Here is a 129485-nt window from a genome sequence, read left to right on the forward strand (position 1 = left end):
CATTATTTAATTGCTAAGTGCTTGCTTGATGACATATTTTGGTTAATATGAATGGAATGACATGGGAGAATACAAGGCTTCACAACGTGACAAGAAAATTACACAGGGTAAGGACTTGAGAAATCTAACTCACACTGTACAATGAGACTCATAAGTAGAACCCTGAATTTCACACCTGTCAGATGTAATGTGAGCAGGAACTCAAGCGAATTAATATAGTGTATGGGGGAATCAGTTGGGGGTGGGACCAGTTGGAAAACGAAACTAGAGCTCTTGGTTCTGTAGCAACACACACAGTAGTAAAGTTTGTTTCTTCTAAACTGTGTTTGGAGTTCATTTCAACTCTTGCAAATATTACATGGTGTCAGAAGACTACCTAAAAACATAAGGCAGTGAAAAATGGACCAGTTAAAGCCTCCAGGAAAGTTGGTGTTTGAAGGAAATGCAGCAGAGAATTGGAGAAGATGGAAGCAAGGGTTTGAATTATACTGCATTGCAAATGGAGCAGATAAGAAAGATGAGAGACTCCAGTCAGCATTATTTCTGCATGTGGCAGGTGAAGCAGCAAGAGAGGTATTTAATACTTTCCAGTTTGATGATAATGCAGATATAAAATTCAAGTTTTGATGAATAAATTTGAAGCATATTGTGTGCCCAGAAGAAATGTTACTTATGAAAGGCGCAGGTTCTTCACTAGAATACAGAGTGAAGGAGAAAGGATAGACCAATATGTGACTGAGTTGAAGCTTTTGGCTCAGACATGTGAATTTGGGGAGCTGTGTGATTCTCTCATTAAGGATCGCATAGTGTGTGGCATTCAGACAAACAGATAGAAAGCCAAGTTACTGAGAGAGCGTGATTTAACCCTGGAGTGTGCAGTGAATATATGCAGGGCAGAAGAAGTGGCTGCAAAACAGATGAAAGATTTTGGGGCAACAGAAAAACAAATGGATGCCTTACAGGGCAAAAGTACCTTTAAAAAGCCAAAAGTAAATGGAGCCCTGGCACTACTACCAGCCCCCAAGAAAAGGAAATGCCACAGAGGCCTGTAGAAGCAGCAAAGGCCTGCTACAAGTGTGGTATCAGTCATGACATAAATGCTTGTCCTGCATATGGGAAGGAATGCAGGAGATGTGGCAAACTTAATCATTTTGCTAGAATGTGTAAAACTAGAGGTAGAAAACTTCAACGCAGAAAAATGTTCTCAGTAGCAGATACAACTAAAAATGCTCATGATTTCTTCATTGGCACATTGAATTCTACAGCTCTGGAAGATGAGTGGTGTGTAGATCTTCTCATAAATGATCACAAGTATGTGATCTTTAAGATTGACACAGGAGCACAGGCTAATGCAATGTCTTTAACAACATACAAAGCCTTGCAAGCTGAACCACTTCAGCATTCAAATACCAGATTAATAACCTACTCTGGAGAAAGACTACATGTGTCTGGTAAATGTAACCTGGATTGCAAATATAAAGAACAAAGAGCTGAGTTGGAATTTCACATAGTAGACTTTGATGCACAAGCTGTACTTGGTCTCCGGGCTGTGACTAATTTAAATTTGGTGCAAAGAGTTAATTTAATGAAAAGAGCTCCAGTAGATCAATGGGATGTTGCAGTTGAATACAAAGATGTATTTGAAGGCTTAGGTTGCTTACCAGAGAAATACGCCATCAAAATCAACCCACAGGTTCCACCTGTAATTCATGCACCTTGGAAGGTTCCAGTGGCACTAAGGGATAAAGTCCAAACGGAACTGACTCGTATGGAGCAATTAAAAGTCATAGTTAAGGTAGAGGAACCTACAGAGTAGATGAATTCCATTGTGGTTGTAGACAAGCCTGGCCGGGACCAGATAAGAATATGTTTAGATCCAAGAGGTATGAACAGAGCAATTTTAAGAGAACATTTTCAATTGCCTACTGTAGAAGAAATTACCAGTAAGGTAGCAGAAGCAGAATTGTTTACGGTTCTTGATGCCAGTAGTGGATTCTGGCAAATTCATCTAGATGACAACAGTTCCAGGCTATGTACATTTAATACACCTTTTGGCAGGTACCAATTTACAAGAATGCCATTTGGTATCTCTTCAGCTCCTGAGGTGTATCAGAGGATGATCCAACAGACATTTGAGGGTATTGATGGGGCCACATGCTACATAGATGATATCCTGGTGTGGGGGAAGACCAAACAGGAACATAATGAGAGACTGAAGAGAGTTCTGGACAGGTGCTGAGAGAGGAATCTGAAATTGAATAAAGTGAAATGCAAATTTGCCAAGACTGAAATAAAATATCTAGGACACATCTTAACCAAAGAAGGGCTAAAACCTGATTCATCTAAAATAGAGGCCATCACTGAAATGCCCAGCCCAAGTAACAAAGCTGATCTTCATAGATTTCTAGGAATGGTGACTTACCTAGCAAAGTTTATCCCAAATTTGTCAACAGTAACAACCCCTTTAAGACAGCTGTTGGCCCAAGATGTTGAATTTTGCTGGATGTCAGTTCATGAAACAGCATTCACACAGTTGAAAGAACTATTAACAAAAGCTCCTGTTTTGAAATATTATAATGTGAAAGAACCTGTAACTCTGTCAGTTCTACAGGCTTAGGTGCTGTACTGTTGCAAAGAGGTGCACCTGTTGCATATGCTTCTAAAGCAGTGACTGCGGCCCAACAGAACTATGCTCAAATAGAAAAGGAAATGTTGGCAATAGTCTTTGGATGCACAAGATTCCATCAATTTCTCTATGGCAAAAAAGTGACTGTGGAAACAGACCACAAACCATTGGAGGCAATTTTCAGAAAACTTTTGCATAATGCATCTCCAAGAATCCAAAGATGGCAGTTAACACTGCAAAAATATCAATTACAAGTGCACTATAGACCAGGCAAAGAATTAATAATTGCTGATACCCTGTCCAGGGCATATCTTGAACAGGGTGAAGGAATAAGTTCCGAAGAAGCTGAGGTTGCTGTTAACCTCATGTTCTCTTATTTACCAATCTTCAAATCAAAACTGAAAGAATTTCAGGTGGCTACTGAAAATGATAGCGTTTTGCAAATCCTGAAAAATGCCATTTTGCAGGGGTGGCCAGATAGAAGAGTAGAAGTTCCAGAGTGTATATGTGTTTATTGGAATTACAGAGAGGAATTAAGTGTTCATGATGGACTCATTTTTAAAAGTGACAGAATCATAGTACCACAAGTTTGAGGAAAGAGATATTGAATATTATACACGAGAGTCATCTGGGTGTTGAATTATGTAAAAAGCAGGCAAGAGAAGCTGTGTATTGGCCAGGTATGTGTGCCCAAATTGAAGAATTGGTACTGTCATGTACCACATGTCACACCTTCAGAAATAAAAACCAAAAAGAACCAATGTTACTTCATGAAATTCCAAGAAGACCTTGGCAGAAGCTAGGAATGGACCTGTTTGAATTTCAAAGAAAGGACTATCTACTTTTGGTTGATTATTATTCAAAATATGTGGAAATATGTTTGCTTGAAGACACTACAAGTAGATCAGTAATTTTACACTGCAAATCTATATTTGCAAGACCTGGTATACCTGAAGAGGTTGTCAGTGATAATGGCCCTCAGTTTTGCTCTAGAGACTTTAAAATGTTTGCCAAAGATTGGGACTTTGTTCACACAACATCCAGTCCACAATTTCCTCAATCAAATGGAATGGCAGAAAGGGCGATCCAAACAGTAAAGAGGATTCTTAAGAAATCTAGTCTGAATAACACAGATCCTTATCTTAGTTTATTGGATTACAGAAATACGCCTACAGTAGATATAGCCTCACCTGCACAACTTTTAATGGGGAGACGTTTAAGAACCAGGTTGCCTACCTCAGCACCGTTGTTACTACCTCAGCAGGTAAAAGGTGACATACAGACACATCTGAAGAGAAGACAAGAAAAACAGAAGCTTTACTTTGACAAAGGTTCAAAGCCTTTACCACCTTTGCAGGTTGGCGATTCTGTTAATGTTTGGCAAGATGGAGTGTGGAAACCAGCGAGTGACTGGACAAAACATGACTCCAAGATCATATTTGGTTCAGACTGATGATTTAGCTGTCTACAGACGGAACAGAAGAGATCTTCAAAGCACTCCAAGTTGTGAACCAAAAATGGATGAGACTACTGAGACTGCAACTGCACCTCCATCAGAGGTAGACCTATCAGAGTCTCAAGACAACAAAAGTGAAACAGCTGTAGCACAAAGTGCCAGTGATATACCAGAAAAGAGTTTGGACTCTGAGTTACCTGTACCTACATCAAGAGGCAGAGTGATCAGAAAACCAATTAGATATAGACAGTAGTTTCTATCTTTTTCTTTAAAAAAAAAAGAAAAGAAAAGAAAGAGAGATGTAATGTGAGCAGGAACTCAAGTGAATTAATATAGTGTATGGGGGAATCAGTTGGAAAACGAAACTAGAGCTCTTGGTTCTGTAGCAACACACACAGTAGTAAAATTTGTTTCTTCTAAAACTGTGTTTGGAGTTCATTTCAACTCTTGCAAATATTACATCAGGTTGTGTTGAGTGCATTTGAGAACCTGCAGTGACTTCACATCACTCAGTGGGTGAATAAGAAGCCCTTCTTTGGAAAAAAATGAAAAATAAAATATTTAAAACCTACTGGCAGTGTTTTCATTTGGCTGATGCTCAGATCAATGAATGTTTAAATTCAGTCCCAAGTTTCCTGATAATAATTGTGTCTCATATCTGCTGTGTTACTAAGAATTCTTTCATTGTTTGACAGTCCTGTCCAATTTGAGGTTGGACGGTTACTAAATCTAGTAAGTTCAGTTCACATTTAAATGTAAACTTGCCTAATTTGAACTTTCGAGAAGATGATACAAACTGAAACACACCCATACTTCCAAATAAGCACTTTTCTGAATTTTGCAATGCGGTTTTGCAATACATAATGCAAGTATTATGTACAAAACTTCATATACTGTGTAAAGTGTGCATATAAATGAGTATATTAGTGAAAATAATACACAAACATGCATTGCTTTAAAAACCTTTTGTTGCTAATTTCATAGTTGTAAGGTGGACATTGCCATTCAAATATCAACCAAAACAAAATTATAATGTGGGGGTTCATCCTCAGGTGAATAACATCCAAGAAATGTTGAGACACCAAAGCAACTTATGTAAGACTGGTGAAATTTCTCTGGAGCGTTCTGCACTTCGCTAGTCATTTCAGTGATGCATACCTCATCTGTTGAGTTTTTGCTCTGCCAAGTTTAAAGAAACAGGCAGAACAAAAACATAAGAATGTAACTCTCTATTTCTGAAATGACTTAAATGTCTGGTATGGTTTTGGGAACCAAAACATAAAACATAACATAAAACTATTACAGCTTTAATTACATTTTATCTTCCATGAATGTGGATTGCAAGAACTAAGACATGAGAATTTGTAAAAAGCTGAATATATTTATAATAGTTTGGAAGAACTATTAAAGGATAACACTGCCGTCTAGCCTCCATTACCCAAAATGTCAATGTGCAAGGTTTATTTACAAAGTTTGCGTATCAATTTCTAGAAAGGAATTTAACCATAAATAAAGGTCATGATATGAAAGTTTCCAAATTCATCATCTGACGTCTATAGTTAGAAATATCTCTAGAAGGGCTGGGGAAACTGCCTGTAGAGAGCTTCCACCAATCAGAGTAGTTCAGGGAAGTGGAAGCAGTTACCCTTCAAAGCTTGTTGTACAACAGCTCTCATCATTCTTGAACCTTTTCCCATGCTGTCTGGGGCTGATGGGAGTTGGAGTCCAACAGAATTTGGAGGGCGACAGGTTCACCATCCGTGGAGTAAGAGTTAGATAGACTAAGAGCCAATCAGGACATGCATGTGTCTGCAAAACAAACACTTGTTGGTTTGACTGTAAAGCAGAGGTGTGAGGTCTACTTTCCCTCCCAGAAACAAGGCCCATCCTCTCCCCTCTTTTATCTCTCCATGTTGGCTGTTTAAATATTCCCCTACCCTAGCCTGGCTCACTTCTAGGATGGTCAGATGCAAAAGTGGCCAGGCCCAGTGCTACTGCACAATTAATAGCTACACAGAAGAGGGAATTTCAGAAGGGATGTGTATGTATCTGAAATTAAAACAGCGTGGTTCAGGGAGATAAGGTGGGGGAGGCCCCCAGACGCTCCATATTAGGGATGAAAGTAGCCAAACTGGCAAGTGGTGAGTGGGTATTTAGCAAACATGCACATATGTGCTTTGGCCTTCATTAAAAAGCAGTTTCCTCTGTTCTTGCTCAGCCTACTGTTCTCCACTATTGCGGCTTGCTTCTTGGACCATGCTCTCCACCACAATGCCTGCCTGACACCGACGTGATAATATGTTTTTTTTTTATCATTAATTTTTATTCAAATTTTCAAACACAAAAAACAAAACAAAACAAAGATAATTAAACAATAAAATAAAATGTGACTTCCGATTTGTCGCAGATCAGTCATAAGTCTACAATATATAACAGTCCTGTCTCTAAAATTATATTATAAAATCACTTTCCTCCAGTAGTTATCTTAATTAATCATCAAATCTCATAAACATTACTTTATTCTTTCCACAAAAAGTCAAAGAGAGGTTTCAATTCCTTGAGAGATATATCTTTCAATTTTTCTCCAAATAAACATGTCGCTTAATCCATCTCATTCAAATATGTTAGGTCCAGTAATTTCAATAGCCATTCTTCCATTATCAGTATTAATTCCATCTTCCATCTTCAATAATCCTGTTAAGTCCAGTAATTTCAGTTGCCATTCTTCCATTATCAGTATCCCATAATAATCTTGTTGTCATAGCCATAGTCCAAATAAACATATCGATTAATCCATCTCATCAAATCTGTTAGGTCCAATAATTTCCATAACCATTCTTCCATTATCAATATTAATTCCATCTTCCATCTTCAATAGTCCTGTTAAATCCAGTAGTTTCAGTATCCATTCATCCATTATCAATATCCCATGATAATCTTGCTGTCATAGCCATAGTCATATAACAAGAGTCTGATGGGAATTTCTTTTATCACAAATATTTCCTTGCCATCAATTCTGAATATGTTGCTGAAATATTGCTGCAAAGTCATATCTCTGTTCTTCTTTTTTGCAAAATGCACTGGCTCATCTCTTAAGAGTTTCTCCACTGTCACATATCTGTAGCCAACTCCATAGATTTTTTCTATGTCAAGCTCCATCACATCATTCCAGTCCAGAAAATTATCCAAGACATTAATAACTTTACCACCAAAATCTTCATTAATTTCTTCAGAGACAACAAACCCTGAGACAGGGTAGACAGGAGATGAAAATTGAATTTAACAAAATGACGCAGGAGCTTAAAGAAATAGGGGATTCTGTGAGAGAGGAGTTTGATGGGATTAGAGATGAGAAAAGAAAAATTAAAGGGAAGCTACAAGCCCTGGAGATTGGAACAAATGTGAAATTGGAAAAAGATTTGGAGTTTATGGATGTTAGAAATAAAGTTTACTGTCTGGAACTCAATGTTGTCACCGACGTGATAATATGGAGCCAGGTGAAGATGTTCATCTACTCCAGTGCTGGGGAACCTTTTTCAGCCTGAGCTATGGTTCTTCCTCCATAAAGAGCCAAACTAAACATGCCACTAAATGTGACACATGATGTTGCATATATAGGTGGTTTCTGTTGTCCCCACTGCAGACTCAATTAAAATCATCCCTGAGCCTGCTATTAACCCAGAGTGTTTTAACCCCTCATCCTCAGGTACCACAGTCCTGACAAAATTGTTCCCCCTCCCTTTAACACCTCATCCTCATGTGCTACAGTCCTGATAAAAATAGTTCCTCACTCCCATTTATTTTATTTTTTTTAAAAGAAGCCACAACAGGTGACATCACAATAGTTTGGCCCTAACTTAGATGGAATTAGCATCATATCTAGTTTGGACCTCAGTTTCCTGGATTTCACAGGGCCAAATTAGATCCCCTGGATGTGTGTGGGTTGTTTTTAACTGCTACTAGCAGCCATGGGAAAGGGAGATTTGGATCAGGACTCGCGCATGGGAGACAGGTTTTAATCTTTTCCCTCCATGTCATTTCCTCAGTTGAAATTTTACCACCACCCCTCCATTGAGGAAAACAAGCCAGTGCTGTGAAGCATTCTTTTTTAGGGTTTTATTTTTTTAAATTATTTTCAGGTTTTGGTCAATAACAAGTGTAGCAGCAACAGAGCCTGTGGTCCTATGCATACTGGATAGGATAGTTCTAGAGCAGGGCCAGGGATCCTGTGTCCCTTCAGATGTTATTTCACTCCATTTCCCATCAGCCCTGACTATTGGCTAGGGATAGAATCCTCTCCTTTTTTACATTTCTTTTTTAAGTGTGGCCCCCTGGTGGTCATTGATTCCTTTTTCCTCCAATATCTTTTCATTTTTCTGATCTCCTCCAATATATAGATATATTTGGTTTGCAGAGAATCATCAATATTATAATCACAATTTATTCACAAGTCTCCACTGGCATTGATCTTTATTCTGACCTCTGTAATAATTGCCTGTTTACATTCCTTTTCAAGTGCACTGAAGACAGATTAAGCCAGATAATCAAGTCAGTGTGGTGTAGTGGTTAAGGTGCTGGACTACAACCTGGGAGACCAGGGTTCAATTCCCCACACAGCCATGAAGCTCACTGGGTGACCTTGGGCCAGTCACTGCCTCTCAGCCTCAGAGGAGGGCAATGGTAAACCCCCTCTGAATACCGCTTACCATGAAAATCTGATTCATAGGGTCGCCATAAGTTGGAATCGACTTGAAGGCAGTACACACACACATCTTCCCCACTGCTGCTTACAATCAACACCTCATTCTCCCCTGCTGCTTTCCTTCTGTCAGTTACAATCAAAACTTCATTGACATCAGTGGAAGGGAATACACATTTGAAGAGCTCACACAGAAAGTAGATCAGTATCACTCACACTACAGATTATTTCAAAGTGATCTTATTTTTTAAAAAAATGAATCAGAAAGAAGAATGAATCAGAAACCAGATGTGGAGAGCTGCTACTTCAAAATTCTCTCTGCAAAGATAGAGCATATCAGAAATAATAATTAATCTGATGGTTAATCTGATTATTGCAGAAACGGAGCCTATTGCTACTATTGGCCTTGTTGATGGGAGCTGAGAGTCCAACAATATCTAAAGAACCACAGGATCCCCATTCTTGGTGCTAAGCAAACAAACATATGGAATATGGATCTGGATTAATACCCTTTTGCATGTGTTTATAACTAGGTGAGAGCCAGTGTGGTGTAGTGGTTAAGGTGCTGGACCACAACCTGGGAGACCAGGGTTCAAATCCCCACACAGCCATGAAGCACACTGGGTGACCTTGGGCCAGTCACTGCCTCTCACTCTCATGAAAACCCTACTCATAGAGTCGCCATAAGTCAGAATGGACTTAAAGGCAGTACATTTACATAACTAGGTATGCTATTGAAGGCTTATAGTCACCTGACTTGGCTGACCTGCAGCCAGAAGTTTCTAGTTCTGCCTTTCATAAAAGTCTTACACAGAAAGGTGGGAGTTTCAGTCATTGCCTAAGATCCTATTAGCGATGTGAAGTTTACTTTAGCTGATGCTGTTTGCTAACAGGAGTGGCTCTTGTGTAAAGAAGCCAAGTTTTTCTTAGGTCATGCATGAATCAAAGATATATTCACTAATAGGCAAAAAACCCTTGCGGTTTAAGAACATAGCTATAGCCAACAGATATTTCTATCAAACTTTAAAAAGCAGGGAAATTGGGCAGCTATAGTGAATGCACCAGGGAGGCAGGAGACCTGACCTCCTCTCTGAGATATTGTACTGCCCTACAAATTTGTCAAAATGCCACAATTTGGCTTGGTCTTTCACAGTCCAATCCACTTGCTTTGTAGCTTGGAAGAATTTGGTAACATGTGCCTCCGAGCACATGGTGAGTGGTGGCAACACCTGCAATCTCCAAAGATGGAGAATTACATTTTGTATGTTTGTTGGTGTTCTTCTTACTTTGTGACTTTTCTGTGTTACTCCTGTTTCTACAGAGAATCTAACTTAGAAAAATATATTTCTCTCATTCTTCATCCTAGAAATCTGTGTCAAATTTATTTTTATTAATTTCAAAGCCTTTTTATTGGTCAATGTCATATGATGGTGAAGACAGCCTTTTGTGTTTCAAATTGGAGGTTATGCTCTATTTCTCGTTTGGGCGCATTAACAGTTGAATCTGAAACTGATGTAAAATCAGACTGATTACAATATGTTGCTACTTAAGCAACAACTCTAGCTGTTGGAAAAAACAAACTTGGCCTGCCCAAGATGCATGTTTTCAGCCTGCTATGCTTAAACTGCTCCGCTTAAGGAAAGGTGGGCACGATCAATTAAAAACATAGAGCACACCTAAAATTTTGCTAGAATATATTTCACCTCCCACTGTTTGATCTTGTGCAAACTGAGACACTCCTATTTATTTATTATTTATTGCATTTATATACCGCCCCATAGCCGAAGCTCTCTGGGCGGTTTACAACAACTAAAAACATTAAAAACAAATATACAAATTTAAAAAACATTTTTTTTAAAAAAAAACTGTTTAAAAGCACATGCTAAAATGCCTGGGATTAGAGGAAAGTCTTGACCTGATGCCAAAAAGATAACAGTGTTGATGCCAGGCGCACCTCATCAAAGAGATTTCCATAATTTGGGGGCCACCACTGAAAAGGCCCTCTCCCTTGTTGTCATCCTCCGAGCTTCCCTCAGAGTAGGCACCCGGAGGAGGGCCTTTGATGTTGAGCACAGTGTACAGGTGGGTTTATGTCAGGAGAGGCATTCCATCAGGAATTGTGGTCCCAAGCGGTGTAAGGCTTTATAGGTTAAAACGAGCTCATGTCCACTAGAAACTATTCTAAAACAGGGATGGAAAACCTGCAGCCCTCCAGATGTTGGTGGACTCCAACTCCGTTCATCTCTGACCACTAGCCATGCTGGCTGGGGCTGATAGGAGTTGGAGTCCAGCAACATCTGGAGGGCCACAGGTTGCTCATCCCTGCCCTAAAATGATACTTTTCACTAGGATTCTTTTGGGAACATCATTTGAGTAAATATGAAATGATTCTTGTCAGTGGAAAGCATTGTTTAGGCTTCTTGCTTACGGACATTCTTCTTGATTTGTTACTTGCTAATCATTGTACTCTTGTGTTAATCATTAATTCCTTGCAAGTTGACATATGCAGTTTTAATATGTAGCCTGGAAGGCAATGTGGGACTCTGGGATAAAGAGGGACATATTAGCCATTTCTTTAAGATTTTTGCTCACCTTGTCTTAATTCTCCAAAAAGAGGTCCTCTGAATAAAATGACCTTGTTTATCTAGACCAGGAATGGGGAACCTGTGGCCCTCTGGATCTCATTGTCCTACAACTCCCATCATCCCTACCTTTGCCCATGCTAGCTGAGGCTGATGGGAGTTGGAGTCTAACAACATCTGGAGGTCCACTGCTTCCCCATCCCTAACCTAACATCCTATCTCCCATGCATTCCCATGATCCACCTGCACGAGGTCCCCTCTCTTTACTTCCTTTTGATCCCTCCTCATAACCCAGCTGGCTGTTTAAAAATCTGTTGTTAACTATAAACTGCAAGTGAATGGAATTGGGGATAAAAATGGCTTGCTTCTAAGGACTAGCATACATTCCCCCCACCCCCCAAAATAAAACACTTAAATTTGCATTATGTAAATTTGTGATTTCCCTACCCCCACCCCTCTAAATGAAGCCCCTCTGTGCTATATTAAATTACTAAAGAGAATCTTGCTATTGAGGACAATCCACTAATGTGGATTTCTGGTGTCATCTTGTGTTTGTTTCATAGAATTGCATTGACACAAAGATCTAGAAAGCATTTCCTACAGCTCAAATTTATTCCAAGTTCCATGACTGGGACAGTAAAAAGCATTTAACGCTGTTAAATTATTAACTTAAACTCAGCATATTGCCTTATTAGTACACTTAACAAGTGTTAAGAGTTAAGGGTGTTAGCAAGATACTGGTTTCCAAATGGGTTGCCCTTCCTTATTCCCATGACCTCCTCCAGTCCTTATCTGTATCTTTTTAGATAAAAGGAACAGTAGTTATAGCAGACTTAGGCTGCAATCTAGTACATATCAACTCAGAAGTAAACTCCATTAGGTTCAATGCCTCTTACTCTCAGGTGAGACTGTATTGGACTGCAGCCTTAGTAGAGTAGGCTGAACAGAAAAGGCAGCAAAATATGGTGCAAATACATGGATGTGGGAGTGTTGGTACTTTCTCTTTATTTTGCTAACAGACATGCAAGGATATATAAAAATGAATTGTAATAAAAGTGTCACAAGTGAGATCTTAAAATGTGATGACTCAGTCTCGGTAGTGGTTAAAGTGTTGGACTATTACCTGGGAGACCAGGTTCGAATCCCCACATAGTCATGAAGCTCACTGGGTGACCTTGGGCCAGTCACTGCCTCTCAGCCTCATGAAAACCCTATTCATAAGGTCGTCGTAAGTCGGAATCGACTTGAAGGCAATACATTTTCGGTTTGGGACAGAGCTTAGATCTGATCGAACTCAGGCAGGCTGCAACTGCATACCCATTTCCCTGGGAGTAAGTCCCACTGAATTCAGTCGGGCTGATCTCCGATTAGACATGTACAGGATTGCACTATGAATCTTGACCGAGAAAGCCAAGCACGTGTTTAGCTCTGCTCAGTGGAGCTTAGAAACACCTGCATCAGGCAGGGTCATCCTAAATATGCATGTATGTTTGTGCATGTATGCATTCAGTGTGTTCGGTGCACAATTTAAACTGTGACCAATTCACGAGAAGAGCTCTAGTGCCTTGCCAAATCGCTGCAAAACACAAGAAACTAAACTGCACCTTCCTAAACTGAGTCATCAGCCTGCGCTGGGACGCCTGCCCCTTCCCACGACGCGAGAAAGAGGAAATGAGGGTTCTTCGGGTTTACTCGGAAAAGAACAAGGAGAACCACGGATAGGGCGACGGAGCGGCCCATCTAAGGTACCTAGCCAGTGAGGAAAGCAAAACCGGGGTTGGAAGGCGGGAACCCGGAAGAGAAGTGGCTCTCAGCTGTGCTCTGTCTGTTCTTTCTTCTCTAACTGGAGGCAGAGTGGCCGAACACGACGGGCAGCCGGCGCCATCATGTTTCAGTTTTTTGTAAGTTTTCTGAAGGGATGTAGAGGCTGGGTTGGGCAGAGCAGGGGTGGATTCTCAAATCTAATTTTTCAGATGTATATATACCGGAATGCCAAGACCTGCCACCCAAAGATGGGGTAAATATATAGTTAGAATGAAAGAACAGGGTGCCTCTTGACCACATTCTGAGCTTAGATATTTGTTTCCACGACCAACGCTGACCTCACGGTCCTTTCACACAGACCTCCGTTCCCGGTGAGCCTGCTTCATTTCAGTTACTTCATTCAGCTACGAAAAGTCATTTACTCGTAGCTATTGTTCCACAAAATGGGAGTCAAAAACGCTTCCCTGTCTGCTTCAGATCGACCAGAGTTCTATCAATAGATCCTGATGTGCATTCTACAGAGAGGACAAAGGGAGGGAGGGAGGGGAGCGTGCAGTCACATTTGGCTACTAGGACATGAAAGAGGAAAAGGGAGAGAGAAAGATAATGCTAACGATGATAGTGGGGGAGGAGAAATAAAATAAAGGGTGTAAGTCCGTAACTGGGAGTAAGCACCATTGAAAACAGTGGGACTTACATCTGAGTAGATATGTTTTGGGCTGCATTATAAGAATGCAATTGTATCCAAGCTTATTTGAAAATGCATCCCACTGAACTCCATAGGACTTACTTCTGGGTAAACAGGATTGTGCTGTAAGCCTGGAAACATATAGATTCTTCTGCCCCTGTTAAGTTCCAACCACTTCCATCCATTTTCCAATTGATCCAAGGATGCAAGGTTTCTCCTGCCCCACATCTCTGCCCACATGCTATAGCTCTATAATATGGCTCTGGGATAGAAATCCTCATTGATTTGTAAATGGGTTTTGTAATTGCATCCTTCAGTGTTGTCCTGGACAGATTCTTAGCATATTTTCACGTGAATTAAGTGCCCTTTTGCTGTCCTTAAAATCATAAGAATGGCACAATTGCTTTGCTGGCTCTGATAAAGATCTTTTAATGTTCTCTTGCCATTAATTGCTGGCCAGATGCCTCTGGATATTCACTAGGAAGGTATGAAGATAGTATCCATCTCGCTTTTTACTTTCCTGTTCCTTGTTTTCAGAGGTATACTGCCTCAGAATATGGAAGGGCTCTTTAGCGTTAAAATCTGAGGTCTAAAAGGGTATGTATTACTCTTCACCGCAATGCTGTTTCACTGCATGCTTATGGCTGAAGTGGTCTCTAAGTGTGTACCTTAAGATGTTTCTGAGGTACAACTCCCCATCAGCCCCAGCCAGCATTGCTAAAGGTCAGGGATGGTGGGAATTGTAGTCCAGTAACATCTGGAGGGCACCAGGTTGGCTAAGGCTGTTCTTCTTGAGGACTTCCAATGAGGGAGAGCCATCCTCCTGGTAATTGGTTGGCTTTTCCTAACGCTCATTAGAAATCTACCCTCTTGTAACTTAAGCCCGTTAGATCAAATCCTGCCCTCTTAGGCAGCAGATCACTGTCTCTAGGTGATGGGGCAAGAAGACAGTGCAGAAGCTTGGTCTGCAAATATAGATATATGTAAATAAGCAGGTTATTAACATTTTGTGTAGGGCTGGCCAGTAGTGTAGTAGCAAATTCAGAAGTCACATGGTAGTCACATCATGCCTCCTCACAGCCATGCTCCCTTTTCCACTTTCCCTCGTCTCCCTTGCTGTCCTCTACTACAACACTTGTCCCTAGAAGCCAATCAGCATGAAATGGGCGGCTGTGTGTTAACTACTGAAAGGAGTCTTCTCAGTGGCTGATTCACCTCTTTTTACTGGTTCTAATCAGCACAAAAGGATAAGGACCATTCTCAGAGGTTAATACATTCCCCTTTCATGTTGATAGGCTCGTACATAGAGACCTGGCTGGAATCCTGCTCCCCAAAAAGTAAGGGTCTGTTACCCCCCGCAACCCTGAACAACTACACCCCTGGGGGTAGGTTTTGTGCACTTAACTTGCAAACCTGGTTAATGCATAACTGGCTTATTTTGTCTTTTCACACACAATCAAACAGGTATGCAACTGCCTTCCCACTTGATAGCTGTCATCTTTAATCGCTTACGTATGCAGTCTGCCTTAAGATGTCAGTTGTCTGCAGCCTGGCAATGGCTTCCAGAAGCCATATAACCCCTTAACATCTCTTAGAAAACACCACTCTCTTCTTGAGTAGATATTCAAATAAACCCATTTATATACGGCCTATATATATTGAATGATTGACTCCTTACTGCAGTGGTGGGGAACCTGTGGATCTCCAGACGTTGCTGGCCTCTAGTTCCCATCAGCCCCAGCCAGCATAGCTGATGGTCCAGGAGGATGGGAGTTGAAGTTTAACAACATCTGCAGGGCTACAGATTTCATACCTCTGCCCTATTGGCTTCTGTAGAGGACTAGATCGTGCCTGATAATTTTTTTATAGAGCATCTTAACTCTAGGTGTTGTACCGTCTTATCCTGTATACAAGGTATAATCTCAAGTGTATCTCATTATTGGGAACCAACACAACTGCTAATTATTTGGCAAGTCTCTTTGGCATTGCCAGAGTTATGATCTATTTGTGGGGCTCTATAGCTCTCTTTGGGATCAGTGCAACAATTTCTTTAGTGACAGTTTTGTTTAAGCTTCTCAGTGAACCTCTGTCTCTGAGGTTTGCTGTTAATTTTAACATTTTTAGCCCTATGAATATTCACACAGATAGGCCCACCTGGCTGTTTGCTGGCCCAGTGCTTATTTGAAGTTGCTGAGTTGCTTTTTTCTAGCTCCTACCTCCTAGGAACTCGGGGCAGGGATGCCCATAACTCGGTGGTAGAGAACATGTTTTGCATGCAGGTCTCAGATTCAATCTTTGGCATCTCCACATATGCTTGGGAAATAACCATGTCTGCTCATATTGGATAATACTGATCTAGATGGATCCGTGCTCTGACTCGGTATAAGGCAACTTCCTGTTCCTATCCTCTCCAAAGCCCTGTGAGGTGGATCAGATTGAGAATGAGCAACTGGGCCAATGAAATCATAAGAACGTAAGCACCTGTTGGATCAGTTCAGTGGCCCTTTTAGTCCAGCATTCTGTGTTCTCAGTGGCCAACCAGATACCTATGGGAAGCCCATAAGGAGGACCTGAGTGCAGCAACACTGAGTGCGGTTTCCAGTGAGTCATATAAAGGTTGCACAGGTCACTTCTATCCTGCCTTTTTTCTACAAGGGTCCTCAACATCATATTAATACAACGATTAAAACAATCCCAAAAATTCAGCGAAGTGGAATAAAACATATCTGTTAAAACATAAAAGCTCCTCAGAAACAGACACGTTTGGTCTCTGTTCTTGAATGTATATTCTTTCCTCTGAAATGTATGGGAGTTCCATAGAGGACACACAGGAACCGACATTCTTTGAGTTTGCAAAGTTTTGGCAATCGCTGCATGGGTTGTGGCAGCTCCTTTTCTTGGGAATGCGCTCCCAATGAATGTCAGGCAGGCACTTGCATCATTGGCATTTAGGTGCTTTGCTTAAAACTGATCTGTTCACCCAGGCTTTCTTTGAGGGGGTGATCCAGCTACGGTGATGTATTAATCTGATCTGCTGATTTGTGGTGCACGTTGTACTACTTATGAGCATAATTTTTTGGTTGATTTTATGCTGTTCACCACCATGATATATATTTTTTTAATGTTGGCAGCGTAGACGTTTTAACAAATTAGTTATTATTAATAATAATGCTATTTCAAAGACAGTGTTTCCTTTTTATTTAGGGATGGAGGAGCTGTGGCCGTTCAGATGTTCTGTATTACAACTTCCGTTGTCTCTGACCATTGAACATGCTGGCTGGGACTGATGGGAGTTCAGCAACATCTGGAGGTCCACCTGTTCCCTACCCTCTTTTAAAGCCCCCACATCTATACAGTTTAAAGGGAAAGACTCACACATAACTAGCTAACTCAGACTACAATGTTCTGTTTTACTCTTAATCATGAATCGAGTAAGTAGAGCGAAATCTTACCCTTTGCAAACTAAAGAAGCTGCCATATACTGAGTCAGACCAATTGGTCCATCTGGCTCAGTACTGTCTGAATGGTAGAGGATCTCCAGGGTTTCAGGCAGGTGTCTTGCCTAGCCCTGCCTGGAGATGTTGGGGACCGAACCTAGGATGTTTTGCATGCAGAAGACTGGTAAAAGTGGCAGAGCACGTCCAACAGTATTCACTGTAATTATAAGCAGGCATACTCAGAAGTAAGCCCTATGCGTGGGATTCAACACTAGTCCTACTCAGGGTAGACCCATTGAAGTTAATGGGGATGACTAACTAAGATTCATTACTTTCAGTGGGTCTACTCTGAGTAGGGTTTAGGTGAATGTAACCCTGTAGTCAGCCTTCTCCAACCTGGCCCCCTCCAAATGTTTTAAACAACTGTCAGCCCCCAATAGCACATCCTGTCCAGTTTTAATTAACTTGTGGGGTAGTGAGAAGAGAGTCTACGTTTTAACGCTCCATTCTTCTTTGTGCTTTGTATGAGGCGCTCCTGCTGATGGTTACTCAGAGTCTTGTTTTTAGAGCCTAGCAGCCTTTAAAGCTGCCTACCCTAACCTCGTGTCCTCCAGATGTTTTGGACTGCAGCTGACATTGGTTGTGCTGGCCGGGTCTGATGGGAGTTATAGCCCAAAGCATCTGGAGGGTGCCAGGCCGGGGAAGGGTGCCATAAGTGATGCCCTGCGCTCATACTTAATTCCAAGCCCAAACTTTTAATTAAGTTATTCTGTACAATGTGTGCGTGTGTAATTTTAAAATAATCAGACTTTTTCTAATTCTTAATTTTTTTCCCTCTTTTATTTCTACAGCCTCCTAGCTCAGATTCTGATCTCTGTTGAGAGTCAGCCTTTTGTTGTCATTATTGCTTTCATTTTTTTTAATGCGTTGCAATACAAAGCAAAGCTGGAATCGTTTGAAGGGTATCTCTTATCCCTCTGTCAAAACAGTGGATAAAACTCTCAGTGGAGAGGGCAGCCTTATATGTTTTTTGGCAGAGTCATTGCCTGATGTTCTCTTGCACTGCAAACCCATGATACAAATCATTTAAGGCTTTCTGATTAGTGTTTGAGAACTGAAACACTGGAACAGGGAAAAGCTAATACTGTAGGGCCCCGCTTCCAAGCGCTTTGCTTCCCGATATTCCGGTAATGCGACAGCTTGATTTCCCTTTTTTAAAGCTGATTCTTCCCTGTTGTGGCATTTTTGCATCATTTTTGTGCGATGCGCCCCATTATACTCAATGGGGTTCCGCTTTACGGCGATTTCTGCTTTACGGCAGGGGTCCGGAACGGAACCCGCCGTATAAGCGGGGCCCGCCTGTACATTTCTGCCTTACTTTCTCTTCCCTGTTTGCTACACTGTTGCAGGGAGATAAAGGGATAATCTCGCAAATGGTGCTTTTATTTTCATTTTTCAAAAGACCAAAGTACTTGTGTACTTTTCCCCCCAAGGCTATGCATAAAATTAAGATAACTGTGGGCAGCCCTTTAAATTCTTACTGATCCTTTGCAGTCCTCACTTGACATATAAATTGCCAGTTGTCAAATGTGCCGCCATCTTTCTCCCTCCTCTTTAGACTATTTAAATCCACTTGGCAGAAAAAAATACTCTAACCTCTCGGAAAATGAGCCATGTGTAGGCCCCATAAGGGAGGATATGTTGCTTCAGGAGCTGACCCCTTTGAACTTCAAAATAAGTGGGCCACTACCCTAAACTCCCAGGACTGCTTTATACATTACAGTAGAGGCCACCAGGATGGAACTTTGTATTGTGTTGCTCACTGTGGGAGGTCTGAACATGCGTACTGTACTTATCATGCAAAGTTGGCACAGTTGAATGGAAGGTGTTTGAATGTACTTTACACAGCTCATAAACTATGGAATTTGCTCCCACAAGAGGCAGTGATGGCCCCCAACCTGGATTACTTTAAAAGGGGATTAGACAAATTTATGGAGGATAAAGCTATCAGTGGCTGGCTACTAACCCTGATGTTACGTTCTGCCTCCACTGTTGGAGGCAGTATGCTTCTGAATACTAGTTATGGGAAACCACAGGAGGAGAGAGTGCTGTTGTGCTTGTGTCCTACTTGTGGGCTTCCTGTAGGCATCTGGTTGGCTGCTGTGAGAACATGATGCTGGAGTAGATGGGCCATTGACCTCATCCAGCAGGCTCTTCTTATGTTCAAACCAGCAACAGCTGCCAGGATGGATGGGGCTTGTGTGAAGAGGTGCAGTGCCATGCATGTGTTAAAAGTGTTCATGCAGCATCACCACACTATAGCCTTTTCCACTAGGGAGGCTGAAAAACAGATGAAGCAGACCTAGTATCATTTTTTTTTAATTTTGAAGTGGTATAAAATCCTACCTCAGCAAGTTAACCCAGTCCGTCTTCATATTTAAATTGCTTGGAACTCTACTCCTGTGAAAATTGCGAGTCGCCAGATCAGAGTGAGCATTTTTTTTTAACTATGGTAACTTCCACTTTATGGCAGGGGATGGGGAACCTCAGGCTTGGGGGCTGAATGCAGTCCTCTGGGCCTCTGTATCTGACTTTTCCTAGGTCACAACCTACCCTCCGGTGACACCCCTCACCAGCCCTTGATTGATTGTTCAGCTGGGGCAATGCCTCTTGCTTGCTTGGTTGCCGGATGGAGAGGTGTGTGTATCTGTAGCGACCTCTGATATTTGCATGGTTGTACAATGTCATCCATAGCTCTGCCCACATTTGCCTCTGGCCTCACCCACCCCAACATGTGGCCCCAAGAAGGATGCCCACAAAGGAATATGGCCCTTTAGCTGGGGCTGAAAGAGGTCCCTCATCCCTGCTTTATAGTGATTTCAGGCACATACCTCCCCCCACCCTGCATAGTCGATGAGTATCAGGTGATGAAGGCTGCAGTCCTATACATGCTTCCTGGAGTGGGGCGGGTTTGTCATTAAATTCAGTGGGGCTTACTTCTGAGTAGATATATAAACATTGTGCTGTAAGTCATTGTGTGAGAACTTTCCTGCCTCAGACGTAGAGGGAACATAGGGGAGCACACCTTTGGGACTTTTTTCAGAGCAGGAGCAATGATGTCACATGCCAGAACAGAGCAGGAACAATGATGTCATATGCCAAAACACCAGGGCAAATGACAGGCGCTCCAAGTTCTGGGTAATGAATGAGGTGGTAAGCAGCCTTTTAGGTTTAGCATAGATTAGCCTAGAGGAAGTTGGAGAATGGCCCTTATTTAGGGTTGCCAGGCTCATGGCCTGAGAATGATTCTGTATCTTTAGGAGAAGAGAAAATTAATCCACCTGCAGGTTTTCTTGCAACACTGTAATGGGAAAAACCACAAGGTGGAATTCTGCCTTCCCCCTGCACAACTTTTAAAGATACAGAAGACCTCTTGGTTGCCAGGCCCCCCTATCCTTATTTCATGCTAGCCATTTAAATGGTAACACTTCTTTGCAAGATTGTTGGCATTTCTAATTGAAGGCTAAAGGTTGCACTTCAGGTGGCTGAATATCTTTTGTTAAAGCTCATTGTGTTTGATAAGTTGAACCTATGCCGGGGTGAGAACCTGTGGGTGAAGCCATGATAAAGTGGTGTCATAGTGCTTTAAATGTATGGTGCAGATATGGCCCCAGCATGAGTAGCCACAAGCAGCTGACATGCTCCCTCAAAACCTAAGGGAAGAAGGATGTGTCAAGGTAGGTGGCACAAGAGCAAAAAAAAAAAGGAGATGGAAATACAAAATGAAGAGCAGGGAGTATATATGTAGCTTGGGAGAAGATGGAGATGGGTGTGTGAGTCCAAATAGTCAGAGCCGGCTGAGTAAGAAATCCATGTTGTTCTCGTATACATATTTGATCTGTGGGTTGCCTTGCATGTTTTTCCTTCTAAAAACTGGCCCATTGCAATGCTCCAGCAACCGTCTCACAAAACATGAGTGCAGTCAATTTTTCCAACCACCAATCGATGGAATGGTGCCGGCATGCATTTTATGTTCCCTTGGCTCGAAGCAAAGGAGCCCGGGGTGGGCTTGGGTGGCTTGCTGGTATGGGTGCAGCTTTTGAGATGAAATCTCTTCCCACACCACGCCCCTGGATGTGCACCAGGACGTGTCAAGAGAAGCAAGGCCCGCCGAGGACTCTAAATCTGTTTTCTAAAAGTGTAGGGATGCTATGAAGGGCTGTTCTGCATCCACTGTAAACCGGGACAGATGTACCAAAACTCTGGATGAAGGAAAAGGGGCATGGGGGGGGATGCAGAAAGGTACGGGGCATCTCACAACTAAGCATGCTTTTTCAGGATTAAGAGTTAAGTTTTTTAAAAATAATTTCTATTGTGGAGCTGGATCGTAAGATGGAAATCTTATTAGATGTTAGTTGACACAGATATGGTGTTGATGTGAATGATTGATTTTTTTTGTGGGGAGGGGAGTTAGAAGCAAAGGATATCTTAGCTTCCAAGTAGACTAAATGTCTCGGCGTGTTTCAGGCAGAGCGCAATTTTGGAGCAAAGAATGCAGCAAATAACTTTGGGGCACATTGTGTGTTTGTGACTGCACATCATGTGCTACCGAATGCGGCAAATCATAAACAAGGCAGTGTTTTTTTGTTTAATGTGGCTGTAAAATAAGCCAATGGCTTTTTAGAAATATACATTTACCTTTGAAATTCAGAGTGTTTTTCCTGTCTGGAAGAGGGTGGCTTTTTTGCTGAGAAATCCACCGTTGCATCCAAGACTGCCCCGACACACATCTGGGGTTCCTAAGCGAAAGTGATTTCTCTGCCTTCCAGTCCCTTCCATCTGTGTGACTGTGCTTGTATTCTGAATGGGGAGGGCAGCTCTTGAAACCCCCCAACAAGTTGGGTTGGGGGTCTGATGCAGGAACTTGGCAGCTTGAAATAGTTTGAGCCCAGATGGAAAGAGGAACAGGGTGCTCTCCACACCAGCCCTACTTGGAGCTAATCCAGAGGTTTGTAATGGAGAATGTTTCCTTGCAGAGTTTGTTGTGCAGTTTGTATTCAAAGCACAGAACCAGCAATTCTGACTCTCATGCTCTGTGAGCAGTGCTCCCCTTTTGGCAGGATTGGTGCAGCGTAGGAGAACCCTTATGCAAAGCACTGCTTGCCGTGGCATACAGACTGTGTCAGCACTTCCATTGCACCCATCTGCAGCAGATGAGTTGCATGGCACAGGCCCCATCTGCACTATACATTTAAAGTGGTATCATGCCACTTGAAACAGACACAACTTCCCCCAAGGATCCTGGGAACTGTAGTTTCTTAAGGGTGCCGAGAGTTTGGAGACCCCTGTTCCCCTCACAGAGCTACAATTCCCAGAGTTCTGTGGGAAGAGGGATGGATTGTTAAACAACTTTGGGAATTGTTGCTCTGTGAAGGGGAATAGGGGTCTCCTAGCAACTCTCAGCACCCTTAACAAACTATATTTCCCAGGATTCTTTGGGGGAAGCCATAACTGTTTGAAGTGGTATAAAACTGCTTTAAATGTGTAGTGCAGAAGAAGAGCCCTTCTGGATCACATCGAAGACACATCTAATCCAGAATCCTGTTTCCTTGTGGCCATCCAGATGCCCATGGGAAGCCTGCAAGGTTTTGCCAGTGCAGACATGGCCCACATTTGGGCAGCACTCTTAAACATAGTTTAGCATAACATGAATGAGCCTAGATAAGTCTCATGTGGTCCCATCTTCCCTCCCTTCCACTGGCGCGTCCACAAGGAGTTCAGAAGCTTTTGCTCCTGCTTTTGCATAACTGAACTGGCAAACTGGTTAATGTTTCAGTTTATTGATTTGGATATCATGACAAGCTAGAAGTGGAACTCCTTTGAACTCCTCTTTGTATTCTCATTGCAGGAGTAGAACACAAGCCCAAGATTTGCCCAGGCCTGTTCACATCACACTAACCTATGGTTTGGTGTGATGCCTATATATCGCCATACTGTTCAGTAAGTAATGTTACTTCTCAAAGAGTGCATAACTAAGGCTTGATCCTTACTTATGTATGCTTGAAAGTATATCCCATTGAATTCAAGGGAAACAAGTCACCATGCAAAGAATCAGATTGTAATTTGGATCTAGTGTTGAATTAGACAAAAGCTGTTAATGCTCCACGTGTTTGATAGTATCTTCAAAGTGTAATGCTAGACATTAGACATTGAGCCGTTATAGGGGCTAGTATGCACAAGCCACTCGGAACAAACCAAATGCACAGTTATAAGATGGGAGATACTTGGCTCAGCAATATGACATGTGAGAAGGATTTTGGAATTGTTGTTGATCACAAGCTGAATATGAGCCAACAGTGCGATGTGGCTGCAAAAAAGCAAATGCTATATTATGCTGCATTAACAGAAGTACAGTTTCCAAATCGAGTGAAGTATTAGTTTATTTATTTCTTATTTGATTTATATCCCACCCTTCCTCCCAGCAGGAGCCCCCTCTATTCAGCACTGGTTAGGCCTCATATTGAGTACTGCATCCAGTTCTGGTCTCCACACTTCCAGAAGGATGCAGACAAACTGGAACAGTTTCAGAGGAGGGCAACAAGGATGATCAGGGGACTGGAAGCAAAGCCCCATAAGGAGAGACTGAAAAAACTGGGCATGTTTAGCCTGGAGAAGGGAAGACTGAGGGGAGATATGATAGCACTCTTCCAAGTACATGAAAGGTTGTCACATAGAGGAGGGTTGGGATCTCTTCTCAATCACCCCAGAGTGCAGGACACGGAATAATGGCCTCAAGTTGCAGGAAGCCAGATTTTGAGTGAACATCAGGAAAAACCTCCTAACTGTTAGAGCCATACGACAATGGAACCAATTACCTAGGGAGGTAGTGGGCTCTCCGACACTGGATGCATTCAAGAGGCAGCTGGACAGCCATTTGTCGGGAATGCTTTGATTTGGATTCCTGCATTGAACTTGATGGCCTTATATGGTCCCCTTCCAACTCTACTATTCTATGTTTCTATGAACACTTTCAAGGTAGCAAGGTAGCGAAAGCAGCATATATACATAAAAATAATTTAATATAAGAAGTAAAATAGATGTAGTGCCACTTCGTTTTTTGCAAACAAACTTTGATCAACCAGCCAGGCAGTTTTATATGAGCTGCTGTTGAGCACTTGGCCATCCAATCAGTTTGCTTCACTTTCAGCACTGAAACCAGTTCTTAAATCACGTTTATCTGAGTGTCACATGCATTAATTAATATCACCCCTCCCACACAGGGGGAAAAGCTTTATTAGCTTTTCAAGTGAAATGACAAAAATCTAGCCAATGAATGTGCAAATCAGCTAAAGGGGTGCAACATACTATCTTTCCGACAAGTCATATATTAAGTTAATAACTATGACTGTATGGAAAACTGAGCAACCAATTTTTCATTTTCCACAGAGCCTTTTTAATGGCTGTATTTTGCCAACAAGAGCATGTCTTTGTGACCGTGACAGAAGACGCCCACTCTCTTTGTATCATTCTGTTGGCTGCTTCTGCTCTATCTCCATGTTGATTAGAAAAATGGTCATGCTTGAGTATTTTTTTAAATTTGGTGTTCTGATACCAAGCTCCAATTCTTAAACAGCTTTAGGAGTGCAAATATTCTGCAGATCCAGCTTGTTGTTTGCTAATAATGTGACCATTTTAAAATCTGTTCTGGATTTTTTTTTTTTTAAATGGTGGCGATAACGGACTAAGTTTCCTGTTGGGTAATCAGTTGGCATGCCCTTCTGGTATACAGTATTTAAGCCAGTGGCAGGAAACCTTTTCCAGCCTGAGGGCTGGATCAAAAAATGGCCACCCATCCACGGCCCATTTTTCAAAGGTGGGTCAAGCCGCCCACCTGTCAGTCACCTGACATCATGACGACACTGGGTGACAACTTCCAAGGGACTTACTGTCAGCACCAATCAGTTGATCAGCGCTGTTGGTGAGCCCCACTTGGCAACACGCTTTAAGATCCCAATTCTTCCTTCGCATCTGTGTCTTTACCTGCCCCACGCATATGACATCAGGTGTGGGGGCTGTTTGAGGACAACGGCATCGGAGGACAAATTAGGATTCCTGCCATGCCTAATTTGGTCTTTATGGTAGCACTGAAATATTGTATACATCCACATTTCCCAAATCATGCACGTTTTGGGTGGCTTCTTTTGGAATGCCATCTCCCGAGTGCTCAACATGGGAGCCTGCTTGCTAGCCTTAGGCCAACAGGATTAGATGTTCCCAGATCCTGAGGCTTCCATGCCAGTGCCACCTGGGAGATGAGACATGGCCAGCAATGTCCTCCATACTTCCTGGTGCCTTAACTTATTGCCCCTCTAATGCAACTCCTGTCTCCTCTATTTCCGCTGTTCCCAAGAACTGGAAGAAAGGACCTTTGATAGGACAGCTTGATTCCTTGCTGGACCAGATGATGCTCTAGCAAGGTTGGAAGAAACCCTCTGGCTGTAGCCTAGTGGTAGAGCATTTGCTTTGCAATGCAGATGGTCCCTGGTTCAATTCCCAGCACCTCCAGGTAAGGATGGGAGAGACTCATGCCTGAAACCCTAGAGAGCCGCTGTCAGTCAGTGTGGACAATAATGAGTTAGATGGGCCAATGGTCTAACTTGGTATAAGGCAGCTTCGTCTGTTCCTCAGGTGCTGTCTCTCAGGACCTGGTGTCACGGGAAGAGGCAGAAGTGGTGTCAACAGGATAGCAAAAGAGGAGGCAATCCGATCCAATGAAATGAGTCAGTAGAAGGAGAAAAGAAGTTGCCCTCTTCCTTCACCCTCTCCTGTTCCTTCCACCAATTTGTCAAGCTACTGTTACCAACTCCAAGCCCTAAAACCTTGACTTAAAAATGAGTGAGAACTTCGTTGCATGCTCGTCCTTCACAGATGCTGATTTGGCGTGCCTGGGGAGGCATTTAGCTGACTATACCTAGGCAGGTAGCAGCTTGTATGGTCTGTAAGCATACAATTTCTTCAGCCAGTGGGGTGTAGTGGTTAGAGAATAAGACTAGGATCTGAGAGACCACGACTCAAAACCCCACTGGGTTGTGAAGCTCACCGGGTGACCTTGGGCCAATCACAGACTCTCAGCCTAACCTACCTCACAGGGTTGTTGCAAGGATAACATGAAGAGGGGGAGAACCATGTGCACCACCCTGAGCTCCTTAGATGAAAGGTGGGATATAAGTGTAATGACTGATAGAAACAACTTTGATCCATTTTCCAACATGCATCAGTAAATAGGGGAAAGTAGATATCTTAGGACTTAAGCCCTATGTGCACTATACATTTAAAGCAGTGTCATACCCCTTTAAACAATCATGACTCCCCCACCTAAGAATCCTGGTAATTGTAATTTGTTAAGGGTGCTGAGAGTTGTTTGGAGACCCCTTTTCCCCTCAGAGAGCTACAATTCCCAGAATGGTTTGACAATCAGTTTTCCCAGGGAACTATGCAAATTGTAGCTCTGTGAGGGGAATAGGGGTCTCTGAACTCTCAGCACCCTTAACAAACTACAGTTCCCAGGATTCTTTGGAGGAAGCCATGACTTTAAAGCGCTATGATAATGCTTTTCATGTGTACCGGCATACCCCGCTTAACATCGCCTCGCTATAACGTACATGCTCCATATGCCTGTATTTCTCCAGAAACGCAGCGCAGCAGCAGAGGCTTTAGCTCGTGGGGGTGGAAATACATGCAATTGCGCCACCGCAAATCAGCTGGGAGACGCAATCGCGATCAGCTAAGAGGGGCGGCAGCGCAGCAGCAGAAGCTTTAGCGCGGGGCTTTGAGGCTCCGCATGAAGGAGAGGTAAAAAAAGTTTTAAAAGGTAGTGCTTCACTTTAAGGACATTTTCGGTTTACGCACTCGCTCTGGTCCCATTGAGTACGTTAATGCGAGGTATTACTGTAGTACAGATGCGCCCTTACTCTCACATGCTTGACTACTACAAGAGCAAGTGATGATCTGCACGGGTGAATGAATGATCCTAGAGCAAGTGTCACAGACAGAGCATTTCTATCACCTCAAACCACTCAGTACCCTTTTAAATGGCTTGTGTGTATTCAGCTGTGAGTAATTGAGATAAATCAAGCAATGTATTTGCAAAAACTTGGGATCAAAAAATATGTTATCTCTACCTCCTAAGGGGGTTGTGAAAATGAGTTCATCATGGTGCGCACAATCTGAAATTGATTTTGCTCTCTTCTTCCAAGCGCTAAATCTATTATATCCTAAAGAGAGTGATAAATGAATTCTCAGCTCCTGTAATAAATAGGGTCCCTGCTTTTTCAAAAGAACATATGGTGGTGGTGCATTTAAACAATTTAAACTTCACTGTATGTATTTTTTTAACAGCTCTTTCTATCCCCAGTGGCAATAAAATCTGCAGTTCTTTTGTGGCTGAAAAATAGATCCTCTTGCAGTAAAGCCATAAACCACAGGCATTGAAATATTTTCACTTCTTGGAAATGTTTTTATTTACCCTTTTTACATTACCAGATTTGATGGCTGTATTATCCAGATGGAAGAGGTTTACGAAGCACCAACTCTTAAATGTTGAATTTGCAAAATCAGCTGAAGTGGTTAAAGTGGATTTAGAAGTGGTTAAATCTTTTTGTATGGAAGGCCGCTGTCAACCAGAGTAGACAATGCTGCATTAGGATAAGTCTTTGGTTTGTCTAAGGCAGAATTGGGGAACCTTTTTCCAGCCCATGGGCCACTTTCTGGGGGCTGCATGCCAGTGGTGGGTGGGGCCAGAGGCAAAAGTAGGCGGAGCAATGGATGTAGGCTACATTCCTGCCATACCTAAGTCAGAGGTTTCTATGCACACCATACATCTCTCCACCCTCCTTTCAGGGAAGCACAAGGCATTATCACAGTTCAAACACACATTCCAGCCAGGCAAAAGCACTTAAGCAGGGTGTGCCCTGTGACAGGGGATGTGATCTGGGGAGAGTCAAACAGAGAGGGCTTGAGGGATGCATTCAGAGCCCAGGCCTGAGGTTCCCCATCCCTGCTCTTCTTGTCAGAGTCATTTAAATAATGTAGGTGGAGTCCAGAGGGAAAAGATCTTGGTAACACTTTACTAAGTAAACTGAACAAAAATAGTGTATAATTTGAGGAGAAAAACTTGAGAGGTTTTGTCTTCCTTCGTTCAGGTCTTGTACAGAGCAAGGAGGCATTCACCCAAACATACAAGGGGGGAAACTCCCTGAGAACTACACAGCCAATGAGAGCACATGCTACATCAGCAAAGATCATGACACGGCCTGGTTGCCAAGCAACATCACCACAACTCTCTTTGTGGTTGGCTTACCGCTAACAGAATTAACCCTTAAGTTACAGACTGAATGAACCCTGCTGTTGTACTACCAACTGTTCTAAGGCAACTTCATAATGGTCTTGTGTTGACCATCTGCTCCAGTGTCAAGGTTTGGCATGGCCAGGCATCCACCAAGGCCCACAAATGGGGAGGGGCCCACCACATCATTTGTTTTGCTGCCCCTCCTTTTCACTTTGGCCACCTGTTTGCTCACCTACTCTCCGGCCCTTTGGAGATGAGCAGCGAGTGGCAATTGCAGCAAGGATGTGGAACAGCACCACCTGCTTGCCCACCACCTTTCTTCTTGGCAAGCTGGCAGCAATGGCAGTAAGGAGGAAGACAGGGGACCACTGAAGGAGGGCCCCCTCAATGCCATGAGCATTTTACTTAACACCCTCCCCCCGATCCCATTGGCACTTGTCAAATGCTATGGGGTATTCAAAATTTGCAAAATCCCTGCATTCACATTGCAAATTGTGACTGGAGGAGTTAATGGTTTGCTATGTAGCTTATATTAGAAGCAAGCATTCTAAACAGTGGAAACCACTTGGCAAAAAAAGGCATGGCTGAGAATGTGACAAACACTTTAATGAGGATCAGGTTTGTTTTGAAGCTGGCAAAAGGATTTCGTTATTCATTTATTTAAAAAAGCAGCTATATTCTTGAGTTCATTCACCATCTGGGAGAAAAGTGTAATCCTTCTTGTCTGTCTTTTTTGTTTCTTCTTTAGGTTGGTTTTGCACTTGGCAATGTAGTTGGGATGTATCTGGCGCAGAACTATGATGTGAGTTTTATTTTTTGCTGTTTTCCTCCTGTTGAGCTTCTGTTAACACTGCTTTTGTGGTAGGGGCAGAGTTTGGAATGTTCGTTTTAAAAGGGAGCTAGTTGTAGTTCAAGTTCATCCTATATAGGGTCAATAGAGCTGTTCAGAAGCGAGATCCTAAACCGGAGGAAGATAATTTGATACCACTTGAAGGTGTGACTTTATTCTCCAAAGGTGTCTTTCCTCCAACCACTAAGGAAAGCTATCCAATTCAGCTTCCACTGACTTTCAAAAAAAAACACCTAAAATTAATCTTTGTTAACATAAAAATTACTGTGTTCTGTACCACAAGGAACCTGTGTGTTTCATGTAAGGCTGGAGACAGATCTAGAGAACTGCTGGATTTTATATTTTCAAACTGGGGGTCAGCCTTCGTGTGTTTCTTTATCCCAGCATCCCTAGGTGCAATCTGAATAGCACCTAGGAGAGCCTAAGATCATAAGAAGAGCCTGCTGGATCAGGCCAGTGACCCATCTAGTCCAGCATCCTGTTCTCACAGTGGCCAACCAGGTGCCTGGGGGAAGCCCGCAAGCAGGACCCGAGTGCAAGAACACTCTTCCCTCCTGAGGCTTCCGGCAACTGGTTTTCAGAAGCATGCTGCCTCTGACTAGGGTGGCAGAGCACAGCCATCACGGCTAGTAGCCGTTGATAGCCCTGTCCTCCATGAATTTGTCTAATCTTCTTTTAAAGCCATCCAAGCTGGTGGCCATTACTGCATCTTGTGGGAGCAAATTCCATAGTTTAACTATGCAAGTCTGCTACCTCTGCCCATACTCTGTCTTAAGTCTGGTACTAGTGTGGATTGTAAGAGGTTCCCAGAGTGGCACCCGCAGGCGCCAGTGTGCCCGCCAGTACCTTCAGTGGTGCCCATGAAAACTCACAGTAAATATGTCCTCAGAAGTCCTCAGTGCTTTTAGTGTTTTTGTTTGCCGCCCTGGGCTCCTTCTGGGAGGAAGGCCGGGTTATTAATTAATTAAATAAACTCCCTTTAAACATACCCACATTTAATTGCATGCCAGATTTGAACACCTACCCTCCCTTCCAGTCTGAACAAGAGGGAAAGGTACAAAGAGCTTCTCTGTATGAGCTAGTGTGGCAGTGGCTGATGTAGGTGCATTTTTCCCATTGATGTGCTCATGCTTCTTTTTCTGCTGTTTTAAATGTGGCAGCCATTTTGTGTTATGCCACATCCCCACGGCAGCCATTTTGTCACTGTTGCCCACAGCACTTTCTCAAAATTTGAAGTGCGTCCACTGGACCAAAAAGGTTGGCAATCTCTGCTTTAGAGTTTCAAAACCAATCCAAAACATCTCTTTAGCCCTGCCAGCCTTTCATACCACTGAGACCAATGAAGAATTCCAGACAAATTGAAAGCTTGTTCGCTGCTTTGTGATATTTTGGTTGGCATCATAAAGGTACGAATCCTGCAAACCAGGTGTGGGGAACCTTCTCCCCCCCCCCATATTGCTGAACTACAACTTCCTTCATCCGTAGCCATTGGCCTTGCTTGCTAAGGCTGATGGGAGTTGTAGTTCAGCAACATCAGGTGGACCAAAGTTTCTCCACATCTGCAGTAAATTCTAAAAGATTCTGATAGTCTTTTCTGCTTTTAAATAGGTTCCGAACATTGCAAAGAAGATAGAAGACATCAAGAGAGATGTGGAAGCTAGAAAAAAGCCTCCTAATGACAAATGATGTTGGCCTTAGCCATCTCTGTATTGTGTAGATGATGTAGTTTGCAGATGCCAAATCTTAAAGTGGTGTTTGTGGATTTCCTCCAGGTTTAGTCTTGAAGAACTAGACTGCCCACAAGCTGAAGTGTTACCAGATCCATGGGACCTTCCAATGCTTTCTGGATATTTGACTGCTTCTTCTTCTTTTTTTTTTAACCCATGTGTAATAAGAAAAACAAAGCAGAGAGACAAAGAGATTGGACTATTGTTCTCAGTTTTTGTTGAATAATATTTTGTATTCGGTATCCATGTGATTTTGGCATAAATTCCTATAATTATTCCAACACAACAGTCAATAATGGTCTGACTGTTACATTGACTCATGAAAGAAATTAAAAGTACACCCGAAGATAGATAGATACATTAATTTATTCAGTAACACAGCTTTATGGTACTTTTTGTACAGCTGATTTGTAACATACCAAATCATTGATAAAAGTCCTTGTCTTTTTGTTCTCTGAAGTGAGTTTTCTTTTCAGAGTTGAAACTATTTCAGACATGAAACTATTTCAGAGTTCCCTGATTTGCTTAAAAATTCACACTCATTTTGCATGGAATAACTGAGTACACATGGCACAAAATTCAACAAGGTTAAAAGAAAACTCACTTCAGAGAACAAAAAGACAAGGACTTTTATCAAAGATTTGGTATGTTACAAATCAGCTGTACAAAAAGTACCATAAAGCTGTGTTACTGAATAAATTAATATATCTATCTATCTTTGGGTGTACTTTTCATTTCTTTAATAAGCAAATCAGGGAACTCTGAAATAGTTTCATGTCTTGCTTTCACCATAGGTGTTTTGTTAGGGAACACAGGGAAAGCGCATGCCTCAGTGGTAGAGCATCTGCTTTGCATGCAGAAGGTCCCATGTTCAAGCCCAGCATCTCTGGATAGGGCTAGAAAAGGTCCTCTGCCTCAAACCCTGGATATCCAAGTAATTAGTGAGAGTGGAGGATTGGTGTACCTGTTGTATGCTATTATTACCCTTTTGCAATATTAACAGTTGTTAGGAGTCTGTATTTGTCTGTCATCGGCAAAGCTTTTGAATTGGGCTGTGCAGATTGCAGTGGCCCGGTTGATGTGTCGTGCTAAGCCAAGCCATGGCTTAGCGTGAACACATGAGCAAGCGGGCTCCCAAAGAGAATATTGTGGCTGCACTGCTCCTTTCCAGTCATTCTGCTACTGCACTGAGCTAAATCATGGTTTGATTTGGTTTAGTGTGTTGTTTAACTGTCCTGGACAAACTGTGGGCTGTAAATCATAGGCCAGACCTTGATTACAACTTGTGATTAGTCTGGAGAGAGATAAACCATGAACCTGGTTTCAGATGACACACTCACCCAGCATATACCAGAACAACTGGGGAGGAGCAAAATGGCTGCTATCCTCTCTCCTGGAGCCTGCACACTTTGTGTGTTTGCACTAAACCATGGTTTGGCATAACATGATATGAGAACCTGGCAAGTGTGTTCTTACTGCATGGAATCCAGTGTGGCCATTCTGTAAGCAGAGGGTCTGGTGATCAAATTGAGGCTGTCACTCATTGAATGGCAATGGGAGTCTATTTTCAATGATAACCCCCTTCCTCCTGCCAGTTCCCACACTATTCCAGAGGGTCCTTAAACACTCCAAAGCAGACTTTCTGGGGATGCAGGTGGAAAGGATAATCAGGGAAAATGAGTCCCTCCCCTTCCACGAGTGGGAGAATCCATGAGCATAAGTCAATTCATACATCTCTGTATTCAAACACATTCAATGCATCGCTACAAACAACCTTAATAAGATAGTTATTCTTCCAGCTCAACAAACAAAGAAGTAGTTAGTGTCTTGTCTAAGATCACACAGGGAGTTCTTGGCCAAAGAAGATTTGAACCTAGGTTTTTCATAGGTTCCGTGTCTGGCATGCTAAACATTTATCTTGATGATGTTCTATTCAGGCATATCCATGTGAGAATTTTCATGCACTCTTAGTTTTGTTCCCTTAGTGCAAGGCTGGGATAAAATGTGCAGCCTGGGACTTATGAGTGTTGTAGTTCAAGACGTCCAGAAGGCACCCAATTACAGAAGGATGCTCTGAAGCAGCGATGGGTAACTTGTGACCCTCTAGGTGTTGTTGGACTAGAGCTCCCATGAGGTCAAGGTCACCTGGCCAGTGGTCAGGGCTAATGGGAACTGGAGTCCAACAATATCTGGAGAGCCACAGGTTCCCTATCCCTGCTCTAGGAGGTGAAGAGGTGCAACACAATACACTTCCAGTCTTCATTCTGGAGAATAAAGTCAACCCCAGGTTCCCATCAAGTTTTGTGTTGCAGAAAAAGTTTCCAGTGCCTGAAACCAATTGTGAATCTGATCATCTGGATCTGATCATTTGATTTATATTTAATAAATAAATCACTTTTAAAATGCCACGTTAATTTTTGACTTACTAATTATTAAACATCTCAAAAGTTTTTCCAATAGTGAAAAGAATTGAAGTATTTGATTGGGGGGAAATATCAATAAAGCACACTTAATGAGACTTAAATATTTTATGAAGAAAGAGTCAAAACTGTATTTAAAAATTATGCTTTACTTGTAAAAATTTTAAGACATGACAGCTCTGCAGCAAACACTTTTCTCTATATTGTTTAAATACTAAGATCCACTGAAAACTGTTAACATACACATTTTAGCACTTCCAAGAAAGTCTACATTTTTATATGCTCCTCACAGATAGTTACCAGCAAAAAAAGTTAGTTACAAGTGTGCCCAGTTTCACTGATATGAAATCATTTTATATGTTATTAATTCATTGTGGGAAACAACGTATTTCCACAGGACATTTTCCACAGAAAAATGTAGCAGAAAACGTTGCCTAGACTTTAACCCTATTTAGACGTAGTGGTGGCTTGTGTTTGTCGGGACTGGTAGGGCAGAAGGCAAGGAGACCACCACTAGGTGGAGTTAGAGCCAATAACAGGCAGAGCCATGTAATTCTAGCTTTGTCCTCATCCTCTTCCATGCAAGTTCTACAAGGGCAACCCTGAGACTAAGAAGGAGGAAGCTGATAGGCAGGGCCACCCACCTGGACTAGTTATAAGTAAGCAGGGGGTAGTGAGAGCAGACTAAGGTTGGTGGGGCAGTGCCCCACTAGCTCTAATGGACTACCCCCCACTACTCGCATACACATGCCATTAATGCTGTGTGAGCTGGGAAAACAGCAGGGATGATTTCCCCAAAGGGGTTCCTATGTTTGGGTGGGTGCCTGCAGTAAGGCAGCCTCCCAAACATCGGTAGGTGGTCTCTGTGAGTTCGAAACCTGAATGCTGGGATTCAAACTCACAGGCACAGTCCACACGTGTTGGCAGGCTTCCCCCCGCAACACTCCTCCAAACGTATAAACCATATGGGGGAGGGACTGGTGCAAATGAGCATGACCCCACACCTAAGTGCCCCAAATAGGAGTTTTGTCACCATGGAAGCTCATGCATTTTGTTCTGCTGGGCAGATTTCCAGGCCATCAGTATGGGTGATGGTCCTCCAGGCCTCTGTATAGCCCTTGGGACTCGCCTCAGGGCACACCTCTTCCACAGTCATATCCTCCTTCCTTAAGCCACATCTCTTGCTTCACATGTTACATGAGTGCGTTTTCCTGGCTGGAATGTGTCCTTGAACTCTGATAAAGCCTTTTGCTTGCCTGGATGGAGAATAGAAAGAGAGAGAGAGAGAGGTGTGAGTGTGAGAGAGTCATGACCCTGGGGTCAGGTTCTCTTCCTTCAGCGGACAAGGTGGTAGAGTCAGAAGGGGAATTGCAGCCAGGACCAGCCTCAGAAGAACTTCTACAAGTCAAACCTGTGATGCCCATGTCCCTCCAGCCCAAGGATGTCACACTGCTGTCCTAGGACTTGGAGAACTCCCATCACAGAAGCTCCAGGATAACCAGAGTCTTGTGATCACTATAGCCATTGTTGCAGATCTCATGGACTTGATGAAGACATCTGAATTATCATGCTGTGCATTTATCTGAAAAATGACAATAAGAAGCTAAGAAGAGCCTCGCTGAATCAAGCCCATTCTGTTCTCACAGTGGCCGGCCAAGGGCCTATGGGGAGCCCAAAAGCAAGGCTTGAGTGCAGTAGCATTCTCACCACCTGTGATTCCCTGCAACTGGTATTCAGAGGTATTCTGATGGTGAAACTAGAACATAGCCACCATGGCTAGTAGCCATAGATAGTCTTATCCTCCATTAATTTGTCTAACCCTCTTTTAAAGTCATCCAAGTTGGTGGCCATAACTACTTCTGTGAGAGTAAATTCCATAGTTTAATGATGCACCGTGTGTCCTGTATCTTCCAACATTTGACTTTGTTGGATGTCCCCAAGTTCTAGTGCTATGACAGAGATAGAAAAACCTCTCTGTCTGCTTTTTCCACACCATGTATAATTGTATTACACCTTTATCGTGTCTCTTCTTACTCGCCTTTTCTCTAAACGAAAAGCCCCAAATTTACAATACTAAATAGTGAAGAATTGTGAGCTCTGTCAACCAATCAAAGGTATTTGCGTCACAGTGAATTATTCCCTCGACTAGGGATGTGCTAGAATTTCTCCCTATTCAGGTTTGGTACCGGACTTTCCATTAATTTGCTTATTCTCTGTCGTGGCAGATTGGATTTTTATGTAGTGTTTTTCTACAACTATTTTCAAAGACTTTTTTTAAAATAAAGCTGCTGCAATCAATATTAAGAATGATAATTTATCCGTATATCCTTTGAAAATGCTATTTCCTTTAAAAATATAGACATTAATATCAATATTTTTTGCACAGGAAAGTAAAAGAGCAGTAGAAGCAACAAAGAATGAACTTGAATCAATGCTGGCCTGTCAGGTTAATGGAATGCTTTCAAACTGGCACTGGCCAACGGATCTCATCTCTACCCTTGACTGGAGCTTGAGGTATATGTATACATCCCTACATACTGAAATCAACAGTTCACTTGGATTGTGGTCCTATAATTTCCTCCTTTGCACTCTCCTTTTTGAGCCCTTGTGTATGAAAAACAGATGCACAGCACAGTGTTAGGAATCCCCTCTTCAAAAGGGTATGAAATGTTTGTGCTGCAATCACTTGAATTTCTTATGAACATTTTTTTTAAAAAAACAACCCATTTTTTTCCTTTCTGACGAATGTGCAGTGTCCATACTGTTTATGTTACATGAAAAGTTAGAGGGGTTTGGTGGTGGTGGTGTTTGTTACATTTTTATGAGTTTTGCTCATTCAGCATGGCCAAGCAGTTGACTTTCAGCAACAAAGCTGATTTTAAACAAAGGCCAAAAGACATTCTGATACTCTGTATACTGGATCAGACCTCATTAATGTGAATTGAACTGACTTTTTATGTCCCTTTTGAGTTCTTTTGAACTTCACCGGCAACTCCTTTTGATAGTCAATAATGTGTTTGTGAGGCGCTGGAACATATTCTATACAACATGGCCCGGTACTCCCCAACAACCTGTCCTAGCAATTTACAGATAAACAGAATGCTTTGAACTCAAAGAATTTCATGTGTATTACACATGCTCAAAATGTGAGAGTTTCATCTGCTGAAGTCTTTGTCCTTTGAAAAACTATAAAGGCCTGTGCCATTTTCTAGAGAGTCAGAGTCAGCTGCAGTTTTCTGCTTGGCTCTTCAACACTGCATGAATAAACTTGGAATCTGCTTCAGTTATAAAAGCCTCCAAGTAAATTCCTCCACAGCCCTCATAGCCAGCTCCAAGAGAAAGTGGTTTCCTGGTGACAGAGATGGAAGTTCTGTGGACCACAGTAACTCCTCCCCCCCCCCATCTGTACAGCCTGTGCTGGTGTTGCACCGAGTAACCAGGTGGGCAAAGCAGGGTCAGATCAGCTCCTCTCAGCTCACCTACCCAGGACTTGGTTTTACACACCAGATCGGCACCCTCATCCATGATCAAGTCATGGATGAGTCTGGTCTTACTGTGTACTGATCTGGTGTTAAACAACAGCATGCACAGGTCTGTGGGCTTAGCGGATGAGCAACCATGGACCCGTCCATGGGAGCAGTAGGAGTGAGGAACAAGGCATAGATAGCCTTGCCTTCATCTTCCAATACCAGAAGCCCATTCCACAGGAACTCAGAGCAGGTCTTTTAGAGTGGTTGCCCCTGTTCTGGGGAGCAGCATTCCTGTTGAGACACGACAGGCACTCACTATCTGAACTTTCCAAAAACACCTAAAGGCATTTTTGTTTCTACATGCCTTTCCACATGGGTGAAAAAGTCTCTGTGTTATGTCTTTGTTTTTTTGTTTCAGAACCTATTTTCAATTGTTTTTGTAGAGTTAAACTATTTTTGCTGTTCCTTTGATATGTCTGCAAATCACTTTGAGACATATGTAAAAGGTGATAATAATAAATAATAATAATCCCAAACTCTGTACTTACCATACTGCATAAAATAGGTAAAAAGATGGTTATGGTTGCTGGATTACTAACAAACTCCGTGACTATGGACACCAGGATGCAGACTAGCAGACTGACAGCCCAAGAGGGGAGACTACTTAAGGACAACATTTGTCATCCAATCCATGTAGAAAGGCCAGAGGTCTGAAGGGAAAGGGGGGGGGAGAAAGCTGAAGTGGTACGTCCTCAGTCCCTACAGAATCTTTTTCAGACATTGATCCTTCAATTCTGCAAGGATGCAATAGAATGTAAATACACTGAGCTAGGCAGATAGCATAGTAACAGATTTGTGACTGTGTGGTTAGTGAGGAATGCTCTCCCTTTAGCTTGCCTCAAAATCCATTATTTCCTTACTATTTTCCTGTTTTAGGTTTTTCTGAGAAAGTTTCAGGAGGGGAGGGAATGGGTAAAACTCCCCTATCATTCCCTCTAGTTCTAAGCAAATATGAGGGCAAAGAGAATGGGGCAACCAGTGGTAGAAAGGCCTCACTAGAGCCAGAAGAGGTCTTGGTGGCCTCTCCTTAACTGGAAAAGATATCATTATTTCCTACCAGAGAGCACAGAATTTGTTGTTTCCTCTGCATCCCAAGTAGAATCCGGAGGCACAGAAAACTGTAATCTCATGCCCCCCTTAACATCTCCTGGGGAAAGTTAGGAGCATCATTTGCATTTAATGAGAGACTAGCAAAGCCCTTCCTATTTCTAGTGTATCTTCCTCACCACTGGTTATTTATCTCTTCTTCTTTCCCAAAGTATTGGGGGAGTTGTGTGTGTATAACCTGGCAGTGACAGGGATGGAACTCTTTGAGCTCTGCCAGGTGCAGTGACTAAGGGTTGAGTCTGGGACCTTTTTGCAGCCACCACTGATTGCTTGGCCTCATGCCTTTGTTGTATTAATTGGATTGTTTTAACATTTGTTATCAGAAGTATCACTAGAAGCTAAAATGATGAAAATGAGGTTATCATACTTTGGACACATAATGAGAAGACATGAATAACTAGAAAAGACAATAATGCCGGGAAAAATAGAAAATGGAAATGGACTGCCTTCAAGTCATTCCCAACTTATGGCGACCCTACGAATAGGGTTTTCATGGTAAGCAATATTCAGAGGGGGTTTACCATTGCCTTCCTTAGGCTGAGAGGCAGTGACTGGCCCAAGGTCACCCAGTGAGCTTCATGGCTGTGTGAGGATTTGAACCCTGGTCTCCCAGGTCGTAGTCCGACACTCTAACCACTATGCAACACTGGCTCTCAGGAAAAACAGAAGGGGGTAGAAAAAGAGGAAAACTAAATAAGAGATGGATTGATTCTGTACAGGAAGGCACAGACGTGAACTTACAAGATCTGAACAGGGTGCTATTGGAGGTCGCCGATTCATAGGGTTGCCCTAAGTTGTAATCGACTTGAAGGCACATAACACAACATTTGTTTATATTTTTTTGCTCACTGTATTTTTATGTATTGCTAGAAACCACCCTATATTGGGTCTGTGACTGCACAATAAATTTGATTGATTGCTAGAAACCACCCTGGGGATCATGATAACATGATGAAGGGTGATGTACAAATTTGGGGAAAATATCAGAAAGAAATATTTTAACCCAGACCTTTATTCAGAGAGATCTAAGATAGGCTTGAGATGGGTTGAGGATTTTCAAATGGAGGGAACTGGGTATTTTGAACACCTGCAGTTCTGAATTCACCCCATCATTAACTGTGACCAGGTCCACTATTACAGTGAAAATCATCAAAGCATCAGAGTATAATTTGAGTCCATTGTCATGGGGGCATTTGTAGACTTAGATGGAGAAAAGGATACAGGGAGGCTCAAATGGCAATAGCTTAGGTGGCACCAAAGGGAATAAGAGTGAAGAGGTTGTTACCTGAGATAAACCAGTATTCTCTTAAAGAGAGAGGTGTATTTGTAAAAAAGACCTGACATTTCAATGTATGGGTTTCTGTTTTGTCACAGGCAGTCTATCTAGGGATAACTGGGTTACCTTGCATCCAGCTGCTAAAGCATAACCTCCTCCAACCAGGACTACAGTCTCCCAGGGCATTGTTTCCTCAAAGTCCTTCCAGGTGATTATTGGTCCTCCTGAGTTAACATCGGTGGAATTTGTAATTTGTCAAAGTAAAATGCACAAAGAAAGATAAGCTTGCCATGTTTCCAGATATCTTTGCAAATTCAGGTTGGTGTGAATTGTGTTGTTCAGAAATATTCACAAAGAAGCACAGAGTTCTAAAACTGGACCAAAATGAACAAAGACATCCTGCCTAAACTTTATTTGTGCTTTAAACTCTTTAAACACACACACACACACACACAAAACCTTATTAAAACTGGAGCTCAAATGAATCTGCATACACTGAAGACATCTAGAAAAAGTAGGTTCAGGTCAAAAGTTGTTTTACTTAACAGCCTGCAAAGACCAACATTTTTATCTTAATGACAATTCCTGTTCTGCTTTCAATTGGTTGAAACAAACATGTGCAAATTCTGATTATGCCCAGTTGAAGCAAACCTGGAGAGTTATGGGACAAGAAAGAAACAGTCCTTAAATTGTGGAATTCCTGTTAGCAAAATCACGCAGACAGAGTCCAGAGAGAGCAGTCCTGATAACACTTTATTAAGCAAACTGAACAAAAGCAGTTCATAATTTGAGGTGAAAAAACAGAGAGGTTTTGTCTTTCAGTTCAGGTCTTGTACAAAGCAGGGAGGCATACAACCAAACACACAGAGGAAAACTTCCCCAGAATTACACAGCAAGTCAGAGCACATGCTAACTCACTGAAAGATCATGTCACTGCTTGGTTGCTAAGCAACACCTCCATTTGTCCTCCACTTAGCTAGTTGACTTTAATACTAACAGAATTAACCCTTAAGTTACAAAATGAATGATCCGTGCTGTTATACTTCTAACAATTTCCTTCCCACAGAGGTGCATCTGGCACCAACCAGAACCTGGTGAAAAAAAAGCCACAGGGAAACGATGGTCCCCCTATAAAAAGTAGTAAGTTATGAATCTGGTAGAAGACATAACCTTCCTTTATAGCAGCCTTCCCTAACCTGGTGCCCTCTAGGTGTTTGCCAGCCCAAGCTAGCACGGTCAAATGATGGAGCTAATGGAAGCATGAACATCTCTGTTATCTTTTCAGCGCCTATTGAAGACCTTCCTTTTTCAACCAGCCTTTTAAGTTGAGACCTTATCCCAGTCTGCATCTGTGTTGGAATTGCTTTTAAATATGTTTTTAAAAACTTAAAAGAAAAAAAACCCCAATATATTTTAACCTTTTTTCTTTTTTTAAGACATCTTCAAAGCTTTTTTAAAAAATGTTTTCAAAGATGTTTTGTTTTAATGTATTTTAAAGTCTGTTTTTATGATGTTTTAAAGTGTTTCTAGTGCTTTTGTGGGCTCCAGCTGGGAGGAAGGGCGGGATATAAATCAAATAATAAATAAACAAACAAACATGCTGGCTGGGCTGATGGGAGTTGTAGTCCAAAACATCTAGAGGACCTCAGCTTAGAGAAGACCAGTTTACAGGAATACCTGTTTTTCTCAGAGTTCATAAGTGAACCTGAGTCTGAATGGCTATAGTTGCCCGCAAATGGTCCAAACGGGAGCAATATGTGAACAAAAAAATATATAATCTGAAGCTCACTGTTGTAACTGATTTTATTGTGTGAACTCACTTGAATGTCATATGAATGTTTGAACTCACACGTAGATACTTTGTGAGGCTGGGAACCAATGGAAGCTAATAAAGATATATCAAGTACTATTGTATGCAAGGCCCTCATACCCCTTCTTTCCAAAGCATGGCTTCTTTGCTGGAATCAAGAAGAGGAGAAACCCAAGGAAAATAGACTGTGGCATCAGTCCGGTAGCCTTTCCTAGGGAAGAGAGGGGAGAGTTGTTTTCTAGTAGGCAACAGAAATAGGCAGCAGGGAAATGTATGGCCCATCCTGTTTCCTCTTACTGGCTTGTTGCAAGTGTTTCCAATATGCTGCTCTTACTCTTGTGGATGTTATATTTCATGTTATATCCCCCAAACATCATGCCACATGTTTCTATGAATGTTATAGGAGGAGTAATAATAAAAATACTTAACATGCTTATAGTGCTTGCAAGTGTTCAGAGCACTTTGCAAGCAGCATCTAGCTGTAATCTTTACAACAATTGTGTAATGCAGGGTTGGGGAACCACCACCCCGCAGGACTAACTGGGCATGCCAGCCTCTCCATTTGACCCACCAGGCTGCTTTGTCCAAGCCGCACCCTCATGCCCTACATGACATCAGGTGTGGGGCACTGCTGGGCTGAACAATCAGCTGAGCACTGCATCTTGCAACATGCCATAGCTTTGCCCGCATCATTTGATTTCAAACCACGTAGGCAAAAATAGGTCATCTGACAACTTTGTGAGTCAGGTGATTGACAAGGTGGGTGTCACCACCCATCTGACAAACTTGGTCCAGAGGGCAGAAGGATATGGCCCACTGACTGGATCCAATTCTTCACCTCTGGTGTAAAGTGTTATGTCAATAGCTTATGACAACTTTATGTGACAAAACCATTTTGTTCAGTTTTGCTGTAGGTGGGTGTGTTTTGTTAGCCATCCTAAACAGCCGATATTTTGCTTTTTAATTTTATTTTACTCAGCTAGCAACTCCAAAAAAAAGTGTCTAACCATCAGCATTACCACCATTTCTATGCTACAGCAGTGGCATGGCAGCTTGCACAGACCTTTCAGTATTAAAAATGGAACTTGTAGGACCAAAATCATATGGGTCCTTCTCACACAATCTGTTGCTCCCAATCCCATTCGGAAAGATTACTTACTTTTCAAAGAACGATGACCAGCCTGGTATAAATCCAGGCTCCCTTGTAAACCAAAGCAAAAGTCATCAAGATGAAAAAGAATGCAGTCACCCATTCTGGATAGCTAGAAAGGAAATTAAAAAAGGGAATAATTTAATACTAGAGCCCTACAAACAGAGGTTTTGCTGCTGAGCAATTCACTCTTTTCAAAGTAAAGAGTTTTCTTTTCATGGGCTTCATAGACTCGTGGCTCTTTTAGCTCCTTAGTCCACAGTCATGCATGAGTAGGGAGGGGCAAATCTGACCATTTGCTTCTCTCAGTTTCATTTTTCCAATCTTAAGTTCAGTTCGCCACATTTCCACATTTTGTTTGTGGTGGTTGTTGTTTTTTAAAAAATCCTCCTGAAAATTCATCAGCCCTTTTGTCAAAATATGCCCATTCTCTATATAATCTTTTTCTAATATACTCATTTCCCCCTAACTAATTTCCCCTGATCTAGTGCATTTGTGTGTGCTATTTTCACTATGTATTCGTATGCACACTCTACCCTAGTATATGCATTTTTGTATACATTTTGTGGCTGCAGAACTGGACTGCAAAATTTGGAGCAGTGCGATGCCTATGTTTCAGATCGCGTATTGTTTTGGAAAGTGCAAAATATGTAGATTCACTTTTACCGAACTGAATTTCTTCTCCCCCAGTCCTGTGCATGAGAAGCAAAAACTGTACTTTTTTTCTTCAGCTGTCTTCAAATATTTGAAAGACCAGAGACAGAGAAGACTTGTTCTTGGTTAATCCAGAGAGTAGATGCAGATTTTGGCAAAATTTTAGGATAAACATCCTTACTGTAGGAGCTGTTTGACAGTGGAACAGACTGCCTCAGGATATGGTGGGCTCTCCTTTGCTGGACTGCAACCTGGGAGACCAGGGTTCAAATCCCCACAGAGTCATGACCTTGGGCCAGTCACTGCATCTCAGCCTCAGAGGAAAGCAATGGTAGAACCACCTCTGAATATCATTTATCATGAAAACCCTATTCAAAGGGTCGCCATAAGTCTGGTTGACTTGAAGGCAGTCCATTTCCATTTTCAAACATGATTGCACAGAAATAAATCCCATTGAACTCAAAAAGTATGCAAATGACCAAACCCACCCACCCTTCTTTTCCCTCCTATCCCCTCCCTCTTGCCCCTTCCGTCTCCCTTCCTTTGCCCCTCTCTCCCCTCCCCCTCCCCTTCCAATCCCCTCCTTCTCCTTCCCCCTCCCCTTCCTCCTTCCCATGGTCAGTTTTACCTATCTTAAGCATGATTGCATGGAAGTAAATACCATTGAACTCTATAAGCATGCAAACGAATAAACCTGCCCTCCCCTCCTCCTTCCTTGGCCCCCCTCCAATACACTACTTCCCCTTCCCCCTCCTCCTCCCCCATGGTCAGTTTTACCTATCCTAATCATGATTGCATAGGAGTAAATCCGATTGAACTCAATAAGCATGCAAATGATCAGACCTGCCTTTCCCCTCCCTCCCCTTTGTTGACCATTGAACCACACTGTCACTGAGTGTTTTTCCATCAAGTCTGAAAGTGTGGAAATCTGTAGCTAAGAGAAGTTATGTCTTTGCCCAGTCTGGGAACGGATAGCCAAGGCCGTTGTCATGGCAGCATCAAGATAGACTGGGAGAGTTCTAGCAGCTATCTGTGTTGAGCTGAGTCTTCTGTGTAATGTCTTTGAACTGAGAACTTCTCTCCTAGAGGGGGGGATCTTAAAGCCTTAAGCCATAATGTCTTAATGAAAGACTCTTAACCTGATCTAATGCATCTGAGAAGTTTCTTGAGCAACTTAACTCCAACGTAACGTATGCTGTTTCACGCAACAACACACACACTTCAACACCCTTTCCTCTTCCTTCCTCCTCCCCTGCCCACATCAGCACTCCTCCTCTCCCCCCACCGGTCAGTTTTACCTATCCTAAGCATGATTGCATCGGGGAAAATTGCACTGAATTCAATAAACATGCAAATGATCAAATCTGTCCTTCTCCCTTCCCCCTCCTGCCTGCTCCTACCATAGTCCTCCACTTTGCCTTTCCTCCCCTCCCTTCTCCTCCTCCTCCCTTCCCCATCCCCTGTGGTCAGTTTCACCTATCCTAAAAGCATGATCGCAGAGGAGTAAGTCCCACTGAACTCAATAAGCATGCAAATGATCAATCCATTCTCAGCAAACTTGCACAGGATCCCATTTCTTACCTCCCGGATTAAAAAGCAGGGAAATTTACTCATAGGCAAAAAACCTTGCAGTTTAAGAATGTACTTATAGCCCACGGATATTTCTATCAAACTCTAAAAAGCAGGGAAATTGGGCAGCTATTGCTCAGAGGCACGTTACCAAATTCTTCCAAGCTACACAGCAAGTGGATTGGACTGTGAAGGACCAACCAAAATGCGTGTTTGCATTTTGACAAATTGGACTGTGAAGGACCAACTGAAATGGGTTTTGCATTTTGACAAATTTGTAGGGCAGTACAGTATCTCAACCTCCTCTTTGGATGCACACCTTAACGTGATGAGGGGGTTTGAGTGTGTTGAAGAAGCTAAGAGCAATGCCGCCAGGAGTCTAGACCAAGAGGCTAGACTCCTAGCAGGGGCACCCAAGGCGGAATGGTCAAAGCTGAAACACCAGACTAAGATGCATCCAAACTCAAAAGGAAGGCAATGGTAAACCACCTCTGAATACCTGTTACCACGAAATCCCTATGAACACAGTATCCAAAATGCAACACGAGATAGTGCTGGAAGATGAGACCCCCAGGTCAGAAGGCACTCACCGAGCTACTGGGGAAGAACAAAGGATAAGTACAAGTAGCGCTGTGACTAATGACGCAGCTGGGTCAAAGCCGAAAGGAAGCCCGGAGGCTGATGTGCACAGATGTGAAAGGAGAGTCCGGAGTTGTACGACACACACAATAGGAACATGGGATGTGAGAAGCATGAACCAGGGAAAGTTAGAAATTGTCAAGCAAGAAATGGAATGCATCAACATTACAATACTTGGTGTGAGCGAACTAAAATGGACGGGAATGGGACATTTCCAATCAGGCAACTACAAAATATTTTATGCAGGAAATGAGAAAGTAAGAAGAAATGGGGTTGCTTTAATAGTGAGAAGTGATGTAGCAAGAGCAATTAGGAGCTACAACGCAAGGTCTGAGCGAGTGATATCAATGAGATTAAATGGGAAACCTATCAACATAACCATCATCCAAGTCTATGCTCTGACGACAAATATAGAAGAAGAGGAATTGGAGAGATTTTATGCAGAAGTACAGGAAGAAATTGATCACACACCAAAACAAGATTTGCTGATAATCATGGGGGATTGGAATGCAAAAGCAGGGGACAGAGAAGAATTAGGAATTGTAAGGAAATGGGTCCTAGGAGACAGAAACGAAGCAGGAGACTTATTGAATTCTGTGAAGCCAATAATTTGTTTCTTGCAAACACATTTTTTGAACAACTGAAAAGACGACTATACACGTGGACATCACCAAATGGTCAATATAGGAATCAAATTGGTTATATAACTGGTAGCAGAAGGTGGAGAAGTTCCATACTTTCTGCAAAAACAAGACCAGGAGCAGACTGGTCACATCATGAACTGGTCATATCGAAAATCAGAGTAAAGCTAAAGAAGACCAACAAAGCAATCATAACGCCAAAATACAATTTAAATAACATCCCAGAAGAATATAAAGATCAAATAAGGAACCAGTTTGAGGCTTTGAACTTAGTTGACAGAGAACCAGAGGAACTATGGAATGAAGTCAGAGACGTTGTCAGAGAAGAATGCAAAAAGACAATGCGTCTAGTTAAAAAGAGAGAAAGACCCCAATGGATGACTGAAGAAACTCTTGAAATGGTTAAAGAGAGAAGGAAAGCAAAAGCAAAAGGAGACAGAAGCACAGTCAGAACCCTAAATGCAAGAATACAGCGACTAGTACGTAGGGACAAAGAGAACTATTACAATAGTTACTGTATAGAAATAGAAGAGGACAACAAAAAGGGTAGAACAAGAGCCGTATTCCAAAAGATTAGAGAAATGAAAGGGAAATTTAAACCAAGAGTAGGGATGTTGAATGATCAACAGGGGAACACAATGACTGACCGAGATGAAATAAAATGAAGATGGAAGCAATACACTGAAGAACTCTATAAAAGAGATGCCAGGATGACAGATTCATTCACAGAGAAACTATATGATGAAGAACCAGAAATTTTAGAATGCGAGGTGAAAGCTGCTTTTAAAATACTTGGAAGAAACAAATCACCAGGAATAGATGGCATACCAATAGAGTTGTTACAAGCTATTGAGACTGAATCAGTCCAAATTTTGACTAAATGTCAAGAAATATGGAAAACTAAACAATGGCCCACAGACTGGAAGCGTTCCATATACATCCCAGTTCCAAAGAAAAGGGATCCCAGGGAATGTAGTAATTTATTTTTTATTTTTTTATTTTATTTTTAAAACTTATATACCGCCCGACTAGCACTAGCTCTCTGGGCAGTGAACATAGATACAATAAAATACAATATAATACAAAACATCAGTCTAAAATCAAATTTCACAATCTAAAAACAGCAAAGGCTAAAATCAAATTACAAACATTACAATCATTAACAAAAAAATTAAAATGCCTCGGAGTAGAGAAAGGTTTTAACCTGGCGCCGAAAGGATGATAGAACGGCTTCATATAGATGTTAAAAAGCATGGGAGACAAAACCGAACCCTGCGGGACCCCACATTGGAGTACCCACGGTGTCGAGCAATGTTCCCCAAGCACTATCTTCTGGAGACGGCCTGCCAAGTAGGAGCGGAACCACTGCCACGCAGTGCCTCCAACTCCCAACTCCGCAAGCCTCTCCAGAAGGATACCATGGTCGATGGTATCAAAAGCCGCTGAGAGATCAAGGAGAATCAACAGAGTTACACTCCCTCTGTCTCTCTCCCGACATAGATCATCAAACAGGGCGACCAAGGCAGTCTCAGTGCCAAAACCGGGCCTGAAACCCGATTGAAATGGATCTAGATATGGAACATTTGCCACTGGTCTGTAGCTGCTGAAATCCTCTGGGTCCAGGGAAGGCTTTTTCAGGAGTGGTCTCACTGCTGCCTCCTTCAGACAGCCAGGGACCACTCCCTCTCGCAAGGAGGCATTTATCACTTCCCTGGCCCAGCCAACTGTTCCCTCCTTGCCAGTTTTTATTAGCCAAGAGGGGCAAGGATCTAGTACCGAAGTGGTTGCATGTACCTGTCCAAGCACCTTGTCCACGTCCTCGAACTGAACCGACTGAAACTCATCCAACAAAACATGATAAGACTGTGCACCAGACACCTCACTAGGGTTAACTGCTATAAAATGAGAGTCTAGGTCCCGACGAATGCGTAAGATCTTATGCTGGAAGTGCTCAGCAAACTCATTGCAGCGGGCCACCGAAGTATCTACAGTGTCCTGAAGGCCTAGATGGAGTAGCCCTCGGACAACTCTAAAAAGCTCCGCTGGGCGGGAGAGAGATGCCTTAATAGTGGCGGCGAAATATTGTTTTTTCGCCGCCCTCACCGCTCCTATATACCGCTTGGTGAAAGCACAAACCAGCGTATAGTTGCATTCATCAGGAGTTCATCTCCATCTCCGCTCAAGCCGCCTCCTATCTTGCTTCATCGCCCTCAACTCTGGAGTATACCAAGGAGCTGAATGAGCTCTGCAAAGGAGAGGGCGCGCAGGAGCAATCGTGTCGACAGCCCGGGCCATCTCCGCATTCCACAGATTAACCAGGGCTTCAACAGGAGCGCCGGTCCTATCAGCCGGAAAATCCCCCAGAGCCCTTTGAAAACCTTCAGGATTCATTAGTCTCCGGGGGCGGACCAATTTAATAGGTCCCCCACCCTTGCGGAGGGAAAAGGTCGCTGAAAGTCTAAACTTCAGCAAGCAGTGATCTGTCCATGACAAAGGGAGAGATGTAAAACTCCCCACATCCAGATCACTATCCCCATGTCCAGTAACAAAAATAAGGTCGAGTGTATGCCCCGATATATGTGTTGGGCCACTAACATATTGGGACAGCCCCATGGTTGTCATGGAGTCCATGAAGTCCTGAGCCGCCCCAGACAAAGTAGCCTCGGCATGAATGTTGACATCTCCCAGTACTAATAGTCTAGGAGATCTCAACAATACCTCAGAGACCACTTCTGTCAACTCAGTTAAGGAAGCCACTGGGCAGCAAGGTTGGCGGTACACCAAAAGGATTCCTAGTCTGTCCCTCTGGCCCAACACAAGGTGCAAACATTCCAGACCAGTAGTTGTATGGACATGGTGCTTGGTGAGTGAGATGGAACTCTTATAGACCACAGCAACCCCACCTCCCCGACCCTCAGATCTACCATGATGCTGAACCAAATACCCCGGTGGGCAGATCTGGGAGAGACTAACTCCTCCCTGTTCGCCCACCCAGGTCTCGGTTATGCATGCCAGATTGGCTGCCTCGTCCATAATCAAATCATGGACGAGGGTTTTTTTATTATGAACCGATCTGGCATTAAAAAGCAGCAGCTGGAGATCTGAGAGTTGGCTGAGAGGACAACCAACAACCCTGCAGGTATGAGAAGGACCGGAACAAGGCACAGCCACAACATGTCTGGGCCGCGTTCCCCTTACCTCGCACATCCTTCTCATAACACCATACCTCCCTCTGCCTGTCACTACGGCAATTGGGGGCCCCTCATGTCTCCCCGCTAGATGGAAAGATCTCTTCCCCAGGCACATTATAAACTATAAATACAAAAAGAAAAATACAAAAAACTCAAATACATAAAATACACACTCACTCACAACATGCATTCATATAAGCACCCAGAAAGAAAGCAGCAAGAGCAGCAACCTCTCCTTCCCTTGGGCGATGGTCTCTTCCTCCTGCAGGCCCTGGGTCTCCCAGGCCACCTCAGCCAGCCGGCTTATGTATCCCCCAAAGAGGGACAGGTGGTAAGAATCAGTCCTGGCTGGCTGGGTACCTGGGGCCTGGTCCTGCCAGGCAGAAGTCCCTCAGGGAAGGGTGGTGGAGGTGGTGGTCCCACAGCAGCAGCAGCAGCACAGCAGCAGCAGCCTCTCCTTCCCTTGGGCAATGGTCTCTTCCTCCTGCAGGCACTGGGAATTATCAAACTATTGCCTTAATATCCCATGCAAGTAAAGTAATGCTCAAGATTCTACAACAAAGGCTCTTGCCATATATGGGGCGAGAAATACCAGACGTTCAAGCTGGATTTAGAAAGGGAAGAGGTACCAGAGATCATATCGCAAACATACATAAGAACATAAGAAGAGCCTACTGGATCAGGCCAGTGGCCCATCTAGTCTAGCATCCTATTCTCACAGCGGCCAACCAAGTGCCTGGGGGAAGCCCGCAAGCAGGACCCGAGTGCAAGAACACTCTTCCCTCCTGAGGCTTCCGGCAACTGGTTTTCAGAAGCATGCTGCCTCTGACTAGGGTGGCAGAGCACAGCCATCATGGCTAGTAGCCATTGATAGCCTTGTCCTCCATGAATTTCTCTAATCTTCTTTTAAAGCCATCCAAGCCGGTGGCCATTACTGCATCTTGTGGGAGCAAATTCCATAGTTTAACTATGCGCTGAGTAAAGAAGTACTTCCTTTTGTCTGTCCTGAATCTTCCAACATTCAGCTTCTTTGAATGTCCACGAGTTCTAGTATTATGAGAGAGGGAGAAGAACTTTTCTCTATCCACTTTCTCAATGCCATGCATAATTTTATACACTTCTATCATGTCTCCTCTGACCCGCCTTTTCTCTAAACTAAAAAGCCCCAAATGCTGCAACCTTTCCTCGTAAGGGAGTCGCTCCATCCCCTTGATCATTCTGGTTGCCCTCTTCTGAACCTTTTCCAACTCTATAATATCCTTTTTGAGATGAGGCGACCAGAACTGTACACAGTATTCCAAATGCGGCCGCACCATAGATTTATGCAACAGCCTTTTTCACAGCTGCCGCACACTGGGTCAACATTTTCATCATGCTGTCCACTACGACCCCAAGGTCTCTCTCCTGGTCGGTCACCGCCAGTTCATATACCCCATGAGTGTATATGTGAAATTAAGATTTTTTGCTCCAATATGCATAATTTTACACTTGTTTATATTGAATTGCATTTGCCATTTTTCCGCCCATTCACTCAGTTTGGAGAGATCTTTTTGGAGCTCTTCACAATCCCTTTTTGTTTTAACAACCCTGAACAATTTAGTGTCATCAGCAAACTTGGCCACTTCACTGCTCACTCCTAATTCTAGGTCATTCATGGACAAGTTGAAAAGTACAGGTCCCAATCCTTGAGGGACTCCACTTTCTACAGCCCTCCATTGGGAGAACTGTCCGTTTATTGCTACTCTCTGCTTTCTGCTTCTTAACCAATTCCTTATCCACAAGAGGACCTCTCTTCTTATTCCATGACTGCTAAGCTTCCTCAGAAGTCTTTGGTGAGGTACCTTGTCAAACGCTTTTTGAAAGTCTAAGTACACTATGTCCACTGGATCACCTCTATCTATATGCTTGTTGACACTCTCAAAGAATTCTAGTAGGTTACTGAGACAGGACTTTCCCTTGCAGAAGCCATGCTGGCTCTGCTTCAGCAGGGCTTGTTCTTTTATGTGCTTAGTTAATCTAGCTTTAATCATACTTTCTACCAGTTTTCCAGGGACAGAAGTTAAGCTAACTGGCCTGTAATTTCTGGGATCCCCTCTGGATCCCTTTTTGAAGATAGGCGTTACATTTGCCACTTTCCAGTCCTCAGGCACGGAGGAGGACCCGAGGGACAAGTTATATATTTTAGTTAGCAGATCAGCAATTTCACATTTGAGTTCTTTGAGAACTCTCGGGTGGATGCCATCCGGGCCTGGTGATTTGTCAGTTTTTATATTGTCCATTAAGCCTAGAACTTCCTCTCTCGTTACCACTATTTGTCTCAGTTCCTCAGAATCCCTTCCTGCAAATGTTAGTTCAGGTTCAGGGATCTGCCCTATATCTTCCACTGTGAAGACAGATGCAAAGAATTCATTTAGCTTCTCTGCAATCTCCTTATCGTTCTTTAGTACACCTTTGACTCCCTTATCATCCAAGGGTCCAATCGCCTCCCTAGATGATCTCCTGCTTTGAATGTATTTATAGAATTTTTTGTTGTTGGTTTTTATGTTCTTAGCAATGTGCTCCTCAAATTCTTTTTTAGCATCCCTTATTGCCTTCTTGCATTTCTTTTGCCAGAGTTTGTGTTCTTTTTTATTTTCTTCATTCGGACAAGACTTCCATTTTCTGAAGGAAGACTTTTTGCCTCTAAGAGCTTCCTTGACTTTGGTCGTTAACCATGCTGGCATCTTCTTGGCCCTGGCGGTACCTTTTCTGATCTGCGGTATGCACTCCAGTTGAGCTTCTAATATAGTGTTTTTAAACAACTTCCAAGCATTTTCGAGTGATGTGACCCTCTGGACTTTGTTTTTCAGCTTTCTTTTTACCAATCCCCTCATTTTTGTGAAGTTTCCTCTTTTGAAGTCAAATGTGACCATGTTGGATTTTCTTGGCAATTGGCCATTTACATGTATGTTTAATTTAATAGCACTATGGTCACTGCTCCCAATCAGTTCAACAACACTTACATCTCGCACCAGGTCTTGGTCCCCACTGAGGATTAAGTCCAGGGTTGCCATCCCTCTGGTCGGTTCCATGACCAACTGGTCTAGGGCATAGTCATTTAGAATATCTAGAAATTTTGCTTCTTTGTCATGACTGGAACACATATGCGGCCAGTCCAGAGCGTGGAAGATTACTTTTAAAAAGTAATATATTACAGTTACAATTACTTGGCCCAAAAAGTAGTAATTAACGTTAAAATTGCAATTGCTCTGAAAGTAACTGATTACTTTACTTTTTCTCAAAAGTAATCACTACAATTACATTTCAGTTACTTTTTAAAAAAAACTCCTACAAGGTGCTGACCTTGGCTGCTGCACATCTAAGAAGCCTAAAACAATATTAAAAATAAACACACACACACAGGGGGTAGTAGAATAAAAAAATTTATCCATAAGATTAACATAATGGCATAACAGAATCTCACATCCCCCCAAGCAATGAAGATACCCCAACTCTTGAAATCAAATTTTACACTTGAAATGCTTTTATAATATGTTTCTGTTATGTCTCAAAAGAACAAGATGCTCAAAGAGCATGTCAGACAAGGAATGTCTTTTTACAGTCATTACGTTGCCACCAGTACTGAACAGGCGTTCTACTGCGGCGCTTGAAGGCATGCCTGTGTTGTGCTGCAAAAAACACCGCAGCACACGTGGAAAGCCATGGAGTGATGACACTTCCCTGCTGGGAGACCTCAGGTACCTCACCAGTTCCTCCTCAGCAGTGTCCACTGCTGACTTCTTGCCCTGGGGCAGAAAGTTAAAGAAGTCATCTTCTAAGTCATCTCCTTCCTGGTCTTTATCTGAAGACTGATCACTGTCCTCATTAAGTACACCCATCTTTATTTCAGCTTTCAACAAGGCTTCCATTGTGTATCGAAGAAAAAGAGAGGATATGTTAACACATATATGTTAGGAAACCATCATCTGCTCTTCATTTCCTGATGCTTGTCATGTCCCCTGGTTCAGGGTCCAGCCTGAGCCTGTGGATGATGACATGGAAGGTAGGAAGGTGACCAAGTCACCACACTCATGGGGCAGCACAGCAGACCCTTAAGGATTACCTGCAGCAACCCAAGGTTGTGATGAGGAGCCCCAGGAAGAAAAGGCCCAGCCCCTGCCTACCACCTTAAGCCCTCTGATGCCTCCCTTGAGACAACATTTCCCTTGGAGTAATCCACCCAAAGGACTTCCCTAATGTTCTTACTTGTTGGTATGGGTGGTGGCCTGACACGATTCCAGCTAATCTAGTTTGAAGCGAGGGTGTAGGCAGGCTGCCAGAAGAAGCCTCTTGTCCTCCCAGATAGCTGCAAACCGCTTTCTTAGGGCTTCGCGCACACCTCTCAGCAGCTGAAAACAGTATGTGTACCTCTCAGGTTTGTTTTCCAGTCCTTCTAACTTGCAGTCCAGATTGCAGAGCGTTGGTAGCAAATACCCCATGAACATGCCGTTCTCCCGTTGCAGGATATCTAGGGACTGGGCTAGTGGCTCCATAATCTCTGTGTATTCCTGTACCACTTCAATCTCAGCAGCTGTGATCCTGGACAAGGAGCAGCGGTCCATTATGGCATGCATTTTTAGTGGCACAGTTGACAGGAGCTCATGTAGTTGCTTCAACGCATCAAAGGTGGAATTCCACCTGGTCTTATTCGGTACCTTCAGATACACACCACATTGCGCACGGATATACTCAGCAATCTGGGCTGACTGGTTCTGCTTGGACCACAACTTGCTGCACTTTCCCATCAAGGAACGAAACTGTTTCTTGAAAGGACCAAGAAGACTACTTTTGGAGGAGTCAGAAAGCATGGCCTCTATGTCTTGTGTTGCCACAAGGTTGAGGGTGTGGCTAGCACATCTCTGGTGTGGTGGTAAAACAAAATCCTCTCCTGAGTCTGCAGCTTCTTCCTCTGCCTCAGGTCCTGTGTCCAGGATCTCACAGATAGGCACAAACTCCACCTCAGCCTCCTCCTCCTCCTGGTTATCACCATCATCCTCACTGGTGCCTGCAGTTTCCACTGGTTCTTTGGCCATGAAAACTCTGAACGCTTTCACAAAGTTGGAGCCATTGTCTGTAGTAGTGCACATAACTTTGTTGTGGATCCTGTACTGCACATGTACATCATGCAGTGCTTTTGAAAGGACATCGTATGTATGGCACCCCTTCAGATGCTTACAAGCCAAGGCCCCGACCTCACGTTTCAGGGTAGTTGGGTTGATCCAGTGGGCTGTTACCCCAAAGTAACTCTTCTTGCCATTGGTCCAACAATCTGCAGTGGTTGCTATATATGCCACAGCACCCATTCGGTTTGCAAGAGTTTCTCTCATGTGGCATGCTCTCTTCTCAATTCTGTCTCTCAGAGTCTTGGCACATATGATGGTGAGATCTTTGGGGAGTCCAATGCGAACCAGATTAATGAATGATGGTTTGTCCACAGTCTGAAGTGGTAATGTCTCCTCTACAATGAAATCAATGATTCTCCTGTCGAGATTGCTCTGGGTGACAGGCTCCCTGCCAGATCCCCACCTCTCAAGGGTTGTCTGCTGCTGCTTCAGCATTTTGGGAGGAGGGGTGTCATGCATTGGTTCAGGAAGGCCACGTCTCCTTGCCTTTATTGCTTCTTCAATTGCTCTCAGCTTCTCAGGGTGTGCCCTCTGAGGAAGAAGAACAAAGCATGAATCCAAGAAAAAATGGAAGAGGAACTTCACAATTTAAACATAAATAGACAATGGACGCTCTTTGAGGACCAGCATGACAAAGGCTTACCTCAAAATGTTTTTTCACATTGGATGAGGAGGAAACAGCTGATCTCAGATTTTTGATCCTTGGAAGGCAGTAATTGCATCGTACAACAACATTTTTCCCACTCTGGCTCACAAATGTACAAGCTTTCTCAAAGCCAAACCATGGTACTTGCTGTTCTGCAGATGTGGCTGTGGGCAACTGGCACTGCTTCATGCCCTCCTCCTCCTTGTGCACAGGGCCTCCTTTCTGAACCTCACTTTCTAGTTTTGCCTCCTCAGGATCAACAAGCTGTGACTCAAGTGGCCGCACTAACTGACTGCTGCTCTCAGCAGCAAAACCTGCAACAGGTGTCTCTGTAATAAACAAGAGATAATGCTCCTATATGGGTGAACTTCAGCTGTGATGTGCCCCCATCTCTTCCCCATGCTGCAAGACACCCCAGTCAGAGTGGAAGTAAGCAGGTCGATAGCACAATTAAAAGAGATCCTATTTGCATCATTTTTGCTCACTGAATAACCCTGCCTGGGCCAGTCTAACCTACTATCTCACAGGGTTGTTGTGAGAACGAAATGAGACTAGGGTTCAAATCCCCACATAGCCATGAAGCTCACTGGGTGACCTTGGGCCAGTCACTGCCTCTCAGCCTCATGAAAACCCTATTCATAGGGTCACCATAAGTTGGAATCAACTTGAAGGCGGTACATATATTTTTTATTTTGAATATGATGATTATGATAATAAATATGCAGCATTTCAAATTAATTCTGTATGAGAAGCATTCCATGCCGAGCTTGGAAAACCAAGGATGAGGTATAAAATGTAGACAAAAATACTTTTGACAAAATGCCGTTTATCTTTTATATCTATATCTATAATTAGCAATACAGCTGAATGATGTATGTAAAGTATTTTTTCTTTCCCTTTTCTTTTTTATTAATATTTTAGTACTACTGCTAAAGTTCTGATGAAAGAATAAAGCATTCATTAGCCAAATTCAAATGATTAGAACACATCACATCAATTCCACTGAAGTTGGAGTTTTTGCCATAGAAAATGAAAAAAACATATAACCTATGATAGCCCAATAGACAATCAGAACTAATATAAAACCCTATTGCTTCTCATTTGCAAATCTTGCAAGATCTAAGGTAACTCTAGATCATGTGAGTTCAGGTGATGCATGTTATGTACATTTGTATAGATATTAGCAGAGATTGTCAACAGTCTATCTCTCTCTGGGACTGGGAATCTCTCTCTTTCTCACAGAACATGAGTTTGAGAGCTGGGGACTGAGAGGAGGAGCTGCAAGGACCCTACTTCTCACCTCATCTCTGCCAAGAACAAAAAAATCAGCCTTAAGCCATTTATTATACGCCTAATGATTTTTTATTTTTATTATTATTATTACTGATACAGTTTTTGTCCCACATACAATTCAGTCTTGTGATTAAACAGGACAAAAATACAAATAAAAAGAAAGATGGAGTTCAAATAAATATACAATAAAAAGCTACCCGGCATTTTAAAAGGCAGGAGTGCTCTGTCTGGATAAATACAGCACACAGGTATGCATGGTTCCCATGCATACCTAGGCAAGGAGAGGCAGTGGGGGGGGCAGAACGGGCCGCAGGGGGGGCAAAAATGCCACGGGGGGGCGGAAGGGGCCACGGGGGGGCGGAAGGGGCCACGGGGGGGCGGAAGGGGCCACGGGGGGGCGGAAGGGGCCACGGGGGGGCGGAAGGGGCCACGGGGGGGCGGAAGGGGCCACGGGGGGGCGGAAGGGGCCACGGGGGGGCGGAAGGGGCCACGGGGGGGCGGAAGGGGCCACGGGGGGGCGGAAGGGGCCACGGGGGGGCGGAAGGGGCCACGGGGGGGCGGAAGGGGCCACGGGGGGGCGGAAGGGGCCACGGGGGGGCGGAAGGGGCCACGGGGGGGCGGAAGGGGCCACGGGGGGGCGGAAGGGGCCACGGGGGGGCGGAAGGGGCCACGGGGGGGCGGAAGGGGCCACGGGGACACACACACACACACACACACAAATCATCGTCACTCACCTCCACAGCTCTTCACCATTCTGCTGCTGCCTTCTCCTCCATTGTCCTTGCCCTGGCTTTTTCCTCCGGCGTCCATTTTTTCCTCTCAGACACTAGCAGGCCCTGCCTATTCACCTCTTCCCTCGTGCCTCCTAACACAGATCACGAGGGAAGAGACAGTCTGCGCAGTGGTCCAATCGGTGTGAGGCACATGTCTTGTGTTAACCAATCACAGCCAGGAGCTGACTTCCCCTTGTTCCCGCCCCCAAGTAACGTCCAACCTGACGTGGAAACGTTAAAGTTGCAGCTGAAAAGTAGGGAAATTACTAGTCATTCCGTTACTTGCCAAATGTAATGGAATTACCCACTCGTTATTTAAAATTGTAACTAATTACAAGTAACTCATTAAAAATAATGAGTTACTTCCAAGCTCTGGGCCAGTCTATGTCCGGGTAGTTGACGTCACCCATGACTACCACATTTCCTAGTTTGGATGCTTCCTCAATTTCATATCTCATCTCAAGGTCTCCCTGAGCATTTTGATCAGGGGGACGATAGATCGTTCCCAGTATTAAGCCCCTCCTGGGGCATGGTATCACCACCCACAACAATTCTGTGGAGGAGTCCGCCTCTTTTGGGGTTTCAAGCTTGCTGGATTCAATGCCTTCTTTCACGGATAGAGCGACTCCGCCTCCAATACGTCCTTCCCTGTCCTTCCGATATAGTTTATATCCAGGGATAACCATATCCCACTGGTTTTCTCCATTCCACCAGGTCTCCTTTATGCTCACTATATCAATGCTCTTCTATAAGACCAAGCACTCCAGTTCTCCCATCTTGGCTCGGAGACTCCTAGCATTAGCATACAGGCACTTGTAAGCAGTGTCTCTCTTCAAGTGTCTTTGGCACTTGTGGTTTGGCCTGTGGTAATTTTGCCCTTCTGAATTTATATTCTGTGCCCCTGCTCTCACAATGCCTACTTCTAGGCCTACCCCTTTTAAAATTTCATCAATTCTTTGGTCTTTATCCCAGGGGGGGGGGTTATTCCGAACCGGATCTTCCTCAGCTCCTGTTGGGTTTCCCCCCTCAGTCAGTTTAAAAGCTGCTCTGCCACCTTTTTAATTTTAAGTGCCAGCAGTCTGGTTCCATTCTGGTTCAAGTGGAGCCTGTCCCTTTTGTACAGGTCCAGCTTCTCCCAAAATGTTCCCCAGTGCCTAACAAATCCAAACCCTTCCACCCGACACCATTGTCTCATCCACGCATTGAGACTGCAAAGCTGTGCCTGTCTGGCTGGTCCAGTGCGTGGAACCAGTAGCATTTCAGAGAAAGACACCTTGGAGCTCCTGGCTTTCAGCATCCTACCTAGCAACCTAAATTTTGCTTCCAGGACCTCGCGGCTGCATTTCCCCATGTCGTTGGTGCCAACATGCACCACAACCACTGACTCCTCCCCAGCACTGTCTACCAAACTATCTAAACGACGGGCGATATCCGCAACCTTCGCACCAGGCAGGCAAATCACCTTGCGGTCTGCACACCCATCACACACCCCACTGTCTATATCCCTAATGATCGAATCACCCACTACAAGGATCCCTCCACCCCCTGGAGATATATCCTCGGCACGAGAGGATAGCTGCTCATCCCCCAAGGAATGGGTCCCTTCTAAGGGATTGTTTCCCTCTTCCTCAGCTGGATGCTCTCCTTCCCTGAGACTATCGTTCTCCATGATAGCAGAAGAGCTATCATCCTTGGAGTGGGACACAGCTTTAACATCCCTGAAGGCCTCCTCCACACACCTCTCTGCCTCTCTCAGCTTTTCCAGGTCAGCCACCTTGGCCTCAAGGAAATGAAGTAATTCCCAGAGAGCCAGGAGCTCATTGCACCAAGAGCACACCCACGACTTCTGTCCAACAGGCAGATAGTCGTACATGCTGCAGGCGGTGCAAAACACTGGAAAGCCCCCACATCCCTGCTGGCTTCTTACCTGCATAATTTTGTTTAAGGTTTATTATGTCAATGGGTTGGAAACTGCGGTTTAGTTGAGGTCAGGGAACAGACGGGCAGAGTGGGGGCCCCTAGCATCCTCACCCTGCTGCCGAACTTGCTCTGCTGCCGAACTCGCCTTGACACTTTGTCAGCTGGGGCTCCCTCTAGCTCGTGGAGCAGGCTCCCTTGCTAGGGTGCTCTGAATTTATATGTGTGGCTGGTCCCTCCCAGCTACTGCTGCCAGCCAATGATGTGTTAATTGAGGCTGATGGCTCAACTATCAGCTGGGGCTTAACTCCTTAGGATTATCTCAGGCTTCCTTCCTTTGAAGGCAGGAAGGCAGGCTTCCTTCCTTCCTTAGCGAGGGGCGGGGCTGTTTAAGGACTTTGATTAGTGGTACTAAGAAAGGTTAACTAGCTTTTACTCTATTTTTATTTTATTTGCTGACAACAGAGCTTGGAAAAGTTACTTTTTTGAACTACAACTCCCATCAGGCCCAGCCAGCATGGCCACTGGATTGGGCTGGTGGGATTTATAGTTCAAAAAAGTAACTTTTCCAAGCTCTGGCTGACAACAACCACTTTTATCAGTGCAAGTTCCCCTGTAGTTTTAAGTGGTGCCTTGCACTCTGGCCTGGACAAACTAGACTAGCTTTTGGCTGCTTTTAATCTAAGCAAGGGGCTGTGACTTCCAGGCGAGTCTTTTTTTTGTTTGTTGTTTTCCCACCTAGAACAGCCTGACCTTTCTTTAACCTAGGGAAACAGAGCTTGTGGTTGTGTTTCAGGAAGGCCTAAAGCTGCCCTTTTTAGCAAAGACTGAGCTGACTCTCTTCCTGTATGTATTGGTGGAGTTTCCTTTTCCCCCTTCTCTTCGACTGGAATTTAGCCTTGTTTATAGTGTCCCCTGAAGCTTTCCTGCTAGGGTGGTGTTGAAAACTAGCTTTCTGTAGGCTTCCTTCTCCTATGATGTGTCTCCTAAGATATAGGTTCTTTCAGGATTTGGCTGCTAGCTCAGGGTGACCTTAGGCTGCCCTTATTACTTATTGCTCTGAGCTGTTTTAATTCAATTAAATAATGAAATAAATGGGAGCTACTTACCCTCTTTTCGCTCTGTTGCTTAACTCGCCTTGTCAGCTGGGGCCTTGATGCTTCATCAGCTGGGGCTCCCTCTAACTCGTGGAGCAGGCTCCCTTGCTAGGGTGCTCTGAATTTATACGTTGGATAATGGAACGGACCAAGGAATTTCAGAAGAAAATCACCCTGTGCTTTATAGATTACAGCAAAGCCTTTAACTGTGTAGATCATGAAAAACTATGGAATGCTTTAAAAGAAATGGGGGTGCCACAGCACCTGATTGTCCTGATGCACAACCTATGCTCTGCACAAGAGGCTACTGTAAGGACAGAATATGGAGAAACCGATTGGTTCCCCATAGGAAGAGGTGTGAGACAGGGGTGTTTATCACCCTATTTATTTAATCTGTACACAGAACATATCATACGGAAAGCAGGATTGGACCAAGAAGAAGGAAGGAGGTGTGAAAATTGGAGGGAAAAATATCAATAATTTAAGATACGCAGATGATACCATACTACTAGCAGAAACCAGTAATGATTTGAAACGAATGCTGATGAAAGTTAGAGGAAAGCACAAAAGCAGGACTACAGCTGAACATCAAAAAGACTAAAGTAATGACAACAGAAGATTTATGCAACTTTACAGTTGACAATGAGGACATTGAACTTGTCAAGGATTGTCAATATCTTGGCACAATCATTAACCAAAATAGAGACAACAGTCAAGAAATCAGAAGAAGGCTAGGACTGGGGAGGGCAGCTATGAGAGAACTAGAAAAGGTCCTCAAATGTAAAGATGTGTCACTGAACACTAAAGTCAGGATCATTCAGACCATGGTATTTCTGATCTCCATGTATGGATGTGAAAGTTGGACAGTGAAAAAAGCTGAAAAGAGAAAAATCAACTCATTTGAAATGTGGTGTTGGAGAAGAGCTTTGCGTATACCATGGACTGCAAAAAAGACAAATAATTGGGTGCTAGAACAAATTAAACCAGAACTATCACTAGAAGCTAAAATGATGAAACTGAGGTTATCATACTTTGGACACATAATGAGAAGACATGATTCATTAGAAAAGATAATAATGCTTGGAAGAACAGAAAGAAGTAGAAAAAGAGGAAGGCCAAGCAAGAGATGGATTGATTCCATAAAGGAAGCCACAGACCTGAATTTACAAGATCTGAACAGGGTGGTTCATGACAGATGCTTTTGGAGGTCACTGATTCATAGGGTCGCCATAAGTCATAGTTAACTTGGAGGCACAGAACAACAACAGCAACATCTCAGAAAGGAGGTCAGGTCTCCTGCTCCCCTGGTGCATTCACTATAGCTGCCCAATTTCCCTGCTTTTTAAAGTTTGATAGAAATATCTGTGGGCTATAGGTATGTTCTTAAACCGCAAGGTTTTTTGCCTATTAGCGAATTTATTGAGAGATGGGAAAGGAGATTCTTGATGCCAAACTGCCTCTAAAAATATTTGGCTAGCATCATAAGGTGGCAGCGGTGGTGGTGAGAACCTGGTTTCTTCATGGGCTGGGCCTTTTTATTGTCAGTATGGGAGAAAAAGGAGATCCTTGGTGGCAAAAAATGTTTTGCTTGCATCATGGGGTGGGGCAGAGTTTGGTTTCTTCATGGGCCAGACTGGGCCTTTTTATTGTCAGGGTAGGGGGAAGAGGACATCCTTGATGGCAAACTGCCTCTAAAAACTGTTTCGCTGGCATCATAAGTGGGGTGGGAAAAATCTGGTTTCTTTGTGTGCTGGACCTGGACTGGACCTTTTTTAATGTCTGGGTGGGACAGCTGTTTTGTGGTGGCAAACAATGGACTGGACTGGAACTTTAAAATTTATTTTTATTTATTTAAGGTATCTGAATATTTGATATGGACTTATGCAAGACAAGAGCCAGTGTGGCATAGTGATTAGAGTGTTGTATAGTGGGTATAGAATTGAACCCTGGCCTTCTAGGTCCTATTCCAAAACCCTGACCATTACATTTATACAATTACAGATGCTCATTTTAAATATGTTTTAATTATATTATCGAGTTGCTCGAATGTGTCTTTTTTTTCCTTTTTACTCTTCACTGGAGTTCTTTGTATGGTTTAGGATTGGTGCTGGGGGAGAACAGCACTCTTGTGTCTTGTGTGTGGCATGCAGAAGACGAGAGCCAGTGTGGCATAGTGGTTAGAGTGTTGGACTATGACCTGGGACTATGATGGAAAAGACTCCCTTTTCTAACATTTTGGCTTCTTGTTTTTCTAGTCTGCCATATCTTTTTCTTTGAACAATAAGAGCTTACAGTTTACAGGATTGGTTTTATTATTGAATACATTGCTCCAGGTCAGGGATACCAGGAGCATACCAGGTCTTTCTGCATACCAGGGAGTAAGCCAGGCATAGCTTAAATAAAGCATAATATTCCTGAATATAATATTTGCTATTTTCTCCACTGAAGCGACACATAATCTCACCTATGTGATGGTTAACTATACTGAGGAAGGAGGTATGATTCAGCTGTAGCAATTAACATGATCCTATTCATTTTACTTAGAAGTAAGCCCCACTGTGTTCATTTCAGTGGGTATAGAATTGAACCCTGGCCTTCCAGGTCCTAGTCCAAAACTCTGACCATTACATTTAATACAATTACAGATGCTCATTTTAAATATGTTTTAATTATATTATTGAGTTGCTCGAATGTGTCTTTTTTTTTCTTTTTACTCTTCACTGGAGTTCTTTGTATGGTTTAGGATTGGTGCTGGGGGAGAACAGCATTCTTGTGTCTTATGTGTGGCATGCATAACTTCATTTATTTGTCTCTTTATTATTTGATTTATATCCCGCCCCTCCTCCCAGCAGGAGCCCAGGGCAGCAATTTCAATGGGTCTACTCTGAGCATGATTAACATTGGATATAGCTCAACAAGCTTTCATTGCTATGGGTGGAAAAATATTTTCTAGCAGTAATCCAATAATGTCTGCATCTCAATAGCTGTTGGAGGTCTTGTGGGGAGGGGAAAATGGAAAATAAAAAATGAAACCAGAACAGAAAATCAAGGAGGCTGACCTCTATTGGGTGTTAGAACAAATTAAACCAGAATTATCACTAGAAGCTAAAATTATGAAACTGAGGCTCTCATACTTTGGACACATCATGAGAAGACATGATTCAGTAGAAAAGACCATAATGCTGGGAAAAACAGCAGGGAGTAGAAAAAGAGGAAGGCCAAACAAGAGATGGATTGATTCCATAAAGGAAGCCACAGACCTGAACTTACAAGATCTGAGCAGGGTGGTTCATAGATAGATGCTCTTGGAGGTCGCTGATTCATAGGGTTGCCATAAGTCGTAATCGACTTGAAGGCACATAAGAACCACAACCACTATAGAGACATCTCCAGAATATCCACAACTGAATCTATTGTTATGCCCCTTAGAGAGTGAAGCGGTCCATTAGCGAGCACGGAATTAATAATGTTGGAAGTTGATGACCTCAATTCGAGGTGGTCGGTGGCTAAGAGGAAATTCCTTTGACAATACCAAGTTTAGATCATGTTGGTGGTCAGTATTGGCTGACATGACAGAATCCGATCTACCCGCAATGCCTCTTTCTGATTGTGCAATGCATGCATTACAGGATTGTTGTTGGTGTATATAGTCATTGCAGCAGCTCCTCACAGGCGAGTGGGGGAGGGACAGAGAATTGCACCAGTTCAGCTGCTTTGCAGGTGCATCCATATTTATTTGCCGGTCCATGCCTACTGCTGCAGGGGAAAGGGAAGGTTTTGTCGCAGCCCTTTGCCGATTGTTAAACCACTAGGCAAGAGAGCGGCTAGAAGATAGCAGCAGTAGATTTAATAACATCCCTGCATCTTCTTTCGAATCGCAGGATACTTTAATGTTCCACTAACCCATATGTTCTGACGAGCTAGAGTTCCGTAAACTGATTCGTGTATTTTGAACAAACATGACAAGTGAGCGCTCTTTGGCGTAGCCAAGACTTTGCGCGGGGGGGGGGGGGTTGTCTCTAAATTCTGAGAAAAAAAGAAACAGGAGGGAGTGCGATCTGAGGAGAACTGTTCCTTGAATAGACCGACTTACGACCTTTCATATTATCATTTGCTTGCAATCTGAAACGCAATAACTTAACAAGGCTCTTCTTATGTTCTTATGAAAGTTAACTGAAATCCGCAGGATTTTACTTCCAAATAAATGGGTGGGTGGGGAAATCGCCACAAAGTTCCGACAACTGTCAATCAAGTCTACATACTCCTTCCCCTCCCCTTTCAAAGAAGTGCACGCCCCCAACCAGCTCTCCTTAGTAAAAATTCTGGACGGAAAGAACTTCGTCGGCTGCCGCCCTGTCTCGCCTAGCGACTCAACTGCAAGTCCTACTTTGTTTAATGTGACTTACTTCGAAGGAAGTGTGCCAAGAACGGCAACCTGCTACGCGTTGGTGGTTAGTTGTGCACAGTGGACGAAGTCAGACAAGAGGCCCTGCTTGCTGCTTCCCCCCTTCCTGGTGAACGTACCCTGCCGGCTTAAGTTCGGGGCATCCCATATTTTTGGATGGGGAAGGGTGCGGGAAGAGGCTTCCAGATCCGCCTTGACCTCTCAACATGCTTTGCAAATTGCGTGCCTGCATTGCGTTGGTTTGGGAATTTGCAATGTGACATCCTCCAGAAGGTCGTGGGAGGTGGAGGGGATGGGTGGGTAGGAGGGTGCCACGTGAGAGCCTTGTAAGCCTACGACAAACAATCTCGGTCAGTTTGTGAGCTGCTGCTGCTATTTGAATGGCCTGGGAAGAGGACTGAGATGGGGTGGGTGGGGGAACCAAGCGCCATACTGCCCTCCCGTCATCCTCCGCCCCCCCCCGCAATGCCTTGGCTGCACCGAAGGCCTCTCAGGTTTCTGCTGAGACTGCAACCTACTCAGGAGCTCGGTCGCCTTAGCTGCCTGCGCTTCCCATCTTCGCAGCTGTCTCCTGGCCTCCGAGGTTCTGTGAGTCCTGCGGCTGCTGCGGTCGCCCCTCTTGCCAAAGCAGCTCTAGGGAAATCCAGGTGCAGAAGCAGGACAGCGCCTTGCCCGTTTTTTGTCTTAGCCGCCCGTAAGGGAGATACGCAGTCAGAGGCAAGAAAGAACGAGAAGCGAGCTTTCCGGGTCCCCAATTCCCTCCTGCCTCGATTTCATTTTGGACATTAAGAAACCCCCGACTTTTCTCTCCTCATCTGTTGTTCTGCCGCCTCATTAACTTCCAGTCTTCTCAATGCAATAAAAAGCTAGTGGTATATGAATATTTCAGAATATCGCAGGCAGCTTTGTAAAGCGATCTGTATATTATTGTTGAGAAGGGAGGAGGTGGCTGAGTTTTTGCCGCTGCGCTTTGGATGCTGCCACTGCAAGGCGGACTGCCTTGACGCATTCCGTCGGGGTCTTGCTTTGTGACCACTGCTGCAGCACACGACCACCGCGGCAGGTAAGTGAGAAATCCTCCTCAAAGTCAAGTTTGCTGTTCACCGCAACCAATGATTGGATTGGGGGCGGGGGGGGGAGGTGTTAAAGGAAATGTGTAGCTTCATAGTTAGAAGTTCCAGGTACCTTCCCCCTCCATCCTTCTTCCCTTTATATCTAAAGAGAAGTTTGTCCCTGGATTCTGCTATTCAGAAGAAAGCTCACAGTTGTACATGATTGGAAGGCTGACATTCTTGACTTGTGCCAGACGGATGGGGCTCTAAGGCAAAATTCTTTGTAAGTGAATAAAGTATCTATTAAGCAGGGATTGAGAAGTTACAACAAGCGGGAGACTTTGTGAAGGACACTGATTCAAAAATCATGTGTGCATTGAAGTATTTTAATTTACTTTAGTGGAATCCTAAGGACTGGGTTGCAGTATGGAAAGAGTTGCATGATTTTTATCACTGGAATTGCTGTGGATTTGTGTGTATATATGTGTGTACACATTAAAGAGGCTTTTTATACATATACTTCTTGTCCCTTTACAGTATCTACCAGGTGCCCCCGAAGTGAGCTTTATTCCTTTTAAATAAATAAATAAATAAAGAGGAAGGGGCCAGTCCAGAGCAAGTGGGAAGTCAGTGGATATTGCTGAGTCGGCATTTCAAGCAGTCTCCTTCCAGCCACCGTATTTATTTATTTATTTTATAGAGGGAAAGTGTGTGACAGTAGCCGCAATACAGCAGCAGCAGCAGCAGCATGGTCACATCCTGGAGAAAAGCAAAGGGACTGTGTTAAAAGACAAAAGGAAACTGCTAAGAAGGCAACCCCACTCTCACTGTGTTGTTAACAGACCCCAGCCACTGTTCTTTGTTCTTCGATGCAACCAGAGAGCCTTTGTCCCTCCCTCCCATATGATCAGCACCTTATACTCCTTTCTTTTTCCAGCCTGGGCACCATTCAACCTACCCCTGTGCCTTTATCCTTGAGCTTCCAGGCCCTGATATCTATTCTCTTTTTTGTTTTTGTCTTCCATTCTCCTTCCTTTGATTTCCTGCTCTTGGAGCTGTCCATACCAGGACCTCATCTCTCCTTCTGCATCTATATCCAGCATCCCTCTCCTCTGAGGTTCTCAGTTCTTCACTTACTTCAGCTCTGGAGGCTTCTTATCTTGGAACTCTTCTCCTTGTACATCCCATCACGTCTTCTAAATTCTCTGTCCTTCCCATCCCTTTGCTGCCATGACTGTGATGGCTGGGGATAATATGGATGAGACTTCTGCTTTGCCAGGCCACCCTCAGGACAGCTATCAGCCTGGTGTACATGATGACCATGGATGCTGTGAGAGGGTAGTGATCAACATTGCGGGCCTGAGATTTGAAACCCAGCTGAAAACTCTTGCCCAGTTTCCCAACACATTGCTGGGTAACCCCAAGAAACGCATGCGGTACTTTGATCCACTGAGGAATGAATACTTTTTTGATAGGAACCGGCCCAGCTTTGATGCTATCCTCTATTACTACCAGTCTGGAGGGCGGCTTCGCAGGCCCGTTAATGTGCCGTTAGACATGTTCTCAGAGGAGATCAAGTTTTATGAACTGGGAGAGGAGGCCATGGAGAAGTTCCGGGAAGATGAGGGGTTCATCAAAGAGGAAGAGAGGCCTCTCCCTGAGAGGGAATATCAGCGGCAGATATGGCTGCTCTTTGAATTTCCTGAGAGCTCTGGGCCAGCTCGGATCGTTGCAATAATCTCTGTAATGGTGATCTTAATCTCCATAGTGATATTTTGCCTGGAAACTTTGCCAGCATTAAAAGAACTGGAAAAGGACTATACAGGACCCCAAATCCGCAGTGACAACTCCACCATATATTACAAGTCCAGTATCTTTACTGGTCCCTTCTTCATCGTGGAGACTCTGTGCATCATTTGGTTTTCTTTTGAATTGGTGGTGCGCTTTTTTGCTTGTCCCAGCAAACCTGAGTTCTTCAAGAACATCATGAACTTCATTGACATAGTGGCCATCATCCCTTACTTCATCACTGTGGGTACAGAGATGGCTGAGCGGGAGGGGCCTCAAAAGGGGGAGCAGGCCACTTCTCTAGCTATCCTGAGAGTCATCAGACTGGTAAGAGTTTTTAGAATCTTCAAACTCTCCAGACATTCTAAAGGCCTCCAGATTCTGGGACAAACCCTCAAAGCAAGCATGAGGGAGTTAGGTTTACTAATATTTTTTCTCTTCATTGGGGTGATTTTGTTCTCCAGCGCGGTGTATTTTGCTGAAGCTGAAGAGCCTGCCACTCATTTCGACAGCATCCCCGATGCTTTCTGGTGGGCAGTGGTATCCATGACCACTGTGGGATATGGTGACATGTGCCCTGTGACAATTGGAGGCAAAATCGTGGGCTCCTTGTGTGCCATTGCTGGTGTGCTAACAATTGCCCTGCCTGTACCTGTCATTGTGTCCAACTTCAACTACTTCTACCACCGAGAAACAGAAGGGGAAGAACAGGCTCAGTTACTTAAAGTTAGCTTTCCTAATTTAGCATCTGATGGTGATCTGAGTCGTCATAGTGCCTCTACAATCAGCAAATCTGAGTACATGGAAATTGAAGAGAACATGAATAATAGCATAGACAATTTTAGAGAGGCTAACCTCAGAACTGGCAACTACACCATAGCCAACCAAAACTGTGTCATTAAAAGCAAGCTGCTGACCGATGTTTAAAAACATGTAAAGAAAAACGTTGGCAGCTTGAAGACTTTAAGTGATCAGCAGCCACAGTTTGTAGATGCTTTACCTTGTAAATGCACTGTTGCATTGCAACTTTTTGCTCAGCGATTCAAGAAGGTTTTCAGGATCCATGAAAGATAATTTACTTTTTTGTTTTATTTTAAAAAGGATATTTTCCAATTGGTGGAAATGGTTACTTATAACTCTTTGGACTAGCCTAGGTATAAATATAAATTGTATGCTTCTAGCCCTACACATTTCCCCATAACTTTAAATTTTTAACAATTTTAAAAATCAGCTCAAGAGGACTTAAAATATGCATGGATTTCAGGAAATGTTTCTACAAAAACTGCACAATGCATCCAAGAAAATGCATCCAAATAATATTCAGCAGTAATGTGCAGTAAGTATTTGCCATTGTTTAGACTGACCGACATACAGTATATATTTCCTTGCTTTGTGAAATTTTTTTGTAGTTCTGATCTACAGAATCACATGCGGCACCTTATAAGTATATGCCAGGGTTTTTTTGTTTTGTTTTTGCTGTATACATTATTAAAATTGAAGAATTATTATGTATGGGAGGGGGACAGAACATCTGCAATGCTGCTAAGGTTTCTTAAGTGCAGATGGTTTCAACACACTTTTCCCCCTTTTCCAGAAATGTTGTTGCAAGATAGCACAATAGAATTTAATATAAGCATGTTTGATTTTGATACTATTTTATAACTGCATGCCTGGAACATTACCTCAGATGATAGGAGATAAGCTTTTGTTTGAATTGATTTTGTTTAAAGTAAGCTTTCTTTTGTTTCAGTTTGCATTCACCAAAAGTGCACTCCTTTTTATTTGTTAAGTATATGATTAGTAACTTAAAAGTACTGTATTTAATTGCATATATTAGTCAAATGGGAACAATAACTTTTGGAAATCAAAGCATGTTTCAAATATTCAGCATTATGGCCTGTTTGACTGAAGTGTAACTCAACATTAATTAATGCATGGTTTCGGTAATAAATTTAAAAAATGCTTGATGGGACTGAGAGCCAGGAAGAGATTGGAGAGACTTGATTATTTTTCTGCATTGCTCAGGGAAATGAATTGGCTTCTGTCCAGGCCTTATGTCAGCTCTCCCATCTCTGAGAACACAAGGCATCTTGTGCAACCTTACCCACTTCCTCCTTCCTGCCAGCTTGCAAGTCTAAAACTGACAAATATAAAAAGCAGTTTAAAGCATATCAAGGGTTAGGGTCTTTAGACGAAGGGTCAAGGCCAGCCTCCTTCCACACTACTGTACTGAGGAAGAGAAAGGAAAAGGATGAAATCCAGGCAGATTTGCTAGGTGACATTAAGGCCCCAGAACAGAACCATAAGCTCACAGGTTCTAATAAATCCCTCAAGATGTTGTTATGTGCCTTCAAGTCGACTGCGACCTATGGTGACCCTATGAATCAGTGACCTCCAAGAGCATCTGTCACAAACCACCCTGTTCAGATCTTGTAAGTTCAGGTCTGTGGCTTCCTTTATGGAATCCATCCATCACTTCTTTGGCCTTCCTCTTTTTCTACGCCTTTCTGTTTTTCCCAGCATTATTGTCTTCTCTAGTGAATCATGTCTTCTCATTATGTGTCCAAAGTATGATAACCTCAATTTCATCATTCTAGCTTCTAGTGAGAGTTCTGGTTTAATTTGTTCTGACACCCAATTATTTGTCTTTTTCGCAGTCCATGGTATCCGCAAAGCTCTCCTCCAACACCACATTTTAAATGAGTTGATTTTTCTCTTGTCCGCTTTTTTCACTGTCCAACTGTCACATCCATACATAGAGATCGGGAATACCATGGTCTGAATGATCCTAACTTTAGTGTTCAGTGATACATCTTTGCATTTGAGGATCTTTTCTAGTTCTCTCACAGCTGCCCACCCCAGTCCTAGCCTTCTTCTGATTTCTTGACTATTGTCTCCATTTTGGTTAATGACTGTGCCGAGGTATTGATAAGAACATAAGAAGAGCCTGCTGGATCAGGCCAGTGGCCCATCTAGTCCAGCATCCTCTTCTCACAGTGGCCAACCAGGTGCCTGGGGGAAGCCTGCAAGCAGGACCCGAGTGCAAGAACACTCTCCCCTCCTGAGGCTTCCGGCAACTGGTTTTCAGAAGCATGCTGCCTCTGACTAGGGTGGCAAAGCACAGCCATCATGGCTAGTAGCCATTGATAGCCCTGTCCTCCATGAATTAGTCTAATCATTTGGAATGTGCCTTCTGGTCCAAAAAGGTTGATGACTCCTGTACTAAAGAAAAGGTGCTGTGGCAGAGAGACTTCTCTATTGCTCTGTAAAGCCTGCTTCTTAATTCTAAATGTATGGGGAGGGGAAAGCTATATTTTTCAGTGATGAGAAAGCACATTCTAGTCCTGGTGGCTGTTCTCTTAAGGATGTGCCCCAGAATCTTATTTTAGATTTCTGAACTTCAGGGGAGTGCCTTCCATTATGTAGACAAAGCAGCAGCATCCATGCACAAAAGAGATAGTATTCAACAACCGTGTTCACTGTTATACCTCTGTTGCAGGACTGTGCTGAGAAACTAGTTTAAAGTAGCCCTGCAATGTAGGCTGTTGTTAATATTGCATATCAGAGATGGGACTGAGACTGCTTTGGGTTTCCAGCAAAAAATTCCCCACACCTCTCAGGTTGCAGCAAATGTTTAAATTTAAATTGTCCCTCCTCCCAGGCTAAACCAAGTGCTCAGTTTCATACAGAAACCTCATGCTCCGTTGATTTGCATGCAGACTGGCAGGGACAGCGCCAGACATGCCAGTGTCCTTGGGCACCAGCTTGCCCTGGGCCCCAGCACATGTGCGCACTCACACACGTGCGCATGCTCACCTACAGTAGAGCCTCACTCATACGGCAGGTTCCATTCCAGGGTCCTGCAGAAAAGCTAAAACCGCCCGAAAGTGGGGCCCTACTCAGCTGGAGTGTGGGTACTGTATCAAGAGTGACAGCCTGGTCCCATGTTATAGGGAGGAAGAAGAGAGAACTTCAATATGTCACTTGCACATCCAAGTTCTCTGATACTGTTGCAATAAGGTCTGCTAGACACCCTTCACTACACTTCTGCATGCTGAAGCAGCAGCTGGGATAAGCAGAAGATTTGGTTTTCCTTGTTTTTCTGTAGCAATATGGACGGCTCTCAAAAAGTAAGGAACCAATTAGTTGTAAAAAGGAAGAATTGTTCTAGAACTACTACTTTTTAACTTTAGCCACTGGAAACTAAATATAGGCCCTAGGATGGAGATGGTAAAGGCATGCTGTATGCAGTGAAACTAACCCTGTGATTCCTTACAATTAGGTTATAAAACTGTAAATGTAAATGTACTGCCTTCAAGTCAAGTTACCACTGCCTTAGATGATTACTCGCAACTGATTTCTGCCCTGAATACAATCTTAAAACCAAACCCCCACTACCCTAGACCCTTAATCAAATGGAGTCTTCCCCGATGGTTTGATAAAGATTGTCTCGAAGCTAAAAAGAAATTGAGAAGGGTCTATTCTCAATACAGGAAGGATAATTCAAATGCGCTGCCACCAGAATACTGCTTTATCAAAAGACAGTACAAACAACTGATAGTTACCAAAAAGAGACAGGCAACCCAAAATGGGTGGAAGGACCTGATAAATGCTTCTAAACAATAACTCAAAACTTTTCTGGTCCCTGGTTACAGATGCTGTAGCTTCCCCTAGTCTACCTCACTGTAGCATTTCTTCTGATATTTGGGAACATCACTTTTCTGAGATGTTCGCGGATACAAGGGATTATGCATCGGAGAGTTTACTCACTGTAGACCTTAACGTTCTTCCATCTTGGCCACCTGTAACACAGATGGAGATAAAATCTCTGATCAGCTGTCTTAAGCTCCGTAAGGCACCGGGATCTGACGCCATACCTCCTGAAGGCCCATACAGACTGGTGGGCCCCTTTACTTGCCAATTTATTTTCCCAGATCAACTATTCTGGTAAATTTCCCATGGCCTGGCTTGAGGCCATCATGATTCCAATCTTTAAGAAAGGGGACAGAGCTGACCCTTCCAATTATAGACCCATTAGCTTACTATCAGTAGTAGGTAAGCTGTACGCCAGCTACCTAAACACAAGACTAGTTTCCTGGCTAGAAAAGGAGGTTATTCTGGGAAGGGAACAGGCAGACTTCAGAAAGGGCAGATCCACGATTGACCATTGCATAGTATTAAATCACCTGGCAGAAAAGTGTATGAGCTCCCTGGGAAACAGCCTGTTTGTTGCCTTCATAGACCTCAAATCCGCCTTCAATTCTATCTCCAGAGATAAGCTATGGGCCAAGCTATCTCAAACAACTATGGATAAGAGACTTCTTTACCTTATTAATCGTCTTTACCAATACACCACGCTTCGCGTAAGATGCAGAGCTGACAGAAGCTTAACTAAAACCATCCCTGCCACTAAAGGGGTTAGACAGGGATGCATGTTAGCTCCCACATTATTTAATCTGTTTCTGAACGATTTGAGCAAAAGCTGCCAATCTGCCGATTTCCATCCACCCAAGGTGGCCGATTCAAAATGCCCCCTGTTGTTATATGCTGATGACACTGTCCTTATGTCCCTGTCCAAAATAGGCCTGAAACGCCTATGTATTTTCATGACTTATTGCACTGCCATCTGTGGGCAAATGGACAGTCAACGGACACAAGATCAAGGTCAAGCAATATAGATACTTAGGGGTCACGTTCCATTCTACACTTTCCTGGACCACTCATATACGTTCTGTAGTCCAGACTGCACAGAACACCTTATACCTGCTGCTATCCAGGTATTTAAGTCTAAAATTCTTCCCCAATTGCTTTACGGAGTTCCAATTTGGGTTCAGAGCTTCAACTCTAAAGTTGAATCAGTTCTTTCAACTTTTTTAAGAGCAATCTTTGGAATGCCACAATGCGTTCCTGCTGCAGGCCTCCGTCTTGAGACCGGTTTGGTATCAATGGAATGCACTGCTTGGTCTTTAGCTTTTAGATTTTGGATTAAAGTGGCTTATGCTGGTCCCTCTTTGGGATACTTAAACCTTCTCTGGAAATATGCTTTTATTAGCTCATGGTCAAAAAATTTTCATGCCAAATTGACTATGCTAGGTTTTGCACTGGATTTTTTATCTACACTAGAGCCCGAGATAGCAAAACAGATAATTGAGAAACAGATCAAAGATGTAGAGCTTTAATACTCCATGTCAAACGCTTCCAAATCTTGCTCGCTCAACTACTCAGATTTGGGGTTTGCATTTCCTAATCGTGCCGCATACCTGGAAAACGTGACTATCCCAAAATATCGCCATGCCTTTTCCGGAGCTAGATTTAAATGCCTTTTCTCTGCAATACTAGAAGGCCACTATCAGGATATACCCTATGAATACCGTCTATGTCCATGTAGGCATGCCGAGGTTGAATCACTGACCCATGTTTTTTTCTTGGTTTCTCCTCTCTATAACGCTAACAATCCAGATTTTTAAATCCTATCATGGAAAATTTTCTTGGTAGGTCTGCTGAGCGGTTACTGAACTACTTGCTGGCTGACACAGACAAGTCAATCACGGTGCCTGTAGCCAAGTTCATTTATTCCATCAAGCCATACGTAAGATTTCTCTTTAGTCACCAATGTCCTATTTTAATGATGTACTGCTACTTATATTTTACTGTACAGTTTGTCTTTTAGCCAGTTTGTTTAACTATTTTGTATACTGGGTCTATGACCGCATAATAAATTTGAATTGAATTGATTACAGAGTGTAGGGAAGGGGGTTTCTGAGATGTTATGATTGGTTATTATGTAATAAAATATATGTTTTTTAAAAATACAGGTCCCTATTGACATTAGGCAGGCATCTTCACTTTTAGACACCTGCAGAAAAGAAACCTATCCAGACACATGATTTAGTCACCTGCATTTGCTTTCAAAGCTGATTTGTCTTGGTTTTTAATTATGATTGTTTTCTGTATATTATTTTTAATTGGGTTGTGGATTTTAGCCATGTGTTATCTGCAATTTTATTTGTACACTGCTTGGAGAGCTTTTTGATCAAGTGGTTTATAACTTCGTAAGTAAGATAAAATATTTTTACAGAAACAAACAATTAAAATAAAGCGTTCGTCAATCCAGATAACCCTTTTTGTTGCTGTTGATATACCTCACAGACAAGTAAGAAAGAGGGCAGCCTTGCCATCTGCATTCAGAAGTATTACTGTCCTGAATATGAAGGATCCATTCAGCCATTGTTTTGTGCTTGTCTATATCCATGGCAATTATTCTCAACACACCCCTTTCCTCACCACAAAATACATCCACAATTTTGTCCTACAAATAATAGACTAACTTCATTTCCTTTATTCAACTGTTGTATTAGCAAAATCTCAACAGTATGTTCCTGGTAGTAATGATAATTCACACACAATCATGGTTCTCACTTTGTAAATGTTGTGTTATGTTGGAAATATCACCCCTCTCCACAAAATGTCATTTGGAGAATAGCAGCAAGTAGGAAACTCTCAATGGAGAGAAAAGCAGCCAGAATAGGCCTTCTGCCCTCCTTGACAAACCGCTTCTCAAACGAAAGCAAAGGAGGAGCTCACACAAATTTTTCAAAAGCCTGGTCTGATATACTGTAGTGTATACAATGCCTGAAGTTTTGTATTTCTACAGACATCCAGTTCAGCCTGAAACGCTGGTGATATTTTTCGTTGGGAATCTGCCTGACAAGACACCTCTTGCTGGTTCTCAATGCCTCTCCTTGTTGTCGTTGGAGGATCTCTTGTGAACATTTAATGTTTTATTTTTCAATTAAAAATCACTTGCAGAAATTCTGAAGGCTTGATCATAGCAAGGCATACGTGGCATGAACTGTCCTGGGAGCTCTTCAACAGCTACAAAGCCTAGTAGTTCACAGCAGCTGAGAAGAAAACCTAAGTCTACGCAGCTGTTCAAAATCTTCTTGATTAGCAAGGCATCTGAATGATTTTGTGCTGTTTTTTCCTGTTTTGTTTGTATAGTTGTACACCATGCTGGCATTTTATGAGGGCAAGATATAAATAATCTAAATTGTTCATTCTTCTTGAGTGCCCCTCCCTAATCTGCTTCCATGTGCCAACTTGCTACCAGCAAGTGCCTGCATTCAAATGGATTAGCCACACAAAGCACCATACAAGGTCCAACTGGTGAGCTGCCCTGTGGGTCTCTGCATTTGAGGTATGAGATCCCTTAACTTGGGGATGCATCAAGCATTACTTAACTGTAACTAACAGACTTCTTTAAGGTTTGTAGTCTGATTTAATCTAGTTCTGCCAAAAACTTGGCCTGTTCTGTGTTCTTGCCTACTCGCCAAACACTCCTGACTGAAAAACCACCCTCTTTTCTAAGGTCCTCAGTTCCACCCTCAAATAACTCTCCTAGCAAATTAAACAGTCTCCCTTTTAACCAAAGATAAATACAGAGAGATAAAGAGAGGAAGCCTAAGCAATCGTATGAAAATGTTCTTCCACAGATTATCACTATGAAACATTCGTGAGAAGGCCTGAATGAAGACATCCAGAAAAAATAAAAAAGCTCACTGAACACTTAATCTTAGCATTGTTATACAACACACAACCATTTTCTAAAAGTAATTTTTAAAATCATTTCTGTGGCTGATTTTATTTAAATCTCCACCCCAGAAAAAAAAAATCTATCGAAAAAGAATAAGCTTCCTTAGCCCTCATCTGAATGAGCAAGAAACTGGAAGAGCAAACCAGCAGCCCACACAATTCCATCCTTCTCCACCCACACGCAAAGCCCCGATAAACGCAAGGAGCCTGCGGCAGGGAGGAAAAGCCCAGGGGATCATACCAACTCAAAAACGGCAAGGGGGGGGAGGTAAAGAGCTCTTCTCAAACACCTTTGAAGAACATTCTTATGCAAAGCTCCTATCCTGATCACATATGCCACCTCCACTATTTTTAAATATGACGTTTACATTTTTGTCAAGTTTGTAAAAATCTTTAATTTCCTTAGATGAAGTTTCATTTACATATCCCCCCCCTATATACATCTCTCTTTGATACAAACCCTCAGGGAAGTGCACGCCTTATACGTGGTTTCCTCAGCACTTCCAAGGGGCCAGGTGGAGCCATTAACCATTTCTCCTCCTGACTTTATGCAACAAGCAATTCTGCACAGTGCAAATTTATGTTAATAAATAACTGACATATATCCTCCCTGTCCCAAACTGGAATACTGTCGTTATTGTATCATTCCACACAAGTCTTTAGCAATATGGATGTAGATGTATATAATTTCATTTGCAGAGTGGACCTATAGCACATTTCATTTACCAAACCAAAGTTGTAATTAGCAGTAACAGCTGTGCTAACAGAACTCTCTTTTGTCTACTGCATCATCATCGAATTAGTTGTAATTTATCCAAATATTTTATCGTAGCGATGGGCTGACTTCCACAGGAAAAAAACACTGGTAGTAACGGATTAGTCTGCAATCCTAAAACCTGGTAGCCAGCCCCACTTACCTCAATGGGACTTACTTCTGAGTAGACGTCTGTAGGATTCCACTGTTTTTATTATATACGAAAGAGTGTTTGTGTGTGTTTAGCTTGGAAGCTTGAGATTTCTTTGAAACCAGAAGGATTTATTATTTCAACAATTTCTATATTGTTTAATTAGAATTCTCTCTGTCTCTCTCTCTCCAACTGGTGTACAAGTAGCTTAATGCAAGAAAGAGAAAAATCACTTAAAACTATAAAAATCAGAATTTGGTTAAAATGGCTGCTGATATTTTTAAAGCCTTCAGTAGGTGCCAGAAGTTCAACAGGGAGGGGATCTGTCTGACATCAACCGGAAGGGCGTTCCATAAAATGTTGCCCAGTAGTAAGTGCTCTTGGTGAATTGAACCATGCATCCGAGTTATTTCGGAGCACAGCTGCAAACTTATTTAAATAAATTCCATTGTTTTAGTTGTGACTTAGTACAACATTAAGGTCAGGCTGTAAACTGGGCAGAGGTCAACCTTGTGTTGTCCACGAAGTCACATTGTTCAAGAACAGGATATAATAGGTGTGCCTCATTTTAAAGAGCCAGTGTGGTGTAGTGGTTAAGGTGTTGGGGTTCGAATCCCCACATAGCCATGAAACTCACTGGGTGACCTTGGCCAGTCACTGCCTCTCAGACGAAGGCAATGGCAAACCCACTCTGAATACTCTTACCATGAAAATCCTATTCATAGGGTTGCCATAAGTCGGGATCAACTTGAAGGCTGTCCATTTCATTTTTCATTTCATTTTAAAAATGATATGCCCTTCTTGCTGGGATTTTGCTCTGGCAACACATGCTTCATGGGCAAACAGTACGGTTTAGTCTCACTTTATTGAATCACAAAGTCTGAATAAAGTTGTAAGCCATATAGTCCCAACACCTGGTTCTAAGACAAGATTTGTACCCGTTTATTTATTTATTGCATTTATATTGCATTTTTCTCCAAGGGGCTCAAGGTGGCATGCATGGTTCTCTCCTTCCTCATTTAATCCCCATAACAACACTGTGAGGTAGATTAGGCTGAGAGGCAGTGACTAGCTTAAGGTCACCAATGAGCTTTGTGGCTAAGTGGGGATTCAAGCCCTGGTCTCTCAGGTCTTAGTCCAACACTCTAAGCACTACACCACACCGGCTCTTCTAAAACATCCCAACAGATTTTCCAAAAACTATTTCTTCATTCCAAACCGTTACCACAATGAACCACAACTACTTCTTCCAGACCTGTGTACCAAAGAACATAAGGAGAGCCTTGCTGGATCAGGCCAAAGGGGGCCCATTTTTTCCAACATCCTGTCCTTACAGTGGCTACCAGATGCTTATTAGAAGCCCAAAAGCAGGATCTGAGTGCACCAGCACTCTCCCCACTTGTGGCTTCCAGTGACTGATATTCAGAAGCATACTGCCTCAAACAGTGGAGATAAAACATAGCCATTATGTCTAGTAGCCATTGATCCTCCATCAGGTTGTCTCATCCTCTTTTAAAGCTTCTAAGTTGGTGGCCATCATTACCTGGGGAACAAATTCCATAGTTTAAGCACTATGGGAAGAAGGACTTCTGTTTGTCCTCAGTCCTCCAACGTTGGCCCCAAGTTCTAGTGTTGTGAGAGAGGGAGAAGAGCATCTCCTTGTACACTTTCCCCTCATCATGCATAGTTTTATAGACCTGCCATGTCCCCTCCCTCACTCATTTTATTGTTTTTTCTCTAAACTAAAAAGCCCCCAATCTTGTAATCTTTCCTCACAGAGTTGTTGCTGCAGCACCTTCATAATTCTGTCCTTTTCTAGCTCTACAACGTCCCTTTGGGGGTGAGACCACCAGAACCTTTCACAGAATTCCAAGTGCTGTGGCACCACAGGTGTGTATCACAACTGGTATTAAGATGTCGGCAGTGTGATTTTTCTAATGATTCCCAATACGGAATTTGCCTTTTTCACAGCTGCAGCGCATGGAATCAACATCTTCATTGAGCTTTATCCAATACGACCCCAAGGTCTCTTTCCTGGTCAGTCACCAGATTCCATTAGCATTAGTTCAGATCCCAACAGTGATCCTTCTCAGTCTGCATCTGTACTGTGCTTGTTTTTAAGATTTTTCTTGTTTTGTCACTTGTTTGCTGCCCTGGCCTCTTTTTAGGAAGAATAGAAATCTAATTAATTAATTATGTAAAGCTGTTTTTTTTAATTTCTGCCCCAATTTACATCACTTTATATACTTTCTTATATAGAGACACTTAGCTGCATTACATGAAAAAGAGAGCTATATAGATTAGGTATGGAAATGCTGAACCAGTGCTCAGATGCAGTCATTGACTAGATGAGGGCCAACAGACTCAAACTCAGCCGAAACAAGAAGGAGGTGATGTTCCTCAGTGCTTCATTTGCCGGAGTGAGTGGTGTTCACCCTGCTTTGGGTAGGATTCCATTTCCTTTGAAAGAACAGGCTGGCAGCCTGGGGGATGCTCCTTGATCCATCTTTGTCACTGGAGGTGCAGATAACCTCTGCAGATGAAGCATCTCCTACATGTTTAGGCAAGTGCACCAGCTGCAATGCTACCAGACAGGGATTACCTGGTATAGGTAACCTAAGCCTGAGTTTGAGTATTAAAAATAACCTTTGAAAACAGCGCCATGTGTTCACTTATTGGAGGGATTGAAGGGCCCAACTCAACATGCTGTTAAATGTGTATGTATCATCATGCAGGCTTTTAATTATGCAAGTAGTATCAACTGGGGGATGGAGTGAGAATCCCAGCAATTATGAGAATCCCAGCATCTGCAGAAGGAGAAGTTGACCCTTTCCTCCTGTGTTCTGTTCTTGATGAAAACCCTTCCTCTGAAGCTGGTTTTTGTATCAGGGACAATGAGGAATATCCTCCCAGTGCAAGTACCAGCTTCTGAAATGGGATTTTTCTCAGGACTGCAGCAAGGGAACAAAGGGTTAAATTCCCCTTCCATGTCAGCACTGATCCCATTAATTATCATTCCCCCTTCTCCTGCTGAAGCAATTTTCATTTGAAAAAAACCTGCAGATAAAAGGCAACAACACATTTAACGTCCTCTCTGCTTTGGCCCTAAATCCCTCTAAAACAAGCTTAGAGAACCTGTAGCCTTCCAAATGTTGGACTCCCATCAGCCCCAGCTAATATGGCCGAAAGTCAGAGAGGATGGGAGTTGGAGGCTGACAACATCTGGAGGGCCACAGGTTCTCCAACCCTGCTCTAATAAACTAATTCACGGGCACTGTTTATATAAGTCATTATTAACATTCAAATTCTGCCTGGTGTAGACCACCTTATCTGACCCCTGCACAGGGCTGTGGAGTCGGAGTCATGGGGTTGGAAGCAATTTTGGGTGGAGTCGGAGTCGAGTCGGTAGAGCTGTACTGACTCCAACTCTGGCTTCAAAATAAAAACTTTCATAGGAATTTAGGAAAGTTTTATTGTTCAGCAATGTTAATCAAATAAATATATTTTATGTTCTATCAATCTAGCCTGATGATTCACGTGGTGGTGATGAACTGCCTTGTGCTACCATTTTCCTACAGTAAATTTGTTATTACTAGTTAATATACATTTGCCATTTATGAAGGAGTCGGAGTCGGACAGGAGAAAAATAGAGGAGTCGGAGTCGAAGGTTTGGCGTACTGACTCCACAGCCCTGCCCCTGTGGTTGTGGAAACCAAAAAAGGGAAAATGTTGTGAACAAGAGCAGGGAACTTTGTGCTTCAGGATTTTGAGAAGTCAAAAGCAGGCAAACAGCCTTTGATTCAGATTAACCAGAGTTTACAAGTTTGTGCAATTCTGCTTAGCATGCATGTAATGATATGCAAACGGACATTTCTCTTTTTTTCAACCCATAAATGTTGATCTCCCATTCCGTGAAAAGCTTCTGATTAGTTCTGCGGACCTATGTAAGTTATAACTGTTCATATTGTAGTGGGTTTTGTTGATAGTTTGTAAATTATATATTGTCGATACTTGTTTGTCTGTTTACTTTTACTTGTTTTGTTTATTTGTTTTGCTTTTGAAACAAATAGGTATACAAACTGGACACAATGTCAAGAGATGTGTGATCAGTATTTTGACAGATTTGTTTTAAATTAAAGGAAATAGTAAAGGCGGAGATGAGATTCACAAATCTGATTGGAGCAGCATCGGGGAAAGGGTTGCATAGCCCTTTCCCAGCAATCAGTTGTTTCTTTCAAAATCACCCTCCCCACCAAGTTGCTTTTCTCCACGCAGGGGAAAAGATATATGAAACTGATATCTTTTAGCCTGCATGAAGGAAAGTTTGAGGGCAGGGGGAAGGAGAGCACGAGCACAATTTTGGGAAACAGTGGGCCTGGTATTCACTAGGGTGAATTCACACATTAATCCAGTATGCAAAAGCCCATGGTCACCACTTGCTTAGAGACCCATGTTTGAACCACACATTTCCAGAGATATACTGACTGATATAAAAAACAGCCCAATGGATATTTTACAGTAGCACAGCATTAGAAACATGTTGCTAAAAACAACCATAAGAAAACTATTCCCACGATATGCACCTATATTAGTGCCGCAGAAGCAGGATACGTATACAGAACCAGGGACAGCTCTGTAGTGGATAGAATTACATTCATCTTGATTTAAGTCAGAGCTAGATCTTCAGAAACAAAAACAGGAAGCCAAAACCACTAACATGCTTGTAAAGTCCTGTAAGCAAACAAGACACCGTCCTTAAAATCCTCCAGATTTTATTTGTTTCCCTGTTGGGAGTCCCAGCCTCAGAATTTCACAAAGCCATATAAAAACATTGTAGGTAAAAAAAAATAGAATACAAACATTTGCAAGACAAACAACATTTTCATTAAAAATACTGATCTTGTATACTGTTCATTTTTACCTGTGTCACTATCAAGTATTTATTTATTCTTTGAAATGGACTCAGAAGCTTTTCTATACATATTTCGATAGATTTTCTCCAGACTGTCTTCAAAGATTGCTCTGTGGGGTTTGCATTTATACTCAGCAGCTTGACTGGTCCAATAGTCATCATTATTCAGATGAACCATGTTGCTCTGCCGTATGGATGAACTATGCACCCCCCAAAAAAACACATTCATTAAATTGGGATCTTACAAAACAAAGAGTGAGACATTAATTCTGTAAACAGCATAAGTGCTTGAGTGTTGTCTACTAAGTTTACGTAACAAGCTATTTGTAAAATAGACAATACTAAAAATATAATGCCCTGCCCCACTGAAATGTCTGACTATACTGTACAGTTGTCTCTTCTCAGACATATACCCTTTTCTGGTTTCCTGACTATGGAAAGCGACTGTATGGTGGCATATATATTTGTATCCACTGACTGATTAGTTTCTGACTTGGATCCCATCACCACTATACATTTAAAGCAGGAACATACTGCTTTAAAGAGCCATGGCTTCCCCCCAAGAATCCTGGGAACGATAGCAAAGGCACTGGGAGTTGTTAGGAAACCTCCTGTTCCCCTCATAGAGCTCCAGTTCCCAGAGTTCCCTGGGAAGAGGGATTCTTAATCTCGGCACCTTTACTATAGTTCCCAGGGTTCTTTGGGGGAAGCCACAGCTCTTGAAGTGGTGTGATACTACTTTAATGTATAGTGCAGATGGGGCAAAAGTCAGTGTGGTGATCACTTCATTACTTATGAGCTCAAGATTACATCTGTAGGGTTCGACATGCCCTGTCTCCTGTGGTCACCCAGCGGCTTGTGAGCTTTTTCTTCATGATGAGATCCCACCTCCTGAATTCAGAAAGCATGTGGGCAGAGCCAATGACGCGAGTCTTCCCTGCATAACCGGCACTCTGATAGACCCTGGCCACATGCTTGCTATGTTCACCCACGCTAGTAGCAGGGTATTCCAGCACGGGAAAAATGGCATCCAAGCCACTTTCTTTGTTGTCCTACACGCTGTGGCCTCACAAAAAGAGATGTTGCTCATTCCACCTAGTCAGCATCTTTTGAATGGCTTTTGATTGTCAAGATAAATATTATGGCAGCTTGCAGGCTGATCATGCCCTAAGCACCTTGCCACCACTTGAGAGCGATACCAATTGTGTGATTCACATGCTAAGTTCTCCATAATTCTGTCCCTGACCTCGGAACTAAACAAGCAGCTCGGAGCTCAGTTAAGCCAAGTGTAGATGGTTTTTAAAAAACTGTAGGTGATTTGATTACAGCAGGCTGCATATGGTTAAGCCTTTAGATGAGGAAGAACTGGGTTGACCAAAGTGGAGCACAGGAGAAGCAGATACAGCGGCTCCTACACCAACACTTGTCTTTTCTGTTTTACTGTAACATTTTTTATTGATGCTTGAAAATGGACTGCCTTCAAGTCACTCCTGACTTATGGCCACCCTATGAATAGGGTGTTCATGGTAAGCAGTATTCAGAGGGGGTGTCCCATTGCCTCCCTCTGAGGCTAGTCCTCCCCAGCAGGCTAGGGCCTGCTCAGCTTGCCTCAGCTGCACAAGCCAGCCCCTTCCTTGTCACAACTGCCAGTTGGGGGGCAACTGGGCTCCTTGGGGCTATGCAGCTTGCCCACAGCTGCACAGGTGGCAGGGCTTTATTGTTATAATAATCTCATGTGCATCACGTTGTGGGTCTGCTTATTTAAGGTATTATTTATTATTTTATTTATCTATTAGATTTATAACCCACCCTTCCTACCAGTAGGAGCCCATATCAGTCCCATATATACATACATATTTTGCAGGTGCTAAGGCTGGTGAGAAGAAGAAAATGTTTATCACCACTATAGCCATGGAATAATCCTTTTAAAGAAGACCGTGAAAACATCCACCGGCTTTGGCGTTATATTTGAAGCCCAGCTGACGTGTACTTACTACTTATTCGTAAGGTTGAATTAAGTGAAAGAGGGCTGAACAGGAGCACTGTATGAGGAACAGCACCCACAGCCCGGCTCCACAAAACCCAGGGTCCTTCATCTGCAGCAACAGTCATCACGACAGGCTGAGATGTGCTCAATGAAGAGCGGCCAGCACTTCCTGCAAATTTCACATCCACATACTGACAGCCTCACAGTTTTAGAGTGTGCTCACTTTTGGTGCACGGCCATTAGTCCTCCCTTTCTTATACGAAACTCAGCACCGGAATGGGCACAGCCACATGCATGTTGGAAAAACACCAGTCTGCTGTCTTAAAAGTGGAAACTATCCTGACCAGTTGAGCTGAAGTGATCCGGGGATTACGTGCACAAATCGTATTAAAAACAGGATAGCTGCACTCAGCTCCACTTTCGGAAATACCGATTGTACACCTGTCATGTGCTTTTGTTCCATCTCCTTTAGAATCCCACAAGTCCCCTTCAAAGTCACTTGCGCTTTAAATAGTTCGGCATCATGACCTTCCATGCAGTCCTAATGGTTTTCAGTCATTGATATAAAGGGTTTATTCAACTAAGTCCTACTCAGAGTAAACTCACCAAAATTAATGACCCTGTTAGCTGTGTCCATTAACTTCAATGGGTCTACTCTGAGTAGGACTAGCACTGAATACTACCCTTGGTCAGCAAATGACATTCTCCTCTGCCTTGGTACGCCATTTCTTTATTTAATTAATTACATTTATATCCCACCTTCCCGCCAAGAAACTCAAGGTGGCATGCAAACGTAGTCCACCCCCTCCTGATTTTATCCTCACAACAACCCTGTGAGGTAGGTTAGGCTGAGCGACAACAATTGGACCAAGGTCACCCAGTGAGCTTCATGGCCGAGTGGAGATTTGTACCCTGGTCTCCCAGGTCCCAGTTCCACACACTAACCACTACACCACATTGACTGTCCTTTTATGAGGACATTGCTAGACTTCAATGTCTTTGGGTCTCATTGATTATTCCCCGCAACTCTCATGACTGCTCTGCAGAATGTGACAAACCTACGAATGCCCAAACCCTACTTGTGTATGACATTTCAAAGTCCCATCATTTTCAATGTTGTGGTGAGAGCTGTTGCAGATTCTTTAGTAATGCCTACAGGTAGGTTCCAAAGTGATCCCTGTGTCCCAGACTATCAGACAACATATGCATCTATCTTTCCTTGCATCAGCTGACAAGACGAGGGTTTGAGAATGGGGAGGGGGTTGTTGACGGGATAACAAGAGAAGCCACCCAGGTGTGGGGTAGAGACTCCCATGGAGAAAGATGGGGAAGGAAGAGAATGAGGGCGTAAGACCAATGGAATCAATAGACTTAAGTGTGCCTAATTCTGTGATGGATTGTGGTTCAACTGTGAACAAATTCTGCACATGCAATTCCTGTTAAAAGTTATGAAAGTCCAGTTTATTTGCCAGTGGGGCACAGCGGTTATGGTGTTGGACCATGGCCTGGGAGACTTGGGTTCAAATCCTGGCTCAGGAATGAAGCTCACTGGGTGACCTTGGGCCAGTCACCGCCTCTCATTTATACCTCACAGGGTTGTTATGAGGATAAATGGCGGAAGAGGAAAAGCATGTATGCCGCCTCAAGCTCCTTGGAGGAAAGATGAGATATAAATATAGTAATAAATAGATGAAAATAATTATTCCAACTGCAACAACAGGCATAGAACAAGGGGTATTTTGTTAAAGATTGGATCGACTGTGGTAAGGTTTGGGGCAGGGAAGGTACAAGAGGAGCAGGAGCTTTACCTGCTCTGAAGTTCACTGTTGCTGAAAGAGTATAGGCACGAAACGTCTTCTTGCTTATTGGAATCTCCTCTTTTACTGGAGTCTCTTGTCTTAGCGGAATCAGCTTTGGGCAAACAACTCTCATCCTAAGAAATCAAGATCAAAATTTTTGTGATAATCTCATCTGACTGCAAAAATATAGTCCTTTAAAAAAAAGAAACTACATTTTTTTGCTATTCCTTAGCCAGGAAAGGATAGAATATAAATCTAACCTTCTCCCCCGCCCCCGGCACTTTATGCCAATGACTCAGGATATATCACAGTACTGCATTAGATTAAACTTATTGTAAGTTATTACTGAATATTACGTAAGTACCTTTATAAAAACAACAACCGTCATCATCATAATCCTTTCACAGGACCCCCCTTCTTCTAATACTAGTGTTGCGAGTAAAGCACCAATGCTTGTAACAAGCAACCTGAACCAATGAGGGATGAGACAGACAGAAAGGCAACCTATTCTTCCTTGACTGACTCCTCCTTTAGTAACTACTTGTTGATATGTAGATTGTTTTTCTCAGGCTTTACTTCCTTCCTCCTGCTCCTTAGTTAAAGTTAGAGTTAATCTCATGACTCCATAATAGCCACCTGCATGTCTGTTCTCGGAATGGCTTTATTTCCAAGGAGTAAAAAACCTTACGTTTCTTCATTCTTTCATCCACCAGTCTTGCCAGCCTATTGATCAATGCACTCTCCTGCTATATATAACAAACTCCAGTAACAAGAACCAGAGGCTATCCAACAAAGTCAAATGTTGGGAGAGTCAGGACAGAGAAAAGGAAGCCGTTCTTCACACTGCATATCATTAAACTATGGGATTTGTTACCATAAAAAGGGATAATAGCCACCTATGCAGATGTGTTTAAAAGGAAAATAAAACAAATTCATGGAAGATAAAGCTATTAAAGGGTTCTAGTCATGATGGCTATCTACTGCTTCCATGATCAGAGACAGCATGTCTCTGAATATCAGTTGCTGGGGAACAGCAAGAGGAGAGCACTAGAGCCCTCATGCCCTGCTGACGAACTTCCATAGGCCTCTAAGTGGCCATTGCAGGAAACAGAATGTTGGACTAGACAGGCCTTTGGTCTGACCCAAGAGGGCTTTTCTTACGTTCTTAGGAAGTGAGAGACTGGTGAGAAAAACTGTGGGGAGATGGGTGTCCCTTGCATTATGTCAGCCACAAGAACAGCCTTCCCAAATCAGGTGTCTGTCAAATGTTTTGGAGTCATCAGTGAAGGTTAAAAGAAAAAGTGATTGTGTTATCAGATATCTCTGCAGGCTGTTACTACATTTTAAATTGACCCCTGATGAAGGCCTAAAATAACTACAGGCCGAAATGTGTTGGGCTTTTTTGTTCTTAATGAATAAATTCCATTGCAGCATTTTAATCGTCTCTCTGTGTCTCTCCTTTGGAACTATAGCTTCCACCGGATACAACAGCTGGGGATGATGGGAATTGTAGTTCAAAAGCCTCTGGACGGCATCAGGTTGGGGAAGGCTTCAGAAGTCCAAGTTCACATAGAAGAAAGCTTGGTGAAGTGGAGAGGGATCCCTCACTGGGAAAGGACACGAAGGCTGCAATCCAATACACACTTACCTGGGAGTAAGTCCCATTGAATCCAATGGGACTTACTTCTGAGTAGATATGTATTGCATTGCAACATAAGTTACTGCAAGAACTTCTCCCATTGTTTTGTCTTCAAAGCCTGCCGCAAAGTGAGAGAAAACACCTGACTTGTTCTCTGCATCTGCCAATAAGAGAGGGGGGAAAAGCACATAGGTTTTTTCTCCATAAGACTTGAGGGGAGAACTTACAAAAGTTAGCCTTTGCCTTGCACTGTGAGTCGTTAAAATATCTTTCACTCGTTTATGGATCTCTTCTCCATTCGCTGGTGTGGTCCAACCAGAACGAAACCTAGAAGAAGAATGGTGAGGATTTAAGTTAAGGGCACTGCTGATATTTGGAAATGGCTACGAGGTCAAATGGTTATCTCTTTTATAGATACACATGATGAACTCATTATAGAATTTAAAAATAGTCCGGTAATGTATAGCATAAATTCTGCAATATTTTTGCAACTATATTTGTTTATTTTATGTATTTCTTAAATGTATATCAAATACTTCCTTCTATAATGAGCCCAGGGCAGCAAACAACAAGCAATAAAACAAAATCTTCTTTAAAACAATTTCAGTACAGGTGCAGACTAGGACAAAGGTCTCCACCTAAGACGCTCACTGGGGCAGGGTATCGCCAACATGTTACCCCGCTGCTGAAAGAATTGCACTGGCTGCCCATTAGCTACCGGGCTAAGTTCAAGGTTCTAGTTCTGGTGTATAAACCCTATACAGCTTGGAACCAGGATACTTGAAAGATCATCTTACCCCTTCCATACCCAGTCAATCACTATGGTCTGCAGGTGACGGCCTCCTGCAGATATCATCAGGAGGTCCATTCCACACAACATAGGAAGCAGACTTTTACTGTTGTGGCACTGACCCTTTGGAATTCCCTCCCCTTAAATATTAAACAGGCGCCATCTCTGTTATCTTTTTGGCGCCTTCTGAAGACCTTCCTCTTTCAATAAAAGAAATAGGAATAGCAGTCAAAGAAATATATTTATGTAATTATGCTGCATTAGAGCATAGCAAAAAAAACACCCCATTGCTTTACACAAAGAAAAACAAAAAATCAGCTGCTGCCTCGTGTTATTGTGCCTAAAACAGCTCAGCAATGTGCTTGCTTTGTTATTGTTGCTGTGTTGGTCTCAGATTTTATTATATATTGTATTTTAATCCCGTTTTGTACACCGCCCAGAGAGCTACTAGCTATGGGCGGTCTAGAAATGAAATAAATAAATAAATAAATAAATAAATAAATAAGCCTTTTAAGATGAGACCTTATTCCAGTCTGCATCTGTGTTGGAATTACTTTAAACTGTTTTTAAAGCTTTTTTGTAAAAAAAATGTTTTTAAAGATGCTTTGTTTTAACATGTTTTTAAAAATGTTTTGTTTTAATCTATTTTAATGTCTGTTTTTATGATGTTTTAGAGTGTTTTTAGTGTTTTTGTTTGCCACCCTGGGCTCCTGCTGGGAGGAAGGGCGGGATATAAATTTAATAAATAAAATAAATAAATGAATAAATAAATAGTATTTGAAGAGCACTATCATCCTACTGGGAGGAAGGGTGGGATATAAATATAGTATCTCCCCTCAGTCTTGTCTTCTCAAGGCTAAACATGCCCAGTTCTTTCAGTTTCTCCTCACAGGGCTTTGTTTCCAGTTCCGTGTTCATCCTTGTTGCCCTGCTTTGGCGCACGCCCATGGCTAAATCAGCTTCCAAATGGATAAAGTACCTGCAAACCCAGCTTCCATTTGGTCTACCCTCCCCGCCAGCCTCATGCAGTCTGGAATGCAAGTCACTAGCAAAGCCACATTCTGGATGCGATAGATGGCATGCAATCAATATGCTGAAAGTGGCTGACTACGTTAACTCTAGCTCCTGAAGTGAAGAGTACAATATATACAATAGAAACGAAAGGCACTTATGAAATTAAAGTAACCATGTTCTCTGGCCAGAGTTTACCAGGAGAGATAGTTGAATATGGCCAGCTGGTTGGCATCCTGAATTTCGAATATCTGCCTTTAATGCCAGCTCAATACCTGTTCAGTGGCAATGTTGACTCATGACCTGTATGTCACTGCATGGGTATTCTGCTATGTGCACTGCATCCTCAGCAGTTTGCTGATTACCATTCCTGATTTTAAGAAGTGTGCCAATACTCTGAAGAACCCCAAAGCTATAGGTCCAAGAACCTACTGCCTGAAATACTGAAAATACAGTAAACACTGAGAAGACAGCACATTACCTCTCTCTAAGAGAAAAGCAATTTAACATGGGAGTTGAATAATACTTCTGTAATGTTGGAGGTGCCGAATGCATTAGCAGACGAGTTGGGTGGAACTGCCTACCAGCTACACTCGAAATCAAACGCTCATCATAGCTGTCAGAAAAGCCACCAAAGTCTTTCTCGTAACATGACCTGATAATCTGTCAAAAACACAAAAAGTAGAGCATGACCTTTAAGGAAGATATATGGTATGTTTAATGTCTTGGCTACATCTGAGCATTAACTACAATACAATGAAAAGAAAGCATTTTTGTGTATTTGCAACTTCGCAGCAGTAGAGATAACAGAACCACTAAAATGCAGACGCCACAATCCTTTCAACTCTAAAAGACATTTCTCACGTCATCTGTGTATTTGAAATTTTCACTTCAGATTTTGAAAATTCTGGTGTCTGCCTGAAGGATGACATATTTAATTAAAGGGACTTGTATTCAACAAATTTGTCCTGGTAGGACAACGAGTTGTACCTGTGCAATGGGACTTCCTCTCCCTCTCCCCTCCTCACCCCCCCCAATCTGTTCTAGAGGGTTGGGGGAACCTTTAGAACAGATGGGGAGCATAGGTGGTAAGCAAGGAGAGGAGAGGAAGAGGAAGTCCTATTGCAGATGTTAAACTCCTTCTCTCTTAGAGATGCACAGGTGGAAATTCTTGTGCGGGATGACTTCACTGGATCCCTAAGAGAAAAGTGTTGGCCACATCTGAGTAAAATGTACAGACATCAAGATACTATTAAGGTTTACATGCAGTGAAAGTGAAATGACCTGCCTTTAAATAAAATCCTTTTTTCAGATTTAAGCAGCCAATGTTAAAAGCAAGATTGACCATTTTAAAGTCTATATCCTATCTGCTTGTCTCATGTCCAGGACATTCAAGGTGCTGAACTTTGACAAATGTTTAAAATAATCACATTATTAAAACAAATAATTTAGAAAAACACAAACAGAAACTTGTCATGTCACAGGCTTGCCAGAATATAAACACTTTGAGCTGGCTTCTATCGGAGAGGAAGCCAGGTGGATCTCCCCGAGTTCCACAACCCTGCAAAAGTGAAGCCCCTTTCCTGAGTTGCTGCCTGCTGAACTTTGGCAGGGAGTGGGACACAAAAAATAGCCCCTTTCATTGCCCTAAGTGGGGAGGGGTGGGGTACACAACATATAGGAAGAGGTGGTCCCAAGCTGTCCCAATCTTCAAGGTAATAGCCGACACGTAGGACTGAGCAAAGAAATGACCAACAGCCAAGGAGGTTGAAGTTTAGGCTTTGTTGTTATGTGCCTTCAAGTCAGTTATGACTTATGGTGACCGTATGAAACAGTGACCTCTAATTGCATCTGTTATAAACTACCCTGTTCAGATCTTGTAAGTTCACGTCTGTGGCTTCCTTTATGGAATCAATCCATCTCTTGTTTGGCCTTCCTCTTTTTCTACTCCCGTCTGTTTTTCCCAGCATTATTGTCTCACTTTCATCACCCAGTCTCCTTTTCAGAACTTACTTTAGGATTCTTGGGTCTGTAGCTGCCAAGGAGACTAGGATCTAAAAAATAAAATAAAACAAAAGGAAAAACATTTTATTTGCAGGTATCAATCTTATTTTTTCATAATGCTCACTTATAAAACCAACGCGCCACCTTCAACTGCAACCATTGATAACAGTGTCTTGCTTGATGACCACATGGTTGTTAATGGTGACTGAACACATAAAAGTGTTTAGATAACAAGATAATTTAGTTTGTGACATAATTATTTACAGAAGTGTGTTACATTGTAACTGAAAATGTAAGAAAGTTTTAATGAACGAGATCAGGAATTTCCCAAACACTTTCCCCCACAGACCACATGAAAATTGCTGGGGTTTTCAGCAGACTACTTAATGATTTTCCTGCCTGTTGTAGCAATTGTAATGATGCTGTGCTAGAGGCAGTATGATTTTAAATTGTATTTTTGGACATGGTCAACAGACCACAGTCTGTGGTCTAGATGAACTAGATGACAGAAACAAAATGCAGGTTTATTATTGTAACTACACAGTGTCACATATGTGTGTGTCTATCTCTATAAATGCACACATCATTTCTATACTAAAAAAAATACTTGCCACAGGTTGTCCCAGACCAAGCATCTTTTATATTCTTTCTAGGGCGACACCAAGTATGAACATCAGGTGAAGGAGGCAATGGTTCAGCCTGCAAATTAAATAATTTCTTAAGTGTTTTATATGTAGCACAAAATGTATGTCTGTACAGAGTGGTCCAGTTTGGACATCCAAACAGTTGTTTATTGTAATATGCATGAACATTGGACTCACACACTCCCTTCTCCTCTTCGGCCTGGCCATTAAGTTTATTTATTTATTAGATTTATATCTCCCATTTCCTCCCAATAGGAGACCAGGTTGGAAGCTTTTGCTTCCATTTTTCAGAACCGGTGACCTCAGAATTACCTGAACAGTGTCTTTCAGCCATCAAATGTCCTCCTGGAAGTCAATAATGAGACAGACAGACACATCTCACACAGGGAAGGCTTTCCGCAAATGGGGAACTGCTACTTTTAAAAAAGGGTGTCATGGATCAACACCAAATGGGAAGCCCCCAGCAGAGCAGAGTGTTTAGGAGAAAATAAGCGGTCACAAAGAGAAAAAGCTGGATTTTAAGGCTTCTTGGAGTAACTGTGAACAAGCAAGATTTGCTCCAAGCTTATTGGAACTGCTGTAGAACAAACATACCTGCCGTATTACAAATGGAGGTCTATCTGATTCTTTTCTAAAATCAAAAGGTCCTAGGTCTAGATGGGCCAGGCGTTGTCTGACTTGCTCGAGTTCACACATCCGCCTTTTTGTGTAAGGAGATGGTGATCGAGAAAGAGAGGCTATTGTGGGCTGCTCGTAGGTTTTTGTTGCTAAGCAGGGCCTGTTTCTCTCGGGCGAAGGAGTCTTCTTTTTTGATGACCTGATCTGCGGCGTTCCATCTTTTGATGCATGGTGCAGCCAGTCTAAGTTATCCTGAGTTGAAGAGAGGAAATTATAAAGAATGAAGGGCTTCAGAGTGTACATCTTCACTACTGACAATACACCATTTGACAATTATACTACTTTTTAACATGCTTAAGGTCTCTAGAGCAAGCTCCAAAACCGCAAGATCACACACTCTTCCACTCTTAGAGCTCTTACATTCTTCCCACCCTAAGTCCTATAGTGCTAGTGCTAATCCTTGCACTTGCACAATTAATTAGTTGAATACCGCCCTTTGGTTTCAGCTGCTGTGCTACAATACTGAACTATCTTTCACTGCCTAGAACAAGGCAGGGGAACCTTTGGCCCTCCAGATCTCGCTGAACTACAACTCCCATCAGCCCCAGCATAACATGGCCAGTGGCCAGGAAAAGTGGCCATTGTAGTTCAGCAACATCTGGAGGGCCAATGGTTCCCCACACCTGGCCAAGAAGAAGGAAGCCCTCTAATGCTCCTATTTCTCTAGTTGCTGAACAATAAGTACTACCAAGCCAGAGGGGTTTCCTCCCTCATCACTACTATTGGACTACTAGGTCAAGAAGTGTGCATGGTGAGGGAGAAAATGGTCCAGGCTGTAGTAGAGTTTGCCTTGTCTGCATCATTATACTCCTATAAAAATATTTACATGTGCAGTAGACCAGCCACTGCCAACCTTTTTGGGCCAGCTGGCACATTTGGAATGTTGAGGAAGTGTTGTGGGCACCAGTCACAAAATGGCTGCAATGGGGGAGGGGGCATAGCATAAAACAAAACACCTGCCACATGTAAATTGCAGAAAAAAGAGACAAGGCCACAAAATGGTGTGGGCATGCCACCCCATCAGCTGCCCCATTAATGGGGGGAAAGGCACCAACATCAGCCGCCGCTGCAATCATTCTGAGATAACCTCTTTGCACCTCTCCAGAATGGATGGGAGTGTGGGTGGCCAGTCTGGACATCCAGTGAAAAATGGGATGTTCAACGCAGGAGAGGTTGGGCCAATGCAAACAGGAACTGAGAAGAAAACGCAAACAATCTCTTGTACATGGGGAATTTTTGAGGGAATATTTACTGAGACTTTTTGCAGGTGTCACAAGGGGTATTGGTGAGGATAACTGTGCCCACAGAAGAATGTCTTAATATCTTTTATCTATTATTACTATCCCTATAAAACATTGCTTGCCATTCTTTCTCTTCCAACACTAAATTATTAGGTGAACATAGACTGCTGTAGCTGACCATTTTAGATTCACTTATTCTCAGTGTTCAGGCTGCCTTTTCAATGAAATTGATTAAAAATGTAAATCCAATTTTTCAAGAAAAAAGGAGTTTCACCAAAATAAACAATCTAGCTATCAATTTTCAATCTAGATATTAAAGTGCACATAATTAAGTTATGCTAACCTGCTTTTGAGCTTTTTTGGAATGTACCAGGCTTTCAGAAATAAGACAATTTGTGGAAAATTTCAGTTTTGGTGCAATTCCCTAGAAGAGAGACAATAACTGAACATCAAGCTCCAACTGGAAAGATAAGGAGTATCAAAGAAGTAAATGTCATCAATTGCAACAATACATTCCTAATTTTAACAGCTTCATGTTAATTTTAGACTTCATGAAAAGAATGGTAAATGTCAAGAAGGTAATATTTGTTTTTCTGAGCATTCGGGTACTGACAATTATATTGCTTTTGTACAACAATTAAGGTCTGGCAGTTATTTCGACACATTGCTTTGTCAAAAGCATGTAAAAATATTTTTCTTGGCATGTTACACACCACTAATTAAAAGTCAAGTCCGGCGGCACAACCTTTACTCACATCACTTTCAAACGTCTTGATACAGGCAATGGAGACATTATTCGTATATTTGTTTGCCACATCTTGGTGCTGGGCAAAGGAAAACAAATTATAATGAAGTCCTTTCACCCCTCTAAATGCTAAGTTTTTTTTGTTAACAAAAAATATTTATACCGCTTAATTGTTAAAAGAACCTCTGTGTGGCCACACTCACTGGTAGCTCACCTAATTGTTCACAACTCAAATGTGAATGTACTGAACTGGTAAGCAAAGACATTATTAAAATCAGCCCTTTACTAAAGGATATGCAGATAACTAATGAAATGACATTTTAAAAATGAAATACAGTAAAGTGAAATTATATAATTGTAGATCTGTCAACACATATTTTGTTCCTTGTACATTGGTGGAAAGCATTACTAAAGGTAAGAATAGCATATAGAAGAACAAGCCTTGCTAAGCAGCAGCAGCAGCAGCTTGGCTTCTAAAAGGGAAGCCAGGCCTCACTATACCAGTTGAGACGACTTATTCATGTAACTCAATATTGCAAACTCCTTTGCAGTTTGTTTTTGTCCAGGATTGCTTTTAATTAGGCTAATGAATAGGCAAAAGTCTCTGTTTTTAGTCTTATATGCTGCTACAACTTGCTGTGACACATTGACTGAAATGTTTTTACTTCTGACTCTGATTGTGTTGTTATGTTATTTCATATGCTTTTAAATTGATTTAAATGTAAGTTGCCCTGGGAAGGTGCTGTATTTTGAATGGAAGCTTAAAAACACATTAGATAGATGGAAAGACAGACAGAATACTATGGCAGCAGCTTTACAGGGTGTTGGGCAGATGTGTTTTCTATAACCTGCATTGTGATCCCTTTAAGTAGAGATGCCAGGGACTGGATCTAGAGCATGTTCGGCTGCTGAGTTAATGGTTCCTCCACACAAGATAGCATGCTTATAGCATGCGATAGCAGGTCAAAGCAGACGTAAGGTTTCTGAAAGCATCCCACCCAAGCAGGTGGCACAGCAACAAAAAGAAAAAGAATTCAACTGAAAAAGCAAGACAAAGCTTATGCTTAGTGACACGAAATATGTCAATCCTACACAGCAGAAATGGATCATGCCTTCACTCAGCATATCTCTTAGGGAACAACCCAAACTCAAGATCCTCCAGGATGAGCGAGTTAGGATCTGGCAGGTCTCCAGCTCAGCCAGACCTATGCCGCCATTAAGTCACCGAGGCTGGTGTAAATCCCCAAAAAGGGGTGTTCTGGGCACAGGTCTGGGCAGGGGTGGGGGACTTATACTGGATTCTAACTCCGTTCAGCTTAGTCACATGACCTGGCAACCCTGCAGAACTTGCACAGGCCAAAAGGGTGGTGTAAGTCAAACTCTATTTTTAAAGAGTTGTTTTCCCTATGCAAGCCTTGGGCCAGCTGCCCTGCTCCTGAACAGGGTTTGGATCTGCTGTACTTTACGCAGGTTTTACTTGAGCCAACGTAAATTACATTTGCTAGATTGCTCTCTTAAAGACCTCAAAAGGCTGGGCACAGAATCATATATTGGGACAATGTAGATACTAAATGGTCCACATTCTACATGGATGACAGTACAGTAGGGCCCCGCTTTACGGCGTTCCGCTTTAAGGCATTCCGCTGATGCGACGGCTGTCGTTTTCCATTTTAACTGTTTTTTTTCCCCTTTTGCGCCATTTTACGCTGTTTCCGCGTCATTTTCACGCGACGCGGCCCATTAAAGTCAATGGGGTTCTGCTTTACGGTGTTTTCCGCTTTACGGCAGGGGTCTGGAACGGAACCCACCGTATAAGCGGGGCCCTACTGTACTGTGATTCCAACATACCACAGTACCAAGCAATATTTTAGAGCAATGGTTTTTTTATAAAAGTGTAACCTTGGATGATCATTCGCAATTTTAAATACTGAATTATCTGAATGACGCCCATATGTTCCTGCCCTCGATTTAAGATCATCTGTCTCTGGTCTCCTCTGCGTGCCTGGAATGAAAGATGTTAAACTGACAGGCATGCAGGAGAGAGCCTTTTCCATTGTGGCTCCCAGGCTTTGGAATTCCCTGTCTCAAGAAGCCCACTCTGCTCCCTCCATGATGGTTTTCCAGAAACTTGTAAAAAGTATCTGGTTCCGGAGAGCCGGAGAGACTGATGGGTGAGACTGACACTGTTGTTACGCTCTTTATTTTTACTTTTTATCTTTTGATGCCTTTTAGTATCACTCCCCCATATATGTATGCATATCTATATATGTATGCAAGTCTGTACGTATTTATATATATGCATATTATTTTATGTGTTGTAATTGTACTTTATGTATTTTAAATCATTGTAATGCTCTGTGTTTTTATTGTGTATAATTGTATTATGTTTGTGTGTGATTTTATTGTAAGCCACCCTGAGTGCCCTATTGTAGGGTAGAAGGGCGGGATAGAAATATTTTAATAAACAAATAAATAAATAATCTGTCAAAAAGAACAACTTAGGCACTTACTGTAAAACCACAAGTCTTCTTCATTAAAACCTCATGAACTGACCCTCGTTGTCCACACATTAGCTTGGGAGCAGGAAAAAGGAAATCTCTTGTATTTTCTTCATATGTGGCTAGAATCTCTCCCACTGAAAGTAATAGTTACACATATTTTAACTGGAAAAAAATCATCCACTTTTTCTTCTTTACCAAATCTAGGCAAGCCACACTACACACATAGGGTGTAATCCAGACAAAGCGAAGAATTTTTGAATCCTACCGATCTCAGCATAAGAACTAAATACAGACATAATTTTTTCACACTGAAATCTGGGTGATACCTAATATTGGTTATTCAGAGTATACCCACTGAAATCAGTATAAAGTCTATTGATTTATTTGGTCTACTCTGAGTAATGCTGACATTGGATATGTTGGTACTCCATGCTTTGATAACTTCCAGACTGGACTACTGCAATGTGCGGTATGTGGGGCTGCCATTGATGACAACGTAGAAACGTCAACTAGTCCAAAATGCAGCAGCCAGATTACTGGATGGAGCTTCATTTAGATCTCATATAACCCGTTTTAAAACAGCTGCATTGGTTGTCACTTCATTTCCGGGCCCAATTTAAGGTGCTCATGTTCATATTTAAAGCTCTAAACATTTAAAGTCCAAATAGAGACCACCTCCTTCTCTACAGACCCTCAGGTGTTAAGATCAGCAGAGGGGTCCTTCTTTGTAGTTCCACCACCCTCAGAAGTTCAGGGGGTGGTGTCACGGTAGAGGACATGCCCTATGGCAGCTCCTAAGAATGGACATCCATGAAAATTAACCTATTTGTTGTTGATATGTGCCTTCGAGTCAATTACGACTTATGGCGACCCTATGAATCAGTGACCTCCAAGAGCATCTGTCATGAACCACCTTGTTCAGATCTTGTAAGTTCAGGTCTGTGGCTTCCTTCATGGAATCAATCCATCTCTTGTTTGGCCTTCCTCTTTTTCAACTCCCTTCTGTTTCTCCCAGCATTATTGTCTTTTCTAGTGAATCATGTATTCTCATGATGTGTCCAAAGTATGATAACCTCAGTTTCATCATTTTAGCTTCTAATGACAGTTCTGGTTTAATTTGTTCTGACACCCAATTATTTGTCTTTTTTGCAGTCCATGGTATGCGCAAAGCATAAATGAAGATATCGATACAATACCTGGAGGAACAGTCTGTATCAATTCAAGCACTGCGGTGTCAACTAGAAAAAGAGGGGAAAACTATAGTCAGACTTTTTTTTCAATATGCAGATGAAAAGCTTTTCACCAGTTTAACACACTCTAACCTGAACAGGAAAAGTCTGGACAATTTCGACGAGGCAATGATCAGCAGAGATGGACAGTGGCCACATGTAGGAAAAGAAATATAATGAAGATCCTAGTTTTTAGCTCGTAACAGTCAGGTTTAGCAGCAGATGGATTCACTGCTCTGACACTTAATATACTTTTCAGAGACTATCATGCATCAGATAATCCAGATGTAGATCGCATAACAGCTGCTTGTTGATGTTGTTTAAGTGAAATCTTTATCCCCATCTCCACCCCAGAAGGGGACAGAAGGAATGCCCTTTTCTGGTTGTCTTATTTGTCTGCCATCTATCCTCCCTCTGTATCAAGGAGAGTATCAAGTAGGCCAGTCAACAGTTCCTACTTCCCCAAGACTACAGTTTTAGACACTGTGGGAGTAAAACACTATTCAGCATCCTTAAAGGATGAGGGTAGGCTCAAATCCTCCAGTCCTTTGATTACAATGCGTTTTGCTCACCGTATGCAGTCTTCTCATTACTTTTGCAAAATATTTTCTGCCCGAGGAATATCATAAGCATATGGCAGAGATAATTCCTTTTATAATTCACAAAGCTGGCACATGCCCAATTATGACTGAATTTTCCACCCACTTGTTACTATTAAATTGTTATCTTCGAGTCAAGGACTAGCCTAAACCTTTCTTTCCTATTTATTTAGTATATCCCAACTTTCTTCATTTTCTAAACATTATTATTACACTTACATCCCACCTTTCATCCAAGGAGCTCAAGGTGGCATACAAACATGGTTCTCCCCCTCTTGATTTTATCCTCCCAACAACCCTGTGAGGTGGGATAGGCTGAGAGACAGTGAAGTCACCCAGTGAGCTACATGGCTGGTGGAGATTTGAACCCTGGTATTCCAGGCTCCAGTCTCACACTTTAACCATTATACCCCCTGGGTCTCATCCTGGAAATATGGCGTTCCTAGGTGGTCTCGATCCAGGAACTGGTCAGACCAAAGCCTACGTAGCTTCAGCAAAGTGACGGTTTCATATGTCCCTAGTTAGAAAACAGTTGTTATTTTGTTATCTTGACATCTTGACTTCTTGTCTTCAATCTTTAATCTCTTTGCTATCGTATTTTCACTCTCTCTTGTCTCTTACCCCATAGTGGCTAGGAATATTGGGGGGGGGAGTTTTATTAGGCTTGTGACAAATCTTTGTAAGTGTGGATCATGAGAAAAAGTTCACCAAATTTTAAAATTACCAAACCTTCAGTATTTAAAAGATTATCATAAATATTTCTTACTGAATATGACTAATTCTGCAGGTTTCCATTTAAAACCTTAGTGAGATGTTCCAATGAAAGCAAATGCCTCCTTGGATTAATTTAGGGTGTATTTTGGTTAGCTGATTGGCACAGCTTAGTTTGAATCATTTTTTGAGAAAGTCACAGTGATTTTATAGCAATATAGGGTAGTGTCCTTTTCATATTTTCTTGCACTTAAAAAAAGTCAACTTCTGGCTTCCTTCCTCCTCTCCCATTTCATACTGTACATTTTTAAAAGTAATTAAGTACAATAGAGATAAAAAGGTTTTTAAAAACCTACGTTCAAATAGTTCAACAAGGTCTCCTGGGTCAACTACATCAGTATATACCTAAAATGAAAATTTAAGAAAATGAAATGGAGCCATTTGGCCACACCGATGACAAGGTCACTGAAAAATATGACTGCTGTATTATTAATAAAAAGAAAGAAAGAAAACTGCACTTGGTTCTTTTAAGGAAAAAGAATATTGTTAAGTTGCCGCCAACACAAAATCCTTCTCACAGGAGTAACCAATTTTCTACTTTAATGGTGTTCCTTTTCAGTATTTCATCCATCTTAAATTAAAAGCAACCATAAATAACAGGGATGTAAATCTGTGATGCTTTCAACACAGTGACAGAATGGGGAAGGGCTGTAACACAGAGGTAGAGTGTCTGCCTGGCGTGCAGAAGGTTCCCGGGTCCAATCCCCGGCACGTCCAGGTAGGGCTGGCTGGAGAGCTGCTGCCAGTCAGTGTAGACACCACTCAGCTAGTTGGACCAATGGTCTGACTCTGTATAAGGCAGCTCCCTATGTGTGCAGTCCATTGCTTATGATCAAACGGTAGCCTGCATCCTTGATTCGCACGCTGTATCAAAACACCTCTGCTCAAGTACGCTGCAGCAATCATGGTCACTTTTCCAAGGAGATTCCCTCCTCACGAGGGGTTAGACAAGTGTGTGTCCTTGCCCCTTCCCTATTTAACCTCTGTCTGGCTGATCTCCCCTCCGCACTGGGGACAACACAATCCCACCCACCTAAGATTGCGCACACAAAGGTATCTATCCTGCTTTATGCAGACGATGTGGTTTTAATTTCCCAAACTCGGCTGGGTTTAAAGAGATTATTGAGTGTCTTCATGGAATACTGTAAAGAAAACTTTCTTACAATTCACTATTTAAAAACCAAAGTAGTAGTATTTTCTAAGAGAAAGGTTAGATACCCCTGGTTTATGGGGAGCGACAGAATTGAACAGGTCGACTCCTATAAATACCTGGGTATCTGGTTCCATGAAGCAGCAAGATGGAGTGCCGAAGAAAAATAAGTTTAGGCCAAGGCCGAGAAAAACATGGGCGCATTGACCCGCTTCTTTTATACAAAGGGCGGGAATTTCTTGCCAGCAGCCATCCGTGTTTACAGAACCAAGACAGCCCCTTCGATTCTCTACGGGGCACCAATCTGGTTCCCATACCTCAAAGGTTCACTTGAAGGAATTCAATCTTTTTTTCTGAGGTCCATTTTTGGTGTCCCAAGATGTGTTTCTGGAGCTACCCTCAATCTGGAGGCTGGCCTCAACTCTCTGAAATGCTCAGCTTGGGTTTGTGTTATTCATTACTGGCTTTGCTGCTGCCATGTGTACACTCACAGCCCCTTTACATCCCTGGTAATGAGAGATGCTTTTGAGCCATCCTGGACAAAGCTGGTAGTCAAAAAAGTTATCTCAGTAGGTCTCTATCCCTCTGATTTGCTATCAATGGAGCCAGGAAGCACCAAGGCGATAGTTAAACAGAGGTTAGCGGATATTGACACCCAAGAGCTCTCGGCAGCTGCCCAGGGCCCCTGTTCCCCCCTGACACTGGGCCTATCAGGGCCTCCTTGTAAAGATGGGATGCCCTATCTTAGCTGGCTATCTGTTCCCAATTATAGGAGGGCATTTTCATTGGCCCGATGTAATGCCCTACCATCTAGACTCTTGGAGGACAGATATAATAAAAACCCAACCAATAATAGACGCTGTCCCTGTGATAGCGTCGAAGCCGAGTCTATCTTATATGTTTTGTTCAACTGTAGATACTATGCAGGGGCCAGAAAAGATCTTTTATACCCAATTATGCAGTCCTTCCCAGGCCGCCCCCTTGAGTCTCTTCTGATCACTCTACTTGAGGGTTCTGATAAGGCAATAACTGTGCAGGTGGCAAAATTCCTGAACCTGGCCATCTCAATCAGACCCTGTAAGATTGTAAATGAAAACTAACTCAATTGGACTGTTTTTTGTCTGCTATAGTTTCTGATTTCAAGCATTTTATCTTTTATCTTTTAATATCTAATGCCATGTTTTTGTATCTGTGGTCGGTTGACTGTAAATAAAGATTGTTGTTATCTTGGTAGCCTGCATTCTTTATCGGTTATTAGCCGCTTATTAATAAAGACTGAAGAGAGTATCAACTCACTTTTAGAGCGCGTGGTAAGATACTCTTTTAAGGACTGATCCCAAATGGTGGTAACTGTAGCAAACCAGACTAGATGGGTGTAATGTATAAGCTGTGACACTGTGCCCATGCTGAGCAAGAAAGTACAGTACAATAGCATGAGTCAGAAAAACTGCCTGGGAATGGCTACCATCCCTGAATGAAGCAGAGAACAGGCCGGCATATTATGCATAATGCAAAACTGGAGAGGACTCACATATGCACACAACAACGGGAACTTCAGATATTTTGGACCACAACTCCCATCGCCCTGATCATGCTGGCGATGGTGTCAGAGTTTCCAGTGGATATATACTGCAGCAGAGTGTAGAAATAACTGGTCTGTTAAGACTGGTAATTGAAAGAATAAAAAAGCCTAAAGCTTAATACTACACAGAAGTAAAGTCATATATGCTGAAGCAGCTACTGCACTCAGGGAGCCATTACTAACTAAGACAGGAAGAGAAGGGAGGAATGGGGGAGCCAAGCCTGCAAAACAACAAACGCTTTTAGAGGATGAATCAGCATAGGGAATAACAGATTGCCTTTCTGTCTCCCCCCACTGGTTCAGGTCACTTGTAACATGCGTGGGTGCTTTACTCCCAACAGATGGGAGCTGGAGTCCAGCAACATGTGGAGGGCCACAACCCTGCCCTACAACCATTCTTGAATCAACATCTTCACCGTAAAATGCACACCGTTTCCAATCTAAAGATCAATATACACTTGAAACAGGCACTAGATTCCCATGTGGATGGGCTTCCCTGTCGACTTCAGTGTGAAGGCAGCCGTGCATGCATTGACAGGAACACATGCACAGGACAGACCATAACATTTAAGGCAGAGGGAACATCCTTCTTCATGTCGATGTATGTGCATTGCAATGTCTATCCATGTAAGGAGTCCTTGGACCAGAAACGCCAGTAATGCATGGGATGCCATCCCCAGGATATTGGAACATTTACCTTTTCAAATATTAGCTTTTCATCAAATAGAAGGGGAAATATTGCACGGACAGATGAAGTCTTCTTATGTTGTCCCAAAATGCAGGCACTGATGTAGAGGTCCTCTCTGGCTTTCAGTGTCACTCCCGGGCATGTTACCTAGGAGATCAAGGTTCGGATATGTCCTGATATTAGTACAGCTGCTTGAGTAGGGAACTGCCTATGTTGCAGCCAACACAGCATCCCTATCTTGAATATTCCATATGCCCCAATTCGATATCTTTAGCTGGCACAGGCAGGGAAATGCAGCAAATGATGATGTCACAACATTAAATATTCCTACAGAAACTTCTATAGGTATGATAGCAAACCTCTCTAGCACTGGAGGAAGCCAAGTGGCAAGCAGGTTTATTTTTTTGTTTAAGGCCACGGTTCAGCAAAGCTAGTGGGGCAACATAGAAAAATATATATAAATCACAGTTAAAATAAGATGCAGGAAAAAAATCAAGACAGCACTCAAACAAAACCAGCAGAGTGAAAAAAAACAATGTTAAAACCATCTGGAATGTGAGGCGCTATTTCATTAGGAAGGTATGCTAAGAAACAAATCTCAATGAAGAAGGCATTGTGGACGTTGAAAAACCTTCATAAGATCTGAATGGGTCACAATATCAAAACTACTGATGTTATCAAAAAGACCTATAATATGCAACTGTAGAATTCTGTCTTTGTTTTACTGTAACTTCGATTTTACATGCCAAGTTTCTTTTTTTTCCCCTCATACAAGACTCCAGGAGTGTTCACACATTACATTCAACAAGTGTACAATCTGTGTACATAAATTGTTGAGCTGTATATTCATAGTTATTCACACACAGCATTCACAAGTAGGGTTGCCAGGTTCAGGGTCTGAGACTGATCCTGTATCTTTAGGAGAAGAGAAAGTCAGCCAAGTGCAGGTGTTCTTGCAACACTGTAATGAGAAAAACCACAAGGTGGAATTCTCCCTTCCCCCTGCACAACTTTTAAAGATACAGAAGACCTCTTGGAGGCCGGGCCTGGGAACCAAAAGGACTTCTGTATCTTTAAAAGTTGATCTGGGGGAGCAATTCCTTTTTACTGGCAACAAGGCAAGGCATTCTGGGTCTGACTGTTATATTTCCTGAAACAGGGTTAACGGAAAGAGTTGTGGCAGGAAGTGAATGTAACTTTGTTCACATATTTTTCCTGCACAGTGTCATAGCTTTTTAAAACTAAACTGCCAACTCCTATAACGATTGTAATCATGGCTATTAAAATCTGTTAGATACATCATTCTTAATGCTTGTATTGTTGCCTTTGTTGCAGACATGCACAGCCCAATTCTAGGTATATCTACTCTGATGTAAATCCTACAGAGTTCAATGGGACTTACTCCTGGATAAATCTGTATAACTGCAGAAATATTTTGAGGAGGGGGGGGCTGCAACAACAAAAAGGTTGCTGGGCAGAGCAACCTTAAAGGAAGGTGGCGGAAGAGGAGCCGGTGGAAGAGGAGCCGGCGGGAAGGTCTGTGGTGTTCAATTGCCTTTTGGGAGCCACCAGGCCGGCTGAACGCTGGCTCAGCCAGGAGCTGGGCGAAGAGACTCTCCATTGACTTTCACTGCAATTATTTTCTTAGAACGTAACTTTTGCCTGGATCGGGACCTGCAGGAGCGCTCCCACCATGATCTGGATGTAGCCTAAGTCCCCCCCCTCAGCCCCTCCTCTGACACGCCCCCGGAATGCCCCTTTTTCAGGCCTTGCGCCAGCTTCCACTGGTTCCCTTTCCGCCAGGCTGGGCTTCCTTGGCAGACCCCTGGCTGAGCTGGGAGGGTGCCGGTGATGCCGTGGCTGAGCCAGGATGAAGGGCTTCTGCCAGCAGAGCCCGGCTGAGCTGGGACCATGCTGGCTCAGCCAGGGGCCCGCCATATCCAACGTCCCTCAGCCTGGCATAAATAGAAGTTGGATTGCGCCCTGAAACAGTATTTGAAATGGAATTATTCTTTCAACATGGTACACCTGATTCTTTCTTGGGGAAGGTTGTGCATTTTAATACACAGAACTGCACTCAAAACAAACATGTGGGGAAGGTTGCTTGTGCAATGGGGCTTTCCTCCCACTTCAACATGTTGTGGTCCCTAGAAAGCCTTTTCTAGTATTTGGGAAACACCCAGGAAAGCTCTGAGCGGTGGCTTTTTGTTTTGCAGCTCAGTATCAAAGAGTTCTCATTGATATCTTTTCTTTTTATATTACCCATGTCATAATACTTAACCTTCAGTTAGCACTTTAGATGCAGGGTGAGAAGAAACATACCAGTTGACCTCTGAGTGATGTGCTAACTCTCAACTGCTTAACAATGAGAACAACATGACACCCCCCCAAAAAAATACTGCCAAAAAGAAGAAAGCTGCAGTGGGTGGTAATCAGGAATGGATTTTTGTGTGGAAGGACTATGAGCTCAGTTCAATTCTTGTAGTCAAAACAAATCCCTAGGTTAAGAATTCTTTAATTCTACATTTATATATTTTGCAGCAGGCTCTAGTCGGTGCATCTTGGGTTTTGTCTTTTAAAAAAGTAGATACCAAAAACCTAAACTCTATCCGTCCTGACCTAGAGTGTTACAACTATCCTAACAAGGTAGGTTTGCATTAAAATGACATGTTTTATCAGAAACCCATATGATACAGTTACTGTACAGATAATATTGTGATTGATAGAGATACTGCAGTATGCAGGTTCTGGCAAAGCCAGTGTAGTGCAGTGGTAAATCTTCACTCAGCCATGAAGCTCACTGGGTGACTTGGGCTAGTCACCTTCTCTGTTTAAACTACCGTAAAGGGTTGTTGTGAAGCTAAAATGCAGAGGGGGAGGACCATGCATGTCACCTTGAGCTCTTGGCTAGAGAGGCAGGTTATTAAAGAAATAATAAATAAGGCCTCATGAGCCAGTGTGGCGTAGCGGTTAGTGTGTTGGACCAGGGTTCGAATCCCCGCACAGCCATGAAGCTGACTGGGTGACCTTGGACCAGTCACTGCCTCTCAGCCTCAGAGGAAGGCAATGGTAAACCCCCTCTGAATACCGCTTACCATGAAAAGCCTCTTCACAGGGTAGCCATAAGTCAGAATTGACTTGAAGGCAGTTCATTTCATTTGTCAAATAAGGCCTCAATCCTATTTGAGTGTAAGCTCCATTGAACAATGAAAGTTACTTTTGAGTAAAACTGCTTGGAATTATGCCATTCACAAGACACATTTCATCTTCAAGGAATAACTATTACCCAAAGCATCTGGTATTTATAGATGACTATCATTTTGGAGCACTGTGTCACCTCCCAGATTCAATCCCTGGCATCTTCAGGTAAGGATGGGAGAGTCTCCAGGCAGAAACCCTGGCGACTGCTGCCAGTCAGGGTAGACAATACTGAGCTAGATGGACCAATGCTCTGACTCGGTATAAGGCTGCTTCCTGTGTTTGCAGTAAGCCATTATTTGGCTGAGCAAACATTTTAAAGGATTGAAAGATAAAGGGATTTTATTTTCCTTAAAAGACATGGGGGGAAAAGAGACGCGATACAGACTTTTCAAATGCGGGAATAGAAAAAAATCTATGCCGCATATTTGGACAGCGGATATTGTATCAGACTCCCAGCTTGCCCAACCCAGACTCCTCACAGGGATTGGTGCAAAGAGTGTGAAAAGGCAAAACGCTCACATCTCACTGGCTGGTAGTCAATGGAGAGGAGGAGAAGCTGGGAAAGGCAAGACAAAGGGCAGTTTCCAAATGCAGTTGAGAGCAAAGGCAGCCAGTAGAAAAGCACTAAGGGAGGGCAAAGGGGGAAAATGGGGTGAGGGAGGGAAGAGACGTTATAAAGAAAGGAAAATCACATTTTTGGCTTAACAGTTTTACTTGTAAGAATCCATCACAGCCAGCAAGCGGATCACAGACCAGCAGAGCTAAGAGAACAGCAGTCTTAACATTCAGTTTGGGAGCCTCCAATTTCCGTTAACTTTAAACCAGAGAAAGAAAGAGAAATCAACTCATTTGAAATGTGGTGTTGCAGGAGAGCTTTGCGCATAGCATGGACTGCGAAGAAGACAAATGATTGGGTGTCAGAACCACAGGGCTCTATCCTCTCTCCCATGCTATTTAACATCTATGTAAAACCGCTGGGAGCTATCATCAGGAGTTATTATTATTATTATAAGCTAAAATGATGAAACTGAGGTTATCATACTTTGGACACATCATGAGAAGACATGATTCACTAGAAAAGACAATAATGCTGGGAAAACCAGAAGGGAGTAGAAAAAGAGGAAGGCCAAACAAGAGATGGATTGATTCCATAAAGGAAGCCACAGACCTGACCTTACAAGATCCGAACGCCCCCCTTTTTTGCTGCTGGGTTGAGAATGAGATCCTTGTTAATGCCTTCTCTCACAACAACTGATATCCCTAGAAGCCAATAAGCATAAAAGAGGAGTGTTAGCTACTGAGAAGAGTCTTCTCAATGGCTGACTCACCTCCTTTCACTCTGATTGGCTCCAATCAGCAGGAAAGGACTAGGAAGCATGTTAGAAGACTCTTCTCAGTGGCTAACACACTCCCCTTTCATGCTGATTGTCTCAAAGGATGCTGGAGACATTGGGGGCCTGCTCCCAAAAAAGTAAAAGGTCTAAGACACACACACCCCAGACCCTGGACGACTACACCCCTGACATTGACACAAAATGTAGCCTTCAGCATCATCCCCTGGGGGTGCTCTGGAAGGCTCTGCCAAAAGTGATTCAGCAGGCGCCGTCTGCCTTAACCTTTAAGCGCCTGCTGAAAACCTTTCTGTATTCTGCCAGGCTTAAGCAGGCAATTTTTTGCTTTTTGGGGGGGGCAGCAGCTGAGCTTTTTTAAAACGGTATTTTCAGTTTTTTTATTCTATGGCTGTTGTTGTTTTTAACGTGGTGTATACGCCACTTGGATGTTTTTAACGAACTAGCGGTATGCCGTTTTTTAAAATAAAATAAATAAAAGCCCTCACCTTGTCCAAGCAGGATCCGTCTCCCTTCTCTCCCTCCCCAAATTAATCCTCCCACCACCACCACGGCACAGCCCTCCTCACCGCGCGGATGTGCAGCTCCAGGACGCAGAGGAACCCCTTGCGCGGAGGCATCGAGGGGGCGCTCCTCTCTCTCCCCCCCCCACCGGCCAGATGGGGAGGCGCGGGCTGCAGCGGAGGGAGAGTTGCAGGGAGCTAGTCGGGACTCTCCCAGGAAGGATGCTCAGCACAGTCTCCGTAACTATGGCAGCCGGAATGCTAGCCGAATGGGCCACTGAGAGTGGCGAAGGGGCGTGGCCAACAGAACCCCGGCTGACTTGGAAGGCAAAGAGATGGGGATAAAAAGAAAAATCTATGAAAAAATGGAATGCAAAGAGTTCCGAAACGCCGTCACTTCCGGTTGCGATGGCAGAGCTTGAAGTTCTCCATGTTAGGGGAGGGGGAAGAGGAAAGAGGAATTAAAAAGCAGTAAAGACTCAAAAAGGAAATGCAAACGAACAACAACAAAAAAGGCGACCTTCTGTGTAGAAAGAGAAGTCACGGCTGGGCTTGGACCCGGCATTTTATGGAGGGCGATGTTTAGTTGGTGACTGCTTAGTTTATCTGCCTTTGAAATATGCTTTAAATGTCATTTTATGTAGGCGCATTCATACCCGACATTATTTCCACTGTTACTCCACTTTAAACAGTTGTTGTTGTTGTTATGTGAGAGCCAATGTGGTGTAGTGGTTAAGGTGTTGGACTACAACAGGGTTCAAATCCCCACATAGCCATGAAGCTCGCTGGGTGACCTTGGGCCAGTCACTGCCTCTCAGCATGATGAAAACCCTATTCATAGGGTCGCCATAAGTCGGAATCGACTTGAAGGCAGTACGTTGTTATGTGCCTTCAAGTCGACTATGACTTATGGCAACCCTATGAATCGGTGAGCTCCAAGAGCATCTGTCGTGAACCACCCTGTTCAGATCTTGTAAGTTTAGGTCTGTGGCTTCCTTTATGGAATCAATCCATCTCTTGGTTGGCCTTCCTCTTTTTCTACTCCTTTCTGTTTTTCCCAGCATTATTGTCTCTTCTAGTGAATCATGTCTTCTCATGATGTGTCCAAAGTATGATAACCTATGGTCTGAAGGCGCGTAAGGCCAGCTCCCTGTTGAAGTTAACCAGAGTCAGGTCTGCTTAGTACCTGGATAGGAGACCACTTGGGAACCGTATGTAAGCCGCCTTGCGTTTCTATCATGAAAAGAAAGGCAGGGTATAAACGTAATAAATAAACCTCAGTTTCATCATTTTAGCTTCTAGTGGTAGTTCTGGTTTAATTTGTTCTTGTTGTTATATGCCTTCAAGTCGATTAAAACTTAAGACAACCCTAAGAATCCAAGCAAAAAAGATTAAAAATTGAAGAGGAGGATTTTGTTGTTATATGTATTCAAGTTGATTACAACTAATGGCGACCCTATGAATCAGTGACCTCCAAGAGCATCTGTCATGGACCTTGTTCAGATCTTGAAAGCTCAGGTCTGTGCCTTGCTTTATGGAATCGATCCATCTCTTGTTTGGCCTTCCTCTTTTTCTACTCCCTTCTGTTTTTACCAGCATTATTGTCTTTTCTAGTAAATCAGGTCTTCTCATGATGTGTCCAAAGTATGATAACCTCAGTTTCATCATTTTAGCTTCTAGTGACAGTTTTAGTTTAATTTGTTCTAGCACCCAATTATTTGTCTTTTTCGCATGAGCTGGTGTTAATTGACGATTAGGAAGGTGGATTCCTAGACATCTTGTACTACTTATAATCTATCGGTATAGTATAGAGGACAGTCCAAAGTGCAGTTTTTTTATTTCCCAACTCCATAACAAATTGGGGTGCAAGAAATGCCACAAAAACAATAACATTACAGGGAGAAGCGACTGACGAAAACAGCAACGAGTCAACCACATCCGTACGTAGGTAGCAGCTGATAAGAGTCATTACTATGGTGTTTTGTTAATTCTGTATGTTGTCTCTGTCTCCCTTCTGTGGATGTTCCGGTAAACATTCTTTTTTAAAAAAAAGAAATCAGCAAGAGTGAGGATTTAATGTTTCATAAATTATCCCTTTAAAATATTTTAAAAGCTCAAATGCTGTTTGATTTTTTATTCAGGTTGGCCTCATACATTTGCCTAGTAGAACATAAGAATATTAAGAGAGCCCATTCCTTTGGGGGATTTTTTTTTAAATGTGTCCAGCATAAAAGTGCCTGGACACATATGTTGTGTACATAGGTAAATTTTTCCCACTTTGGAGAGGTTACCGTGACTGACAATTTCATCCACTTTTGTAAAAAGTAACCTTTTTCTGACTTCCTGATAGTGGGGGAGAAGAAACAAAGTAGGCTTCATAGAATAACAGAGTTGGAAGGGGCCTATAACGCCATCGCGTCCAACCCCCTGCTCAATGCAGGAATCCAAATCAAAGCATTCCTGACAGATGGCTGTCCAGCTGCCTCTTGAAGCCCTCCAGTGTCAGAGAGCCCACTATCTCTCTAGGTAATTGGTTCCATTGTCATATGGCTCTAACAGTTAGGAAGTTTTTCCTGATGTCCAGTCGAGTTGAATAAGCCCTAATCAAATCTAGCAGATCATGAAGATCTTTGGGATGAGGTCCAAATCTGGAGCCAAATCTGAGCACCAAATCTGGAACCAAATCAAATCTTCTGGTCAGTGGACATCCCTACTTTGTATCTCTTCATCACCATCACTATTTATATTTCCCTGTTTCCATCTGAAGCTGCTGCATCCATCTGAGATTTTTAATCTTGGTTTAACACAGATAATAAATGCTGTATTGAACAGGAGTATGTCCATTAATTTGTTTTTTGTGGGTCATCCAAAACAACAGCCCCCTTTGGCAACCCCTCCCAACCTAAATCTAAAGCCTGATTGTCACAAATAAGCAAAAGAAATAAAAAACTAAATAGAGCCACAACTGATATCTGGGATGCAGATAGACAAGATCTACTGAGGAGTTCATGAAAAAAATTATATGGTGGCCAGCTTTAAAAAGATCAACAATACATTCTATGCAGAGGAAGAAGATACATGGAAAATGAGTTAAAGGGCCCAAGGCAAAGATAAACAGTGGAAATCAGAACTTCTCAGGAATCTGGAAGCCTCAAACCTTTTGCAGGCCAGTGGAATATTTGGAGCATATGTCATCCACATCTCTGAAAGGGAAGCCAGCTGTTCTTGTGTATGCTCTTCTGTACATTCAGGAGCTCTGCAGGATTGGAGCTCCTGATTGTGGAGGGTGGTGGAGCCAATGAAAACTGAGCAGAATCTCCTTCCGATCTTCACTGGTCAGAGGGGTGAAGCCAGGTGGGTACGGAGATGTTGAGGATGGGGTCAACAGGCCATGCACTGTTGGCAAGAGGGCCTGGAGATAAGGTCCCCTTCCCGCTCCACACAGCAGCCCTCCATGTGGAGGACTAATGCATGAACAGAGCAGAGTCTGCAGTGAAGATTTATATGTTGGGTTTACTGAAGCAATTCCTCACTTATGCAGAAGATGCCAACTGTGGGAATTAACACTTCTTCCCTTTCTTCTTACAGGTTTTGTACCTGCCTCTATCCTTGGACAAATTCTGATTCCCTTGAAGACTCCATGTAAAGAAACCATTTTCCTATGTCCCTAGTACAACCTGTATTTTAGATACAGTGCAGTACTTCTGGCAAAAGGAACAGAGAGGTCACTCACTTGCAAACCAATCCAAGGACACAAGTATTCCATTAGCAACTCTGTCTGAAGGCCAAGAGTGGAAACAGGTCTACCACAAGCACCCACCCCATGACAAATACCAGTGTATATCAGGAACTCTGCAAAAGCAGACCTGTTTTCAGTTTTGTGTCTCCATGTTTAACACCTGCATATTGTCTGACACTAACTTACTCGTAACAAATATAATGCACACCTAGCAAATATAATGCACACCTTCATAAAAAAGTAACTTGTTGTAATATGATGTTCTTGGGGCTGTATACTCTTGGACGCTTCAGCTCTGGAATATTCCAGAATCCTTAATGTATTCCTCCTCTTCTGACAGACATTTAGAGTGGCCAAACTCTTAATTATTCTCTCTGTGTGTCAACTTCCTATGATAAGGGCACATAGGGCTCATCCAGACGACCGTACAATGTGTGACACGATCGCTTTGTGTATTAATTATTTTTTGTTCATCCATATCACATCGTGCGCTTGTGCGCATTTTCACACGGTTAAATCTGCACCTGCAGTATCGCAAAAAATGCGATTTGCTTTTTTAAACCAGGAATCATCCGCTGTAACATTTGGTGCTCAGATGCAATACCACGGACTTTAGAGATGTAGGCAGTCCATGGGCGGTCCTTGGGCGGTCCCCCACGCCCCTTCCTAATTCTCATCCAATCATGTATTTTCACTTTTGCGCATGTGCGCAAATGTGGGGGAGAAGCCTGGGAAAAGTGAACCAATCAGAGCAATGGGATGTACTGCGCAGATGCGAAAGAGCGCATTTGCGCAGCTATGGCAGTTAACCAGACACTTGTGGGTAGGGGAGAAGGAAGTGATTGCCAGCCCATTGCATCTTTCTACTTCTGCGCATATGCATGAATACTCTCAACGGTTTCGGTTTCGCCATCATCACTATCATCAGCATCCTGAGGCCGTGGTGATAGTGGAGGCTAGATCCTGGCGGGTATTGTTGTGTAGCTCCCTATACGGTTAAGTTTTGAGATGATAGACCGTGCAGCCCCCCTCTCTCTGTGCTGTGAGCTGGTGAACTCCGCAAGGGCAGCTGGAGCCCAACTGGCACCTGGACAGGGCTGCGAGCCACTGTGGAGCCAAGGAACAGCAGTTGCCCCTGCAGCCCCTAGCCATGTCCAGCTTTCTCGGCTCTTGCGGGGGTGCTGGTGTAGGAGCCTGCTTCATAGCAGCAGCACTTGGGGAGTTTCGGGATAGGAAGCGCCCTATGTAGCCAGCTCAGTATGGTGGGAGTTGGTGGCGGCAGCTACATTTCCCCCCATTCTGGATTCTTAACAAGCCAGAGCTTGGTGGAGGGTGATCTCAGCATCAGCCCCTCGCACCACCTCCCACCCACCACCCTTTCCTAGGTAAGAAATCCCACCAGGCTGCTGAACCCCTTGATTCTTTGTGGCTGCAGCTGGTGGTGCCGTTTCCAGGGCCTCCCCCCTTTTGCACACACACACGTTTCCCTATCCTCCTCCTGCCGCTGCCGTTTCTGGGGCCCTGGGGCCGACCCTTCCCTCCAGAACCTATTGTTCGTGCTTGGACGTTTGCGCTTTAACGCAAGAGTGCAAAATTTGAATTTAGAGCCAGCGAGTGGGCGCAAGACAAGGGCAGAGATGGGAGTGGCGCAGCGATTGCCAATTTCCCCTCCTCCTGTTCCAGAGTTGTGGAGGGGGGGGCGTGGTGGAAAGGCCTCGGAGTGGTGCTGGTGGTTGCCTCTGATTTGGAGACGGGGGGCAGGGCAGTACCCGATGGGTCATACGCCCCAAGAATACACTCCAGAAAGGGATGCGAAAGGGGGGAGAAATTATTGAAGCCTCCCCTCCCCCATTTTGCACACGCTCACGCATGCACACACACACACGTTTCCCTCTCCTCCTCCCCCCCTCCACGGTGACCTGCTCCGATCCTTCCCTCCGGAACTACCATTAGCCACTGGATCTCACACTTCTTGGAAATACTCCTTTCTGAAGCAGCGCTCACCCATAATCCCTGATGTGTGTGGGGCTGTCAATGCGGTTACTCAGCGGAGAAGGGAGGAGATTCCACACAAGCTCACTTAGCGGTTAGGATTATTTCGACTCTGGCATTGAAAGCAGGCTCCAAGGCCAAGTCTTAGCGAACCACCAACTCCCGAAGAACAAAATAGCAGAATTCCACCTCCTCCCTTCTAATTCTAATAAACCCTGCTATCAATTTCACCAACTTGGATTTCCCTGGTTGAAGCTTCTGGGGGATAAATCCAGACCTCTTGGTCCCTGGGCAAACTTTTGATAAAGTTAAGCTACTGGGAAAAAACAAGACGACACAGCCAGAGTTTAAACTCGTTACCATCTTTAATTAAGCTGCTTTGGAAGTAGCACACATTCCATGATAAACATTTTTTCCGAACCCACGTTCACAGAATCACACTGCAGTTCATTGATGCCAATGTTACACACAGATCTCTTCACATGGCAAACAGGATCAAGAAAGCAACCATCAGACAGAAGAGACCCATAGCTTCAGACAGGGCAAATCCCAGAATAGCATAGGAGAATAACTGCTGCTTCAGAGAAGGATTCCTAAAATAAAGTCAAGATACAAGAAATTTGTACAAATTTCAAAGGAAGTAATTCTAAACAGATGCATCATTATACCCTATGAAAAGAAAAGCTCAAGCCACCCAGTTACAGAACAAAGCGCTTACAAAATAGGTTTTAAAAAAGCCATGTATTCCACAGCAATTAAATGTGATAATTTAGACAAGTCTCAGTGTGACTACTATTGCAGCCAGGTGCTTGCAGATCAAACATCTGCACTGATGTCATTTCTAGACACAAGAGAAATTTTGTTCATCAAGATTTTTTAAACATCTTGATCTTAAACCCCAACTTAACTATTTTTTAGTATCTATTGCTTTTGCTTGCTTTACTTTGATGTTTTAGATAATCTTCAGGGCTTTTGTGGCAGTATAGAATGTATTACGTAAATGGAATGAACTACAGTTTGTTTTTTATAAGATCCTAGCCCTATGCAAGGCCCAAGGCCTTTGAATTCCCAAGAAAAGACAAATCATGTTAAGATTTTCCTCCCTCCACATCCATTCTGTCCCAAATATTGAAGTAGCTTGTTTCTTAACACAAGGCAAAAAAGAGCTGCCACAACCCTGAAGTTTTTCCAGCCTTCTTGGCTTCCAAGACCAGCTAACTGTGCCATGAGGTGAGTGGAACAAATTACAGTATCCTGCATTTGCAAAAATGCCACAACAGTTACTTGAAGACCTAGTACAGGACAATGAAGTGAACATCTATTCATGTAACGCTGACTTAAAGTTAAAAATCAAGGACATTTACCTGGCATAGCCAATGATTAAACTCCCGAAGACTGTTCCGATACCAGCACCAGAACCAGCCACTCCTACTGTGGCAGCACCAGCACCAATAAATTTGGCAGCCGTGTCAATGTCCCTGCTGATAGCACTAGTTTGAAACTCCCTTAGTGCTAGTTGACTGCCAGTGTTGTGAGCCCCAGTAAGGAAAACTGTGTTGCCCTAAAAGAGAGAAGAAAACCCATGGATTAAATTTAATGTAAAGAATAGCTAAAGATTTGTTCTATCAATGTTACCAACATTCTACAGACACATTTCTTTGGACAGGTACTAATTGTGTGAGGATTTAGGAAAGTGTTGTTTCTTCCTAAATTAAAAAAAATCATTGGATGAACTGCCAAGAGCAATCAGAATTCTGGTGACGACAACACCTTCTGCCCATTTGGTGCAATGAACAGAAAGATGCAATTCCACCCACCTGGAAGACACAACTAGCAAGAGAAGGGCACATTTCAGTATGTTAGTCTTCACAATACCTACCTCAGAGATTCTGCAAGCCAGGTTTAAGTAATTTAACCTGCAAGAAGTCAGCTGGGAACCAACACATAAGCAACTTATTTATTTATTATTTGATTTATATCCTGTTCTTTCTCCCAGCAAGAGCCCAGGACTTCAAGATCCTTGGTAAAGAAGCAAACTACAAACAAACCTTTGCTATCCCTGTTCAGCTGTAAGACTGTGTTGTTCCAAGTTCATTATTGCAAAGTTAGTGGTCTTCAACCTAGGGTCCCCAGATTTTGCTGAACTACAACCCCCATCACCCCCAGTCAGCTTAACCAATGGCTATGGATGATAGGAGTTGTAGTCCAAGTTTTATGGCTGAATTTGAAGGCAGACAAAAAAAACCCAAGGGATCATGCCTTCACCAAAAACTGCAGTTTGATACTTTGTTGCAAGTTATAAAATTACTAGGACAAGAACACATGGGCTCACCAGAGAGTCAAGGAAGCTACAGAATTGTTTAAGGTACCTCTCCAGTCCTGGCTTCCGGCCTAGACAACACCGTTGCAGAAATTGGTCTGTATAGAATTCTTGATCCAGTACGCATCTGAAAAAAGGGGAGGAGAAGAAGAGTGTTAAAGTAATGGACAGTATCATAAAATTCTACAACCGCAGCCTTCAAAACAATAAACTGCTTAGAGGTGTGTGTTTTTTTTTTTTTTTACAATCAAGCAGTATAAAAGTTTTGTTAAATAATAAAAAATAACCACACAAAACCTCAGGAGCTTTTTGGTTCTCACAAAATTAGTTATCTTTAGAATCTCAGCTCAGTGATTCCATCCATTGGGGAAACCCTGTAGCCCTTAGTGATGCAACACCTCAGCACTTGCAAAGACATTTTCATCTCTAGACAGTTAAAACTACGGACCACAGCTAAAGTCATTATCATTAAGACAAAGCTGCTCTCAAAAGTTTGACCTTCACTTTTGGCACCTGTTAGTTGGAGAACACTGCTCATCAGAACCTTGTGTTCCCATATGGCATAAAGTGTTTTTGTTGTTGAGGTAAGTATCTAGTTGTGACTGTAAGCAAACTAATTTTTAAGAATCTCCATCTCTCTTCCCATGTTATCAAGTGTTAACATCGTAACAGGCAGCAAGATTTCAGAGACAAGTCATCCATGGTAACTAACTCTCTCATAAGCAGGGAAAAGTGTTTCCAGGTCAGATTTTCTTTTTGTAATTCTCCTTTCTGGCATCCTCTAAAAAATCTCAAGCAAACAATCTTGTGGCACACATTCGTATTTTCTTGTCTTTATTCAAAAGGTACCATTAAGAAAGCTCAGTGTTCCTGTGGTACATTGTAAATTAGGCAGTATGAGGCAACACATATCTAGATATAAAGGAGTGTAACTCTGGTGTGACCGATGACCTTTAGGTCACTTTCGACCGGTCTTCTAAAGCAATTCTAACATTTAAATCCTAAGAACGTTTACTTAAAAGAAAAATCCAATGAACTCAGCCTAAGCTTCTCTCTCGAGAAAGTGAGAGAGCATGTCAGTTTGGATGAGCTGAGCACTCACAACCACCCCGAAACATTTTTAAAGTTCCCAGAAGGTAAAGAACCCATCCACCCACACAAACAAACCTGATCTGTCAGGTACAACTAGCGGTCTAGGCCGTCCGCAGCAGATTGTAGGATAGGCCTATTGAATGAATGACTGAGAGAAACCCGACCAAGCAGAGGCCTGCTCTTGCCCTTGGATCACCTACTCGCTAAGGTCACACAAGATTTCTACAACCACCTCTTTCTGCAACAGAAGCCAACCTAAGACACTTTGCAAGGAGAACCATTTTATTTTTACTGGTGGAAACGCAGCTTTGATTGACCTGCAACATCGGAGAACGGACGGGGTAGAGAGTCTCCTTGCACAAAGCAAAATTAAAACGGGCGGAGAATGACCTCCAGCAGGCAAAATGAATGACTTACGTTGGCCGTTCGGCCTGCTTTTCCCTCCCAGAATACAAATCCCCAAAGAGTCAACATCCCCACCCTGGCAGCTTCCTTGCAAAGAGAAAAGTGCAGACTAAGCACGGAAACGCTGTGACCGCTAAGGAGTAATGGAAGGACAGTTAATAAGGAAAGGTTAGAAGGGACAGCGACCCACTGAGAAACGTGCGGGGAGTTCCCTGCCCCACTGCAACTCACCAATGCGGGGGAGCCTGCGGCGAGCCTGACACAGACAAACATGGTTGTTACTGTTACTGCTCCAGTGGATGAACAGGCGGGCCAGTGGCGCAATGGGGCTGCGCGGGGATCCCGGGGTTTGGCCTTGTGGCTCACTGTAGGGAGAAAAAAGAGTTTTATGAGTCCCGCAGGTACCGCTTCAGGAGCTGACGAAGGGCCCAGCTCCCCGATGGAGACGGATGCAAACATCCCGGCCTACCTCTAACCCGGCAGCAGCGGCTCCTCCGCCTGAGCTGGTGCCGTTGTAGAGGTCGAAGGGACTCCAAGCTCTTTGCGCAGGCGCAGTGACGGTGCTTTATGGGCGGAGCGCCCGGATGCGGGGGGGGGGCGCGCGGAAGGGGTGAAAGAAAAGAAGTGCAATAGTAAAAAAAACGGGGAGAGAAGCCGTTAAGGCCACTTTGTGGAATAAAGGAGGGGGAATAAAAGGAGTACAGACTGACAGTTGGAATGTAAGAGGGAGAGGAAGGCACTGGAAAGGGATAAAATGCTTTTGTGTAATTTGGGATGGAGAGCCCTTCGGTTTTGGAAAGGCATGCCCTTATAACAGCTGCTTTTCCCTGGCTGGGATCTGCCTGTGCAGCTTGTCCTGCAGCAGAGCACGCCATGCCAGGAAGCCTCCTCTTCCTCCTTGCTCCAGCCTGACTTGGAGCTGCTGCCGCTGCTCTTTCATTTTGCTCTTCTGCTGGAGGGCATTTCAGGGGTTAATACTACAGATATTAGGAGGCAACTAACCTAGACCATCCCAACATTAGAACTGAATGAGACAGTTGCCAAGCTGAGGAGACCCTCAGGCTCAGGCTTTCAACTCTGTGGTATTAACCTGTCAATTTCCCCTCCACTCCCCAAGAAAAGAGGGGGGGGACACTTCCTGTCCATTAGAATAGGATAGGGTCGGCAACAAGCAGCAGGTCCCATTCCACTGGGGCCAGTGAGGGGCCCCTCTGCATTCCTGGGCCCTTGGCCAGTGCTCTACTTGGGCCACTGCTGCAGCCAGGCCTGCCCACCATCCTTGACCATTGGCAATGCTGCCTGAGACTGATGGGAGTTGGAGTTCAACAATAACTGGAGGGCAGGCCCCTGGTTGGAAAAGGCTATATGGTGTGTCACAAGTCAACTTCAAATGCACCCTACTGTACATATAGAGCCCTACCACATCCAATTCCATGGGGTGGTTCTTCCTCAGTCAAATTAGCTGAGCAGTAGAATTAGCCTTGCTCTCTTCCTTCATGACTAGATAATAGGCTCTTCCAGAGTGGTGTTTTATTGCAGGTGTATTCTGCAACATGTTCTTAACACCATAAATGTGCATCAGAGGTGGATTTATTCTTTATTAGTTGTTATGTGTGCATACCATGGACTGCAAAAAAGACCAATAATTGGGTGTTAGAACAAATTAAACCAGAACTATCACTAGAAGCTAAAATTATGAAACTGAGATTATCATACTTTGGACACATCATGAAAAGAAAGGATTCACTAGAAAAGACAACAATGCTGGGAAAAACAGAAGGGAGTAGAAAAAGAGGAAGGCCAAACAAGAGATGGATTGATTCCTTAATGGAAGCCACAGACCTGAACTCACAAGATCTGAACAGGGTGGTTCATGACAGATGCTCTTGGAGGTCGCTGATTCATAGGGTCGTCATAAGTTGTAATCTACTTGAAGGCACATGACAACAAAGTTGTTATGTGAAGCTTCCCGAATGCCAACACATTACTGCTGTTTGGAGGGGCTATAGCACAACAAAAGCAGGACACCCCCCCCAAATTTGTGATTTTTTGTTGTTATGTGCCTTCAAGTCAACCACGACTTATGATGACCCTATGAACCAGCGACCTCCAACAGCATCTGTCATGAACCACCCTGTTCAGATTTTGTAAGTTCAGGTCTGTGGCTTCCTTTACGGACGAAGCTCGGAGCAGTATTGATCGGGGAAACGGATCTAGAAGAAAGCTTTGAAAACTTGATTCTCAATCAAATGGATTTGTCGCACTACGGGGAAGATCTTTTGGATCCAAGGATTGACATTCAGGACTACTTTGACTGAACTTCTTTAGAAAAAGATCAGTGTCTGTGACTACATAAATACTTTTTTAAAATGAGGGCTCCCCTAGGCAGAATAGAGACCTAAGGATAGTTGACTGCAATTGCCCTAAGAAAACGGTCTGAGTGCTCCCAGGCCCTGCCAGTATATGCAGTGTGTCAACATGCAAGCACAGTCAAGTGGACACTGAATTGTGGCGAGGTGCGTTCTGTGTTAAGTAGCACAGACTTCAGTTGAACTTTACAGTGCTTCATTTTAACTGATAAGCTACTCTCGTGTAATCTCAGGTTCAGTGGGATTTGCAGCTTTGATTTATAATACTTGTTTTTTACTTGAATCATTCAAAGCAGCTTCCATAAAATGTAAATGTCCTGCCTTCAAGTCGATTCCGACTTATGGTGACCCTATGAATAGGGTTTTCATGAGGCTGAGAGGCAGCGACTGGCCCAAAGTCACCCAGTGAGCTTCATGGCTATGGGGATTCGAACCCTGGTCTTGCAGGTTGTAGTCCAACACCTTAACCATTCCATAAAGAGATATAAAACAAAACACTCAGTTATGGTAGTAGTTTAGAAACTATAGGCACAGTTCAGCCCAAGTTAAAATGCTTCATTCAATGGCATGTGCTTACCTCTTTCCTATTAAGACAGATTTGAAAGTGCTCAATTACGGATTGATTGTGGCTTGTTTACCTAAGATGACTTGATTTTTTAAAAAGTTATTTTTCTGAGTCTGTGCTGGGACTGACAAAAGCCCCCTTTCACATACACCCCAATGGGTTTTATCCCAGCCCAGGCAACAGTGGTAAGTGGATGACTACAGCAGCTAGAGGTGTGGAGAGAAACAGGTGGCATTTTCAACCCTGTTTGATACCATCCCAGGAAATGTACATGTATGAGAACAGGGTAGTCAGTCAGTTAAATTAACAAACTTTCAGAAGCATCTAGCTCTGGATGTCAAGCTAAAGTGTAAATGATAGATCCTTCAAAAAATTACTAACTTGAATCATACTGCCTAGGGTGTTCTGGGTTTATTAAATAACTTTGCATGGGAGAATGAGCTACCTGATGGTTAGGTCTCATCTTGAGTACTGGACACTGCAATTTAAGGAGGCAGACAAACAGGTTCAGAGGAGGGCAACAAGGATGATCAGGGGACTGGAAACAAAGCCCTATGAGGAGAGACTGAAAGAACTGGGCATGTTTAGCCTGGAGAAGAGAAGACTGAGGGGAGATATGATAGCACTCTTCAAGTACATGAAAGGCTGTCACACAGAGGAGGGCCAGGATCTCTTCTCAATCATCCCACAGTGCAGGATCTGGAATAATGGGCTCAAACCAGATTTCAGCTGAACATCAGGAAAAACGTCCTGTTAGAGCAGTACGATAATGGAACCATTGGTCTCGGGAGGTGATGAGCTGTCCAACACTGGAGGCATGCAAGAGGCATCTGGACAGCTACCTGTTGGGTCTGCTTTAAATTGGATTCCTGCATTGAGCAGGGGGCTGGACTTGATGGCCTTAGAGGCCTCTTCCAACTCCACTATTCTACAATTCTAAGAATGCCACTTTAAAGCTTATATTCTGCTTTGTTGGAAATTGCTCACACTCGAGTTAGGCTCCTTCCTCTATGCTGCCTCTAGCTATTATAACTGCCTCTGGAAGCAGCCCAAGGTTCATTCAGTCCAGCATTGTTTCCCACTGTGGCCAATCATACACCACTGGAACTGACAAACAGGACATGGTAGAGCCATTCATGTGCTTGGCAGATACCAACATCCTGCTTCTGAACTAGCAGTTCTATTTCAGTATCATGACTCAGGTGCTGTTAGACCTACTCTCCATCAGTTTATCTCTTTGTAAAACAAACATCTCACATAAAGGTGAGTCTCCTCTTCCCCTCCACCCTTGTGGCAGTGAATTCCCTAAGTTATACAAAAAAGCACTGCTCTAAGGAGCACCTAATTTCCTAGATTTCATACCTAATGTCACCATCCAATATGGTGGAAACTACTTACAGAGCCCAATCTAGCCACCAAGCTGGCACACACCCATCAGCGCAGGGGATGCAGGGCTGACTTGGTGGGACACAAACATTTTAATATTTAGCATTTATATCACAATTGCGAGTACTCAAGGTGCTCCATATATAGTTTCTTAGCAGTCCTTACAAAAATTGTGTATGATGGCCAGCAGTTATTATTTATATACTGACTTACAACTCGGAACAAGATATTCAAGGTAATTTTGAACGACACAATTTAAGCAGATCGTATGGTTGATTATAAAGACAAAGTTATATTGTCCCTGTATTTCAGATGGAAAGCTGAGTCCCAGCAAACAGTCTAAAACAAATGCTTGTATAAGGCAGGCCAGTGCAATTCCATAAGCTTGGGTACAAGCCAGCGGTAGGGGCAAAATTTGCCCTTACCTCTTCTGTGCCAATTCCATTGTTTGAAAGGAGTGGAGGCTATAGCTTTAAGACTTCTACAATCTACACAATGGAATCCCTCCATGACATCTTTATAAACAGGTCCTCCACTGCTAGCCAAGGTTACAAAATATTAGGTGTAGACCTCTCTGCTGCTGAGATTAAACAATGTCCTTATGTTTTCACTCCTTTCTGTAAGAGTCCGAGAGAGAGAAGTTAAATTGCCTTGTTAAGTGGTCAGGACAGTATAGTCTTCAGATTTCTGGAGGACCCTCTACAGGGCTAGCGTATTGTATAAACTGGCCCCTGCTTGAATTTAACAATACAGTATGCTTGATATGCATGTTCTTTGACATAGCATTTTTTTCCATTTAAAAAAACGCAGCGCCAAATCTTACATCTGTGTGAAGTATAAAACCATAGATAAAGTTGCCTTCACAAGAAAGTTTATGCCATGGAAGATGAGGGGAAAAGTCAACATGCAGGCTTTGGCCTGTACTTCAGGATACCTTCTTGAGCAGGTTGCATTTTAAGTAGGTAATAGGGAAAAAAGCCACAGCTGTTTTGAGATGGAGGCTATGTAGTTTCATCTGGCAACCAGCACTGTCCAGGCAGCGGTTATGTAAACATCTTATGCCTCACCATATTTTCAATCCCTCATTCTATTACCCTATATCATACATATGAAAACTAAGAAAAATCCAAAATGTGTCCTCTGTCCAAAATGACTCTTATCAGCTGCTACCTACATACAGATGTAGTTGACTCGTTGCTGTTTTCTCCAGTCGCTTCTCCCTGTAGTGCTATTGTTTTTGTGGCATTACTTGCAGCCCCAATTTGTTATGGAGTTGGAAAATAAAAAAACTGCACTTTGGACTGTCCTCTATACTATACCGATAGATTATAAGTAGTACAAGATGTCTAGGAATCCACCTTCCTAATCGTCAATTAACACCAGCTCATGCGAAAAAGACAAATAATTGGGTGCTAGAACAAATTAAACCAGAACTGCCACTAGAAGCTAAAATGATGAAACTGAGGTTATCATACTTTTGGCACATAATGTGAAGACCTGATTCTCTAGAAAAGACAATAATGCTGGGAAAAACAGCAGGGAGTAGAAAAAGAGGAAAGCCAAACAAGAGATGGATTGATTCCATAAAGGAAGCCACAGACCTGAACTTACAAGATCTGAACAGGGTGGTTCATGACAGACTTGAAGGCATGTAACAACAACAAATACACACATTAGGAGTAGGGCAAGCAAAGACACAACTGGGTCGAAATGGGGATTGCATGGCTTTGCTTGCAAAGCTACTGATTCTCAGTGCTTACAAAACACTATGCCTTTGCCCATATGGTTTGATTTTAAACTGTGCAGTCAAAATATTATTGTGATGTCAGATGACTGACAGGTGGAAAGCCCCAACCACCTCTCAAACATGACCCCTAAGAGGTGAGGGAACTAAGCATCTCGCAAGATTCAGTTCCCTACCCCTGGAATATGTCATGGAGTTGGAAGCAACTTATGGCCCCTGAGTTGGTATAACTGAAGTATAGAATTGCTCTGAAATTCTCTTGCATTGAAATCACTGACACCTGTAATTCCTTAACTTTGGTTGGATTGTGTCTGAACTTGCAAATAAAAATGGAAACACTGCAACCAGGGTGCGGTGAGCTGTGTCACAAACTCAATGAAACTTTACACAAAGTGGCCATTGTCTGCTGAGCGATCATGTGTGTGTTTGCATCAGAGCTTGGAAGATTACTTTAAAAAAGTAATAAATTACAGTTACAATTACTTGGCCCAAAAAGTAGTAATTACCGTTACAATTACAATTGCTCTGAAAGTAACTGATTACTTTACTTTTTCTCAAAAGTAATCACTACAATTACATTTCAGTTACTTTTTTTAAAAAACCCCTACAAGGTGCTGGCCTTGGCTGCTGCACATCTAAGAAGCCTAAAACAATATTAAAAATAAACACACACACACAGGGGGTAGTAGAATAAAAAAAATTATCCATAAGATTAACATAATGGCATAACAGAATCTCACATCCCCCCAAGCAATGAAGATACCCCAACTCTTGAAATCAAATTTTACACTTGAAATGCTTTTATAATATGTTTCTGTTATGTCTCAAAAGAACAAGATGCTCAAAGAGCATGTCAGACAAGGAATGTCTTTTTACAGTCATTACGTTGCCACCAGTACTGAACAGGCGTTCTACTGCGGCGCTTGAAGGCATGCCTGTGTTGTGCTGCAAAAAACACCGCAGCACACGTGGAAAGCCATGGAGTGATGACACTTCCCTGCTGGGAGACCTCAGGTACCTCACCAGTTCCTCCTCAGCAGTGTCCACTGCTGACTTCTTGCCCTGGGGCAGAAAGTTAAAGAAGTCATCTTCTAAGTCATCTCCTTCCTGGTCTTTATCTGAAGACTGATCACTGTCCTCATTAAGTACACCCATCTTTATTTCAGCTTTCAACAAGGCTTCCATTGTGTATCGAAGAAAGAGAGAGGATATGTTAACATATATATGTTAGGAAACCATCATCTGCTCTTTATTTCCTGATGCTTGTCATGTCCCCTGGTTCAGGGTCCAGCCTGAGCCTGTGGATGATGACATGGAAGGTAGGAAGGTGACCAAGTCACCACACTCATGGGGCAGCACAGCAGACCCTTAAGGATTACCTGCAGCAACCCAAGGTTGTGATGAGGAGCCCCAGGAAGAAAAGGCCCAGCCCCTGCCTACCACCTTAAGCCCTCTGATGCCTCCCTTGAGACAACATTTCCCTTGGAGTAATCCACCCAAAGGGCTTCCCTAATGTTCTTACTTGTTGGTATGGGTGGTGGCCTGACACGATTCCAGCTAATCTAGTTTGAAGCGAGGGTGTAGGCAGGCTGCCAGAAGAAGCCTCTTGTCCTCCCAGATAGCTGCAAACCGCTTTCTTAGGGCTTCGCGCACACCTCTCAGCAGCTGAAAACAGTATGTGTACCTCTCAGGTTTGTTTTCCAGTCCTTCTAACTTGCAGTCCAGATTGCAGAGCGTTGGTAGCAAATACCCCATGAACATGCCGTTCTCCCGTTGCAGGATATCTAGGGACTGGGCTAGTGGCTCCATAATCTCTGTGTATTCCTGTACCATTTCAATCTCAGCAGCTGTGATCCTGGACAAGGAGCAGCGGTCCATTATGGCATGCATTTTTAGTGGCACAGTTGACAGGAGCTCATGTAGTTGCTTCAACGCATCAAAGGTGGAATTCCACCTGGTCTTATTCGGTACCTTCAGATACACACCACATTGCGCACGGATATACTCAGCAATCTGGGCTGACTGGTTCTGCTTGGACCACAACTTGCTGCACTTTCCCATCAAGGAACGAAACTGTTTCTTGAAAGGACCAAGAAGACTACTTTTGCTTTCATTTTGCTCTTCTGCTGGAGGGCATTTCAGGGGTTAATACTACAGATATTAGGAGGCAACTAACCTAGACCATCCCAACATTAGAACTGAATGAGACAGTTGCCAAGCTGAGGAGACCCTCAGGCTCAGGCTTTCAACTCTGTGGTATTAACCTGTCAATTTCCCCTCCACTCCCCAAGAAAAGAGGGGGGGGACACTTCCTGTCCATTAGAATAGGATAGGGTCGGCAACAAGCAGCAGGTCCCATTCCACTGGGGCCAGTGAGGGGCCCCTCTGCATTCCTGGGCCCTTGGCCAGTGCTCTACTTGGGCCACTGCTGCAGCCAGGCCTGCCCACCATCCTTGACCATTGGCAATGCTGCCTGAGACTGATGGGAGTTGGAGTTCAACAATAACTGGAGGGCAGGCCCCTGGTTGGAAAAGGCTATATGGTGTGTCACAAGTCAACTTCAAATGCACCCTACTGTACATATAGAGCCCTACCACATCCAATTCCATGGGGTGGTTCTTCCTCAGTCAAATTAGCTGAGCAGTAGAATTAGCCTTGCTCTCTTCCTTCATGACTAGATAATAGGCTCTTCCAGAGTGGTGTTTTATTGCAGGTGTATTCTGCAACATGTTCTTAACACCATAAATGTGCATCAGAGGTGGATTTATTCTTTATTAGTTGTTATGTGTGCATACCATGGACTGCAAAAAAGACCAATAATTGGGTGTTAGAACAAATTAAACCAGAACTATCACTAGAAGCTAAAATTATGAAACTGAGATTATCATACTTTGGACACATCATGAAAAGAAAGGATTCACTAGAAAAGACAACAATGCTGGGAAAAACAGAAGGGAGTAGAAAAAGAGGAAGGCCAAACAAGAGATGGATTGATTCCTTAATGGAAGCCACAGACCTGAACTCACAAGATCTGAACAGGGTGGTTCATGACAGATGCTCTTGGAGGTCGCTGATTCATAGGGTCGTCATAAGTTGTAATCTACTTGAAGGCACATGACAACAAAGTTGTTATGTGAAGCTTCCCGAATGCCAACACATTACTGCTGTTTGGAGGGGCTATAGCACAACAAAAGCAGGACACCCCCCCCAAATTTGTGATTTTTTGTTGTTATGTGCCTTCAAGTCAACCACGACTTATGATGACCCTATGAACCAGCGACCTCCAACAGCATCTGTCATGAACCACCCTGTTCAGATTTTGTAAGTTCAGGTCTGTGGCTTCCTTTACGGACGAAGCTCGGAGCAGTATTGATCGGGGAAACGGATCTAGAAGAAAGCTTTGAAAACTTGATTCTCAATCAAATGGATTTGTCGCACTACGGGGAAGATCTTTTGGATCCAAGGATTGACATTCAGGACTACTTTGACTGAACTTCTTTAGAAAAAGATCAGTGTCTGTGACTACATAAATACTTTTTTAAAATGAGGGCTCCCCTAGGCAGAATAGAGACCTAAGGATAGTTGACTGCAATTGCCCTAAGAAAACGGTCTGAGTGCTCCCAGGCCCTGCCAGTATATGCAGTGTGTCAACATGCAAGCACAGTCAAGTGGACACTGAATTGTGGCGAGGTGCGTTCTGTGTTAAGTAGCACAGACTTCAGTTGAACTTTACAGTGCTTCATTTTAACTGATAAGCTACTCTCGTGTAATCTCAGGTTCAGTGGGATTTGCAGCTTTGATTTATAATACTTGTTTTTTACTTGAATCATTCAAAGCAGCTTCCATAAAATGTAAATGTCCTGCCTTCAAGTCGATTCCGACTTATGGTGACCCTATGAATAGGGTTTTCATGAGGCTGAGAGGCAGCGACTGGCCCAAAGTCACCCAGTGAGCTTCATGGCTATGGGGATTCGAACCCTGGTCTTGCAGGTTGTAGTCCAACACCTTAACCATTCCATAAAGAGATATAAAACAAAACACTCAGTTATGGTAGTAGTTTAGAAACTATAGGCACAGTTCAGCCCAAGTTAAAATGCTTCATTCAATGGCATGTGCTTACCTCTTTCCTATTAAGACAGATTTGAAAGTGCTCAATTACGGATTGATTGTGGCTTGTTTACCTAAGATGACTTGATTTTTTAAAAAGTTATTTTTCTGAGTCTGTGCTGGGACTGACAAAAGCCCCCTTTCACATACACCCCAATGGGTTTTATCCCAGCCCAGGCAACAGTGGTAAGTGGATGACTACAGCAGCTAGAGGTGTGGAGAGAAACAGGTGGCATTTTCAACCCTGTTTGATACCATCCCAGGAAATGTACATGTATGAGAACAGGGTAGTCAGTCAGTTAAATTAACAAACTTTCAGAAGCATCTAGCTCTGGATGTCAAGCTAAAGTGTAAATGATAGATCCTTCAAAAAATTACTAACTTGAATCATACTGCCTAGGGTGTTCTGGGTTTATTAAATAACTTTGCATGGGAGAATGAGCTACCTGATGGTTAGGTCTCATCTTGAGTACTGGACACTGCAATTTAAGGAGGCAGACAAACAGGTTCAGAGGAGGGCAACAAGGATGATCAGGGGACTGGAAACAAAGCCCTATGAGGAGAGACTGAAAGAACTGGGCATGTTTAGCCTGGAGAAGAGAAGACTGAGGGGAGATATGATAGCACTCTTCAAGTACATGAAAGGCTGTCACACAGAGGAGGGCCAGGATCTCTTCTCAATCATCCCACAGTGCAGGATCTGGAATAATGGGCTCAAACCAGATTTCAGCTGAACATCAGGAAAAACGTCCTGTTAGAGCAGTACGATAATGGAACCATTGGTCTCGGGAGGTGATGAGCTGTCCAACACTGGAGGCATGCAAGAGGCATCTGGACAGCTACCTGTTGGGTCTGCTTTAAATTGGATTCCTGCATTGAGCAGGGGGCTGGACTTGATGGCCTTAGAGGCCTCTTCCAACTCCACTATTCTACAATTCTAAGAATGCCACTTTAAAGCTTATATTCTGCTTTGTTGGAAATTGCTCACACTCGAGTTAGGCTCCTTCCTCTATGCTGCCTCTAGCTATTATAACTGCCTCTGGAAGCAGCCCAAGGTTCATTCAGTCCAGCATTGTTTCCCACTGTGGCCAATCATACACCACTGGAACTGACAAACAGGACATGGTAGAGCCATTCATGTGCTTGGCAGATACCAACATCCTGCTTCTGAACTAGCAGTTCTATTTCAGTATCATGACTCAGGTGCTGTTAGACCTACTCTCCATCAGTTTATCTCTTTGTAAAACAAACATCTCACATAAAGGTGAGTCTCCTCTTCCCCTCCACCCTTGTGGCAGTGAATTCCCTAAGTTATACAAAAAAGCACTGCTCTAAGGAGCACCTAATTTCCTAGATTTCATACCTAATGTCACCATCCAATATGGTGGAAACTACTTACAGAGCCCAATCTAGCCACCAAGCTGGCACACACCCATCAGCGCAGGGGATGCAGGGCTGACTTGGTGGGACACAAACATTTTAATATTTAGCATTTATATCACAATTGCGAGTACTCAAGGTGCTCCATATATAGTTTCTTAGCAGTCCTTACAAAAATTGTGTATGATGGCCAGCAGTTATTATTTATATACTGACTTACAACTCGGAACAAGATATTCAAGGTAATTTTGAACGACACAATTTAAGCAGATCGTATGGTTGATTATAAAGACAAAGTTATATTGTCCCTGTATTTCAGATGGAAAGCTGAGTCCCAGCAAACAGTCTAAAACAAATGCTTGTATAAGGCAGGCCAGTGCAATTCCATAAGCTTGGGTACAAGCCAGCGGTAGGGGCAAAATTTGCCCTTACCTCTTCTGTGCCAATTCCATTGTTTGAAAGGAGTGGAGGCTATAGCTTTAAGACTTCTACAATCTACACAATGGAATCCCTCCATGACATCTTTATAAACAGGTCCTCCACTGCTAGCCAAGGTTACAAAATATTAGG

General features: G+C 43.0%; 3 protein-coding genes and 2 long non-coding RNA genes across 8 annotated transcripts; 3 read left to right on the forward strand and 2 right to left on the reverse strand.

The window, feature by feature from the left end:
- The first annotated feature begins 13284 nt into the window (after positions 1-13284).
- Positions 13285-31089, forward strand: LOC133390166 (uncharacterized). The gene is made up of 3 exons (XR_009764326.1): positions 13285-13498; positions 29348-29401; positions 31058-31089. It is a non-coding gene; the product is annotated as an uncharacterized LOC133390166 (long non-coding RNA).
- Positions 31090-35987: 4898 nt separating this feature from the next.
- On the forward strand, positions 35988-41397 carry LOC133390169 (uncharacterized). The gene is made up of 3 exons (XR_009764328.1): positions 35988-36110; positions 38557-38728; positions 39608-41397. It is a non-coding gene; the product is annotated as an uncharacterized LOC133390169 (long non-coding RNA).
- Positions 41398-64756: 23359 nt separating this feature from the next.
- Positions 64757-76311, forward strand: LOC133390168 (potassium voltage-gated channel subfamily A member 1-like). 3 transcript variants are annotated; one of them, XR_009764327.1, is made up of 3 exons: positions 64757-65519; positions 73792-73885; positions 74951-76311. XR_009764327.1 is itself a non-coding variant. In XM_061638176.1 (2 exons), the coding sequence occupies exon 2, from the start codon at positions 66739-66741 to the stop codon at positions 68221-68223; it is 1485 nt and encodes a 494-aa protein (XP_061494160.1). In that variant the 5' UTR covers positions 64757-65519; positions 66046-66738; the 3' UTR covers positions 68224-69133. The 3 variants fall into 3 exon arrangements, 2 of the variants coding, with proteins under 2 accessions (XP_061494160.1, XP_061494159.1); XM_061638176.1 differs by lacking the exons at positions 73792-73885; positions 74951-76311 and adding an exon at positions 66046-69133; XM_061638175.1 differs by lacking the exons at positions 73792-73885; positions 74951-76311 and adding an exon at positions 66209-69133.
- A 5237-nt stretch (positions 76312-81548) lies between these two features.
- On the reverse strand, positions 81549-108130 carry SPATA6 (spermatogenesis associated 6). Of its 2 annotated transcripts, XM_061638173.1 has the most exons (14): positions 107883-108130; positions 102773-102910; positions 99640-99688; positions 97941-97982; positions 96754-96878; positions 94254-94322; positions 93842-93922; positions 92174-92449; positions 91547-91634; positions 90945-90985; positions 89413-89594; positions 87358-87457; positions 85501-85625; positions 81549-81905 (listed from the first exon to the last, which is right to left on the reverse strand). In XM_061638173.1, the coding sequence occupies exons 1-14, from the start codon at positions 107931-107933 to the stop codon at positions 81734-81736; spliced, it is 1539 nt and encodes a 512-aa protein (XP_061494157.1). In that variant the 5' UTR covers positions 107934-108130; the 3' UTR covers positions 81549-81733. The 2 variants fall into 2 exon arrangements, with proteins under 2 accessions (XP_061494157.1, XP_061494158.1); XM_061638174.1 differs by lacking the exon at positions 94254-94322.
- A 5763-nt stretch (positions 108131-113893) lies between these two features.
- Positions 113894-118254, reverse strand: LOC133390170 (uncharacterized). Its single transcript, XM_061638177.1, has 5 exons — positions 117834-118254; positions 117596-117729; positions 115917-115994; positions 114912-115108; positions 113894-114140 (listed from the first exon to the last, which is right to left on the reverse strand). The coding sequence occupies exons 1-5, from the start codon at positions 118237-118239 to the stop codon at positions 114026-114028; spliced, it is 930 nt and encodes a 309-aa protein (XP_061494161.1). The 5' UTR covers positions 118240-118254; the 3' UTR covers positions 113894-114025.
- Positions 118255-129485: the final 11231 nt, after the last annotated feature.

This window comes from Rhineura floridana, chromosome 8 (genome assembly GCF_030035675.1).
Source record: "Rhineura floridana isolate rRhiFlo1 chromosome 8, rRhiFlo1.hap2, whole genome shotgun sequence".
In the NCBI taxonomy this organism is placed as follows: domain Eukaryota; kingdom Metazoa; phylum Chordata; class Lepidosauria; order Squamata; family Rhineuridae; genus Rhineura; species Rhineura floridana.

Excerpts from the sequence above, each read along its gene's own strand:
- LOC133390170 (XM_061638177.1), bottom strand. The coding sequence starts at position 118,239 with ATGGCGTGCTCTGCTGCAGGACAAGCTGCACAGGCAGATCCCAGCCAG. Across the intron at positions 117,730-117,833 it reads CCGCTGCTGCCGGGTTAGAG|TGAGCCACAAGGCCAAACCC; the intron begins GTAGGCCGGGAT and ends TTCTCCCTACAG. Across the intron at positions 114,141-114,911 it reads TTAATCATTGGCTATGCCAG|GAATCCTTCTCTGAAGCAGC; the intron begins GTAAATGTCCTT and ends ACTTTATTTTAG.
- LOC133390168 (XM_061638176.1), top strand. The coding sequence starts at position 66,739 with ATGACTGTGATGGCTGGGGATAATATGGATGAGACTTCTGCTTTGCCA.
- SPATA6 (XM_061638173.1), bottom strand. The coding sequence starts at position 107,933 with ATGCCTCCGCGCAAGGGGTTCCTCTGCGTCCTGGAGCTGCACATCCGC. Across the intron at positions 93,923-94,253 it reads TCAAGACGTTTGAAAGTGAT|GGAATTGCACCAAAACTGAA; the intron begins GTGAGTAAAGGT and ends TCTCTCTTCTAG. Across the intron at positions 81,906-85,500 it reads AACAGTGAACTTCAGAGCAG|TTCATCCATACGGCAGAGCA; the intron begins GTAAAGCTCCTG and ends GGGGGTGCATAG.